This window comes from Balaenoptera musculus, chromosome 4 (assembly GCF_009873245.2).
Source record: "Balaenoptera musculus isolate JJ_BM4_2016_0621 chromosome 4, mBalMus1.pri.v3, whole genome shotgun sequence".
Lineage (NCBI taxonomy): Eukaryota > Metazoa > Chordata > Mammalia > Artiodactyla > Balaenopteridae > Balaenoptera > Balaenoptera musculus.
This window is the reverse complement of record NC_045788.1, coordinates 137,223,993-137,368,171: the sequence shown is the minus strand read 5'-3', so window position 1 is coordinate 137,368,171 and position 144,179 is coordinate 137,223,993. Positions and strand designations below refer to the sequence as shown.

Sequence of the window (144,179 nt, the reverse complement as noted above, 5' to 3'; positions counted from 1 at the left end):
CAGAGCCCCCAAATCTCAGCCAGCTGCTGCCACACACAGAGGACTCCCCCTGTTGCCTTTGTCAGTCTTGCAGTTCTGGCAGGCGGTGGTGGTTGTCCTGGGGGAAGACCAACTGCCCCACCCAGAAGAAGATGGCTTCTGAGAAAGAGTGCCATGGGGTGAGCCCCCAGCCGAACTCTGATCTAAAATGAAGAGGGTGGCTCTTCCACACGACAGAGGGCACACAGAAGGTGTGGGCAGCAGGTGGCAGGTGCTGTGCCCAGGAGTCACTCCAAGGCCCTGTTCTCCAGCAGAGGGGCCCGGGGGGCCTGGGTCAGGGGCTCAGGCAGCCGCACTGCACTAGTGCTTAGCCCATGGCTGCCCAACACCGCAGGCTCCGCTATCCCCCAGTTGGGACTGGGTGTGATGAAGGGAGGGAAGGGCGGGCCCTCTTAGTCTCGCCTCTGCCAGTAGGTGGAGAAGGTCAGAAGCGGGCCTGGCCAGGACCTTGTGACACATGGAGCCACCTGCCCTGCTGGCATGCCTGAGCCTCACAGAGCAGCCAGGGGGGCTGGCATGGGCTCTGGGGCCCCTCTGGGATCAGGAGTGGGAAGCAGAACAGGAGGATGGAAGAGAGGCAGAGATGATGTTTTCCCTGCTATTCGCCCCCTGAAGCTTCATCCTTGCTTTCAAGTCCTGGGGGGCATGAGAAGGGGTCTGCAAGCAGCAGTGCCAGGCAGGGTGGGGCGGCAGGCTCTGACCTTCGGGAGTGGCGAACAGCCAGGGGTGGGTGAGGGCTGGCCTTGTGTTCTCCCGGGAACTTTGGAAAATTCCGCTCTCATGATTCCCATCCACCAGTGGATCCCGCCCATCAGTGGTTTTCAATGACTCGGGGCTTCTCAGAAGCTGGGGAACCACGGGGAAGGCACAGCAGTCAGAGCAGCCTGTCCTCAACTGCCCATGTTTATCCCTCGGTGCAGATTGTGGCGGAGGGAAGAGTTCCCTGCTGAAATGAGATGGGAACATCATTCTTCTCGGCTGCTGCTTCTCACCCATAGCCGCCTGTTAGAAACAGCTGCCCGTCAGAAACAGCTGCCCAGGCCCCACCCCAGAGGCTGGGGTTTAAATTGCCTTGCGGTGGAGCTCAGATGCTGGAATTTCTTAGGATCTTCCCCAGGACCCTAATGTGCAAGCAGGGCCAGGGACCACAGCTGAGCAGCTCTAATCATAAAGTGCAGCTAGCTGGGTCCCCAAGGACCCAAGGGAGCATGGCTCTTTCTGCCCAAGGCTGTGGCGGAGACCACCTGCATCTTGGTGACCAGTCCTCTCAGCTCTGGTCAGCGGGTGCACTTGGCTGCGGGTGTGGTTGGCAAGTGTGGATCTCGCTGGCGACCTTGTGGCCTCCTATTCGGGGCCCCCATGAGAGTGGCTGGCTTGGTGTCCAGCCAAGGGGCAGGCAGTCCTGCGTGGCCAACGCCTGGAGGAGGGACCTCTTTCCTCCCCCCAAAGGCTCAGGCCCAGCCTCTCCATCAACCCAGAACTGGAGGCCCTGTGGCCAGCTTGGCCCTTAAATGTTTTAATTTCTAGTAACTTGGGCAGGAAACCTCACAACCTTTCATGAGTTGCCTTCCACAGACCAGGTGTCTACCTCCACCCAGGAAGCCACTGGAAGCATGGCGTCGGTGGGCAAGGCAGGGATGCCAAGTGCAGCGACACAGGGCCACCAAGCTGAGCAGGGCCCCCGGAAAGCAGGGAAGCCATGTGGATGGGCTTTTCCCTCTCGCTTCAGCTCCCATTGGATACTTAGCTCTTTCCGTGAGGCCTCTGGGCGAGGGGCTGGGACGCGGAGGAGAGGAGAGCTGCAGGGCTTCTTGCTGTGGACAGTGGCATCCGGTAGGTAGAGCTGGGTGCCCACTCTGTCCCAGCTGTGGGCAGATCCTTTCTAGAGAAAAGGGGAGTTTCCTTGAAAGAGTTCAACCTATGAGAGTGTTCTGGGCGCTCCTGGCTCGGAGTGACCGCCAACCTGTGTTTTATGGCCGCTGTGGGCGTCATTATACCCTCAGGGCCACTGTCCTGATAGTGGGGTCGGGGAGAGAGTTCAGATGGACCTGAGAGAGTTCAGATGAATCTGAGTCCATCAGATTCTCCTGATGAAAAAGGAAGAGGGTATGTGATGTCCTTACCCGGTGAAGACTTCCACATTCGGCATCTCAGACTTCAGGTCAAATCTTGCCCACACATTTGAGAAAAACTAGCCAACCACAGATAAACGTCCCTGCCCTCAGGGAGCTACAAGGTTCCAGGCCAGCCCCAAACCATCTTAACTACTTGTCTGCTATTTCTACATAACCCATGACAGGTGGACCTCACTCCCCTCCTCCCTAGACTTTATCGGACTCTGTGGTCAAAGGAGTAAAAAGTTTAGCAGTGAGCATGTGTGCATGTGTAAATGTGCATGCAAGCACACACGCGCCAATGCACACAAACACACCAAACACACACACACCACACACACGCACACACATATCCCAAACCTGCTCATACTCCAAGGGGTATGCCATGGCAACCCTCCTAGCCCAGGTGCGTGAGCCTGGAACCAGATCCCCAGGACCCCAGGCTGTGTCTTTCTTCTGGCTCCTTCCTCACCTCCTTGGCTTTGTCTGAACCAGCTGTGTCCCTTTGAGCCCAGGAACTCAGCCCGAGGCCCTCTGGCCATCCCCTAATCAACCCTGGGCTAACACAGTGCCCCCCAACTCCAGAAATGTGTGTTGAAGGGGTGGGAAGGTCCATTCCCAGCACAGACGAGGAAAGTAAAAGAAGGGTGAGCCCTCTTCATCCTGGGCCTCCTGTTCCAGACGACAATAGGGCTAGGCAGGCTCTGATGAAAGGTGGGGAGGAGTGTTCTTGGACCCCAACATGTTGCAGATAAGGGTGAAAGGACAAGACAAGTCCTTGAGCAGGAAGAGCTCTCCTGAAATTCAAAGTAGACACAGAAGTAGGGGCACCAGCACGTGACAGCTGGATGGCGGGTGGTCCTGAGGCAGGATTCCCAGTCCCTGGGGTGTGGGACACCAAACTGAGTCAGAGGCCTCTCTCCTGTTTGCAGGGTCTGAATTTGCATCTGACTGCAGAGGGGAAGGCCCAGTGCCTCCCCACACCCAATCTGTCCCTCATTTGGGATACATTGTCCACAAGTAAAAAGGGTTTGAGAACATTTTGGGGGGAGATAGTAGAGTGTACTGGTTAGGAGCACGGGCTGTGGAATCCGACCACCACTGTCCAAATTCTGACCCTGTGTGGCCTTAGTTGAGTCATTTAACCTCTCTGCGCCTCAGCTTCCTTACTCATAAAATGAGGATAATGATAGCACTTTAATGTTCATATTAATTTGCCATTGCTGCTTTACAAACACCCCAAAACCTAGTGGCTTAAAATAGCGGGAAACACTATCTCTGGCATTTTCTGTGGGCCAGGAATTTTGGGGCTGGCTTGGCTGGGCATGTTAGTCTCAGGATTATTTGGGGTTCTATCTGATATTGGCTGGGCTGTCATGTCAAGGCTCAACTGGCTGGAGGGTCAGCTTCCAAGGGGGCTCATGCACACACCTGGCAAGTTGGTGCTGGCTGTTGGTGGGAGGCATCAGTTCCTCCTGACGTGGGCTTCCCTGCAGGGCTGCTTGGGCATCCTCGCAACATGGCGTCTGGTCCCCCCAGAGAGAGCAATCTGGGACAGAGAGAGTCAGGTAGCTGCTGTCCTTTTATGACCCAGCCTGAGAAATTCTAACACCATCACTCCTATTCTATTCATTCTATTCATCAGAAGAGAGTACTAAGTCCAGCCCACATTCAAAAGGAGGGAAATCAGGGTCTACCTTTCTAAGGGAGGACTGTCAAAGAATTAAGAATGATAGGAATGCCAGGAGGGAAAGAAATAGGGTGCTATACAGAGAAGGCCAGAAAAGCTACTTAGATGGGATGATCTGGAGACACTTTCTAAAGGACAAGAAGCAACCAATACAGGCAAACCTCAGAGATATTATGGGTTTGTTTCCAGACCACTGCAATAAAGCAAACACTGCAATAATGTGAGTCACACACATTTTTTAGTTTCCCAGTACACATAAAAGTTATGTTTACACTAGACTGTAGTCTATTAAGTGTGCAATAACATTGTCTTTAAAGAAAACAATGTACATACTTTAATTTAAAAAACACTTTATTGCTAAAAAATGCTAACCATCATCTGATCCTTCAGTGCTTTGTGATCTTTTTGCAATAGTGACTTCAGAGATCACTGGTCACAGATCATTATAACAAATATAATAATAACGAAAAGGTTTGAAATATTGCAAGAATTACCAAATTGGACACAGAGGCCTGAAGTGAGCAAATGTTGTTGAAAAAATGGTGCCTATAGAATTGTTCAATGGAGGGTTGCCACAAACTTTCAACCTGTAAAAACACAATACCTGTGAAGTGCAATAAAATGAGGTGTGTCCATAATGGGAATAGCCAAGGGATGGGCATTCCGGGGAGATAGAACCATAAGCTCAAGGGCCCAATGGAGAGAAGGATCTTGGGGGGTTCCAGAACATCGGCGAGGCCAGGATGCCTGGAGCCCGTGAGTGAGGGTGAGCGCTGCTGGAACAGGGGTGGAAAGGCAGCATTTCACCTGTCTTTCCAGGTTCTCAAAGGCTCTGCCACTTAGTGCAATCTCACTGCTTGCTACAGAGTGGCTCATTCAGGAGTGTTGAAAGGAGGGAGAGGGCACCAGGAGAGGTCAAGGGCATCAAGGATGAGACAGAGGCACCAGCAGCAAGACAGTTTAGAGTGCACTGGCAGAGAGGAGGAAGGGAGAGCAAGCCACAGGCCGTGGGATGTGGCTGGACAAAGGCAGCTCTCCAAGGCCACTGGCGTCGCCTGACCTGGGGGGGCAGGAAGCTGAATTGAGAGACAGCCTCTTCCCCAGCCTTGAACGTGGACAGTTCACCACTGGGCTGAGGGTCAGATGGAGACCAAGAGGCAGTGAAGAAAAAGGCTCGGACAGTTCTTGCCAGCCCACAGTTAGAGGGCAGGTGACCTCCAAGCCTCCATTTCCCTACCTATAAAATCTCTAATCCTTACCTCCTACATCTGTAAGATCCCTGATCACCTCAAATGTGCTGGAGCTGCTCCTCTGGCTCAAGAGATCTGCCTGGTAAATATTCAGGGATTTTGTGAACTGGTTGTAAAACTGCTGACAAGCCTGAAATTAGCAGTGGTGGGAACGTTTACACCACAGAAATTGGCAAACACTGCAAATCAGGACTTTTCTCCACTCCCTTTTCTGGGGTGTTGGTTTATCCGCCTGCCACTTGCACGTGCTCTTGTTTTCAGAACTGAAAAAGGAGAAAATATGTACAGCACCCGGCACACGGTAACTTCTCCCCAGACAGTTGCTACTCGTCCACACATACTCTCATCAATGCGACCATAATGACCGCAAACACCTTGTGAGTCTAAAGACAGAAGAGTTACAGGACCTCCGGGAAGTCACACTGCATCCACCTTGCAGACCTCTGCGACCAGCCACCTCCATGATGCCCCGCTGCTCTGGACACTCACATTCTTACTCTGTCAAGGAAGTTACGTCACGGGGGCTTTAAGAGGAAAGACAGCTGAAGCAGCCTCCACAAAACCCCCTTTGCTGCGGCCACGTGACACATGGCCCCAAACCAAGGGGGGTCTCCTCCTTGCCACCCTCCCAGTCTCCCCCACCCGCCCAGGCAGGACCCAGGACCTGCAACTTCCCCAGACAATGCCAGGCAGTCATTCACAGCCAGCGAGCAAATGCAGGGGTAGGGGGTCAAAGCCTGATCTCATCCCAAGAGCTGAGATTCTCATGCCTTCTTGCAGCTGTTGTTTTAATCAGGAGTCGTTTTCTAGGAGACACATTTTGCGATAGAATCGGATGTCAGATCAGACGACCTGGCCTCAAGCCAGCCAGTTGCCAGATGTGTGACTTCATCCAAGTCAAGGTCATCTGTCGCTTTACTATAACATGGAATGATTGTTTTGACAATAAAGGAAATTATCGTGCTGTAATTGAGCACTCATAATGGGCCAGACACTCCCCTGGGTGCTTTACACTGGTGATGGCCACAAAGCAGGGTGGAAGTGGCAGGTGCCGGCAGGCTGCCTGCCCTCCCGAGCAGAGGATGGAGAAGGATGTCAGTGCAGCTCTGAAGGCTGGAGCCCCAGCCCCAGACTGAGCCTCTATCCCCTTGCACGTCAGCTGTCTTCTCCCAGGGCCCCCAGCCAGCCCTATTCCTGGGACGTATTCCCTGAGCGTGGGGCTCGTGGCCCCCATGTCCCTTCACGTGGTGGTCTCATGTTCCCTGTGTTTATTACAAAACAAGGTCCAGCCTTTCATTTCTAACACGGAATGAACGATTATCTGTCGTAGTGTTTGTTTCCTTTGAGTCAGTTTTTCTATTTTTGCTCTTTTTTTTTTTTGGCCACACCACACGGCATGTGGGATCTTAGTTCCCCGACCAGGGATGGAACCCGCGCCCCCTGCAGTGGCAGCACAGAGCCTTAACCACTGGACAGCCAGGGAAGTCCCTGCTTTTGCTCTTTTTTTTTTTTTTTAACTTTTTTTTTTTAATTTATTTATTTTTATTTATTTATGGCTGTGTTGGGTCTTCGTTTCTGTGTGAGGGCTTTCTCTAGTTGCGGCGAGCGGGGACCACTCTTCATCGCGGTGCGCGGGCCTCTCACTGTCGCGGCCTCTCTTGTTGCGGAGCACAGGCTCCAGACGCGCAGGCTCAGTAGTTGTGGCTCACGGGCCCAGTTGCTCAGCGGCATGTGGGATCTTCCTAGACCAGGGCTCGAACCCATGTTCCCTGCATTGGCAGGCAGATTCTCAACCACTGCACCACCAGGGAAGCCCTGCTCATTTTTTATGATGGTTCTGCCAAAGTCATAAAGGAGGCCAGCAGGCACTGAGTCCAGAACTAGGAACTTGACAAACCTATGTCACTAAATCCAGAACTGTGCCACCAGCTCCATTTCCAAATGAGGGAACTGGGCGCCACCCATCCCTCCAGAAAACCTAAAAGAGCTTTAATCCAAAAGCATCTCAATGAAACCAACCCCACTGGCTATTTATTTTCCTTCTCAATCTCTACCAAGTGACCATTTAGAGCCACTGAATAAAGAATTCAGGCAGTCCATGCATCCTGCAGGATGCATTCACCCAACACGGAAGTTTCCAGAAGTTGATGGCTTCACCAAGGGCCAACAGGTGCCGTGTGAGAAGGGCTGGAGGGAACCAGCGGCCTCCACGCCGCTCCCAGGCTCACACCACTTCCTCATCTCCGTCCCTCTGCCTGCGCTGTCAGCCCCACGGCAGCACCCACCTCACTCCATCACAGCTGCTCACGCTACGACCAGGAACTCAAGGTGGCTGGGCCACCTTTCGGGTCCAAGGCAGGTAGAGGAGGCCCCTTAGCTTTCACAGTTATGAACATCTAAACCTTCTAAACTAAGGGCAGCTCAGGCCCTTCTTTCATTTAATTGCCACTGGTGATCAGTGCACACAGATTTGCATCTGTAAAGCCAGTGTGTGTGTTTTCAAGAAAACCTAGCCTCTCCCTGCTTTCTCTTTTGGTTTGATTTTTTTAAAAAAGACATTCAACTACAGATGAAAAGCTCTCAGGTAGCATTTGAAGATTTGCAGGACTTTTAGATAACCAAGAAAAAAGTCGCAGAAAAGAGCCTTCTATTCCCGGGGCACTGCTTTTTCTTGCCTTCTTTGAGGGCCTTTGCGTGTGTGTTTGTCTATTTTTTTATTTTCAGGATACCACTGAACATGGCTATCTCAGAAATAAGGAACCAGGGACTATAAAAGTCAGCCAAGTTCCTTTTGATATTATTCCTTCTTTATTGTAATCTCTGTTCCTTCCATGACATTAGATAATTCTATTTATCTTGACTTTCAACCAACTACGCCAGTGACTGACTTTTTAGATTTCCATGTGGATCTTTGAGGAATTAAGACTTGTTTCTCAGGGAGACCGGCAGTCTATATGTCTTAGTGTTGAACACATCTCAGATTGGCTAGTTTGTCACTTTGCTACCTGTTGCAAAGCCTCAGTCCTTCAGGAACCTTCGAAGCCCTAAGACACTTCAGCTGCTCCCATCCCAACGGCACGTTGCCCAGCATGTGCTCACACATGCCAGCCTATGGCTGACAACCATATAACCCTCAGCACTGAGAATGTGACTAAAGGCCCAGGGACAGGCCCAGAAGGGAAATCTACCACTGCCAATCCCGAAGGAAGAAATCCATGTCTCTCCTTCACCATGGCAAACACCTAAGCTGGAAATGTACCGCAATTAGGGGTGAGGCAAAGCCCGCCTGGATACTTCACCCCACAGCAACCCTCTCCCTCCTGCAACTCCTGGTGGGCACGGCTCTCCCACATGCACCATCAATGGAACCTCACACACCCATTGTAGGGGTGAGTAAACTGAGGCAATTGATGGCATTAAGTCCCGGTCCCATCTGCTACGGCACAGTTTAAAACAGATAAGCCAGAACCACGGGAGATAAAGACATAGTGTGTCTCTTCTTTCATTTATTTATTCAACAAAATGACATTTATCGGGTGCTTATGAACTGCCGGGCACTGGAAAGACACATCCGTCCAAACCACGGGCTTCAAGCCATCGTGACCAGTTCTGTGTTCTGCTCACAAACTATGGCGTTAGAAGATGCCTGATAAAAGGCCTCCTATGTCTCACGGACTCATGGTCTATTAAAAAGCCAGTTTCATTTTGCTCAAGCAAGCAGCAGCGGAGAATTAGAATGCTTTGTCTTGGGATCCCAGAAGGCCTCCTTTCAGGGAAGCCTCACTACCCTAAAAAAAAAAAACACAAAAAAACACCAGGAACACATCCGCATCCCCAGTAGCTGCCTGGCGTGGGCCTTCCTTCCCCTGGCAATTCTCTTCCTCTAGTAACATCTATTTCATATGCAAAACGTAGAGAATGACATATGACATCCATGTTTAATTCTCCATTGATTGCAGTATCTTAGGTATTATCCGGGCTCCAAGACATTTTCACACATTCATGACAACTACCTACAGGCATGCCGCCTCTGATCTCAGACCCCACGAGGGAGCAGCCCTATGCGCCAAAGTCAATTAGTACGTGCTCCAGGGTCCAGCCCGTTCCCAATGGAATGAAACCAGCCAAGGAAGTCCAGCGCATCCCACAGGAGCGAAGGCAGCGGCGTCAGATGCCTCAGAGGCCAAGGAGAGGGAGGACTCAGGCCAGCCCCCTGCATGACCATCCAAGAGTGCTAAGGATTCTCCCAAGGCTCACCTATAAAACATCACAGGGAGTGTTCCTTTGTTCTACCGGTAACAGGTATTTCAGATGATGAAAAGAAGTAGGAGAAAGCAGAACAGAGGGCCCTCTGAAATGCATTCTTCCTTAACACTGTCTCAATAGGCTTTCCCAGCTTCCTCTCCAGAGTCCCCTTTCAGCCTCAGGAGCAGAGCCTGGCGGAGAACTCCGAGAACTCCACGAGTTCATCTCTGCAGACACAGCCCTCTGTTTCTATTTTGTTTATGAAACTGGGACATAGCCTCACTGTGTGAACAGAACACTGTGGCCCTTTGCAGTTGACACCTGGCTGAAGCTTCTCCCGTCGTGGTCTCTCTCCTATCAGTAACCTGTGGTTCCCAGGAAGAAACAGACGTGCCCTCAGTGTTCTGATTACAGGGCACTAGGGAACATCCAAGATCACAGCTGTCACCCGAGCCAGGAAATGCCATCTGGGGCCCCAACTGTTCACTCTGGTCGTCTGAGAAGTTCAGAGAGTCATGCTTCCATGTTTAGGCATCAGGAGGCCCCCCGGGCTCGCAGAGGTTCAGGTGGCCTCCCTCACCCACCCTGGCTGTACACAGTGCGTGCATTTGCCATGCACACGTGTGCCTTTGCACGTAGGCGTCTATGCAGGCATCACCCAGCTCAGGGGTTGCCTTCTCAGAGGCCTTCCCCCTGCTCCCTGCCGGGCCCATGCTGCCCTCACCCACTTCTCACTCCTGGAAACCTTCATTTTCCCTTTCACTTGAGAAATTTAATGTACACCGCCTTGGGTTTTTCTTGCATTCTCAACTCAAGTATTAAATTCCCTCCCAGGCAGAAGCAAAGCCTTACAGTTTCCTAGGGTCCCCTCAGTTCCCCACAGCACACAGAACCCTAAAATCACAGGTTTAGTGCTGCATCTCCTAGACTAGCTGGCCTGTTGAAATGAATGAGGCTTCTTGAGGCAGCCTATTGGGCTGCCTGGGGTCAGGGATTTTGTTTAAGTAATGCCTGTGGCCACCTAGCCAGGTTTCCTGGGAACGGAAGCCTCATTGGTTTCCAGGCTTTATCAGCGCCGTTGGGTTCTGGTGGCTCTGGTGACCCAATAGCAGCATGTCTGCCGTGTCGGGACCCAGCTTCTCCACTTCCGCTCCTCTGCCTGCTCCGGGCTTTGCGCTCCTCTCCTTCCTGCTCCCTCAGAGCTTCTTCTCATTGCCTTCTCTCTGCATCCCTCTTGGCTTTCGCTGCTGCCTGTGACTTCTCCGTCTGGCTCACATTCCAGGGAGAGAAGAGACTGGGTGACCGGCCACTGGCCACTAGAGTCATCTCCTATTGGGCGGAGCTCCATGTCAGGTCATCCATTGGCTGGTGGTCAGCTGCCTTTTTGGTCAGGTGTCCCTCTCTGGTCCAATCAGCTGTGAGCAGAGTAGCAGGGCCTCCTGGCATGAATCAGGGCAGCTTATCCAGGAAAATCCCTCTAAAGGGAGGTACAGCTGTGGTAGACTCTGGTGTCCAAGGTCTCATGAGGACACAGAGCAGTGCGCCTTGCGGTACAGTGCTTTTTCACTTTCCACTTGATGAACGACAGATCCTTGAGACTCCTGGAGGGCTTTTCTTTTAACGACATGGTTTTCAGTAGCCACTGAAGACTAAATTGAATTTGCAAAGGAACGGGATTACTGTATATTGTGGATAGCTTTCCACTGCTACCCATTCTTTAACTGTGCTAATACACTCTTTTGAACTTGATGCATTCTGTTCACACAATGGAAATGTCTTCTTTCCCTCTCTCCTTCCTTCCTTCCTTCATTTACCAAGAATGCACTGAGGAATGACCATATATCAAGTCTTGTGCTAGGGCCTGAGGGTACAGAAATCAAAAAAAAAAAAAAGTTGTTCCTGTCTTCAAAGACCTCATAACAGTAAAAGAGCTTACAGTAGTACATGGGTTTGTGAAATGTTCATCATTTTTCCACAACATTCTTCCTTCTGGGAGGAAGTGTTTTAAAAGGTGCCACAATCACACTTTTAAACTCAGTACACAGAACCCAAATTGCTTAGAGTCAGGCCCCAATATTTACCCTGGCACCGTAAATATTGCATTTAAAGGGGAGTCCATCCTTGGAGTTGAAATGTCTCTGGACAGCTGGGTTCCTTCCCTACAACCTTCCAGACCGCTGGATCTGCTAAGCAAAGAAGCTCCTCACACTTCCCACTACACTCGGCAAGTGCAAATTCACTCCAAACACAGGAGTGTCCAACCTTGCACTTGACTCCCAGAGGGCCCCAATGTGTAAGTGTGAAAAGAGGCACATCATCATCATAACAATACGGTCCCACTTCCCTCCCGCTCTCCCTGGGCCCAGCATCACCCAGGGAGATGGGGGCAAGGCCGAGCTCCTTAGCAGTTCAGCAGGTAGCGCTGTGCACATTTTCCTAATAAAATGCCCAGCAGCCCAGGACTCACACTCCAGCCACATCATGAATTACTTTAGGCATGAAGAATTCCAGTGCGAGGTTGGACATTTAGCGAATGTTCATGAGATTGAAGGCAAATGGTATTGCATCCTCTCTGTGTGTCCGGCTCTCTCCACTGTTTCTTGGACTTGCTTAAGCAGTTCCCTCCAAAAAGACTATTCCTTCAGAGCTCTCAAAGATGTTCTCTCCTCGATTGTTTAGTGACTTCTTCAAAAGGACATCACGGAACACAAATACAAGCAGTGTTCTCTTATTTCCGGGGCTTTATTGTTAGTTTCATTAATTTTATTAACCCTAAACCCATAACAAGAGCTTTTGGGAGTGTGTAGGAGATCGCAGCTTCAGGCAAGCTCCCAGTTCTTACCAGTTGTAGTTTCTAATAAAACTACTGCATAAATGTAGACTTCTGTGCTCTGCTACCAATAAAACAGTAAGCTTTTTAAAAACATATCAACCCAAATGTTTTATCCCACAGATAAAGGTTCAGATCTGTGACTATGTAGCCCAGGCCCTTCCTCTCCTAAGATAATGTCCTACTGATCATCGGTTCACACTGGCTTGGAGCTCCCTTGGCAACAAGTGTGTTGGATTATTGCTCCTTGACATCGTCATGCATTCTCCAGCACTTTGGCTCCAAAGGCAGTGGTTTGCCCTGCCCCCCATGCTGCCTCAATAGATTATGTCCTTACAACAAGCAAGAGGACTTGCTTAAGACCACTTTTCAATGTCGAGCATCTTTTAGATTCCATCCTTAAGCTAACAGAAGTTTCTTAGAATCGTGACCCACAAACATAACTTCCCTCATTTCTTGCAATACGATGAGTTTAAACACAAAGCCTCCCTTTAAGCTGGAGTCTAAGTCCTCTTGGAAGTTGGCCAGGACATCCCTGACATCTCTACTTTGTCTCCACAGCACAGAGAGTTACAGCTGGGTTCCAGGCATGGGTGCTATAAAAATTCCATCTCACACAGCCTAGTGATAAATCAAATCCAAGTTTATTTATGAAGCGGCTCCTGCAGGGTCCCCGGCATGGTGCAGTGTTCTGTCTACCGGCAGAGGATGTTTCTTCAGGTTGTGTTGGTGTTTGCCCAGTCTCACCCACACATACTCATTCTCTGCTCAACTGTTTCCCAAGCAAAGTTGCTCCTGGCACAAACCCAGTTTCCTTGAAGGGATGCCAATGCCTGCTCCCACCCTCCTTTCCCTCTGACCAGCTAGTTGATGTCTACATACCTGCTGTTGTGGTACCCAACCCACCTCCTTCCTATCACCTAGACTACCCATGCTGCAACTCGAAAACTAGAAATTATAGAAATAAATCTATACATTTCTAAAAGTAGTGCCCTCCATCAAAAAGTGTAACTGTAGGTGTGTAGGGTTGAGAGATACATATAATCTGAGGGTTAAATATCCATTGTCTACTCAGGGTTGATTACTCTTTACCTAGTAAAACAGCACAAGGCAAAGATCACCTTGGAATCCTTAATGTTCAGGTTTTTCCACAGTTTTGTCCCTGGACATTTTTCCTGTCATTGCAGCTTCATGGGGCTCCCAAGTTTCAGGTCAGTGAAACCCCAGTGGGGATACTCAGACCCACAGGTTTGTCCTTTGTAGTACAAAGCCGAGTATGAATTTGAGTAAAGCAAACAAAAAAATAACCTGCAAGATCCTGGAGCAGCTGTCAAACCTCAACTTAGCGTGTTGGAACTTAACAGACAGGCAGTGGGAGAAGCAAAAAACCAGTCTAAGAAGAAAGAAACTGGATCTTTGACATTTTTTGCTGAGACCTGACCCTTCTGATTATGAATTCTTCCACTTTCTATCACCAGTGCACTCATTTTGTCATATTTTCCCCAAGACAAAACCAAACTCTGAGAAAGCCTGAAACCCTGTGGAGATTTCTAGAGATGGACTCCTGCCACCCATCTCTGAAAGTCTTCTCTCCTCCCATCCTCGACGCCGTAGAGCCCGGTTCCCACCTCCCCACCTGCCCCTCCCATCCTGGCCAAAACACAGCCAAAAACCCATCTCTTTTGTGAGCTTGCTCTGACAAGTACAATTCTGCAACAATTACCATATTCTTCTAGAAAAATCTCGATTAGCAGAGCAGCTGTGAATCCACTCACAACCCTTGGGGGCAAGGTCCATTACAACCGCAGATTTTCCGAGTTCTGAGCACCTGCCGCCCTCCAGGGTGGAGGAGCCGTCCTGTGGCTGTCGTTCTTGAGGGACACCAGCTCTCCCCGGGGTTGAATAAGTAGCTCAAGTGGTTTACACAGTCCACAAACCCTGCGGAAAGATTTCTGGTCCTGGTCTGTGCTGTCGTCTGACCTCTGCACCATCTATTCAAGGGAACAAGACCTTGTGAGCATGGAGTTCATGCCTCTACATCCAGTGAAGCCTTCTCTGCCTGCTAACAGGCTCAGCAGAGTGGCTTAGCCTCCAGGCATCCCCACGTCACCGTGTGTTAGCTTCCGAATGCTGCTGTAAGTAGCTACCTCAAACCTGGTGGCTTAAGCAACACAAATGCATTATCTGACAATTCTGTTAGAAGTCTGGACCGTTGGGCCCGTCCACCTGAATTCCTGTCTCTCTGCTGGAGACATCCCGGCCCTCGTTTTTTTTGTTTTTGTTTTTGTTTTTGTTTTTAAAGAGTTGCATTCTTTTTTTTTTTTTTAATTTATTTGTTTATTTTCTGGCTACATTGGGTCTTTGTTGCTGCACGAGGGCCTTCTCTAGTTGTAGCGAGCGGGGGCCACTCTTCGTTGTGGTGCACCGGCTTCTCATTGCGGTGGCTTCTCTTGTTGCGGAGCACGGGTCCTAGGCGCACGGGCTTCAGTAGTTGTGGCACGTGGGCTCAGTCATTGTGGCTCACAGGCTCCAGAGCGCAGGCTCAGCAGTTGTGGCCCACGGGCTCAGTTGCTCCACGGCATGTGGGATCTTCCCAGATCAGGGCTTGAACCCATGTCCCCTGCACTGGCAGGCGGATTCCCAACCACTGCGCCACCAGGGAAGCCCCCCGGCCCTGGTTTTTGGCCTCCTCTTTCCTGTTACCAGCATCGCCTTCCTTGTGCAAATGAGAAGGCAGAAAAGACACACAAGTGGGACGAAAGGGAGTGTCAGCTACCACCCAGCAGAGGTCACGGAGACTGTTGCCAAGAGGCCTGCAACTTGGAGAATGTGCAGAGAAGCTGGCCAGAGGAATCTGAGGGGGAGCTGGAGACTTTGTCCTGCCCATTACACTACTTCCTTTTAAACCTCCAAAGATATTTTTTTTAATAAATATTTCTATTAAAATCTGTGGAAGGCATATCCTTGTTCCCCGCCCCCCCCCAAAAAAATACTGGGCTCAAATCAAGTTTTGTGCAGGACTGTGTCACTTCTGTAGGTTCTAGGGGAAAATCCATTTCCTTGACTTTTCCATTGTCTAGAAGCCACCCATGTGACTCTTCCTCCAAGTGCAAAACCAGCAACATGGGGTCGAGTCCGTCTTGTGCTGCCATCTCTCTGGTTCTCCCTCTTCTACCTCCCTCCACCACTTACAAGGACCCTTGTAATTACAGTGGGCCACCTGGATAATCCAGGACAACCTCTCTACTTGAAGGTCATCCGATTAGCAACCGTAATGCCACCTGCAAGCTTAATTCCCCTTTGCCATGTAACATAACATATTCACAGGCTCCAAAGATTGACATGGGCATCTTTGGGAGGACGTTATCCTGCCTACCACACACTCCATCAGACATCCTGCCACTTCCCCGCATAATGTGCTCAGGTGTCCCCTCCCACTTGCAAAACCAACCCCCTTCTCCAGATCTTGGGGATTCCTCCCTGTCCCTAGCAAGGCCTCTACCAGCTTTTCCTGATTAAACCTCAAAGCTTCACCCCTTGAGAACAACCCAGCTCTTTGTCTCCTGAAGCCAAATCTTTGGAAAACAAAAGAACTCTGAAGAACTCCTCAAAGGCAAGACACCAATCCCTCTGGCCTTCTCCAGGTGGGGAAAATACCTGCCCCTTTCAGGGAGGGAGAAAAGACAGCTGGTTTCTCAGCTGTCTTTCTGATAATTGCCTTCTTGTGTCTGTTCGACGCCTGCAGTGTGCCTCTTCCTATCATTATGCTTGTTTGGGTTTGGGAACACATCTTATACTCTGGAACCTTCCATCAGAGCTCACACAGTGCTCTGCACACATGTTCAAGCATTCACTGATTTCACACCAACACATGCAACGGGAGAGATTTTAGCTTTGTCTCGGCAGGGCTTCAAAAATCGTCAAAAATATAGAAGAATGTAGGGCTTTGCCACCAATCTCAATAGCCAACAAAATCCTACAATTGGAAAGCTTAAAACTTTTGCTTGGGATCTATTTGGATATTGTGCTAGAACATTTTAAAAAACACAAGCCATAGAGCAATCAAAGAGAATGAAGTACCATTTGGAGAGCATGAAAAAGTTGCAGACTACCATTCCAAATGTTTAGCCTTAAGGAAAGGAAATGACTCATTCATCTATTCAAGAAACATTTACTGAGTTCCTATTATATGCAAGGCCTTGTTTGAAGTACCAAGTTTGTGGTCACAGGAAACCTTGTGTTCTCTCTTGTTTCTCCACTGTTTAATCAGAGGGGAATTACTCAGAGTCGAGTAAGTATCGTGGAGGATGTAGGCTTTGACATGAAACCAGAGGTCAGATGTCCTGGGTAAGCTACAAAACTTTCCAGAAATTTCTCCCCCCTATATCTTAACAATGGTAATACAAATGACATCTGCTCACAGCATTTGGGAGAAGACAGAATTGCACACATAGAGTGAACTCAATAAATATCCCTCTTCACGCCTCTCGTCTCACAGAACACACTCAAAACAATCCCAGATCACTAGACTTCCAAGCAGAAAGAAGGAAGTGGCTTTCTTGTAATCCCAGGCTTTGTTTAAACTGTTCCCTGTGTCTGGGATGTTCCTAAGCCTCCGCTTTTCCACTTAAGAACTCCCTGCTTTCCTCAGCCTCTCCCTTCACACCTCATCCCAGACAATTAGTCCACCGTCTCTGCATTCCCACATGCTACGGACTGAATTGTGTCTCCCCAAAATTCGTACGTTGAAGCCCTAACCCTCAGTGTGATGGTATTTGGAGGTGGCATCTTTAGGAGGTAACTAGATTGTGAGGGTGAAGCCCATTAATAGAATTAGTGCCTTCTAAGAAGAAACCACAGAGAGCATTCTCCCTCTCTCTCTCTCTCTCCATCATGTGAGGACATCTGCAAACCACAAAGAGAGTCCTCACCAGGAACTGAATCAACCAGAGCCTTGACCTAGGACTCAGCCTCCAGGACTGAAAGAAATAAGTGACCGTTGTTGAAGCCCCCCAGTCTGATATTCTGGTGTAGCAGCCTGAGCTGACTAAGACACCAGAGTCCTGGGATCACCACTGCTGCCCTAGTGGCCGTGTGCACCTATCTTTTCTTCAAGGCTGCAAACCCACAAGGGCAGGGCTGTGTCCTTATTCCCCATCTTACCCCAAGCATTTAGCACAGGATCTACTGCCCTGAATTGTTTCCTGTCGCTGCCATAACAAATCATCGCCAATTTGTTGCACTAATAACACAGAGGTATTATCTTACAGCTTTACTCAAAAGGCTGACATGAGTCTCACTGGGCTAAAGTCAAGGTGTCATTAGGGCTGTGCTCCTTTCTGGAGGCTCTAGATGAAGATCTGTTCGCTTGACTCCTCCAGCTTCTGAAGGCCACCTGCATTCCTGGACTTGTGGCTTCATTTTACCATCTTTGAAATTATGCTGCCATCTCTCTGGTCTTCCGTCTTCCGCTTTTGAGGACCCAGGATAATCTCCCAACGGACTAACAACCTCACTTTCATCTTCAACCTCAATTTCCTTTTGCCGTGTAACATACATATTCACAGGTTCAGGGAGTGGGATGTGAATATCATGGGGGCATTATCTTGCCCACTACAAGCCATAGAAGGAGAAATTGAATAAACCTGGATCTGAATTTATGATGCCTGCAACTCAGCAAAATCCTAACACCCTCTTCCTGCTGCCATCCTTTACAACCCATACCCCCGATAAGCCTGGTTTCTAGTCTTGAATATCTCAGGAACTTATTCTGAAAAACATTGCGTAAGAGATACATCACCAGTCCTATGATGCTTGAGTTTTTTCTTGCTGGCCTTTAGTCCAGCAACCACTTAATCTTCAGTTGTCTCAATTGAATTACTACTGTAAGTGCAGGATAGCCTTCTGGGAAAGGTTCTGGAATGGGGATTCTGCCACTCTTCTTGCCCCTTCCACCTTCCCAAGAGGACACTGCTTCGTGAGTGGGAAACCCTAGATAAAGCCCACACCTGATCTGTGCTTCTGGCGGGTTGGACCTCTAATTCTTTCTGTTTCTGAAAATCATAAATCATCTGCATTGCTTCCCAGTCATCTCTCCTGAAAGTCTCTCATCTGGGAAAATACGGATGTGTGCTATCTACTATTTATAAGGGAGTGTGGCTCCCTTGTTGATTTGGGGAAAAGTGGATTTTCCTGCAAAAAGCTCAAAGCGTTTTTATGAATATAACATTTCACTTCCCACAAGATCTTTATAGAGTTATAGACAGAAGAAATAAAAATGGCGGCAACTTATAGAAGTAGTACTGAACATATTTAAAGGCAATAACTGAGATTTTTAAGTGGTTTAAGTGGCCACCCCATAGAAGGTAGGTGTTGGCATTTTCTATTTGATACCCCAAATCAACCTGACATGCGACCAGTTCATCTACAGATAGATATGTGTGTGGAAACACACACACACACACACACACACACACACATTCATATAATTTCATCCATCCACCAACTTACTCATTCAGGCAGTGTCTACTGAGCCTCCACTGTGTTCCCCACATCATCACAGGCACGGGGATGTGGAGAAAGTGGGTGAGACGTAGCCACTTACCCTTGAGAGTTCAGGGTCTGCCAGGGCAGAGTGGCATGGAAGCCAGCCATAGTCATACGATGTGCTGAGTGCTGTCTTTGCAGGCACTGGGTGGGGAGGAAGGGAACCAACAGTCTTGGGAGCTCCCCGGGGAGAAGAAGTTTGAGCTGAGTCCTGAGGACTCAGGTAAGTTGTAGGGGGTAAGAAAGAGCATGGAAGACAGTGGAAGTGAAAAGACATTGTCATGTGAAAGGACACATGTGTGAAAGAGCATCGTGCCTCAGAGCACCCTGGGAACTCTAGGTTCAGGCAGAGGGAAAACCCAGGTCACATCATCAGCGGCGTGGGCAGCCACTGCCAAGGAGCTTGGACTTTACCAGTGGGGCCCCTGCACGACGTAAAGCAGAACAGGAACACAGTGGGATCTGAACTGGAAAGAGCCCATGAGGAAGCTCTTTGAAAAAGAAAGGGGAGTCTATTTCTGTTTTACACCTGAAACTAACACAACATTGTAAATCAACTATACCTCAATTTTTTTTAAAAAAAAAAAAAAGGGAAGTGGAGGTAGGAAAGACTGGAGCTATGATCTAGACTTGGAGACACTTGCAACGATCCAGATGAAAACTGATAAGAGGGCTGCAGAATAGCACTTATGGGCTGATCACTTGTGTTTGAATGTGTGTTGATGCACAAAGGTACCTGGAAAGATGTTCATTAAAATGTTACCAATAGTTACCTCTGGTGGCAGGACACAGGGTGAATTGTTTGCTTGCTTCTTTATACTTTCCTTGGTTGCTTGAAATTTTCTACGTGAGGATATGTTATCTCTATAAGCAAGAACAAACAAAAAAAAGTTTTATTTTTGTTGCTTATTAAAAACTGACACTGACCCTGAGAGACTGAATATACAAATAGGCAATGGCCAGACCATGTATAAAAATAGAACGTTGACCCATATCCTGCAGCAATCTGCCCAGGAAACCAACCCCTTATGTGCAATAAACAACCCAGGAAGCTAGCCTGCTTCCTGGGTCAGACTGTAGTCGGAGGTGTAGAAACCCAGACTGTCATCTAGTAAAACCCAGGAAGCTAAATATTGACTTCCATAACAACTGGCTCAAAATGACCAGGACTTGATTAATAACTGACAGCTTTCCTAGTTTTTGTCTCTGCTTCCAACTTAGTACCAACTAAAGAAAGCTAACTATGCACCCCTAAGCAATCACATAGGTTACCTCCCTACTCATTGGCCACCCATAGCTTCTCCAGACCTATAGCCTCCAATCAGGGCACACCCGAAGCCTTCCCTTTTCTCCGCTATGAGACTTTCCCACTCCTCTGCCTGCCTTTGAGTCTTTGCCAAAATGCAAGTCACATGGCTGACTCTCTTGCTATAGCAGACTCTAATAGTCTTTGCTTTTCTCATGTGGTTGGTCTTCATTTATTCCACAACACAATCAGTTCTGCTACAGGGGGATAGTAAAGTGGGGACAAGAGGAAAAGCTTTTAGGAAGAAGCCACGGGATTTGGTGTCTACTGTCAGTGGGGTGAAGGAGAGAGAAGCAAGGATGCCTCTGGCTTCTGGCTTGGGGTTCTGAGCAGATGCTGGTGCCATCCGTGGAGTCATGTAAAGGGAAGGAACACATGGGAGAGGTATGTGACAGGGTCAACAGGACACAGGAGGCACACATGGTGGAGGGGGTGTGGAGGTTAGGAGAGAGACTCTACGGAGGTGTGGGGAAATCTAGGGGAAACCAGCCAGGGATGGGGAGGCATCAGGGCTGGGAACAGCTGGAGCCATCACCACCCGGAGTCCACAGGTGCCAAAGAAGGAAACCAGACAGAACTGTGGGAGAGAGGGCCACCGAATGGGACTGTGGTGGTAGGAAGAGGAGCTCAATCCATTTCAATTCAACCTGGAGCCCACAGGAAGGCTCCACTGTCCACCTGCCCTTCCATCTCCTGTCAGTGCTTCCCATGAGCTAAACCCACCAGGAAACCAGAGGACATGAGAGACCCAGTTCATCCATAATAGCCATTCTCCTGTGATGTGGAGAATCTAGAAGGGTTCAGGGAAGCTCTGCAGGGGCACTTAGAGAATACTTAGCCCAGACAGCCTGGGGATAATGAGCTCCATCTTGAAAATATTCATCTTGAGGTTCCCATGGGAAATGCAGGTGGAGCTGTCTAGCAAGCAAGTCAATATGGCAGCGTAGAAATTGAAAGATCTCAGTTGGAGAGGTGGGTGTGGAAGTCATCTAAATATCAGGAGAGTTTCAGCACAAGTGACCTCTCCCAGAGAAAGAGTGAGGGATGAAAAGAGAAGTAGGCTGAGGACAAACCCTGGGCGACCCCAACATTGAGGTGGGAAAACAGGAGAAGGGGTCAGGGAAGGTCACTGGGAAGGAGAATGGATCAGAGACCTAGAGACAAGAATCAGGATGTTCATCTGATTTTCAGTCATACTTTTCAGCAGTCAGGTCTACCGATAAACTAGGGAAAGATCTAAGCAAAGGTACAAGGTCAAACCAAACAGAAATAACTTTTGAAGTTCATGGTCTTTGGGGGCTCTAGGGGGAAGGGCAATAAGGGAAGAGTTACTGGGAGTCACAGCATTTGCACTGCCTTGAACACATTTTCTAAAGTAGTCCCAGCAAGGGACTTCCCTGGTGGCACAGTGGTTAAGACTCCGCCTGCCAATGCAGGGGACACGGGTTCGAGCCCTGGTCCAGGAAGATCCCACATGCCGTGGAGCAACTAAGCCCGTGCGCCACAACTACTGAAGCCCGCATGCCTAGAGCCCGTGCTCTGCAACAAGGGAAGCCACTACAATGAGAAGCCCGCGCACCACAACGAAGAGTAGCCCCCGCTCTCCGCAACTAGAGAAAGCCCATGTGCAGCAACAAAGACCCAACACAGCCAAAAATAAAAATAAATTAATTAAATAAATTAATTAAAAATAATTTTTAAAAATTTTTAAATAAAGTAGTCCCAGCAAGCCTGCTTGACAAGCTGCCCTGGAGGAACTGATTTGGCGGGAAAGATTAGGGTGACAAACTACATGATTGTCAATACAGGCGATGTCACCAGTGCTTCGAATATGAGACTCATACCTTCAGCGCTGGGTGCCAATCAGTGCTTGGTGATTATTGTTATTTTTCTTTCAAAGTCCCCGAGGAAGTTTTAACGAACACAAAATTACGAATAAATTCATAAAACATCCGGTCGCCTAAACCAAAAGACACACTACCTGCTCCCCGCATCTCACTTTTTCCACTTGCAAGGGTCCGTTTTTCCAAGAGCTCTTCCTCTCTGCCAAGCCCCCTTGTTGTGCAGAGCACAAAAGTAAGATGCTCTCGATGTCTATCTTCTCCAGCCAGGCACAAATTAGGTTATTGCTGATGTGCAGAAAGCCAGCCCATGCTTGAACAAATGGGCTAAATGGCCACCGTTTCCAAAGATGGAAAACGGTTCACACTATCAGCAATCTCTTAACCCTTTTTCGACTCGTTGTGTTTAATTCCAAACCGTTATTCATTTTTTTTCCCAAATCCTGGGCCCTCACGTTTGCTCCTTCCATAGGCAGCCCTATCTTTCTCACTTAGGCCAGGGAGTTGGCTGCTCCTGGGAATCAATTCCAGTCCCAACACACTAGGAATAGGCGTTGCTGAGGAGTGGGTGTTCCACAACAGCCCCGTCCAGCAGAAACATAATGCCAGCCACTCTGTCATATTACAGCTTCTAGGAGGCACACTTACCTGGAAAATTAAATAGGTGAAATTAACATAGCGATATATTTCACTTAACCCAATGTAACAATACAGAGTATTATCATTCTAATGCAATCAATAGGGAAACTATTGATGAGATATTTTACATTATTGCATTATTACTTTTCTCATTATGTCTTCAAGATCCCCTGTTTCGATTGCACCTACAGCACATCTCAATTTGGGTCAGGCTCATTTCAAATGCCCAGTAGTGACAACGTGGCAGGCGGCTGTCATATTAGTGCAGATCCTGGCCCCTCCTCTGGTGACCACCCCAGGGTTCTCTCCAGCAAAAGTTACTCATTCTTCCCAGAAAAAATGAGCCCATCAGCCCATCCAAGGAGGAACTTGTGGGCTGAAAAGGCTCTCTTTGTTTTGCACGTATCAGGAAGTTATTAGAAATTATCATACTAAGTGAAGTAAGTCAGACAGAGAAAGACAAATGCCATTTGATATCACTTATATGTGGAATCTAAAAAAAAAATGATACAAATGAACTTATTTATAAAACAGACACAGACTCATGGACGTAGAAAACAAACTTAAGGTTACCAAAGGGAAAAGGTGAAGAAGGGATAAACCAGGAGTTCGAGATTAAAATATACGCACTACTATATATGGAGTAGATAACCAACAAGGACCTACTGTATAGCACAGGGAACCATATTCAATAGCTTGTAATAATATATATATATATGTATAACTGAATCACTTTGCTGTATATCTGAAACTAATGCAACAGTGTAAATCATCTGTATTTCAATAAAATTTTTTTGAAAAGAAAAAACCTAAAAAAAGGAAGTTATTAGAGATGGCTGGTGCAGGAAGGAGAGAGAGCTGACACATAACCCATTATGCCTTATTGTGTGATGAACAGCGTTACCCAAACCAACGCAGGGTCCATTAAAGCAAACACACAAACGAAATCTCTCCTGGTCCACCTGAGCATTTATTTGAAAAATATTTCTTGGGACTCGGGGAAAAGGAAATAAATAGGAACATTAGATTTCTGGCAAGGAGCGCCAGCATCTCTGAATTTATGATATAAGGCAAAAGTTTGCAAAGCTAGATAAAACATGACTTTTCGAGGACATATCATTTGCAACTGTTGACTTCCACAGGCAAGGCAAATTCGAGAGAAGAACACCAATTTCTATTTTTCCTTTTAGAAAGAGCAGATGTAATTACTTCAGTGTATGGACGTGTGTTGAGAATTCAATCAAGTGACTTTAGAGAAATCAAATACACCTTTGCTGGAGAACCGAAGGGAAAGAGTGATTCAGTGGGAGGCTGAGCAAAACACACAGCACCGCCAATGGGCCCCAGGGGAGGAGCACAGAAGCAGGAGAAAATGCAATTTTAAAAGGACTGTATCCCAAGAGCATGAAACCCAAACAGCGTTGCAGCAGACAGACCCCAGGCGCGGGAAGCACGAGGCCATTTGCAACCTATGGGTTGTTAATAAGTCAGTCTCGGGAGATACGGAACACCAAATGGGCGTCATAGCTACCCCCAAGGGCTGCCTGTTACCATGGCCTACGCCAGTTGTCAGTGGGAGCAGAGAATCAAAAAGAGTTCCCTGTTTAAAAAGAGTATGATGTGAACATTGAACACATGCAGCAACAGAAAACCCCAGAAGCCACTGTGCCAAACCCATCCCTCCACCCGGCTTCTCCGAGAGCTGACCAGGTGCACAGCCCAAGAAGTTCCTCTCGCTGAAGGTGGGAGTTTTCTCCCTTTCTACCAAAGGCATCTTCTGTGAGAAGCACATCTCAGCCACAGAGCCTTCCAAGCTCATTCAAACGTAGACTTGAAAACCTAGGACCAGAATGGCCTTAAGTCCCCAGACAGAGCCATGTAGGGCTAAACAGCTTTATTGTGCAGTAATTTTCCACTTTCTATACAGAAACAGTCCAGAGCTGTGGCTTAGTGGACCGAGAGCCTTTGCTGGTGTTCCGACCCCATCCCCAGAGCTCACTCAGATCCCACCCTCACTAGCTGTGAATAGACAGGAAGGAATCAACAGTCCCCTTTCCAGATCTCTTTCCCTCCCAGGATGGAAGACTCAATTTGAGTCCTACTGTGGTCAGAGCTGCCCAAAAGTGTTCCACAATGCAAGGTTGTTGCTTGGGGAAACTGTTTCTTCCTTTTAGCAAGATGAGACCAGAAAAGAAACAAACAAAACTGGCAAAGAATCGCAGAGAAGTTGCCCTCTTGACTTTCCTTCGGCTTCACTTTACAAAGGCGCTTAATTTCACAAGAGAAACACGCAGCCTGAGTTGGGAGAAGGGAAAGACAAATATTTCCAATGCCTGATGAATATTCACAAAGTATTGCAGGTTCAAGTGGGAAATCGTCCGCAAGGAGCGAATGAATGATAGGTACAAATCCAGCCGACTTCTGGCCACTCTAACCCCAGATGAGACTTCCATCTCCAGCAAACACACCCAAAGTGAGGCAAGATGAAACAGGTCTTCCCTTGGCATCAAGCCCGGACGGAGCGGGTCGGGGGGGGGGGTGCCTCAAGGAAAGAACAAGCCGTGCTTTCTGAGAACACTGCCGTGCACCCCGTGACATCAGTGCCAAGCCAGGAATGCCAGCACCACAAAAGGAAAAGATGATGCACCCAAAGTGATTTGTTGGGAAATTGATCTCAGGAGAAAAGCTCACTGTCACCCAGTCAACCGCAATGGCCCGTGGTGGCAACTTGTGTCTAATTTGCATAAGAACATGATTAAGGATGGCACCTCCCATCCAGTGAAATGCTAACTTCGGTTGAAGCTCACAGGCGTTCATCACAGTCACTGGTTATGAATGACTTGCCAGATGTTCTAGGCTGGCTTTGGCACGGTGGTCTGCACTGGAGCCTGTAGGGGTGAATGGTACATGAACAAGGAGCTGAGGGGACAGTCCTCACCCTCTGTCCATCTCCCTGCAAGGCCAGCGGCCCCGGGCAGGCATCCCAACAAGCTCCATCTCCCAGCTGCCCGTATGCTTCTCAGGCTTCGGCAGATGGGGAGGCATGACCTTCTGGATTTTCGCCATCCGATGCAACTTTTCTTTTTAGGTGAAATCCACATAACATGAAACTAATCTTTTTTTTTTTTTTTTTTTTTGGCCACATCCTGTGGCATGCAGCATCTTAGTTCCCCGACCAAGGACTGAACCCGTGCCCCCCTGCAGTGAGAGTGCTGAGTCCTAACCCCTGGACCTTCCAGGGAATTCCGAAAACTAATCTTTTTCAAGTACATTTCAGTAGCATTTAGTACACTGATAAAGTTGTGCAGCCAGCCTCTCTATCAAGTTCCTAAACAGTCTCGTCACCCCAAAAGGAAACCCCATGCCCGTTAAGTTGACATCCCCTATTCCAGCACAACCTTTAAAGGAACATCTTCTCTAATTACAAAAAAATAGCTCCCCACACTCCTGCCCTGACCTCAGACCAGTTTCTAGCCACAAGAAAACGTGGCGTCCTCTGGCAGGGATTTAGGTTTTATTCATCTTTGTGTCCCAGGGCCGAGCACAGTGAGCGGCATGTGGTTCCCAGTTGAAGTTATGGGATCAAAATGGCAGACACAGGGCGCTGAGCCTGCACTTAAGGCGTCAGGGATGCACATTTCAGCTCATCTGTTTTGAGGTGAGCCCTGAAGCTGCACTTCACCCCAGACTCCATGTGAAGTTCACCCAAGGCCTAAGCTGGCTGGGAGACCAGTGAGAGCCAGGAGGAGAGAACCCTCCTTCCTTTATGGAGTCCAGACCCCAAGGGCATCCCAAATGGCATGTCCACAGGTGAGCTCCATGACACCGTTCCCTCTCCCCTTGGAAACCCAGCCATGGGTGGTCCACGGATGCTGTGATGTGATAATATCACATCAGGAAACAGCAAGCATTTTTCAGGGATGGGCATTTGATTGTGGCATATTTTCCCCTAAGAATTCCGTCCGTCTCCAATAACAGCAGCAGCTGCTGCTCTAGGAATGGGGGCTTTGCCCTCATTCCCCACCAGCGAGGCTGCTTTGGCTCTTTCAGAGCAGATGTCCTTTTTTCTGTTGCCTCCAGCTGTGGGTTTCCACCAAATGAGTCACTTCAAGGACTTTAAGTCACTTGAGGATTTAAGCACCCCTTCTGCCCGGCCGCCCCACACTATGCCTCTGAGGAGGGTCCGGGACTTGCACTGACCCTTTGGGGTGGGGTCTGGCCTGGATACTGCACTGGCCCTGGCACCAGCCTCCGCCAGAGGCGAGAGCTTTGGGGAGAAGGGCTGGAGGGGATAAATACACAAAAATGCCCAAAGCCTGGGTTCTGAGGTCTGGGGTCTCCCTGGCGCCATGAGGGGCAGCACCACGCTTGAACATAGAAAGATTGCATTTTCAAGCCCATAGGAAAAAACGCACTGGGTGAAAGCAGAAAAAGCAGCACAAAGAGTCTGTAGGTGATTCCCAGCCCCGGGCTGTACCCATTTCTGGTTAAGTGATTCTATTTTAGAAGCTCGACTTCCATCTACCCTCTGAGTCTAGCAACAGAGTCTAAGGTAACCTCCCATGTGTGTCAGCGAGTCTTCCTCTATTTGGATAATATGTCACTCTCGTCTTTGCTGTCACCGGGTGACTGAGTCTCTTTCCCAAGTCGAGGGGAGGGAGGAGGATTGTGGGTGGATGGGCCCCGAGAACAACGGGTACCCTGAGAGTCAGAGCAGCCTGCGGCGCCAACCGTGTCAGCCAGACGGAGAGCGAGGTGGGCCAGCCCCGAGCAAATAGCAAAGAAGGCCAAGTGTGGACCCGACAGTCTCCAATTCCCACTGCACCCCAGGAACCAGCAAATCTGTATTTCAGACACATGTTCTGTGGAACCTAGATGTGGAATTCTGGGAGAAACACATTTAAGCAATTACAAATAATTGTAATATTATATATCTATAAAACAGGATGATTCGGAACAAGCCTAGCTTGTTCTAGAACACTCCAAGAGCGAGACAGAGTCGGCAGCATTTCCTAAACCTGCTATCCCTTCACTTTCCTTCCCCTTCAAAACAGGATCCCTTCACCCTCACGCTGGGATATAGAACTTGTTCCAGCCGGGTGAAGAAGTAGGTTCATACCAGCTCATGAGAGCCAACTGTTACATATTCAGGAATTTTGAGAGCTGGTCAACAGTTGATAGGTTGGAATCAGCCGTGGTGGGAGCTTTTACAGCACAGGAATAGGCAAACTCTCTGATCAAGGCTTTACTTCCCCCCTCCCAGCCACCCCCCGGGGAGCTGCTTTAGCAGCAAAACAGTGGTCTTAGCCCAATTTACGGAGTCTCCTGGACTTGGAGGGGGCGTCAGGGCGTCTGAGGATTCCCCATGTCTTGCTCTCTCCTCCGTGGAATCCTTGCACTGGCTCCCCTTTGTGGGGCCTTCTGAGGCCTCAGCAGTTTCCCTTCTGCACAGACTGGAAGGGAGGGGGTACGTTCCACTCCACTCCTCCCAGTGGGAACACCTTGAACCAGCCCCCCAGTCTCAGCTCTAATGGGAGGAAACCCACCCCACGCTATTTATGACATGTCCCCAGACAGTGACTTAATTATGAAAAGAAAAATGGTATTCCTGGAGCCTGGCCAAAGGGAGAACCAGAAACCGGCATCCAGCCTAGAGATTCAGGTTCTACTTGCCAGCCCCTGAGAGCCTTGGGGGCAACACACGGTGACTCAAACAAATGAAAACACAAGAGACTGAGGAAGGTGAAGGCAGTGAGATTTGATGCCTACTCAGTCACCTGGTGGGCTGCGTCAGTCAAGTGCCATTTGAAGAGAACCCAGAGTGCTGGTACAGGTTCACAGAAAACTGGGCTGCCCAGGAAGTTGGGGCAGAGGTGAGGGAATGGCCACACCTACCTGTCTGATGCAGGTGGAGGAGAGCCGTTCTCTTCTTTGAAACCTGGGGGAATACAAGCCTCATGGAATGTAATCATATGTGTGAAAAATGGTGAGATGGGATTCTCACATCTACTGAAACCTCACGGAAGTCTTTTGAGAACTTATGGCTAAGATTGTATTTTATTTGCTTCCCAGGGAAAATAAGATGCGGTGTACTTCATTGGATACAGACCATTCAAAAATACATCAAGCTTCCTTTTTTTTTTTTTTTTTAAAGTATAGTTGATTTACAATGTTGTGTTAGTTTTTGGTATACAGCAAAGTGATTCGGTTATCCATATATATATATATATATTCTTTTTCATATTCTTTTCCATTACGGTTTATTACAGGATATTGAATATAGTGCCCTGTGCCATACAGTTGATCCTTGTTGATTATCTATTTTAAATACAGTGGTGTGTATCTGTTAATCCCAAACTCCTAATTTATCCATCCCCTTCCCCTTTGGCAACCATAGTTTTCCATGTCTGGGAGTCTGTTTCTGTTTTGTAAATAAGTTCATTTGTGTCATATTTTAGATTCCACATATAAGTGATGTCATATGATATTTGTCTTTCTCTGTCTGGCTCACTTAGTATGATAATCTCTAGGTCCATCTATGTTGCTGCAAATGGCATTATTTCATTCTTTTCAAGTTTCCTTTTAAAAGGAATTTCTTGTTTCATCCTAAAAAAAACAATTGTAGATGGGAAATATTTTTCAGGATGAAAGCTAATGGGGTAAGTTGTCTACCAGCAGTCCTCGGAAAAAAAGGCACCGAGAGGTGGGGAAGTTAAGGTCAGTGGCCCAAGATAAGGGACCAAGTGGTCGTCTGGGGACTTGAGTCTCCAGACCCCAAATCCAGTGCATTTGCCCTCCGCAAAGCCCTGGCTGAGGACATGCCCATTCCTGAGTGCTAAGGCAATGATTGCATGGAACAAGCTTCTCTTCAAAAGACTGTCAAATGCCAACAGCAGATTTTGCCAGAACAACACAGACTTAATGAAGTGCAAAATGTAGGCCTTTTGCATTCCAACCGGAATTTCACCAGGAATTTAAACCACATCTCCAGTAAAAGCAATGCAGTTTCATTGATGCAGGAATTAGTGTAATCACTGAAATACATTCAGAGGATACAAGCTTTCATAGGAAAAGAGGCCGTCGGCTTTAATCTGCTCGAAATGCTATCGCTTAAATTTTAAGTGCAAAGTTAAACGACAGAATGCCTATAGATCGTGCAGTAAAGGTGAAGTTGAGGGGGGAAATGATGCAGGGAAATAACCGTTTTCTTGTAAAATTAAACATATCTTGTTAGAGCAGAGAAAATACCCTGAATCCTGCTCTCCATCCCCCCCCAATTTTTTTGCTGGTAGCAGGTGGAGTCTCCCAACAGGTGTTTCATGGCGGGGACCAGTTATCCTGAACCCTCAATTACCTGCTCACTGCTCAGAGTGAACTGCCAGGACCCTTCTCCTGAAACCCAATTATTGTCGCTCCTAGGAAAGGGGCAGCAGAGGAAACAAAATGCAGTTTTCCACTTGCTAGAATTCTTAACAGCAAGGGGTCTGTGGGAAGCAGTGAGCTGAAACAATTGTCCAAAATTGGAACTCTGGCTAACGTGAGGGCTGAACTCCTTTCTCCACTGTGAAAACCCGTGATGTGGTGTGGCCTTACTAGGCTCTGCCAGTCTCGCCCCAGAAAATGGGCAGAAACGTCATGCCCATCAGTCAGGGAGGGACTGGGTGTTCTGAAACAGCTTCCCCTGTCCTCACCCTAGAGCTTACCAAACGCTTCATAGAAAATTTGGCACCTCACAGCTCTAGAATCTTCGGGAGCTCGTCTTGGGGCTCAGCTCTGCTGCAGAGCTAAGAAACTACTTTCTCACCTCTCCCGGCCCCTCCTCGTCCCTCCTCAAGACTGGAAAGTCAGATCTATTCTCCTGGCTCTCCAGGATGGAGGACCGCAGGCCAGGGGCAGGAAGAAGAAAGGACTGGAACGGCTGTCCCCGTTCTGAGCTGGACACAGCTTGCCATCCTTCCTGTGCCAGGCACGGTGCCTTCAGCAGACAGGAAGGGGTGGTCCTCTCTCTGCGGGCGATGCTTGAATTCCATCCCTTCCCAACCCCGGGATATCCTATTCGCTCCCATGCCAGTGCTTCCCTCCAGAATTCCCCAGCGCTCCGTTTCCACCAGCTCTTCCCCTCCCTCGTTTGAAACTCCAGGTCTCATTCTTATTATTCCCAGCCACCTGCCACCTCCCTCCACCTACAGACAAAACGTCCCCTGCATCTTCAGTCCATCGTCACCCTCTTCCCCTGCAGCCTGACCTGCATTCTGACCACTCTATTCAGAGTTGCCAGTGGTCTCCTGGCTGCCAAACCCAATGACCTCTCCTCTGCTGAATATGGGGCCTTGGCGTCCCTGACCTGGACCCTCCCCTCAGCAGGGCCCTCTCCCCTCTGCTAACTCCTCCCTCTCACTCCCTGCCCCCTCTGCTCCTCAGACCACTCTCTGTCGATACCCCCTGGGTATCTGTGGTCTCGATTCTTTGGTGGTCCCTCTATGTTCTCACGTTCTGGGACAGCTCACCCATCCCACTCAACACCACTGCGCTGGGGCGTTGCGCATCTCTGTGCTGTTTGATTAATGGAAAGAGTCCTAGACATGCGGCCAGCACCCTGGACAGTTCTAGCCGTGTTACCTCGGGCAAAGACTTCAGCCTTTCTTGAATCAGTGATTCAAGTCTGCCACACCGATTCCTGAAAGATGAGAATGAGCTGAAACAGCAGGTGAAGCCACAGAGCTCGACACTGACCCATAGGAGGGATTCGATAAATATTCACCCCGCCTTCCAACGGCCTGTCCCCCTTCCCAATTTAAAATTTTATAAAAGACACCAGAACGTTCCTACTTACCACACTGTTATTGGACACACAAAGTCCTAGAAGGTCTTTTTTTTTGCATCCCTTTCCCTTCTCCTCCACCTTCCCCACTCTAGAGTGGACCCTTACCCCAGACACAACCTCACAAATCCATCACTCCTTTATTTCCATCTCTTCCACTCTACGGGGTAATTCACTCCAAGGGCACCCAAGTGAGGCAAGATCCTTCTCATTGCCGCACTTTTCCTTGCGTTGCTCACACACACATGCACATACGCACACACATTCTCACATCTCTCCACAGTAGCCGAAGGGAAAGAATATGAGCTTCAGAATCAGGCCAACCTGATGGAGAGTCCTATTCTGGCCCCATTTTAGATGCATAAGCTTCAGCAGGTCACTCAACCCGACAGATCTTCATTGCCTCCCCTGCAAGGTGGGTCAACACTTCCTGGTGGCTATGGTGCCCCACCCAGTACTTGGCACGTAGTACATGCTCATTAAAGGTTGGCTTTCATTTCCCACCTCCTTCAAGATGCCTTTGCTAATTAGCCCAGCCACTGCCTACCCCTGTCTCTGACATGCTGGCAAAATCTTAGTCTCTCATCCACCGTGTAGAGTGCAACTCACATAGATATGGGACAGTGTGCGCATCTCGCATCACCAAGCAGGTTCTTCGCTTCCAGATGGGTCTACCCATCTGTGTCTTGGATTGCATCTGAATTTCTCACAGTTTCCAGGACAGTGTTGAGCTTATAAAAATTGTGATTATTATAGCTACAAATTGGGTACCTTCTTCAACCCAGACACTATCATAATTTGTAACCATTCGTTCAATGTCTGCTACGGACCAGGTGATTTATTTCTTTTTCACAGTAAACCAGCAAAGTAGGTCTTATATTCTCATTTTATAACTGAGGAAACGGACACTCAGAGACTGAAGTGCCCTGAGCAAATGCACACAGATTGGAGGTCGGAAAGCAGCGTCCCAGACAGGCCTGCCTGCTGCCAAAGCCCAGTGCCTTGTCTCAGGCCACACTGCCCAACGCAATTACATCATTTCATTCTCCCATCAACCCAGCAAGGCAGCATTTCACCCGTTTTACAAATAAAGAACCTGTAGCTCGAAGTCCCCCAGCTGGTGAGCCGCCCAACAGGGGTGCCGCAGGTCTGGCTGAGGCTAAGCCACGTACGGGACTAATCAGGCGAGAATCAGCAGAGGGATTCTCACTCCAGAAGGAAACCTCCAAGTCCAAGGTCTCTGAAGAAGGGAAGAACCTGAGGCAGCCCCCTCTTCAGAGAGCAGGGAAGGTGGGAAAACTTAGACTGGAATCCAAGGACTCAGAGCTCACTCTGGCTCTGCCTCCTGGCAAGTCAGTTGGCTTCCTGGGGCCTCACTGTCTTCCTGTGTAATAAAAAAAGAATGAAATTTTGCCATTTGCAGCAACATGGATGGACTTGGGGGGCATTATACTAAATGAAATAAGTCAGACAGAGAAAGACAAATGCTGTATGGTATCACTTATATGTGGAGTCTAAAAAATACAACAAACTAGTGAATATAACAGAAAAGAAGCAGACTCACAGACATAGAGAACAAACTAGTGGTTACCAGTGGGGAGAGGAAAGGCGGGGGTAGAGCATTAACAGGTACAAACTATTAGGTATAAGTTACAAGGATATATTGTACAACACAAGGAATAGAGCCAATATTTTATAATAACTGGAGTATAACCTTTAAAAAATGTGAATCACTATATTGCACATCTGTAACTTATAGAATATTATACATCAACTATACTTCAATTAAAAAAATTTAAATTTAAATTTAAAAAGGAGGAGGACAAAATAAATGATGCCCACAGTTCCAGGACTGCTAGCTAGGCATGCAAAGCACTGACTGGATCTCAGTCATCTTGCTCCCCTCCTCTGGGCACCCTTGTGCAGTGCACAACCTACACAACTGTATGCAGTGGTCCTGAGAGGTTCTTACTGGTTCTCACTATCCAAGGTTCAGATTCTTGAAATCCAATGAGAAGAGAAATCACGGTATTGAACGTTGGTCTCCTTTGACCTGTCCAAAGTGACCTGTCATTTCCCTCCTTTGAGCACTGAACTTGCACACTGTACAAAGTCATATCCAGGTGCAGAGCAGCCAGGGTTAGTCCTCTGACCTGGCAGTGGGTACTAGACATTCTAAATTTAGGTTCATGTTGTGGAGCCCCCAAGCTAAGATTTTTAATAGGAGCATTTGCCCTTTAGTTTCTGTCACATAGTCCCAGTGGAACGTAGTAGCCGTTCTGCCACACACACACCTGTGACTTTAAACTTTCCAGTTGTCAGAATTTCTGATTATTATAATGGTCTCCCATAGTTACAACAGCTCAAGGTACAGGACAAATAAAAACGACTTCACCTCCCTACGACACAACAGACGTCAGTGACAGGCATCAACACCAGCCCCCAAGGAAGGAGACTCTTCAGATAAGGACTTATGCAAAACGACAAGCATCAGGGCGAGGGGCCAAAGGCACACTATTGACTTTGAGCTTTAAGCACCACTTGTAACTACAGCTCTGAATTTTCTCTCAAATGTGTTCCAGTTGTCAATGGGAGCATCAGTGGAAAAATGCAGGAATTAATATAACAGGAAAACCCCACCCTGTCCTCTGTCTGGAGGACCATGACCTGCAATTCATTATTGCTGTTTGTAAACCTTTTCCTGAAGTAAGACAAGAAAGCATTTCAGAAGCTAATCTTCCCCTCTCGTTTAGAAAATAGATACGCTTTTCTTTTTGTTAACACAATTTACTTTTTTATTATGGTAAAATGCATATAACATAGAATTTACCATTCCAAACATTCTATAGAATCTACAGTTCTGTGGCATTAAGTACATTCATATTGTTGTGCGACCAACACCATCATCCATCTACAGAGCTCATGATCTTCCCAAACTGAAACTCCATATCTATTAAACCCTAACTCCCCGTTCCCTCCTCCCCTAGCCCCTGGTAACCACCATTCTAATTTCTGTCTCTAAGGATCTGACTACTCAAGGGACCTCATATAAGTGAAATCATACAATATTTGTCCTTTTGTGACTTTATTTCACTTAGCATAACGTCCTCAAGGTTCATCCATGTTGTAGCCTTTTTACGGCTGAATAATGTTCCATTGTATGTATAGAACACATTTTGCTTATCTATTCATCTGCTGATGGACAGTTAGATGTCTTCCACCTTTTGGCTATCGTGACTAATGCTGCTGTGAACAGGAGTGTACAAGTATCTGTTTACATGTGCTTTTCTTGACCAGTAAGGATGGGGAAAGCTTTGGCTGATCTGTCATTAGGCAGAGTTCAGTTATTTGCATTGTGAGATGCAGATTCAATTCAATGAGTCTGCTGAAGTACAGATTTCTTGCAATTCACACTGGAAAATGAGCCCATCTGAAGCTCCTCCATGACACAGAGCCTGAGACAGATGTCGCCAAGTATTCCCTTCCCATCTTTCTCCTTTCCTCCTCATACCACACTTACCTCTCGGGAGGAAGCTTCATCCCTTTTTCTGTACGCGCCCATCCCCCCACGCTTGCTCTTGACAGCACTATGTGTTGACTTCCATTCCACCAGACCCCTCACTCCCACACTCCCCCCTTCCTTGTTGGGTCAGCCTCTCTCCTTTCAGCTTCTTCTCTTTAGCATGCAAATGTGCTAAAAACTCCCCGGGTTCAAAGCCACCAACTGTATTAGTTTCCTTGGCTGTCACAACAAGTTGCCACAAAGTGGGGGGCTTAAAACAATAGAAGTGTGTCCTCTCAGAGTTCTGGAGGTCGGAGTCTGAAATTAAGGCATCAGCAGGACCATTCTCCCTCCAAAAGCTCTAGGGAAGAATCCTGCCTTGCCTCTCAGCTTCCAGGGGTCCCAGGTGTTCATTGGCTTTTGACCACATCACTCCACTCCCTGCCTTTGCCATCACATGGCCTTCTCTGTGTCTCTGTCTGTCCTTTTCTGTGTCATATGAGGATGTTTGAACTGGATTTGGGGCACACCCTACTCCAGTATGATCTCATCTTGATCCTTATCTTAATTACATCTGCAAAGACTCTACTGCCAAATAAGGTCACATTCTGAGGTTCTGGTGGACATGAATTTGGGGGGTGGGACAAGGTTCAACCCACTACACTAGTAAATCCCAATTGCCAAGCCCAACGGACATGGCTCAGTAGCTGTATGCAGCATTTGTTTTGGTTACCTAGAACAGAAATAGCTTTATATTTCCTACTGATTTTTTAGATGATAGAACTATTAACGAACGGAAAGTTTAAACATAGAAAAATTGAAAGAAAGCAAAACCACCCACAAACTTACAACTCAGAGATTGATCTCAATTAACATTTTGGAGGACATTCTTCTACACACACACACTAATGCAAAAAGGCAATATATGCAAAGTAAACTACAAATTTTATTCTGTTTTTTCACTTAACTATGGCATGGACAACCTGCCAGGTTGATAAACGCATACTCATTCATTCAAAAAATAGGTGCTGGGGCTTGCTATGTGTCAGGCGCTTTTTCCAGAGCCTGAGATCCATCAGTAGATAAAACACACACAGATCTCTGCCCAGGAACTTCCTTTCTGACAGTGGCAACAGACAATAAGAAATTAACACAATAAATAAACTCTTTCATGCTGGAAGGTGAAAAGTGCTACAGAAAAAGTAAACAGTAGCATAAGGTAGAGAGATGTGAGGACCCGGAGGAAGTGATTGAGATTTTTAAGAGGAGGTAAATTTCCTCATTAAGAAGGTGATTTTTTACACAGAGTTGAAGACCCCAAAACATTGGGAAATCATATTTAGTAACTGCACAGTATTCCATTGATTATAGCTGCAACAATATGTTTAACTAGTGCTCTATAGATAGACATTTGTTTCTAATTTTTAACTATTATAAATGAGGCTGCAATAACCCCTGCCTACAATAGATAAATGTTTGTAAAATTATTTTCTTAGGATAAATGTCTAGATCCAGAATTGCTAATACAAGGCATCTAATCATTTCTAAATTGTGAGACCTACTGTCACTCTCTCCTCCAGGAAGACTTTGCCAGTTTACACATCTGATAATACATGCAAGTTCACAATTCCACTGCCCCCCCAACACATACACTCCACATACTCTATTTATGGTTTATTTTTAATGTTACTAACTTTAGAGTAAAAAAATGTTATTATATTTGCACTGCTTTTACTTTGCCATGGTTGAACATATGCTTTTCAGCTCCGAGTATTTCTTCTCTTATAAACTCCTTATTCATTTCCTTTGATCATTTTTTTCTACGGGGGTATTCATTGCTTTTGTAAATCAGAAATATATATGTGATGTGTGAAAATATTTTTGGTGGTTTGTCTTCTTGCTTTTTTTTTTTTTACAAACATTTATAATTTTTATATTGACAAAAATACCAGCATTCCAAGATAGTTTCTGGATTCCTCTCATGGTTAGAAAGGCTTTCTCAACTCGGAGAACTATAAAAACACTCAAATCTTCTACTCCTTCTGTAGTTTTTATTTTTTTGCACTTAGATCTTTGATCCACTTGGAATTTGTTCTGATATAAGGAAGAGGGAAGGGATGCATCATTTTTCTTCCAGTTGTCCCCACAGCGTGTGCCAAATGCCCCCTTTGCCCCCCTAAGACTCCAGTTCCGCCTGCCACCTGGCTACCTGACTGCCCTCCCTGTGCTCTTCACATCTCTCATTCCTTCCTCAGCACCCGCTCTGGGTTCTCTACTTCTGGCTTCATATTGTAATTGTTTTCCAGAATCCTGTCTTCTATATCCTCTACTCACTCCACAGCCTCCAGAAGAACTTTCACCCATGCCCATAGTTACACTTCCACGCATATGTGCTAACAACCTCCAAATCTAGAGCTCGGTCCAGGTCACTGATAAGCGTCAGCCCATAGGAGAGAGTAGACACTTGAAACTAAACCCGCCCAAACCACATCATCCTCTGCCTTCTGGTCTCAGCCATCCTGCCATCCCCCATTCTCCTGCCCACTCCCCTCCGCAGTCTCTAATCTCCAAATTATTTTAGTTTTGCTTCTTATTCAGCCCCCAATCCTTTGCCCCCTCTTCACCCTCATGGCTGCTCCCTTAATCCAGCAGCTAGCCATTTCTTCTTACCAGCATGACTCTAACCCAGAGGTCAGCAAATGACGGCCCAGGGAGTCAGATCCAGCCTGCAGCCTCCTTCTGTGCTGCCCATGAGCTAAGAATAATTTTACATTTTTAAAGCATTGTAAAAAGTCTTTCAAAGAAAAAAAACAGAGTATGCAACAGAGACATGTGTTGCTTGCAAAGTCTAAACTGTTTACTATCGGCCCTTTGCAGAAAAAGTTTGCAGAACTTTGCCTCTAATCTACACTCCACTGGGGGCCTCCAGTGGGCTCAGACCTGCAGGCATTCTGTATACGCCCACCACTCCTCTGCCCACAAGCACCCCTTGGGGGTTACTTATGATTTTCTTAGAGTCATGTGAAACAAATGTCTCAGTTTCTAAGTTACCAGATATATGGGATGGAACACCTTCAGATCAAGTACTTGATAATTATTTAGCTTCTATGTGCTAAATTCCATCGATCACATGCCAGGAGAGTCTCAAGGTTTTGTTTGAAAATACCTTTTTTTCTTTATGATGGTAAAAAGAATATAAAGTCATTCTGGAAAATTTGGAAAAATCAGAATGTTTAAAAGGAAAATTAAAAGCACCCATAGCCCCCCTCTCAGAAGTTCTCTATTAACATCTGTGTGCATTTCCTTCCAATCTTTGATTTTTCCTGTGCGTTTGAGATCCATCCCGTTTTTCCGTCGGGTTTTTCCCCCACGATACTAAAAATTCTTAAAGTGCTCTTCAGACATTTTCTTAGACACTGTAAGTTTCCCCCACAGAATTCGTATATAATTTGCAATGTAGAATTTCCCATCAGGAGAACATCTATTCTGGCCTGGGCCACCACGGCAGCCTTCTCTCCACAAGCGGTGCCCCCAAAATTCGAGGTGCTTCCGGTGATTCTGGGATCAGGTCCTTTCCAGTTTGTAACTCAGTCACGTTATTTCTTTGAGGTTAAAGTTCAACACCAGGCTATTTTGCACCTTACCTAGTTTTATGTAAATTGGTCATCTTTCTAATAGAAAGAAAAAGAACATGGGGGTGGAGGGCGGCGGGAGAGTGGCTTTTTCACACAGAGTCACAATTACTCTAAACCAAAATAACTCAGGTTAAGTAAATCATCAAGATCCTTGGCACCGCTCCTCCCGTGCTTTTGCACGCTGTACAGCACTTCACAGTTAGCAGAGAGTTCCTCTACATTATCTCTGGTCAAGCCACGTGCACGATGCTGAAGGACCAGGGTGGCGGGTCTCACCTAGACTCTGATGCGCATGCGCATGGCAAGTTCCGGAGAGGCGGTGGGGGTCGAGGGGGGAGGTGGGGGGGGGAAGTCGTTTGTGTCCCGGGCTGTGCAGGAACGCAGGGAGGTTTGTCTGCATTCCCAACCGCAGCTGCAGCTCTGCAGCTCCCCACGCTGAGCAGCTCAAATGCTCTTGCAAATGCAATTCACATCACCCCGTCGAATTCACACCTGGGATTCCAAGAAAGAAAGAAACGTTAAGAGCTAGAGAATCCACATTCCCTTCTGTATTTCCCCTGCGTGCATTTGCATTCCTGCCCCCGTGCTGAAGCACGCTCACAGCTCAGACCTGGAATGGCCCTCTCCCCAGTCCAGGGCTCCCTGAGACTGCTCTGGGCAAGGCCTGGAGGCTGTGCTGCCTTCTTCTAACCCCTCCACACCCCACCTCTTCTCCCCGCTGGCCTCGCCTCTTCTGCCCCTTGAGACTCCTACTTCAGTCTCCTCTACTCTCCAGGTACTCTCACAGTTCATTGGCCTTTTTAGTTTCTCAACTCTGCCTGTTCCCCACCAGCCACTGTAAAGTGGGAGTCCCAGCTTACCTCCCCATCTTCCCTTGGATGCATCTCACGTGCACCCACTGCCACACCTGCACTGGTGCCTCTGAGGCTGTTTCCAAGTCCAAGCTCGTACTGCTTGCCGCACGACAGGCCGATAAATCAAGAGATAAGCTGTTGGGGCAAGGAATAACGACTTTATTCAGAAAGCCAGCAGACCGAGAAGATGGCGGACTAGTGTCCCAAAGAACCATCCTACCCAAGTTAGAATTCAGGCTTCTTTTGTACTAAAAAGGGAGGGAGTGTAGTTGGTTGTTGCAGACTTCTTGGTGCCCGAATCCTTTGTTATTGCAGCTATTCAGGTAGGTCCAGTCATGATGTTCCTATAAACCTCCAACAAGACAGACTGTTATCCTCTGTTCTGCAACTTTTTATCTCCTGAATGGAAAAGTGTTAACACCTTTAAAGGTCAGAGCCTTGAGAATGGGCTATCCTGTATATTTCAGGCTATAGGCAACATTCTTAACTTGTAGCAAAAGCAACAGGATACAAAGGTTAAAGTAAAAGAAACAGATCCCATAGGGATTCAGATTTGTTCTCCCCTACTCCAAGGCCACCTTTCCACCATACTCCCTGGAATGTTCAGCTTTCTTTGTTTGCTTCCATTTTTGTTTGTTTTTAAAAGGCACTTAAGTAGCGTATGCATTGACATTTTTTCCCTGACACAAAACACAAACATTCAATTAACCACATGCTAGTTCATTAGTGTTGACTAAAAAAAAAGTATATGCGCACCTAAGAGTTGAGAGTTATGTTTTATTCAGCAGATACATTGAGGACTTCAAACCTGGGAGGCAGCATTCAAGTAACCCTCAGAGAACTGCTCCGAGGAGGTGAGGGGGGAGCTAGGATATACAGGAGTTTTACAGCAAAGTGCGGATAGCAGGAGCAAAAGATTACTGTTAATAAAAGAAAACTAGGTATCTCAAATTAAGGAATTTAGTGCTTTTCTATGCATGGGAAAATGCAAGAGTCTAGGCTCACTGAAACCATTCTTTTGATATGCACCTCAGCTATCGAGGCCAATATCCCGTGTTTTCACATCCAGAGTTTCCTCAAGGCTCACCATGGCGAGTGGCCGCAGTCTGACGGCTGCTAGATAGCAGATATTCTTTGTTTCCTTCCTGAGTTCCCTCAGGGCTCACCAGCTCACCACTGGAGGGCTGCAATTGCTGATGACTCTGACATCCTTTGTTTACTGATATGGCTGGCAATGTTTTATTTCTCAAAAGACAATGTTAGAAAACAAAATTCAACTGAGTACATTTGAAGATCAAGTTGACTTTATTCAACAATTCATGAATCAGGCAGCGGCCTGTCTAGCAAACAGGCAGGAGGGGCCGTGTACAAAATGGATGGTTTTTAAAGGCCTAAAGGGGATGGGACAGGAAGTCATAAACAATTGAGGATAATTTCAAGCAAGGTCACCTGCCTTGGAGGAAGGCAGGGGTCTGTGTGGTAGGCTACCCCATCTGTGGCCAGGAAATTCCAGACTGACTGGTAAGAGGTCACATTCCTGGGAGGGACTGAACCTGGATAGGTGTTCAGTCCCCATTGACTGATGTAGAGCTTAGCACAAGTGACTCCATTTTTGGATCCCTGTTTCTTTTTAACAACACCACACGCAAACACCCCATCTTCACTCTCTTCCTCTCTCCCTGCTCTTTCCCACACCAGCCCCCTGAGAACTCTTCTGTCTGCTTATCCATGTCAATACTGCTGCCCATAAAATTAGACAGGAGGCTCAATTTGATAACAGACACAAAATACATAGCTGCTCAAACACAATTTTTTTTTCTTGTTTCTAGTTGGATGGCAGCTCTCTGCCACCAGCTGGGGACCCAGGCCCCTCCACCTCATGACTCCATCATCCCTCATAGAAGGGGCAAGGGCATAGGAGGGGACACACCCACTATTTAAGGCCTTGGCCCAGAAGGGCACACCCACTCCTGATGGGCCAGGACTCGGCACGTGGCCACCCCTCAATGCAAAGGAGGCTGGGAAATGTGGTCCAGTCCTGAGCTAGGAAAAGGTAAAAAAATTGATTTGGAGAATCAACTGGCAGGCTCCCGGGACTGTCCAGAGCACTTATCTCTACTCCCCCATTGACCCTTCAGACAGGAAGGTTACAGCTGAGCCAGAACGTGGAGAAAACAGCTTCACACTGGGGACTGGAGTATGTGTAGGTTGCCTCCATGAAATGTGAAAGCATGGAAGATGGCAGAAAATTGTTAGGAGTCAACTATTCAGACAAAGCCCCCTCTTCCACTTCCCGACCCGGGGAAACAAGAACCCAGGGTGACTCTGCACAGGCAGCGAGCTCCTCACCTGGGCCAGCCCCAGACCTCACTCCAGCTCTGCAGACAAGGCCGCTCCACGCTGGCCGATCCTGAGCCGAATTCAGCCCACGTGAAGTCACACTTGGAGATTTCCTCTCAGGGCGAACTTAGCAGCGAGAGCTCAGACATGAGGCCCCCTGGGCCACAAACATCCCACCTTGCCGGGCGTGCCTGCAGTGAGCAGGGACGTTGCCCATGACCTCCATCCAGGTCCCCCAACCCCCTCCATCCTGTCCCAATCTCAGCTGCTTCCTTCGACTCCTGTCCTGGTATCTGCTTTGAAATAAAAGCAAGGTCTTATTTACAAACGAAGAGTTACTGAGGGTAGCGATCTAAAGTCAAAGCTATCAGACCAAACATCAGGCTTGCAGACCAAATGCTGCCTCTTCCTTGTGCTGAAATCTAAAACCGGATCTATGGGATTGATAATTAAGGAAACTATCCAACCATGAGCAAGGTTAATCCATAAGTGAAGTTGGTACCACTCAAGTCCCATCCCCAGCTGTTTTCTTATTCAGGTAAATGTTTTTTCTCAACAGACTGTGTTTCTCCCTTAACCAAAGGGAGAAAATGCACGGCAAAGTCAAATGACACAGAATAAAAGCCTGAGGGAAGAAACTGCTTATAAAACTTTCAGAAAGCTTTGAAATTATTGGCTGAACAAGTAATTTCCTACGGTGGTTTATATTATTTCACAGCGACATCAGTTCCAAATGTCCCTTTGCACTCGGATTCCGGGAGAGTTTTCCTAATGCTTCGTCATCAAATGATTGTACCGATGCATTAATCATGAAGGCCATGAGAAAGAGAATAACCACAAGCCAAAACTGCAGATGTTAAATGTTGAGGCAGAAACCAAATGAAGTGTGTAAACACATAGAAAGAGAAAGAACATTTCCCCCACACTTTTTTTCACCTTGGCATTGCATCAACCATTAGGGTAAAATGCATGCATACTTACCAATAAAAACCAGAATTTTTTTAAAACTGAAATTTGACTGACACCTTAAAGAGTTCACTCAAAATTCTTGCCCCTAAATATAAGGAGAGTGGCAAAGGAACAATTTATTACAAAAGAATATTTATTACATGTCTGTTCCATGCAGGCACATATCATGCATGTGGTTTTGTTTAACTTTATAACAACCCCATGAATTGGCTATCATGATTACCATTTTGTAAATGTGAAAACTGAGGATCAGTCAATGAATTTTAATAGTCTATTGGTCTACTCAGGCTGCCATAACAGAATACTACAGACTGGGGGGCTTAAACAACAGCAATTTATTTTCTCACAGTTCTGGGGACTGGAAGCTTATGATCAAGGTGGCAGCAAGGTTGGTTTCCGGTGACCTCGGTTGGTTTGGAAGACATTTCTTCCTGGCTTACAGACAGCTGTATTCTCACTGTGTCCTCACGTGGCCTTTCCTCTGTGTGCACACCCCTGGTGTCTCATCCTCTTGGATTAGGGCTCCACCCTTATGATCTCATTTAACCTTAATTATGTCCTCAAAGCCCCATCTCCAAATACAGTCACACTGGGGGTTAGGGCTTCAACATATTTGGGGGTGGAGTGGAGGTACAATTTGGTCCATAACTGATAGCATGACCAGGAGCCCACAGTTGCTGAGTGGTAGAACCAGTACTGTCTGAATCTAAACATTTCTTTATCCAGGGTGCACTGCCTCTCACATACCACAGCATCTCAGAGAGAATGGGGACACATCCCACTGTAAAAGCTGACTCTTAGAACTTGCTGGCAGGGAGACAATTTCACAGCAGTTAAGCTCTGTCCCCATGAGAAGGGTGGTGAAGTCCTTACACAAGCTAGATCACAGAGCCCAGGAGTCCAAGGCAACCCGTCCAGATGACATCCCCCAAAAAAGGCTTCATCTACACTGTTAATAGCTACACAAATGGTCAAATGATGGTTTCCTACCATATTCCATCCACAGTGGGATTTCCATGACCTCCAAAGAACCAGCTTTTCATTCAGTTTTTCTTTTCTTTTTTTTCCAAACCACCAGCTAACGTCCTGGAGGGTGAGTCCATGGACCAGGATGTTGAGAGCCCTGTGGCCATTCACCAGCCAAAGTTGCCTAAGCAGGCCAGGGACGACCTGCCAAGACACATCAGCCGAGACCGGACCAAAAGGAAAATCCAGAGGTACGTGCGGAAAGATGGAAAGTGCAACGTCCACCATGGCAACGTGAGGGAGACCTATCGCTACCTGACCGATATCTTCACCACCTTAGTAGACCTCAAGTGGAGATTCAACCTGTTGATTTTTGTCATGGTTTACACAGTGACGTGGCTCTTTTTTGGGATGATCTGGTGGCTAATTGCATACATCCGAGGAGACATGGACCACATAGAGGACCCTTCATGGACTCCTTGCGTCACCAACCTCAACGGGTTCGTCTCTGCTTTTTTATTCTCCATAGAGACAGAAACCACCATTGGTTATGGCTACCGGGTCATCACGGACAAGTGCCCAGAGGGAATTATTCTCCTCTTAATCCAATCTGTTTTGGGGTCCATTGTCAATGCATTCATGGTGGGATGCATGTTTGTAAAAATATCGCAACCCAAGAAGAGGGCAGAGACCCTGGTTTTTTCCACCCATGCGGTGATCTCCATGAGGGATGGGAAACTGTGCCTGATGTTCCGCGTAGGGGATCTGAGGAATTCTCACATCGTGGAGGCTTCCATCAGAGCTAAGTTGATCAAATCCAAACAGACCTCAGAGGGGGAGTTCATCCCCTTGAACCAGACGGATATCAACGTAGGGTATTACACCGGCGATGACCGTCTCTTTCTGGTATCACCACTCATCATTAGCCACGAAATTAACCAACAGAGTCCTTTCTGGGAGATCTCCAAAGCCCAGCTGCCCAAAGAGGAACTGGAAATTGTGGTCATCCTAGAAGGCATGGTGGAAGCTACAGGTAAGGTGTGCTCCATCCAGGGGTTATCTGTGGGATCGATGCTCATTTTAAACTGAATCTCACATTCTTATTTTTGACAAAATATGGAAAACGGAACCTCACTCACCATTGACGCCACCTCTTTATTCATGAAGTAGTATGTGACCTATAACCTTATGTATGTCCACCACAAAGTCTAACAATTTAGCTTTTTTAAAGCCCTTGGGAAAATAAATTAATAAACAATTTTTTAAAAACACCTCTTAATATATTTTAAATTTTCAAATATTTACTTAAATTAAAATTTGATCTCTCTTTAAAGCAATTTTTAGATGGTTTTAAAACACGGTTTAAATTAAATACTTGAGGTTATTTATTGCCAAGCCAGGAGGAAGAAGTTAAGCCTTTCAAAGGAAGCCTGACAAATTGCTTTAATAAAAATACAATTTTGCCCCTTCTTTGGGAGCCATTTGCAAGACCCACAGCCTTGGTTTTTCCTTTATATCAAGTGAGCACTTGGTATCTTTTCTCTATACTCTATCTGCCAAATCCCCTGTAGATATAATAATGCAGACCCAGTAAACAACTCTAACAGGAAAGAAAAAAAAATTGAGATCCACTCATCATAATCCTATTGACCCATCTTCTTTGAACAGCTAACTACTGGTGTATTTTAACAAGATGATCTGTTCTAAAAATAGAGAAATGGTCTGTTTTTATTGAAGTCTTCACTCATATCTTTCCATACGTGTTACACATCCCAGGAGCAAAGGAGGTTCTGCCTGTATTTATCTGTAACTTTCTATGAAATAGAGCCATAAACTCTGCCTTAAGCTAACAATAATGCCCCATAGGAAAAGTATAAACTAGAACACTAATTCAGCTTTGCTTTACTATTCTTCTGAGTCATTAGTCTTGGGTTCCTCTTTAGTTATACAGTCTGCCCTTCCGTGCTTTGAGGTCTTCAACTTGAGGCTCAAGGTAGGTTCACACAATCTGAAAACGCACGGCCACCAGCCAGAACCCAGACTCTTCATCCACCCATAACCTGACCTCAGTCATCCGTCAAATGAAAGTCATTGCTCCCGTGTCTCAGCCTCCCTGGACCCAACAGGCAAAGCCATTACCTCTAACAAATTTCTCTTATAGTGGTAAAAACTTTTGCAATAGTTTATTAAAATGCAGCAAATAATGAAAATGTGAGTAAAAGGCTTTGCATGAAGTGTGATCCTTTGCATAAGGCAAAAGGAACGTCTAAAACAAAAATAATCATTGTGAAATTATAAATAAGTGCTGCACATGTGCACTGGGCTATCTGTACCCTGAGCCTGACTTTGGGGTGCCCTCGTGAGCCAATAGTTGTGTGGGGGGAGGGAGGAGGAAGGAGGGGGGAGGAGGGGGAAGGAGTGGGGAAGAGGGCGGGGAGAAACCAACTCAATAAGGGAGCTCCATCATTTTCCCACAGACCAGAAACTACTCCCACCTCGGCCAAGCACCTGGACTCTGGGTCCCCCTAGTGGTAGCCACTGAGATACAGTCTCTGGCAGCATAAACTGACCACTTATGATGCGCTTTTAATATGAGATTTCTCGCTATAAACTCTCCAGATAGGACAGAAGGGAGGGCAGTGGACAAGCCTTGTTCTCCTTCCATCTCAGAGCTCATGAAGCAAAAGCCAGTGGAGACATACCCTCTGGTTACTGGTGTTAATCCGAGCTTCAAATTGCAGGAGCTGTGTTCCCTCAAATCAAAACCCAAGCTCTAAAAATAAGTCAGTCCGGAATAAGCAAATTACCTTTGTGTGTCTCTGAGTCGGAATTCTCCCTGGGGCAGACCCTGTCTTTCTGAAGATAGCTTGTAATGACTGAGCCTTTCCAAATAGGGGAACATCCTTTTGTTGGTAGTTAATAGTGATACTTACCTCTGAGCATTCGGTGGCCTTTCTACTGCTTTCGTAGAGAAAACTGGGTATTTGCCAGCAAAAAAAGAATCAAAGGCGACCACTATTAACTTTCTAAAAGTAATAATAATAATTTTCTAATTTCTGGAAAGTGGAGGAAGGAGTGTTCTAGAAAGTTCTGGGTTTGTCTGGCAGCTGAACACGTCTTGATCCTTTCCTGATAGGATTCGTACAATTCAGTCTTTCCAGCACATCTCATCTCTTAATCTTATGAGGCACACTTTTTTCTTTGTGAATGAAAAGCACAATTGGGATTTATGGGTATTAAGTAGGCCCTTAGGGTGGGGGGAATGCTTCAATGAATCAAAGCCACAGGAAAAAAATAGATGTGGACCAAATGCACCCTGAGGAAAACAGATGCACAAGGATCTAATTATTCATTTGAAGGCTAGATGGGAAATCAGGAGCCATGAAAACAGCAAGCTGACACAAAGCGGCCTCTGCTTGACTCATGCTTTCTTTCAAATATGTCTTAGTTGACCTGAAACTACTCTCAGTGACCTCAGTTAGGATGCCTCTTTCAAGGACGAGCTTCACCATCGCCACCACTGCAACCTCGATGTGATGCCCTCCCTCTTTCTGTCTCGCATGCTGTGGGCACACAGCAACCCCGACGTGGTATTTTCTGGGGATCCGAGCTACCACGCAGTAGGCTGACCCGGCAGGTCCTTTAGTCCGCTGGGTGCTCAGGCCCAGCACAGGCCAGCTGGCTGACACATAATATGCCCGCCCCAGCTGTGCTGCCCCAAGCCTGCTTTGTCACATCACTCAGGGTCAGGCTCGTCTTTAGAAAATGGGAGTAAGCTCCTTGAAGGCGGGAGGTGAGTCTTGCCCACCTTTGATGTTCTGCAGATCCTGGCCCCAGTCCTTCATTCAGTGAGCTCTCTGGCCTCATAAAAGACAGACTCACACCCACAAAAGACAGACCCACGTTCTTGGTGGATGGTTTTGGTCTGGTCCTGCCCCCAAGTCAGGGGGATGTGTCACCTCTCAAGAACCTTCCAGTCATGTGGTTCTATTTTTGAAAATGAATCAAACCCTGGAAAATTCTGACACCAGCCACCCAGACATCTGGGAACTGGCTGTGTCTCATCCCACAAATATATTTTTAAAGGGGGCCCTTTATGTTCCTGACACAGGGGCAATTTGGAGATAGTGATGTTTACAGAAGGGTTCATAGCTACGTAAACAAACATGCCGAGCAGCTGTGGCAAGTGTGCCTTAAATAGTAAAGCATTCATATAGACTGATATTTATAGAGGGCAAACTGGCATAGAGGCTGGATGACAGCCTCACAGAGCTGGGCCCGGTGCCAGCCAGCTCCTCACTATAGGCTTTCTGATTGATGAACTTCCATATTTACCCCCAACGATTATGCAGCTATGACAGGCAGCCCTTTCCAACACCTCAGCAAATATGTCTCCTTAGAATGAATCCCATTCAGCATTTTTTTTTAATTTTTATTTTATATCAGAGTATAGTCAATTCACAGTGTTGTGATCATTTCAGGTGTATGGCAAAGTGATTCAGTTATACATATACATATACCTCTTCTTTTTCAGATTCTTTTTCCATATAGTTTATTATAGAATGTTGAGTAGAGTTTCCTGTGCTCTACAGTAGGTCCTTGCTGATTATCTGTTTTAAGCTTTTTTTTTTTGCATTTTTTTATTACAGAAACTATAAAACTTATACAAAAGTAGACCAAATCATATAATCAACTCCCATGTACCCATCATTCAATTTCTATAATTGTCAATTCATGGCCAAACTTGTTTCATCTGTGTCACCCACTCACTAACTGCCCCTCCAGCATCATATTTTATCTGCAAATATATCAATATGTCTCTGAAAGATAAGGACTCTTTTAAAAACATAACTGTAGGGCTTCCCTGGTGGCGCAGTGGTTAAGAATCCGCCTGCCAACACAGGGGACACGGGTTCGAGCCCTGGTCCCGGAAGATCCCACATGCTGCAGAGCAACTAAGCCCGTGCGCCACAACCACTGAGCCTGTGCTCTAGCCCGTGAGCCACAACTACTGAGCCCATGTGCCACAATTGCTGAAGCCCATGCGCCTAGAGCCCGTGCTCCACAACAAGAGAAGCCACCACAATGAGAAGGCTGCACAACGCAGCAAAGAGTAGCCCCACCTCCTGCAACTGGAGAAAGCCCGTGTGCAGCAACGAAGACCCAATGCTGCCAAAAATAAATAAAATTAAATTAATTAATCAAAAAAAATAACACTGTTATGACACCTAAAACAATTTCTTAAGATCCAATATCTACTAAATGCTCCAACTTCCATTTGTCTCATAAATGTCTTTTTAATTTTTGTTAAATCTGCTGTTTGAATCCAAATCAGGTTAACACACTGTTATTGGCTGAGATCTCTTCCAAGCCTTAGTCTATGAGCTCCCCTTCCATCTCTGTGGGGATTTTTTCTTTCAAGTTTTTCTCAAAGAAGAGAATTTCTGAAATATTTATATACTACATAGAAAGCTGGGGAAAGTGGAGGGTGGGAAGAAGCCAACTTAGTGAAGATATACTAGATAACATTTTGTAGATGAGGAAGCAGGACTGCCTGTCCAAAAGTCAGTATCTGTGGGTTACCAAGGAGGAGGGGGAGTGTATATCAGAAGTAGGCAAGCAAACCAGAAGTAGGTGAGGGAAAACCGGAAGTAGGTGAGGGAAAACCATCCTTCCCCCCAGGAAAGCTCAGTTCTTTATTCACATGAGGAGAGCTTAGTCACATAAATCACATCACAGATCACAGCAGTTTTGAGTTGCAAGAGTCTTCGCCCTACTCTTAATTACTTTACAGGTGAGGAAATGGAGGCCAAGCTAAGACTAGTGAGCTGCCTAAGGTGCGATAGTTACGGGCAGAGCAAGAACTTGAAACCCTAAACCACTGATGATGTCCAACCTCCAAGTTCAGTGCTCTTTGCATCATGAATGCTGTTGGTTCGTGAAGATTCTGTAGAGCATGCACCCAAAAAGACGACTGGTACTTAATGTGCAGACAGGCTCTCTTTTCTCCCATCATTAGCTCTTTTTCTTTAAGGCTTCTCTTTCGGTCTCCAATGTTATCAGTTCATTTTAAAATTCTTTATTACATTTACATGAATTTTTAACAAGCATATATTAAAATGAGATATGCCACAAAACTGTTCTGAAATCAAAATTAAATAAGCACCCTGTACAAAAATACTCCTGGAAGAATATAATGTTCTGTCAAATCTGATTTCCAAGGACAACTTTTCTTTGCCATAGTCAAAATGCCACTTCACTGTAACAGAGGAGAATACGAGATCACAGAGTTTGAAAAGGTGGCATTTCTCAGCTAAGATGGTTGAGGGTTAGCATTACAGTACTTTTAAGCTGTTTCTACTAATGATATTCCATAGCCATTGTATTTTTCAAATCTTATTTTCTCCTTTAGATAAGTTGCTGCTAATCCCTCCACTGGCAAGTCATTATCTCCAGATTTACCATTTTTCTTTTAAGAGTTGTAACCCCAACTACCTAGCCTAGGAAAAGAGTTAATTGATAAGATCTGGAATGCTAAGATCTTGGGTGAAAATCTCGTGGTAAATCTCTATAAGGCGCAATTAAAAAATTCAAAGACATGTGAATTTATTTTTCCTGGATGGAAATCCACCACTCATCAACATCAAGAAATCCAACCATCCTTTCTTCTTCGAGCATTAGGTTCAGGTGATTTATTCAGGGCTTCCTCCCAAATGCCTACCTCAGTATAATATACCTAGGTATTGTCGGCGACTGGATAAAAACTGATAATACCTGCTCCCTAAATACGGTAAACTTTTTGTGATCCTAAGCAGTTGGGGGACATGTTCTGGTCCTAACAATCTGAGGTTGGATGCAGTAGAGCACACGTAGAATTTTAAACTTTTCCACCACCCCTCTAGAAGAAAGATACTGTAACTCTGTTAAACGTTATACCTCTGTTAAACATTATACCTCTGTTAAACATTTCTCATAATTTAGAAGGCACTTAGGATCTCATAACTTAGATAGCAGTGTATCGAGGTCACCATATACTATTGTGGTTGAAAAGACAAAAATACTGGATAATTATAAAACTTTTCATTATTAAAACATCAATAGCAGAAAATCCATTGTTCCTTCTCCAAATGGGCCGTGAGGAACTCATAAAGTAGATGTTCAGTAGAAGTCAGGAATGGTCGCACAATATATGCAATTTAAAGTTCAAACCCAAGGGAAAAAATAGACTAGCATCTAAAAGTTAGCTCTGACTCAAACTCTGAAGTCAGTACTCATGTTGGGAAGAAACTGCACCATTCAAATTAAGAGATGAGTATCAAAGAGTGGGAAGCCTCTAATTAGTGCACCCTTAAATAAATCGAGCTTTATTATTTCCTAGGGCATTCAGTAATATGAGTGCTGACAGCATGATGCCAGTGAAGCAGTTCTACCTGACAATTTCTAATGACCGGAAGAGGATCATTGGGGAAAACCACATAACTTATTCACACGTGCAAACACACACACACATACACACACACACGCACACACACGCACACGCACACACCTCTGCTAAATAGCTAAACAGCCAGAAGCCAGAGGGGCTTCTTCCCCAGTTAAGCATGCCCTCGCTCCTGTGTTTTACACCAACTCACTTTGTAAGTGAGTTTGTTTGTTCTATTAATTATCTAGTACTCCTCTTTTTTAAAAGTAATCTCTCTTGGCCATAGCTCAGCTTATCTGTACTTCTTTGTGTCCTTTATACGGTCAGGCAATCCTGGGTTCAAACCACAGTTGCTGCATTCACTGTCTTGCTTAACTTCTCTAAGGCCTCAGTTTTGCCTCTCTAAAATGGGAACAACAATGGTACCTACATCGCTGGTGACCTTTCAGCTTCACGGGTTCTGTTAGATCAGATCATTCCTTCCCCCATAGACTGCACAGGAGAAAGACAGCAGAGAGGAGGGAAGCCAGGCATTTGGGAGGGTCAGTCCCAGGGACTGGCTCCACTGTTTCCAGGGACTGTGCAGCTGGCGTCTCCACACGATGACAACTGACTCTCCTCAGAAAGCACTCTGAATAGTCAGAATGGCAAATGTCAACCCTGTGATAGCCAGTGCAAGAAATGCACACTCACAACGTGAGAGTAAACGCCAGCCTGGCCTCTGTCCCGGTTACCTACCACGAATGATGAGCTCTGAATTAATGAGGATCACTGCACTCAGAATAGACTCTGCATTCCTATAGATAGTAACATTTCATCATTATAATTTCTGCCCAAAGGGGACATGAATATAGATTATTCTCAAGTCTTCTAAGGCAGCTGCTCAGGGAGGACAGGACCAAGAGTCTGCATTTGAAAACAAGATTTCTATGTCCCCAATCCTCCTCCTAGGTTTTTATAAGAATGCTATGGCGTCAGTTGATGCCCCAATTTGGAGAATGTATTTTTGTGCTGTTAATTCAACTGAATAATATTTATTTACATAATAAGTCCTTAGAGATACTTCTGCTTTAAAGTATAGATATACTTCAACAAAGTGGACAGTAAATGTGAATTTCTATATGGCCAATTCCATTGTTCTCTATTTACTGAGAATGATAAAAGATACGGTACAGTCTGGTTTGGCTCAGTCATGTTGCAGTAACAAATACCTCCAAGGGCTTAAAGCACAAAGGTTTATTTCTCATTCCTATTATATGTCAGTTGCAACTCTGTTCACATCCTGTTGACTCCAAGATACAGACGAAAGGAGCAGCCCTACTTAGGAACATGCCATTCTCATGGCAGGGAGAAAAAATAAATGACAAAACACCCCGCTTCTGCTTGCCATTTATTAGTCATAGCAAGTCATATGGCAGTGCCTGATGTCCATGGAATGGGGAAATGTAATTCTCTCACAGGAACTTGGAATAAATAATTCAGAACAAAATAATACAATCTACCACAGGTACCCAAGTGGTTTTGAAAACCCCTAGACTGAGTTAAAAACTTTTTGCAAGTTAGGGTTTAAAATGTGCGGTAGTCATTAATGTTGTTTGTGAAATATGTCCAGCTTTCGTCCTTCTAAACACATGTCAGGATCACATTTCCCTGTTTCTGTTGGACAAGGCCATGTGACTTACATTTGTCCCAACAGTATATGCATATGTCATGTGTATCACGCTGCTGGAAACCTTACAAGCTAAATATGATAATTCCCTTCCTACTTCTATAGTTCTCATGGAAGCACATGTCACAGTGAAGTTTCTGTCATTCTGGACCCTTGACTGGCTTTGAAGAGAAGACCCTTGCCAGCTCACTTGGGACTTGTAGCATGACTGAGAAATAACCTTAGGTTGGGTTAAGCCACTGAAATTTGGGTTGTTTGTTACCACAATATTAACTAACCTCTTTGGCCTGATACAAAATCTCATGCAAACATTTTGACAGGTTGGCTGTTGTATACTGCTCACAGCCCCAGACTTGCCATGAAATGAAGTTTTGGCTAGCTACTTTGCAAAACTTCTCCTCCCTCCTTTAAACTCTCTCTTCACTGCTTAAGACTCTGAGGTCAGACAGGCTGAATTCAAATTCTGCCTCCACTCCCAGCTGTCCATGGTTGGGCACGATTGTCCATGATTGGACTGGGTACATCACTTTCCTTAACTTCACCAAACCTTTTTCCATTCTGAAAAATGGGAATGATATCTATAAGGAGATTCCGTGAGATAATACAGGCAAGTCATTCATCATGGGACCACAGTATGTGCTCAATAAATTTAGAGAGTGAATCTATGATTCTGTAAATCATACTATTCTCATCCATCATTCATTAGGTGCCTATTGAATGCCAATTACTTTATTAGATGCTTTCCATACATTATTTTCAATCCTCAAAGCAATTCTGAAAGGTTAGGTACCATCCCCATTTAACAAATGAGGAGGTTGATTCTGGAGTAGGGAGTTGGGGAGAGTAACTTGCCCGAGGTCACCCAACTGGTGAAGTAGTAAGACAGGATTCCATCTCAGGGCTGCCCACCTTCCCAGTCTGTCTCCCTTGTGCCTCTCCAGGGAAGGCATAGTACACAGCAGCACACTGAAAGCAGTGGTTATTGATTAAAGGTCACCAGTGTGAGGACGATTATCGCTCAGTGATATATTCTCTTTTGATTACTGGCCTTGGCTTCCCCATCAGGCTCACCTCACCAGACCGCAGGAGGCAGGTACGGGCAATCTGCTCTTTCATAACAGTTGGCACTGAGTCTCTTGAAAGGGCACCTACTTGTTCGTACTCTCAGATTCTGCCCAATTCAACGTTATCAGGCAACCATGCCACTTGACACTGGGCCAACCCCATCTAAAACAGCCTGGTGCCATGCCAAGTATAACCCAAAGAGCAACCAAGCAGCCAGCGCAAAAACCCTTAGGGGAGAAAAAAAGAAAGTTTAACATTGAAAGGGAAGAATCAATTTTGACGCTGAGCTTCCTGCTAGAAAGCACAATAAGAAAATGATTTAGGCTTTGACCAGCCTAAGTAAACCCTGTTGGGGTTTCCATTTCACTGCAAAACATCCAATAAGACCCTTTTGGGGGTTTGAGGAGGAAGATGATAATTTTTCTCTTGTCACTGAGGCCATCCTTAGAAGATTTTAATTAAACATTTGCGAAGTAAATACATTTTCTTTTACATTTTCTCAAGCATAGTTTCTATAGAGTGAATATTAATAGAAATCTGTGAAAGCTGATGGATAAAGGAGAGGCTGGTGGGTAATGATATTAGAGAAGAACACACAGCAGGGAGCTCCAAGGAGACAAGACTGAATGTTGAGCCTGAAAGGAACTAAGGCTACATTCACATTGGCTCTAAATGAAGTATCTTTAATACAACTCAGAGAACTAAAGTAGTAACAAAGTATTAGTAATAAAGTATTTGCTTTAGATACTTGGTTATATATATTGTCTCTCTCCCCAAAGTTGGAAAAGGTATAAAACCTGAGAACAAAAATGATGCTGCAAAACAAAAATGTCTACAATTCTTACAGAAACGCTTAAGAATCCACAAGGTCCAACATGGGGCAAGAAAGATTTCCAGACACCTCCCTGGGTCTTTACAGCATGAGCCCTTTACGTTCACCCAGAGGGACCTCAGCATGTCCAGCCTGGCCTGCAGACCCTGTGTCAGCCCCCAAGGCTGGGGGAAGAAAGAAGCCACATTCATTAAGCTAAAAATGGATGGGCCATGGCAACCTGGAAGGAGGCTGGCAGCTTGACTGGCCATCAGCAAACCAGGCCAAGAGCAAGGAAGGGCAGGGATGTTTCCAGTACCACCTCACAGCCTCTGCTGCTGTGGGGACCTGGCACAGAGTCACACCCTGTGTTTGGTGGATGACTTAGCAGAAGCCTCACCTGTGACCAGAAATGCTCACTCCTGACATCGAAGAGACTAGCTGGGTGCACTTGGAGCTCCCGTGTCCGCAAAGCAAAGTGTCCTCTATTGCCGCGTTGAAGGGTGAAATGACACAGTGGCACTTCTTTCCTTGAGTTCACTCCAATACATGTTCACCCAGGTGGAAGGGGGCATCTCGTGAATGAGGAGCATCTGTAACCTGGGCAGGAGATGGCCTAGTAGACAGGAGACGGAGAAGACATTAGGCAAAAATGTGCCATGGCCTTCAGTGTTTCTCACAGGTCCCGCCCTGGGGTGTCTTCTTTCTTTTTTTTTTTTTTTTTTTTATTAAATTTATTTATTTATTTATTTCTGGCTGCGTTGGGTCTTCGTTGCTGTGCGCGGGCTTTCTCTAGTTGTGGCGAGCGGGGGCTACTCTTCATTGCGGTGTGTGGACTTCTCATTATGGTGGCTTCTCTTGTTGTAGAGCATGGGCTCTAGGCGCGTGGGCTTCAGTAGTTGTGGCACGTGGACTCAGTAGTTATGGCATGTGGGCTCAGTAGTTATGGCTCACGGGTTTAGCTGCTCCGTGGCGTGTGGGATCTTCCCAGACCAGGGCTCGAACCCGTGTCCCCCGCATTGGCAGGCGGATTCTTAACCACTGCGCCACCAGGGAAGTCCGGGGTGTCTTCTTATGATGAAGCAAAATCCACAGATGGACCCGAGGCACATGCATTTACGTTTAAATGTTTAGTCTCTTTATTTTCCCATCCACCAAAATCATGAGCTCCACATCCTCCTCTCTCTTCAATCCTGCAACATCACTCCCTCTTAGATAACAACCTGGCTTCACACTTCATTGAGAAAATAGAAGCAATCAGACTGGGACACTGGCCTTTCCACCGGGCCCTATCTCACCACCACACCCTCGCCTCCGCCACCTGGGCCTCTCACCACTCTCTGGAGCCCTGTCCAACCCGGGGCCAAACCTGGACCGCATCCCTGCAGCCCTCTCAAAGACTTTTAGACTACACCATCTTCTTTCCCCCATCATCAATTTTTTTCTTAATAGTTTATTTCCGACAACATAAAAATATTTCCTAATATCTATCACTTTTGAGAACAAACAAAAACAAAACTAGACTTCTCCTGGTACCATGTCCCTTTCCAGTACTGTCCCATTTCTCAACGCTCTTTCCCACATTGCTTCTAGGAAGAATTGTCTGCATCTCCATCACCACTTTTTTACTTCCCTTTCCAAATGAGCTACCATTCCTAGCACACCACTGACACACACCAACAACATCCATCCTGCTAGCTCCAGAGGCCACCCCTCTATTCATGCCTTACTTGGCCTCTTCGCATCAACACGCTGACCACTTCCTCCTTCTCCAGCCTTTCTTCCCCGGCGTTCACCACTACTTCTGCTTTCCCTCCTTCTTCAGTGAAAGCCCCTTTCCATCCTCATCTTCAAGCTATTTCTCCTTTTCCCCAAAATCTCAGGGCCCATTCCATCCAGAGTCCTAGCCTCCATTAATTATCCTCTTCTGTTATTTCAGCCAGGACCTCGGCTTTAATTACCATCTTTTTTGCATGTGACATCAAATTTCTATCTCTGGTCCTAACCTCTCCCCTGAGCTCTGAATTCAAAGATCCAGCTGCTTACTTGGCATCCCTATTTAGATGCTTGTACAACTAATGTGACCAAAGCAGAAACTAGATATCCTAGCATCCCCTAGAATCTGCTTCCCTCTCCATCTTCCCCATGTTCATAAATATCATCATCAACCATGTGATGACTTACATCAGAAACTTCAGGAGCATCCTTGATTCATCTCTTGCCCTTACCATCCAGAAGTCCTATAGGTGTGACTTCCAAAATATGTCTATCTCTATGGCTACTGCCACAGATTGTCATAATGTGGAGCCCATGGCATTCAATTGGGTCTCCCTGTTTAACTTTGACCACCTTACACAAATCTATTTTGCACACAGCAGCCAGAGGGATGTTAATAAAAATGTAAACCAGAGCAAGTCATTCCCATGCTTAAAACCCTCCCATGGATTCTGGCTGCATTTGGAAAATCCAGATTCCCTGCCGTGGCCTACAAGGCCCTTCTGGCCTGGCTCCAGCATGCTTGTCTGCTTTCACCTCCAACCACTTTCCCACCCAACTCACCACGCTGCAGCCACGTGGGCTCTCCGTTCTGAGCACAGAGCTCTTGTACAGGGAGGTCTTCTCTGCCCGCCAGATAGAAACTGGCTCCCATCGCTGTGCATCTGTCACTCTGTGCAGAACTTGTCACCAGCTGACAGTATCCTGTGGACTTGTGTGTTAATTAGAATGCAAGCTCCTTGAGAACAGTGCCTTGTCCCACTCTTTGCTATAGCATACTGGGAGTTATCCCAGTACCAGGAACAGTTCCTGGACCATAGTAGGGCACTGGATAAATATGTAGGTGCAAAATAAATGAGTGGAGGGATGAATGCATGAAACATCCTATAGGGTCACAAACCAGATTGGTCCCTTAAGCACCAGAGAAAGTCTAGAGTCATTTTAAATTCCCCCCTCCCCCCAAATCAACCTGGCCTTGATCAACCTGAAGCATCTCCCTCCTGACATTAAGAAACACTCTGGAAACTAGTTCCAAGCACCCCTTCTTCAAGGCTACCCACCATTGAAAATCTCAGTGGCTTCCCAAGGTACTATCCTGGGCCCTGATCACTTCCTTCTGCACATCCTTCCAAAGCAACCCATCCCTGCCTCTTGGCGTCAACTCCCATAGGTGTGCAGGTTGTTCCCACAGGTACAGCCCCACCCCTGCCTCCTGAGCTACAGACCCAGACAGCTAACTGGTCCTGGACGTCTCCATCTAAGTGGCTCTCGGGTCCCTTAAATACAACTTGTCCTAAACTCAGACCTGCTCCCTCTTCTGTATTCCACCCCTTGATGAATGGAACCTCTAGTCTTTGGTTGTCCAGGTCAGAAATGTGGTTGTCATTTATGCTCTCCTCTCCCTTGGGCACTGCAGCCTTCTCACTCCCAACCATTTCTCCAATCCCACAGGGCTCCTTTGTGCAAATGAGGAAAAGCCATCCCTCCTCAACTCTACTGCCATCTGCTGGGAAATTCATGTCATAAATATATCTGTACCGCTTAGATTTAGTGAGTTGTGCAGTGTACAACCTGCACAACCGTATGTGGTGGCCCTAGCTAAACTTATCCATTCTATCTCGTACCTGTCTCTAGTATCCAAACGTCCTCTCCTCTCCAGCATCTTGGCCACTGCACTGATTCACAACACCACTCCCTCCCTCTGGGCTATTACACTGCTTCCATACTGACTTCCCTAATTATAGACTCTCATTTCTACAATTACCCTCCTTGCAATTAGTAGAGTAAACTTTGTAACTTACAGATCCCATCTCCTCACTCCCCAGCTCAAACATTCTCAGTAGTTTCTGGGTAACTAAAGAATCAAGTCCAATCTCGTTTGCATGTCACAGTCTTGCCACCCGTCCAGGAGCCCTGTCACCTTCCCCACTACCTGCTTGTGCTACTGAAATTCCTGAATGCACCATGGGTTATTTTGCCTCTGGCCTGCACATGTGCTGACATTACCTCTGCCTAGAATATCCTCCTCCATTTATCTTCCCAATAACCCTTACTCACCCACCGAATCTCCCTTCAAATGCTGCATCCTGTGAAACCTTTCTGACTGCTTGGCAAACTCTGGCGTCCTTCCTCTCTGCTTCCCCTGCGTTTCTACAAATCTCCATGGTGTCTGACTGCATTGTGGATGACTGATCACATGGCTGGGTGTCCCCAACAGACTCTACATTTTGAGGATAAAGATTATGCCCTTTTTTTCTATCCCCAACAACTAGCGTAATTTGCCACATGGTAGGTGCTCAATAAAAAGAATGAATACATTGATGGTTTTGTAAAAAGCAAGGTCTGGCCTTTCTAAATGTGTCTTAGACTCCCTGAAGCATTTCCTTTTCACCTGGCACCACCTTATCTCAACTCTACTGAGAGCCAAGGACTACATCTGCCTTCCCAATGAGGCTGTTATATCATTTAATTTAAAAATTAAAGATTTTTTAATTAAAGAGCCTGTTTATTTTACAAGATCCTTTCCCCATTCAATATTCACCAGGCATCTTATAAAGTCCATCCAATGTAAATACAGATAGTTTAAAGCAGAGATCCAAAAGGCAAACTTGCCCCAGAATTTGGTCTTAAATTACACAAGGGGCTCTTCCAAGTAGACATATCTCTGGGCCCCTTTCTAAAGCAGGTCTAGTCCACTGGAGGCTCAGTGGGGACAGGAGATGGGGCTCCCATAACAAGAGTCCCTCATGACTTTCATTCCCCCTCATCCCACGCATGGATATTTCCCTCTGATGCTGTCTGGCTCTGCTCACAAATCTCCTCCCCTCTGCCAAAGGACCAAGCAAATAGCTCAGAACAGCAAATCATGGGAAAGGGAGATTCCTTTACCCAAGTTTCTAATCCATTAATAAATAAAGGGTCTCTCACTATATAACCCTCACCTTCTGCAGTGATGAAGGATGAGGGTAGGTGCTAGATCAGGACACACCAGCCCACCTCTGAAGCATCCTAAGCGGGCTTTCTGAAGGTAAAAACTCTACAGGCAAAGTGTCTGAGGCTAAGGAGTACTCAATCTGCAGGCAAGGATTTTCCAGAACCTCCCATGTGCCTGGCATTGGGCAAAGTTAGACAAACACAGTCCTGCCCTGAGGGAACTCATATTTTAGAGCAGGAGGTTGGCAAAATGTTTTCTGTAAAGGGCCAGATAGTAAATACTTCAGACTTTGTGATGTCTCTATTACAACTACTCAACTCTGCTGCCTTGGAGTACAAGAAGCCACAGGCAATATGTTTCCAAAGGACCGTGGCTGTGATCTAATAAAATTTTATTTATGGACACATAATTTTCACGTGTCATAAAATATTATTCTCCTTTGGGGTATTTTCCAACCATTTAAAAATGTCAAAACTGCTTTTAGCTCTCTCCTGTTCTAGGCGATAGGACTGGACATAAAAACAAATTACTATACAAAATGGAATAATGTATATACAGAGAACATTTTTAATGGGGAGGTGCGCCAGCGGGTACAGGAGCTCTGCTCTTGTACTCCCAGCCAGAATCCCACTTCAGATGTGTGCCACATAATAAGTACCAGTGACAGCAGCAAGCATGGCACCTCCAGGGAGGAGGGGGAGCCACAATCCAGGAGAGAGGAAATCACTTACATTTGCTCTTTGCATTTGCATTCCCCCAGAATGAGAAGATAATGGGGAGCAGAGGGTCCCTGACCTTTGAGAGAGAGCTAAAATTGAACTTCTGTTCAAAAGCAGAGATTCATCAGCAAACAGTACTATTATTAACATCATGGTTTAAAGGGGAAAAAATTATTAAAGAATGTGAGTGTCTTTGTTTCGGGAGGGTTCGCACTGACACTTCCTTTTGTGCTTGCTCTGTTTTTCTTTGGCTGCAAATTACTCCCCCTACTTAATGTTATACAACTCTCTCCCAGCAACATTTATTCTTTTGTTAAGTTAAAACATTTATTTATTAATTTATTTTTTATTGACGTATGGTTAATATACAATGTTTCTGGTGTACAGCAAAGTGATTCAGTTATACAGATTCTTTTCTATTACACGTTATTACAAGATATCGAATATAGTTCCCTGTGCTTTATAGTAGGTCTTTGCTGTTTATCTATTTCATATATAGGAGTGTGTATCTGTTAATCCCAAATTCCTAATTTATCCCTCCCCCCCCCCACCCTTTCCCCTTTGGTAACTAGAAGTTTGTTTTCTACTTCAACATTTATTCTTAACATCAATTCATTTGGAGGTTGAAGGTCCTAAACTCCATTCCACCCCGAAAGAGCCTTTCTTGGTCCAGACTCCCCTCTGCCCCCTCCCACTCTCACCCCCATTTTCTTAGGAGGCTGAAGAGAATGTATAGCGATTAGCCATCAGTGAAGACACTCAACCTTTGCTATGAATTACACATCCACACAACCCTGCCCTCTATCAGGCGATTATGGGACTCAGTCCACACAGAAAGGTGTCCTTAACAACTTCATTGGAAATGCCTCCAATCAAACAACTTGCTGTCAACACAACTGTCATTGACCCAACCAAATATGGTAGGGGGAAGACCTCACCAAGACCCACAACCTGCTTTGGCTGTATTGCTACCTAATCGCAGGAGCTTGGTTCAGAATAATCATAACAAACTCTTGAAAAACAGTTGCACATTGGAACTTGCCTTGACAAAAATCGTTTTCCCTAGAATGGATTTTCACTGGAAAACACACATGGGAAATCCTCAGCTTCTCTCCTGGTTCGCTTTCCCCCGTCTTTCCCACACTGCTTTTTGTGGCTTCTTTTCCTCCCATTCTGAATTCTCCACACCCTGTAAAGTCCAACAAGCGCCCCTTCCTCCGCAAGGCCTTCACATGATGCAGCCGGCCCCTTGTTCTCACCTCTAATCAGGTCCTGTAATGTCCCCTCCTTTTCCAAGTGTCATTGTCATCTCCCGAGTGGACCCTAAGCTTCTTGTCTTCTCTCTCTCCGGTCCCCGTGGCACCACGCTGAGCACAAGAGACCACAGTGCACATTGGTGATAGCTCGGGGACCTGTCAAGGTACCTCCTGAGCTGCCCCTATGGATCCCAAACATGCCAGGAGTTCTTTGTTAACAATTTGACAAGTGTCGGGGCCAGAATCTGTTATGAGGTCAGTTATAGACACTCAGCATCACCCACCCATTTCGGATCCTCATGTTGATCCTGTTAGCCGTGCTGTATCACGAGTCAGGAACGGCAGGAACCATCTTCCACATTTTACCACATTTGCTCAATCTACATACGGGTATCAACAGAGCTACATGTGCTTACGGATGTATATGAATTTGAGATTTTTTTAAATCATTTGGAAGTAAACTGTAGACAAGCTGCCACTTTAACCCTAAATTCTTCAGTGTATATTTTGTAAATGCAAAGACAGTCTTACAAAACCACAGTCTAATCATCAAAATCAGAAAATTGATATTGATACAAGGCTATTATCTAATCTAAAGACGATTCAGATTTTGCCAATTTTCCAAATAATTTCTCTTATTGTCAAAGAAAGTCACAGGGCGTACTTTGTTGTCATGTCTCAATCTCATGTGACCTAGTGGAGCTCTTCTGTGTGTCTTTAACTTTCCAAACACTGACTTTTTTTGAAGAGTAGAGGCCACTTACTTTGTAAAACGTCCCTTAATATGGATTTTTCTCATGTTGCCTTGTGGTCAGATTCAGGTTTTGCATTTTTGACAAGAATACAGTAGAAGTGAAGCCGGGCCCTTCTCTGTACATCAGATCAGGAGGCACGTGATGCCGGTTTTTCCCAACTTGGGTAGGGGTGCCTACCAGCTTTCTTCACTCTAAAGTTATTGCTTTTCACTTTGTAAAAAGCATCTTGCGGATAGACACTTCGAGACCATGTAAATATCCTGTTCCTCTGCAAACTTTCATTATAGCATCCATTGATGACTCTTACCCAAATCAACTGTTACTAGAATGGTTATCAAATGGCAATTTTCTAACTCCATGATTCTTTCTATATTTAGGTGTTGGCTTTCAACACTAAGGAAGAGCTTTTCTCCCTTCATTACTTATCTATCTATCTATCTACCTACCTACCTATATCAGTACGGACTCATTGAGTCTTATTTTATCCCATGGATTACAATCTGCTTCTACCATTAATTATTTGTGACGCTCCAAGTGTTTGAGATTTGGCCAATGGGACCCCCTACTGGCAGGCTTCTTATCCTTTGAACATTTCCCCATAATTTTTTTGTGCTTTCTTCCTTTATGGCACAAAAAGATGTTCCAGGCTCACATTTTAATTTTTCCAGTCCCTGCTATGGAATCAGACATTTCTCCAGAGATTTTTTTCCTTTTAGTAGAGTATGGTCTTTAGCACCAAGACTTGGGCATTAGGTGTGCAGAACAGATATTCATATTAGGCTCCTCCAATTACAAAGGAAAAGGTCAGTTCTACCCCAGCTCCGCTGGCTGCTAAATGTATGTTTCTGAACTAAACCAGGAGTTCAGAATCTCTGCACTCGAGAAACTTGTCAGGGAGAAATCTCAAGCTCACTTCCTCCAATATTTATCAGAAAGTTGTTCTGGAAGTGAAGCATATGGGGAGGCCTGTCTGAAGTTACACAGACCCCACATTCTTCCAGAAGGTCTATAACCCAGCTTTTGCACCTACCAGAGAAGCAGAGAATAACCCTGGACTTAGAAGCCCGCTGCAGAAGGGTTTTACTGAGCTGCGTGAAGTATAACCAGCCCCGTGAAACGGACCTTGTGTCTCCTAGAAGGCGATGTTGACTAGAGTTCACAGTCCCACCAGTTTGTTGCAAACTCTCAGGAGACATTTCTTCATGTCACAGCACTAAGAATAGCTGGACTTTTGCTTAGGAATTGATTTCCTTTTATGTGATAGGTGCTGTAAGTTCGGTATCTAGCCAGGTCTTCCTTGTGGTTGCCATAATGCCTAGAACCAAATTCGGGGTGCATGTAGCAAGGCTGCATGTGGTTGTGGTGTGCGTTTTCATGATGCCTCATTCCTGGTGCTTTTTATGACCCCATCTTAGGTGGCTTTCTCTCCGTGGCCTCACCCCCGTCATGACGGTGCTATGTGTATATAGGCTACGCGTATTAGTGGTGTAGAGCTGCCATTAAAAATACCACAGGCTGGGCAGCTTCAACAACAGACATTTATTTTCTCACAGTTCTGGAGGCTGGAAATCCCAGATGGGGCTGGTGGTGGCAGATTCGGTTTCTGGTGAGAGCGCTCTTCCTGATTTGCAGATGGCCACCTTCTCCTTGTGTCCTCAAAGGGCCTTTCTTCTTTGTGCTGGGAGCGAGAACTCCCTCCCTCTTCTTAAAAAGACACCAATCCTGTGGGATTAAGGCCTCATCCTTATGACCACATTGAACCTTTGTTTCCTCCGAATAGGACCCACCTCCAAGTACAGGCACGTTGGGGTTTGGGGCTTCAACATGAGTTTGGAGGGAGGGGACACAGCTGAGGCCATAACGCCATGTAAACTGCTTCTATCCTTGCGGACCACGTCAGAGTGATAATAAAGGGACACAGTGTTTGCATCCTCAGTAACAGTCTGCAGCCTTTATTGCACTGAAACCTAGAACACAGACCCTGACACGCCTGCCACTTGATCAGTTGTGCTTTATTTAAAATTATATACAGCAAAATCCACTAAAACTTGGCTCATTATTCTATAATCAGACAGTATGGAAAAGTCCTTAAAGTGCCCCATCATCCCTTGCCCAGAACAACCCACAACGCTTCTCTCTTTGGTGGAACGTGAGCTCACAGTTGCTGAAAGAGCCATCGGGGTGGGAAGGCGAGAACCACCAGGGTAAACACACAGCAGGGCAGCCGTGGGTCCAGTCGGCCTCGTCTCAGAAAGGGAAAGCCTGAGGGCACACGGCTACCTGAGGCTGGAGTCCCGGGCGTGCCACATCTGCCGCCCAGCTTGGAGCTTTCTCCCTCCGGAACCTTCTCTACACTTCCCTTCCAAGTCCCTCTGGCAGGAAGGGTGCTGCTGGCCCAGCGGCTGGCCCAACAGGGTTCATCTGTGGCTCTGGGAGCTCTGTTTCAGCGCACGTGATAGGGTTTCTGCTTTTCTTCCCAAATCGCCTATCGATTCATTTTGAATTATCAGCTGTGCTGTGTCATCCATCCTCCCCTGATCCCCCCTGCTTACAATTGCCTGAGGGGCTCAGGTTCTCAGGGAAGCAGGCCTGCCCAGAAGAGAGGCCCAAGGCTCTGTGCACAGCTCCTGCCCCCTGCGTATGGCTGCCCCGGCCTCCCCTGTCCTGCCCAAGAGCCACGCAGCACGGTTCGCCTCACACCTGCTTCTTGCCCACGGGATTTGGCCGTTTGGACCGCGGCTGTCAGGTCCAAGCCGTCACCCAGGATTCTGTCTTGAGGACTCATCCATCACAGTCCAGACCTACATGCTCCTTCACCTCCAGCTCAGGTACCGACCCGGGGCCCCCTCCTTGTGAAAGAGGCATTTGAGACACCACCCCCCAGTCGGCGACATTCATCAAGAGACCACGGTATTTACACCCCTGCTTAGATGTCATTGAACAAGTCATTACTTGAGTGCTGCCTGAAACATCGATTCTATCCTCAAGAAGCAAGAAAATACCTATGACATAGCACTTGGCACCGTCAATTTCAGAAGGAAAGATTATCATATTTAAATAGTTGATCTGATAGAGTTCCAAATTGGATTAATGTTATTAATTTCCTGCTGTCACAACAGAGAGTATCACAGGAATGTTTCTCCCTACCCATTAACCCTTTTCTTTAATTGATTTACAATGTTGGGCTAATTTCTGCTGTACAGCAAAGTGATTCAGTTATACATACCTACGTACATATATATATGTATTCTTTTTTTATATTCTTTTCCAATATGGTTTATCACAGGATACTGAATATAGTCCCCTGTGCTATACAGTAGGACATTGTTGTTTATCCATCCTCTATATAATAGCTTCCATCTGCTAACCCCAACCTCCCACTCCACACCCCTCCCCCTTGGCAACCACAAGTCTGTTCTCTGTGTCCGTGAGTCTGTTTCTGTTTCCTAGATAGGTTCATTTGTGTCATATTTTAGATTCCACATATAAGTGATATCATAGGGTATTTGTCTTTCTCTTTCTGACTTACTTCACTTAAGATGATAATCTCTAGTTGCATCCATGTTGCTGCAAATGGCATCATTTCATTCTTTTTAACGGCTGAGTAGTATTCCATTGTATATATGTACCACATCTTCTTTATCCATTCATCTGTCGATAATTAACACTTTTTAATAGAAGCCAGAAAACAAAATGGAACATAAACAGAGTATAGCTAGTCATTAATGAGACTGTTCTTACAAGGTTGCTCACAGAATCCGTTTCGTTGTCGTTATTTACAATACAAATAAAGATACGTATGAAAAGCTACCCCTTCTATATTAAAAGTAAAACAACATATCTAATCCATCCCTTTTATTCTAACTTTAACTAAATAACCATTTAGTTGCGGGAAGTGACTTTAGAAATTTGGGCTAAATAGATATTTCCTTGGCATATTGCCAGGCAATTGTGGATCTCAATGGGAGATCTGTTTCTTGGAGAATGTCAAACTGTCAATACTCTGACTCTCTGAAAGTGAATTATAAGTACTCTCCTGTCTTCCTGATTCACTCCGAAGCCAGGGTCTAAACTCTATTTCAGGGAGAGAGAAGGGCTCAAGCCCTGGGCCCCGAAGTCCTCTCTGAACCAGGAGGACATAGTACGTCCAACCAAGACATGGCTTATATTGGCCCCCACATTCCTATCATTTTCCTGATCTTTTTACCAAAATGGAAAACAAGGATGGGGTATTATTCTTAATGTAAGTGCAGGAACTGGGGTTGGTACAGCTGAAGAGGTTATACTTGATCTTGTCTACTTTAAACCCATGAGCTTTAAACACAGTTTGAACCCCTTATGCAGCTCCTTGGAAATTATTCTGAAAGGGAAAAAAAATAAATTGCATTTATTTCTCAAAGGGAGAGGGAGAGGAAGTTGAAACACAAAAGTTAAATGGGAATGTGGGTGCCTCTTAATGCTCTTTAACCTCTGGAAGTGGACACATATATCAAATTCCATTGCCACCAACCCCAAGTGACTATCAAAGTGTGTTAGAATTCAACTATGTCAGGGATTGCTTGTAATAAGTGGGCAATCAGCTGAGGGTAGAGAAATCTTTTAATTACATAGCAAAACATCTCAGAAGACATATTTGATCCACGCTGGTGGATCATAGCAAAAGCATGTTGAATGAATGAATACATTCATATCTGTGCCCCTGTTTTAACTTAACGGGTCCTGCAGGGTCAATGGAGTTCTAATGGCTGTGCTTTCCAGGTAAGCACAGGTGTGCTAGTAACTCTACCGATTCCACCCCTGCCAGGTGGCTCCAGCCATGTCTCACTACACCCCACTATTATTACTGATTTCAACTCAGGCCAAAAACCGAGAAAAGCACAGTGGCCTGAAGCTGTATCTGGAGACCATTCCAGCCAGGGGCAAAATTGTGAATCAGGCGCAGGACAGGACATCCAAGAGGAGTTCTTCAGAAGTCAGACTCAGCTGGTGCTTTCACCCAATGGGTGTCAAGTCCTTCCAGCTTCCAACAAGATCTGCTGAGCTCCTTGAAAGCCAGCGAAGCAAGGGGTCAGAACCTAGCTTGGTGGCCCAACTCTTCACCCATATTGAAGGTAAATTGAAATTGAAAAGTCACCTGAAGCTTCACCATGAATATGTTACTCTGATCTATGCCTGCTTCTGATTCATCTTCTGTTTGGAAAAGGAAGGACTCTATGGATTTTTTTTTAAGTCATGTTTTTGCCCTGACTGTGGCCATAGGCTATTATCTGGGCCAGGTGCCATCCTTGGTAACCAGGTCCCCAGAATTGAGCAAAATATTCACAGGGCATTGGCAAATTTAAAAATCTTGAGGTTTCCTAAGGTTCCCACAACCAAGACCTCGTATCCCACCAATGCCTTTTACAGCTGTAAAGGTGTGTAGCTGCCCAGCAGACAGTGGCTGAAGTCGAAAATTTACACCCACATTTTATTAAAAGTCTTGTAGTCAACAGTCCTTGAATTTTATAAATTTAAACAAGATTCAAGGGGAAATGGTTACTGTCAGGTGTATGCTATAGAGTGGAAGCACCTAAATGTAAAAAAAAAAAAATTAAATGAAAAATGGTAAACCTCTGGACATAGCATAGTTCATAATGATGACCACAATGAAAGTAATAGTAATTTTTAAGTAATTATATCATGTGTTGATTATTTGTCAATTTTAATTACATAATGCTATACTGAGAAGGCAAGGGTTTTTATAAGGACAGTCTCTAGTTGATTGCAGTGGATGTCTTTCATCTTTCTAAATCCTCAACCCAAAATTAAGTTCACTAAGGGTACAGCAGCTTGGGCCATTGATGATGAATAAGCTGGTGCCTTGGCCATCTGAGATCCAACCTTTGATTCTTAGCCTGGGACCCAAACCAGCCTGGATGATGGGGAGGAGCCACTGCTTCCCTGATGTGAACTAAATGGTGTGAGGAAAGGATTTGCAGGTCACCCAAGCTTCCCACCCACTCCTGATGCCTGACAGGAGATAAGAGACTAAGCCTTGTCTTTCACAATCAACGTGAGATTCAACATACAAATAGCCCAGCATGACATGTCATGTGTTCTGACACTCCGTGGCAGCTGTTTTCTCCTATTATCAATAGATTGTTAATTCCTGAGAGGGAAGAAAGGAGGAAGGGAGGGAAGATGGGGATTTATTGAATGCTTACTAAGTATTAAGAACTAGGGACTGTGGTTGGATAGATGATGGATAAGTAACACTCTGAAAAACTCAACACCCCCTTCTTGGGAGGCTTTGATAACAAAGAAACAGAATGTGAACACCGAGCCCCTTAAAAGGAGAGAGAAAAACAAGGTGGAACCCCTTTGAAGGGGGAGTGAGAAGAAAAGGAATATACACTTTGCCTACCAATTTTTCTTGTCACCCTTCTCCTTTTATAACCCAGCAGACCTTCTAAAATTCATGATTTTGAAGTGATTCCAGGGTAGGAAATTCATCAAGATTTCACCTCATGAAGGACAGTGGAGGGTAGGAGAGATCATTTTCTTCCTTACTTGGGCTCAGTCAACCAGAAAAGGATCACTTTTTAAAAGCTGTAGACCCTGAAATCTCTTTCCTAAATGGTACTTCTTACTCTCTCCTGCACTTTAACTGTACTTTCAAGAATACATGTATATTATAATATATAATATATATTATAATGCAACATATAATATTATTATATATTGTACATATGCATACATATATGTACATAAATATACATATATACACATTATGTATATCTATATGCATATATTTAATGATATCTTCACTACAATTGAATTATTGCATTGGCCAAAAAGTTCATAACATCTTAGGGAAAAACCCAAACGAACTTTTTGGCCAACCCAATACATTAGTTCAGTATATATTCAAAGAATTCTCCATTTGACCTCCAGCATGCTCTCTTTGGATCTGATATTTTAGCCAACACTTCCACCCATAATGTCACTGTGTCTAGTAAATACCTTTTCTAAAACTGTAGGACTAAGAGATAATATTTACTAAGCAACCAAGTCTGGTTTCCAGCCAAGTATCAGTACAGACAGGTCTCATTAATGAATAATCTCAGGTATCTTATCTGACACCTGCATCCCTCTTCCCCACCTGTTTGGCCACTGGGATTCAATATCCCAGAACAAGCCTTGCCAGCGTTCAAGAAAAACCAGAGTCTGAGAGTAGTTAAAGCAGTAAAAGGAGATTTTAATCAGGCACTATTACAATAGGGGAAACAAAATCTCAGTATAGAACTGGGCTCAATTCCAAATACAGTGTGGACAAGCCCGGACTTTTAGCCAAGGTGGTGGAGGGGGAAGACGTCGGTGGATGGAAAAATACTAAGAGGAAACAATTGGGGTAAAGGAACATTCTGACTAAACCAACCTAATAGGACCCTTACTGAAGGCAGGCCAGGGTGATCAGACATCATCTAGGGAGTGGTGAGGACCAAGAACCAGATCAGATACTGAGGGTGATCAGATATCAAGGAAGGGGGAATGGGGGTTCTGCCTAAACCGACTTAGCAGGACTTTTGCTAAAATTGGGCGATGCAAAGACAGACACATAAGTCCCGAAGTCAAGGCCTCCTTGAAGAGAGGGTTCAGAGGAGCCTCCCTAAAGTCAGGTCAGGGAGAGTCTTTGTCACCAGCAGTGGGTTGTGTTACACACTACACTAGGCTGACCAAGATGGTGCAATTCACCAGGGAGAGCAGTGACCTCTTGTGACCAGAAGATGCATTCACGTCTTGACCCTACCCTGTCCTTGACCCAGATACCTGGTTTACCCATACCCCCAGTTCCTTTATCTGATGAGAGGGGATAATAACCTGCCTGGCTTAAATGAGATTACATAAAAGAGCTTAGCATAGAATCTGAAATGTTGCAGACAATCGAGAAAAAAATAAGTCTTGCTTTTTAAATACTGGTATATCTCTAGTGCTCTGAGGCTCTACTCACCTGTAAAATGACAGATGGTTCAAACTCCTAAAAATGTCAGGTTAGAAAAAGCACTCATCCTCCTTATTAGCTGGCAATTCTTTCTTAGGTTGAATCTCAGCAGGATGAGCTGGGAATTCCATCACATATAATTCAGGTAACTTTAGAACACGTTAGCTCTAAAATTATCTTTATAGGGAAAAAAAACCTGTCTGCCAAGCCCTTACCAAAAATATCAGCTAAACTAAGAACTGGAGAGCTGCCTGCTTCTCATCAGGTGTTCTATACCTGAACCAGGTCAGACGAGAGGGATGCCTTCCATCTTGGATGCTAGGACTCAGTGAACAAGAACAAGAAAATTTAAATCATTCAGAATCATTGAATATGGTCTAAAGAGCACTAAAAAAATTTCAATCATCTGACACTTGTTTATTCGGCAATTTGATCCATCTAGATTCCAGAATCCAACCAAGAACCCAAAAGTGAGGGGAGAAATGCAACCACAAAAGACATCAGAGTGTCCACTGATTAAACCTCATGCATTTTAGCACAGTATCTAAGGCTGACGTGAAGATAAGCAGAGCCTATTTCTTTCTTTTTTCTAATAAGAAATCCTAAGGTCAGTTGACTGGATTCCCAGACCAGAGCAGACCGGAAGCAGTAAATAAAGGGAGGAGATGGGTTTGCAAACAGCTGGCATGTGGAAAGCAGTGAGAGTTGGGTCTGGCAGCAAGTGAGGAAAGCCCAGAGCCCTACACCAAAGAAAAAGAGCCCAAACATGCAGCCGTTGGAACTATTTAGGAGAGAAGCCCACGTTCCAACATCTTCCAATCTCCTGAGATCAGGTCTGCACTGAAGGGCAGCACAGTATTTAAGGTTTCAGCAACATGGCACGGGGACATGAGAACATGCTTAGATGACACTCGGCATCGTCCGCTTGCAAAGAAAGGGGAGCGTTTGCCACACTGCTGAAAGAATTCTGGCTTCAACCGAGAAGCGTTTGTTTATTTATATTGCCATTTAAGGGGAAAACCTCTGTCGTCTGGAATATCCATCCTGCGGCGTGCAATCCCACATGGCTGAGCCAGTGGCTGGGGCCCAGCCGGGTATGAGCCGTCCAGGCTCCCAGCAGCCCAGGTCTCCAGCCCAGCGTGTCCCAAGTGAGGACGCCCCCGTCACACTGTTCTAACCCAAGCCAGCACCTAAAGCACTTCTAAGGGCCCTGGCGGTCTGTGTGGATGACGCCCTCCGCCCTAAGGGGCTTCCCTGTGTCCTAGAAGGTACCCTGCCCTCTGGGGGCCTTACATGCTCCGTGTGAGAGGACGGCGTGGACTAGGGGACCAGCCCACCGCGGCAGCCACGTGAGCCACTCTGGGCCTCACTTTCCTCATTTATTTGGCCAAGTATTCTTGGAGCTTGAATTTGCCTGCCTTCAGGGAGGGTGCGTGCTCCGGGTTTTGCTGCAGGCCCCCTCTCTCCTCCTGCCCCCAGCTCTCATTTTCACCTTCATCCCCTCCCTCCTCATCATGTCTGTGTCCTGGCACCTAGGTGCCCAGGAGTCTGAGGCCTGTGACCAAATACCTAGACCCCCGTCTACCCTTGTATCTTGGGAGCATCTAACGCAAGGAAGGGGGCATGTGGAGGTCAGAACACCAGATTCAATGCCTGGTTTTTGTTTTGTTTTTTTCACCGCACCGTGCGGCATGTGGGATCTTAGTTCCCCGACCAGGGATGGAACCTGCGCCCCCGGCAGTGGAAGTACGGAGTCTTAACCACTGGACCGCCAGGGAAGTCCAATGCCTGTTTTTTAAATCCTAGGAGTTCTTTTCCTCCCACGCAACAGACACCCTGATCCACCACCTACATAGCCAGTTGGATTTGGGTAATGAATCTCTCTTTATTTGCTTCAGTCTAAAGCAGTTAAATTTTAACTGTCACTGTCCTCAGCTGTACACATAAGAGTCGCCCAGAGCAAAACCATTTGATTGCCAAAGAAGGATCAATGTCTGTTTCCTCATTTTTTTAGTCATTTTGATTTCGATGTTTTTACATGACAAATAATAGTGGTACATGGTAAGAAATTCCAATAGCATAAAAGAATGTGTAATGAAAAATACATCCCCCGCCCACCCTCTCTTTTCTGGTGCCTCTACCAGGAGAGAAGGGTTCACAGCCACTTGTATGCCTTCCAGAAATGTTCCATACTTATTCAAGCATACGTCCACATGCATTAATACATATTTATATTTTGTTACACAAGTGGAAGCATACGTTTTTTGCTCCTGGTTAATTGCTTTTTCACAATGTAATCTATGTACGGATTCAAGTATTCTTTTTTGTTTGTTTTATTGTTTTGTTTTATTTATTTATTTATTTATTTATTTTAATAGATTTTTTTTAACATCTTTATTGGAGTATAATTGCTTTACAATGGTGTGTTAGTTGCTGCTTTATAACAAAGTGAATCAGCTATACATATACATATATCCCCATATCTCTTCCCTCTTGCGTCTCCCTCCCACCCTCCCTATCCCACCCCTCTAGGCGGTCACAAAGCACAGAACTGATCTCCCTGTGCTATGTGGTTGCTTCCCACTAGCTATCTATTTTACGTTTGGTACTGTATATATGTCCATGCCACTCTCTCACTTTGTCACAGCTTACCCTTCCCCCTCCCCATATCCTCAAGTCCATTCTCTAGTAGGTCTGTGTCTTTACTCCCATCTTGCCACTAGGTTCTTCATGACCTTTTTTTTTTTCCCTTAGATTCCATATATATGTGTTAGCATACTGTATTTGTTTTTCTCTTTCTGACTTACTTCACTCTGTGTGATAGACTCTAACTCCATCCACCTGACTACGAATAACTCCATTTCATCTCTTTTTATGGCTGAGTAATATTCCATTGTATATATGTGCCACATCTTCTTTATCCATTCGTCCGATGATGGACATTTAGGTTGATTCCATGTCCTGGCTATTGTAAATAGAGCTGCAATGAACATTTTGGTACATGTCTCTTTTTGAATTATGGTTTTCTCAGGGTATATGCCCAGTAGAGGGATTGCTGGGTCGTATGGTAGTTCTATTTTTAGTTTTTTAAGGAACCTCCATACTGTTCTCTATAGTGGCTGTATCAATTTACATTCCCACCAACAGTGCAAGAGGGTTCCCTTTTCTCCACACCCTCTCCAGCATTTATTGTTTCTAGATTTTTTGATGATGGCCATTCTGACCGGTGTGAGATGATATCTCATTGTAGTTTTGATTTGCATTTCTCTAATGATTAATGATGTTGAGTATTCTTTCATGTGTCTGTTGGCAATCTGTATATCTTCTTTGGAGAAATGTCTATTTAGGTCTTCTGCCCATTTTTGGATTGGATTGTTTGTTTTTTTGTTATTGAGCTGCATGAGCTGCTTGTAAATCTTGGAGATTAATCCTTTGTCAGTTGCTTCATTTGCAAATATTTTCTCCCATTCTGAGGGTTGTCTTTTGGTCTTGTTTATGGTTTCCTTGGCTGTGCAAAAGCTTTTAAGTTTCATTAGGTCCCATTTGTTTATTTGTGTTTTTATTTCCATTTCTCTAGGAGCTGGGTCAAAAAGGATCTTGCTGTGATTTATGTCATACAGTGTTCTGCCTATGTTTTCCTCTAAGAGTTTGATAATGTCTGGACTTACATTTAGATCTTTAATCTATTTTGAGTTTATTTTTGTGTATGGTGTCAGGGAGTGTTCTAATTTCATACTTTTACACGTACTTGTCCAGTTTTCCCAGCACCACTTATTGAAGAGGCTGTCTTTTCTCCACTGTATATGCTTACCTCCTTTATCAAAGATAAGGTGACCATATGTGCGTGGGTTTATCTCTGGGCTTTCTATCCTGTTCCATTGATCTATATTTCTGTTTTTGTGCCAGTACCATACTGTCTTGATTACTGTAGCTTTGTAGTATAGTCTGAAGTCAGGGAGCCTGATTCCTCCAGCTCCATTTTTCGTTCTCAAGATTGCTTTGGCTATTCGGAGTCTTTTGTGTTTCCATACAAATTGTGAAATTTTTTGTTCTAGTTCTGTGAAAAATGCCAGTGGTAGTTTGATAGGGATTGCATTGAATCTGTAGATTGCTTTGGGTAGCAGAGTCATTTTCACAATGTTGATTCTTCCAATCCAAGAACATGGTATATCTCTCCAGCTATTTGTATCATCTTTAATTTCTTTCATCAGTGTCCTATAATTTTCTACATACAGGTCTTTTGTCTCCTTAGGTAGGTTTATTCCTAGATATTTTATTCTTTTGGTTGCAGTGGTAAATGGGAGTGTTTTCTTAATTTCACTTTCAGATTTTTCATCATTCGTGTATAGGAATGCAAGAGATTTCTGTGCATTAATTTTGTATCCTGCTACTTTACCAAATTCATTGATTAGCTCTAGTAGTTTTCTGATAGCATCTTTAGGATTCTCTATGTATAGTATCATGTCATCTGCAAACAGTGACAGCTTTACCTCTTCTTTTCCAATTTGGATTCCTTTTATTTCTTTTTCTTCTCTGATTGCTGTGGCTAAAACTTCCAAAACTATGTTGAATAATAGTGGTGAGAGTGGGCAACCTTGTCTTGTTCCTGATCTTAGTGGAAATGGTTTCAGTTTTTCACCACTGAGGACGATGTTGGCTGTGGGTTTGTCATATATGGCCTTTTTTATGTTGAGGAAAGTTCCCTCTATGCCTACTTTCTGCAGGGCTTTTTTCATAAATGGGTGTTGAATTTTGTCAAAAGCTTTCTCTGCATCTATTGAGATGATCATATGGTTTTTCTCCTTCAATTTGTTAATATGGTGTATCACATTGATTGATTTGCATATATTGAAGAATCCTTGCATTCCTGGAATAAACCCCACTTGATCATGGTGTATGATCCTTTTAATGTGCTGTTGGATTCTGTTTGCTAGTATTTTGTACGTATTCTTTTAAACTGCAAAATAATAGTCTATTTTATGGATGTGTGATCATTTATAGAGCTAGTCCTCTACTGATGAATATTTAGATAGCTTCCTACATTTTTTCTATTACAAACAACACTACAAGAAAACTCTTTGATTTCCATAAAATAGATTCTTAGAAGTGAGATTGATGGGAGAAAAGAGGATATGCATATTTTGCTTTTAAGGATACTGCCAAATTGCCCTCAAGAGGTTGTGTTGATTTAAAAGCCTGCCTCCAGAGGGGCTCGTGCCTGAGTAAACAGATTTTCACCCACGCTGGATATAAGCAGCTCATTGATCTTTGCCAGCAGGATAAGTGAAAACTAGGTGTCATTTACATTTCTTTGAGTGGAGTTGAGCATCTTTTTATATATTTCCTGGTGCTGCTTTTTCTGCCCTTTGCCCATTTTTTCCAATGGATTTTTAGCTTTTTCTTATTGATTTGGAAAGCCTTGTTTTAGATAAAGAAAATTAGCCCTTTGCCGGTTACATGTTTTACACATACGTGTTTTTCACAATCTATCCTTTGTCTCATGGCTTTCTTTGTTAATGGTATTTTTATTTTTTTATCTTTAGCCTGGATATTTTTATAATATTTTTATTTTATGTAGTGAAACATCACTTTATTATGAGATCTCAGTTTTATGTCATAGGCATGCTTATATTTTAGGAACATAGGAATAGGCCTTCCCTATTCCTATATTATTAGCATAAAATAACTCTGCTTTTTTCCCATAGTCCTTTGAGCAGTTTCACTTTCAGACTGAGATCTTTGGTCCAGCTGACTCAGCTAGGGAGCCAGCTTGCATTTTGCTCTGAGTGACCAGCTGATTGTCCCAACACTATCCATTGAATAATCCATTTTTCTCTCAGCTGATTTGAGTGCTTATCAGCTTTGCACTTTATGATTTTTCCTGACCCTCTTCAGCAAAAGAAAACACAAGTCAATAGTAAATATTCCTGATCTTTGGGTGACTGTTTCAAGTATCAATCTAAGCTCCGCTAAGTTGCTTATGCCAACACGACTTTTTACAATTGTTATTATTGAACTGTATCCCCCAAAATCCGTATGGTAATGTCTTAACCCTCAGGACCTAAGAATGTGTGCTTATTTGGAAATAGGGTCATCGTGGATGGAATTAGTTAAGATGAGGTCATACTACAGTAGGCTGGACCCTAATGCAAAATGACTGCTGTCCTTATAAAAAGGGGAAATTTGGACACAGACACATGCTCAGGGAGAATGTCACATAAAGATGAGGTCAGAGATAGGGGTGGTGCAACTTCAAGCCAAGGTTCGCCAATGATTGCCAGCAAAGCCCCAGAAGCCAGGAGGGAGGCCTGGAACAGACCTTCCATCACCACCCTCAGAAGAAACCAAACTGCGCACACCTTGCTCGCAGACTCCGGCCTCCGGACTTGTGAGACAGCAGCTTTCCGTTGTTGAAGCCCCTAGTCTATGGCACTTCCTTATGGCAGCCCTAGCAAACTAATACAACAATTAGAGGGAAAGTTTTGACTTCTTATTCATGGCTGGAGACCAGTTCGTTTGCTGTTGGAGAAGGTTCCATGGGGAACATCTCCCCTCTGTGCAGGTCAGCCTCACACAGATGTGGTCACCGTCCATCTCAGGCCATCAGTGAGATGCACTCTGGGCCTCACTCCCACCCACCCCGCACAGTTTGATGCTGCAGGCAGCCAGCTCACCAGACTGCAAAAGCCGTGCCCTCTGCCTCCGCCTACCCAAGTAAGGGTTCCTCCTCTGCGGTACATCAGGAAAGCGCTGGGCCCGGGGTCCAGACCAGCATTCTGCTATGGTGAAGCAGCACCCTCCCCATCCCTGGCCGCTCTCAGCTCCCAGCAGAACTCTGCCCACTCCTGCCCTGGCCTCGGCTTCCTTCCCGTCATCTCCCCTCCTACCACCTGCCAGGCTCTGAGCTTTCCTTCCCTCTTCCTGGAAACAAACAAACATGCTGAGCTGGGCAAACAGACCATTCCGACCATTGACGAGACAGTGCATCTGAGTTTCCTCAGCTGAGAAATATTATCTACAATGTGCTCCTAAAACTGTAGAAAAGCCAGTGGACTAAGCGAAGGAAGGGGGATGGGAGGAAAAGGATGATCCTTGCAGGGAACCCTGAGGAAGGATTTATTCGAAGCTGCTCTCGTTAAATGCTGTTTTTTAAAAAAGCAAGAACCGTGAAAATCCTTCCAGAAATGGGGGTTTCTCAACAGCTACATCACACTGAAGTCCACAGCCACGTCTGTCACCGGGGAATCCACCTTTGCGACACCGGCCCCATCTTTTTCTGCAAACACGACTTTTCTTTCGGCATTGCTTCGTGCTTGTATGTGAATTTTGGGTGATGGCTTGTAGCTGATTTCCTCCCTCTGGGAACACACAGCTGAAGAAATCATAATGTAAATCAGGATGGTAATATGATTCAGAGGACACGCTTTTCCAGGAATGCTTCCCTCAGAGATGAGAGGCAGCGTGGGTGGAAGCAAGCTGGATCTACTCGGAAAGGCAAGCCTGGATGTTGGGGCTCTGGTTTGGCTTGAGCACTGTTCCCAAGGGTCGGCTGCTCCCTGAAGCATCCCTGCCTTTGCTCCCTGTGGCTCCAGAGCTCTTGAAAGCTGCTGGCTTTGCAGCACCTTCCCAGCAGGCTGCGGGGTCAGATGGAGCCCCCTTCAGTAGTTCTTGGGCCAACAGAGGACCACTCTGTCACTGCTCGGGCACCAACCGATCTGTAGGGGGTTGAAGGGTGACCCGCCCCGCAAAAGATGTTTATACCCTAAGCTCCAGTATCTCTGAATGTGACTTTATTGGAAAAAGGGTCTTCGAAGATGTAATTAAGCTAAGAATCTCAAGATGAGATCATCCTAAATCCTGTGACAAGTGTCCTTATAAGAGATAGAAGAGACAAAGACACAGACACAGAGGAAAAGGCCATGTGAAGACAGAGGCAGAGATTGGAGCGATGCGGCCACAAGCCAAGGGACATCTGGAGCCACCAGAGGCTGGAAGAAGCAGGAAGGATCCTCCCCCAGAGCCTCCAGAGGGAGCACAGTCCTGCTGACGCCTTGATTTCAGACTTCTCTGGCCTCCAGATCTACAAGAGAATACATTTCTGCTGTTTCAAAGCCAGCCGGTTTGTGGTGATTTGTCATGGCAGCCATGGGAAACGAACGCTCCATCCCTCCAAGTAATCGCTCACCTTCTGCTATCTCCTCACAGACCATCTAAATAAATAATATTTGTGGAATAAAGAAACGGACAAGACAGAAAAGTGTCAGGTCCAGGCCAGCCCCCCAACATGTGGGCACGCCAGACCTCTTTCATCCTGATAAAGAAAGAGAGAAGCAGGTACCCAATACCTTCTATCAGCCAGCCAAGGCCGGCATCCCAATCACACACCCTGACCTCAGATTACACGGGAGCTCCAGGGACGGTGGTCTCAGTTGGCCAAGGTGGCTGCCCAGAGCCCTGACCTTCCAGAAAACGCCCTCTTTACCTTCTCTTCTTTTTCTTATTTTTTTGTGGCCAGCTGACTTCACTAGCATAATTCACACCAGCCACAATATACATTCACAGAGAGAAAGTTTAATGAACAGCAAGATGAGAAAACATTACACATGTTTTTCCTTTTTCAAAAAAGGTTATGAAGAATCTGAGTGCAGACATCCTAAGGAAGCAAGCCCTTGGGGGATGGACCAGAGTGAAACCAGCAGGCTTGTGCACACACTTTTCAGAAGCTCCTAACCAAATTACAGGTTTCTATCCTGCTCAGGACAGCGCAGGATCCTGTGCCAAATTCATCGATAAGCACCTGTCACTCTCCTCTCCGACTGAAACCAACACAGGAACAATCCACAGAAGATGAAGAGACAGGCCCAATCAGAGAAGCTTGGCGAGTTATCAAATTACCATCTGGCTATTTCTAGATCATCCTTCACTTGGATCATATTATCCCTGCTGACACTTTGGGAATTTCCTGCCCTCATCTGAGAGTTTCACATTATTGCATCAAATGAAAAATGCCAGGAAAAGTCAAGCATTGAAAACTCTCAACCCCTGGAAAGTTAGAAAGACAAGAGGAAATCTCAACCTTGGCATTGTTATTTCTGACCGGGGCCATGGGACTAAGCTTTTTACTCCTTGATACCTAACGGACAGATTTCTTGGGGTTACTTAGAAATCTTGCAGTCAGCTCTAGGGTCATAGCTCCCTCCACAACTGGCATAATCCTCATCCCAGAGCCCTTGATGGGAACCTTTGCAGAAATACAAGATCTGCCGCAAACAGTGAATGCTGCCTGCTCTGGAGAAGAAGGGATTCTTCAGTGAGCCCTGAGGTCCCAGAGGTGCGGGTTAAAAAAGCTCCATGAAGGGTCATGGAGATTCTGGCTGCAGTGTTCTGTTCAGTATGTGTATTAATATGAACTCTCCAGAGAAACAGAACCAATGGGGTAAAGATCAATAGATGATAGATAGAGAGATAATAGCTAACAGGTAGATATAGATAGACAGATGACAGATAAAGAGACTTATTATAAGGAATTGACTCACATAGCTATGGAGGCTGAAAAGTCCCCAGATCTGCAGTTGGCAAGCTGGATACCCAGGAGAGCCAATGGTGTAGTTCCAGCCCAAGTCCAAATCCAAAGACAGGAGAAGACCAATGTCCCAGCTCAAAGACAATCAAGCAGAGGAAACAAACCCTCTCTTCCTCCACCTTTTTGTTCTATTCAGGACTTTAATGGATTGGATGACCTCCCCACGTGGCGGAGGGCACTCTGTTCTGCTTAGTCCAACAATTCAAAGATGAACCCTATCCAGAAACACCCTCACAGACACACCCAGAATAATGTTCGACCTGGGCAGCTGGCGGCCCCATCAAGTTGACACATACAATGAGCCGTCACAGTGTGGATACGCCAGGTTTCAGTGGCAGCCACATGAGGCCCGGAGCTGGCTGGTCGCCGCTCTGTGGCTCAGTGAGCATCCTTGGAGACTGGTGCAGTCTCAGAACTGTTGGTTTTGTGCGGGGAGGGGAGGAGGGGTGAAACATGCTAGGTGGTCACGGGAAGCACACTCTGAGAAACAGTCCCGTCACAGGGCTGAAACGGGCATGTCCTTGACAGCAGCCGAATATTCTGGAAGCCAGCAGAGACAGTGTCGCCATGCATGCTGGTTTGACCTTCCTGCAAGAGCCCTTAGAAATTCACCGTCAGTTGCTCACTGAGGCCCTGGCTGATTGGACCAGGGTCACAGTCTGTGATGAGCAGAGTTTCGTTACCTTCACTCACATCATTCTTGGGCGCATCTTTCACTCTGATCTGTCCCCAGAGGGCTTGCTTCCTCAGGAATTTCTGCACCCAGTTGGAATCTTCATATGCTCTTTTCACTCCAAAAGGGGGAAAAAATGAGTAAAGAACAAGTAAGAAACGTAAAGCAATGACACTCCAATAAAGATGTTAAAAAAAAGTCAAAAAAAAAAAAAAAAAAAACAAGAATGGGCCGTTATTTATATATACTCCTGGCCAGTTGGGGAAACCAGTTGAGAGGGAGTGAATGGGATCTACACATCTAGCTTTCGTATCAGAGGAAAAAAAAAAAAAACATGATTCGCTGTAGACCATTTGTTTATACACAAATATCTAGCTAGAGTCAATAAGAATTTAATAAAAGTTGTCACAACAGTAACTGGCCCTTCTGCTGACTCAGGGCTTCCCTGGGAACTGACGCTCACAGATACACAGTTGCTTCAAAAATATGAGTAATCAGGATGTTTTGATAAAGATTTTTTCAGGTCAGTAGATAGGGTTCTTTCAACCAAGTCTAGAAGGGGAGACAGTATGATATGCTGAATCACTGCAAAAGGCAGCAGGAGAATTTCCTGAGACAAACAGGGCGCAGGGCTCAGCACCACCCCCAGAGCACAGAGGGTCCTCCCACGGTGACGGTCACTCCCCTTCATTCACTCCCTCACTGGCCTGCGGACATCCTCACCCTTGTGATGCGTTTGGGTTGGCAGAGCTCACCGACTAGTTAGGATGAGTGTCAATTCCCACCTTCCATTCATCCAGCAAGAACTCTCTTTCTTCCCCACTCTTCCACCTTTTTTTTTTAAGTTGTTTTTTTTTAATGTCTTTATTGGAGTATAGTTGCTTTACAATGGTGTGTTAATTTCTGCTGTATAACAAAATGAATCAGCTATACATATACATGCATTCCCGTATCTCCTCCCTCTTGCACACTCCTCCACTTTTGCCCAAAATTCATGCAATGACTACCAGTAATAGTTAAAACTAACCACCACTGATTGAGCAATTACTGCATGCCGGGCACTGTGCTAAGTACTTTATACGGACTAACTCACAGAATTGTTATTGACCCTCTATGATGGAAACACCGTTATTATCACCCTAATTCTGTGGGTGAGGAAGCAGAGATTTAATTCACTTGTCCAAGGGTACAGGGCTTCTGTACTGGTCCTCAGTTGCTGCACAATGTACCCCAAAATTTAGTGGCTGAAACAACAAGTAGGTGTTGTCTCACAGTTTCTATAGGTCGAGAATCAAGAACTGCTTAGCTGAATGGTTCTGGCTCAGGGTTTTTCATGGGATTGCAGATGAGCCAGGACTGTAGTCTCCCAGGGGCTTGATGGGGCCGGAGGATCCGCTTCCATGTGGCTGTTGGCTGGAGGCTTCAGTTCCTTGCCTTGTGGGTCTCTCTACAGGCTGCTTGAGTGTCCTCACAACATCACAGATAGTTTTCCCCAAAGCTGGTGGTCCAAAAAAGACAGAGAGAAACCTCAGTGCCTTGAATGACCTCATCTCTGAAGTCACACATCATCACTTCTGCTTTTACTTCTTCACTAGAAATGAGTTACTAAGTCCAGCCCACACTTATGGGGAGGGAAATTAGGCTCCAACTCTTGAAGGGGGAATAGCAAAGCAGGTAAATGGTGGAGCTATGATTTGGATCACTCAGCCTGGCTCCAAAGGCCATGTACTTCACCGATAAGGTCATGATCCCTAAGTTTACTGGATAACATGGGTCTCTCAACCACACATGCAAAACTCTGTAGCTGGTCCAGTTATACCACCTTCCCGGTCCAGGCACCACCACCTATCAGAGTGGCTTTCTAGGTGTTGCTGGAAATTGTGCAACAAGCAAGCCTAGGACCCTAGAACAGAGGTTTCTAAACCTCCCAGAGAATCTTAAGTCACTAAGGAGAGCATTCCCCACCTCTCTCTGACTTTGCTGTGGAGAAGCCATCATTCCCCACTACTATTCCCTGCACCCAGAGGTATCTATCTAAAGCACAGTGCTGACCACATCACTCACTTCCTCAGATCTTCAGTAGCTCTGCATTGTCTATAGGATTCAGTGCAAGTTCCCTGGTATGTCACTGAAGGCCCTTTGCAATGTAGACCTAACTTACCTGTCCAGTATCATCTCTGCCCCCACCTTCACTTCAGCAACCCATGCCTCAGCCCCAGTGAACCACTCACTAAACGCTGTTCCCTCCAGATAAATGCTGGTCCCACTGCTCTCCACTTATCCTCCAAGGCTTTCCTGATAAATCTCTCTTCTCTGAGGTCTTTCTGACTACTCACCAAGTTAGCCAGCAACTTCTCTCTGGCCCCATAGGACTTTGTACATACCACTCAAGTTGCATTTAACACATTGTATTGTGAATTTGTACCCTCCACTAGAAGGACATTTCTGTGAGAATAAGATCTGTGGGCCGGGCAGAGAGCAAGCACTCCAAATGTTTGCTGATGAGTAGATGGATGGACAGACGAATGGTTGGACAGTTGGCTGCCTGGATGAATGAGTTGATGGTTGGGTGAGCAAATGAATGGGTTGATAAATAGATGGGTGAGTGGGTGGGGAGATAGATGAGTGGATGGATGGATGGATGGATGGATGGATGGTTAGTTGGCTGGCTGGATGAATGAGCTGATGGATGAGTGAGTGTATGAATGGGTTGATAAATAGACGGGTGGGTGGTTGGGGAGATAAATGAGTGGATGGATGGATGGATGGATGGATGAATGAATGGATGGATGATGGTTGGATAAATGATTGGATGTATGAATGGTTAGGTTGGTAGGTATATGGATAGATGGATGGGTGAATGGCTGGATGGAGAGACACAGCTTCTGATCTCATGGAGCTTACAACAGTCATATAAAAATAAGATTAACTATTAATATATATTGTGGAGAAATTTACTAAAGAAAAATGTTATGGAAAATAGCCTAATCAGGATAAAACCATATGAAAAACAAAATGTAAAATTTTAATACAAACAACAACAAAAGGGGAGGAAAGGACAGGAGAAGAAATGAAAGGGCAAATAAAAGCACCAGTATTTCACAAATCCAAGGATTTGATTCTCTTGAGCAACATTATAGTTTTTCCCCCAAAGGATTGAAAATAAACTCTCTTGGCCAACTTGCTGTCTGGGTAGGACACAGGCTGCATATGCCCCATGTGCCCGCGAGCAGACCCAGCGCAGAGCTGTTGCCATGGAAAAGCCATTGTCCCTGGGCTGTGTTTACAGAAGTCCTCTTCCTCCCCCGCCCCCAGGCTGTCACAGAGCAGCAGGTTGGAGCTTGCCTTAAGCCACAGGAGGGACGGGTCCTGCAGTCAGAGGCAATTGTCCAAGGCCAGCAGGGTGGTGGGCACTGCCGGCATGCTGGCATCTGGGGAAAGCGGCTAGAACCAATGACGGATTTCAGCCACTGAACAGATAGAGCTCCCGGGTGCAGCCTCAGCCTAACCAAGAGCCCTATCCTTACAGTCAACTGGGACCAGAACTGCAGTCACTCCTCTTAAGGTCTCAGGCCACAGCACTGGGGAAAGTGGAGTTCGTGAAGGAGATGCAGAGCCACTGTGAGACGGGAAATCTCCAGCAATGTGGACAGAGGCCTTCTGCTTTCTTGCGCGGTTCCTCCACCTTGGCGCTGCTCACATTTGGGGCTTTGGGTTGTGGAGCCATCCTGTGTGTTGTAGGGTGTTTTGCAGCAGCGTCCCTGGCCTCTACCTTCTAGATGCCTGTAGCACCCCTCCCCCAGTTGTAACCATCAAAAGTGTCTCCAGACGTGGCCAGTGTCACTGGGGGTGGGCAAAGCTACCCACTGAGAATGACTGATCTGGCAGGAAGGTCGACCCCTCTGCTTTCCTGTGGTTTTGTTCATTCACTGGTCACCTCCCTACAGGCCCACCATGGGCACAGCCCCTCACTAACATGCCAGTGTCCTCCAGACACCCGGGACCCTGTGCACATGCCCACAGCCCTCGGGGGCCCTTCCACTGGGCCCTGGGATTGTTCATCCGTGTTCATGCTTCGTTCCACAGTGATTTATCAGGTGCCCAGTGTCGGCTGGTAGCAGGATACAATGGTGGCCAGAGGACAAGCCCTGCCCTGGGGAGCTTAGAGCCCACCTGCCACCTGACTATGAGCTCCTTGGGGTCACAGGACACACGGCTGACCCATGGCAGGACCACCTCCTGGAAGAAGGGCCCACAGCCCTCTCTCAGCCTCTGACCCGGCAGTCAGTTCTCCAGGCCGCAGGCATCTCCAACCTTGCATACCGCCCTCAGACCACGGGCCCTCCGTCCGGCCTCTCCCAGCACAGGTCAAGCTTTCAGACGCCCACGAGTCTCCTGGGGATGGTGTTCACAGGCAGATTCCGACTCAGTAGGTCTGGGTTGTGCCTTCCAAGCAGCTCCCAGGGGATGCTGCCACGGCTACTCCTGGGGACCACACGTGAGGGCTGGTGGTCCAAGCCACAGTTAGGAAATCTGACAGATGCCTCGGGCAGGGTTAGGGCACCGCCTCCCATGGACATGGGGACTGCAGGGGCGTCCGCCCTACAGATGACTCTAGCAACAGGAATTTGGGGATGGGGGTAACACTGACAGACTTTTCAGGGGCAGACCTCCAAATTCTTCTTCTCCAGTACACGGAAATAGTGTAAGAGTCAGCTTGCTGGTTTGCTATTGCTTCTAGAAGCGAAGGCCTCTAGTGACAGCCTCCAGGGTCTGAATCTAGAGGTCAAGGCCTCCTCTCTTATCACACACCCTCTCCTTGGGGCTGGAAACTTCTGCTCAGGTTGGGGCAGAGAGGAGGCGGCCTAGGACTGAGGCACCCGGGGCTAAATTCATTACTGCAACCGTCCCCTCCCACATCCCAGGACCAAGGAGAGATCAAGGAACACTTCCTCCCAGAGATGGTGGGGTCCCCAGGACCTGAGTTGCAGCCCGAGGTTCCCCTGCGACAGCACCTTTCCTACATGGCGTTCGCGGTGACAGCCGGTGCTCTTTCCCCAGCGCTGTCAGCAGCGACCGAAAGCAACCTGAGCCGTCTGACCATCCCTGAAAGACACGCGAGTGTGAGCGCCACCTGGTGGTGCAGAGGCCACACAGCGGGCCTGAGAGGGCCGCGCAGCCGAGGTGTCCATGGGGCTGGTGGACAGTTTCTAAAACCAGCGCAGTCAGTCGCTGGAAAACATCGCTGAGGTTTATTCTGTGCGCATTCATATGTCTGAGGTATAGCCATCACCTCTGAAACTCCAGATAATGAAAGGAAAGGGCTGTGGGGTTTGCACTGACCCTAGACCAGACACAGTAATAGGACAGTAAATAAAACACGGTTGAGGCCTCCTGGGCTCAGTCCAAGCGAGACACTTAGAGCATGATGTGAAGGACGTCCGCTGAGTTAAGCCCAGGGCACCTGGAAGCTCTAAGCAGGGCAACCTGAGCCCACTGGGGAGGCTGGGGGTTGGGGGGCTGTCTGGGGAGAGCCGCCCTTGCCCCTCCTTAGCCACCCTAATGGGGCAAGTTGTCTGGATTTTACGCATTCATTCATTCATTCGTCATTAATTGAGCGCATACTATGCAGTGTTCTAGGCAGTGTGGACACAGCAGTGAGTGAAGCAGGCCCCGGCTCTCGTGTGTTTACATGCAAGGGAGCGGGAGAGAGAGGCTAAGTGAGAAAGTACATGGGTCGGGGTGGGAGGTGCACAGAGGAAAAGGAAGTGGGAAACGGGGCTCTGGAGCAGGGGACAGGGGAGTCAGGGAAGGTGTCTCTGAGAAGGTAATGTCAGAACTTGCCTTGACAGGGAAGGTGTGAGCCATGAAGATCTAAGGGGGAGAGTATTCCAAGCAGAGAGGACAGGAGCGCAAAGGCCTTGCGGTGAAAGGCAGCTTAGAGAAGCGAGGGGGGTGGAGCGGAGGCGCGAGACCCCTGGCTCCAGACCCGGCAGCCCTCCCGGGCCACTGTGAGCACTGAGGCCTTTGCTCGGAGAGGGGAGCGCGGATGGAGCTGAGCTGGGCGTGGCGAGACATTCCGTGCATTTTCAAAGGATCATCGGCTGGTGTGTGAGCTGGGGTGACCCATGTCCAGGTTTGCCTGGGATTCAGAGGTTGCCCAGGATGTGGTAGGACATTCAGTGCGAAATCTGGGAGTGTCACAGGCAAGCCTGCATCAGCTGGTTACCCTGTGTGTGGCCAGCAGCCAGGAGAGGGGGAGAAGTCTGCTGCGGGAACGCAGGTGAGAGGCAGTGCTGGGGCAGGTGGGGCTGGAGGTGGGAAAGCCACCCATGAGCTCCACATCTACACCTGGGCATACACAGGGACTAATGGGCTCTTCCCTGCCCCATACTCCAGAGTAGCCTGTTTTTCACTGCTTCCAGGGACCTCAGATAGAGGCCAAGTTCATGTGGGTGCATGTGCTGGAATCACTAAAAGGGAAACCCCAGAGCTGAGAGTCACACCATGAAAGCGGGCAGGTAAACCCTGCTCTTCAGCCGTCTTCTCTTCCAAGTCTCCTCCAGGCGTCTCCAATGCACAGACAGGACAAGTACCAGCGAGAGGCTCTTCCCCTTCTTGCCGCCACTGATCCACCTGGTAAACTCCTATTCATCCTTCAATGCCCAGTCCATCTTTTTTGAAGACTTCTTTGCAACACTTTCACCCAGGCACCCCTTCCCTTCTCTCTGCCCCCTCTAGCCTTGAACACACCTCTAAAATTAAATGCCTCCATCTATCTGATTACTACGTACATCAGAGTCTGCACCCTCAGGTCTGACCCCTCCCTACATCCTGGTGCCCAGCCCCGCCTCTGGTCCATAACAGAGGTATGATGAGTGAGTTGGATCCAACCACAGAAACAAGTGGGCTTGGCCATTGGACTAGGAGAAGCCCTGTTCTGAGACACACCCTCATCTCCGAGGCTTGGAGAGGAATCCTGTGCCTGAGGAAATGAAGGCCCCAGGAGGGAGGATGGATGAGCTGGAAGAGCTGCTCCCTGGGGAGAAGCAGGGTCAGACAAGGAAGACGAAGCAGCCACCTCAACACCCCCTCCTGACCTCAGGAGCATCTTCCAATAGTAGGTGCTCATCATGCTTCCAGCATGCACAGAACTGCCAGCACTCCTGCAGCCGAGGTCAGGCCACCAGGAGCGAGGGTTCCGGTCCACAGGGAGCCTGTCACCGGTGGTCCTCAGCTATGGCTGCGTCAGAACCATCTGGTGAGCTTTGAGCAAATACTGCCCACAGGCAATGACACCGGAATCGCAGGGTGGAGCCCTGGCACCAGTTCTTTTGAGAAGCTCCCAGGATCTCTGATGTGCACCCAGGGGCAAGAACCACTTCCCTAGCAGGAGTGCTTCTTGCCCTGTGCCCAAGCCCCATTTGGATCTGGCGCCACTGCACGAGATGGACCTGGAACAGTGGTTCTCAGTCAGCGGCAAGTTTGTCCCCAAGAGACACTTGGCAATGTTTGGAGACATCTTGGTTGTCACAACGGGGGATGAGAGATGCTGGAGAAAAGTGGGGATGCTGCTTGACAACCAACCATGCTGATCCAAGAACCCCGACTGCCTCTTCCTGTTGAGCTCTGCCAGTGCTCTGCTGTCCTCGCACTGGGGCTCTGTGGGCTGACCCTAGGCTGGGCTGGACCTCCTGGTCCAGACGGGATGCGCATAGCTTGGGGCTCTATGTGCTGAGAGGAAAGAGCTGTCAAGCACGCCCACAAAAAAGAATTATCCAGCTCAAAATACCCATGGTGTGCTGTTGAGAAACCCTGACCTAGATATACAAGTGGTGAGCCAGAAGGAACTAACACTCATTGGCACTTATTGTTACACACCCAGCTCTGGTCTGGGTGCTTTGCCTCTGTCGTCTCATTTGATTCCTAAGGGGAAAACAATGAAAGAGGTACTAGCATTGGATTCCCATTTTACAGATAAGGAAAGTACGTCTCGGAAAGGTAGGGGGACCTGCCTGAAATGACACAGCAGTGCTGATAGAGGTGGATGTCCCAGTGTTACCAAGTCCAAGCTCATACTGCTTGCTGCACAACAGGCCAGTAAATCTAGAAAAGAGTTTTTGGGGCAAGGAATAGCGACTTTATTCAGAAAGCCAGCTGACCGAGAAGATGATGGACTCGTGTCCCAAAGAACCATCTTGCCTGAAGTAGAATTCAAGCTTCTTTTTTTTACTAAAAGGGGAGGGAGTAAAGTCAAACATTTCCTGGTCCAGGTCAGCCTCCAGAGGGGATGTGTTCATTTCTTCCTTCCTGTGGCCATTCACAGGTAGACCTGGTCAGGGTGTTTCCTGTGAGCTAAACAAAGGTATTTTAACGTAATGCTCAATATGTATCATTTAAGTTTATAGGCAACATCCCTTTGTGATTAACTTGTAATAGAATACAGAGGTTCTTCCCTGTGATGCCAGCAGCCCTCTTAGCAGCCCATTCCCCTCATCATATAGCAGCACCCGAGTCATGCCATCCTGCCCAGACCATGAGGGTCCAATTCAGCCGAGGGTCGGCCCAAAGGATCCAGGATGGGGACTTGGCAATACCCAACAGGAAGCCAGGACTAGGGTACAGTTGGGTCGACAGAAGCTGACCTTGCCCATTCCCCAGTCTCTCTGTCATACTCCGTCTTCTCCCCTCTCCTCTGATCTCCCACCCTGGTTAGAATCCCCCCACTCCTGGTTGTTTGGTTTACGGAAAATCATTTCACCAGTGCAGGGCACAGCCTTCTCACCTACAAAATGCGGAGTAACAGTATCTTGCTCTTGGGTTCTCAGGGTGGCTGTGCGGTATAAAATGAGATCACACGTCAAAAACAACCAGCAAAGTCCCTGGGCGTCATAGCACGTGTGCTCGTTTCCTCCTTCTACCCACATCTCATCCGTTCTCTGGCTTCCATCATGTGTCTTCCAGGAAGCCTTCCCTAACCACGTCTGACACTTCCTTCTCCAAATAACTAAACCACCAAACCTCTAGCACGCATTCACACAACACCCCTTACTGCTGTTCAACTCTCCGTCAGGGTATTTTGTTTCTCAGATACACTTTAAATTACTAAAAGGGAGTAAACTTTCAAGTACACAATTTTCTGTGATACTTGTTGGAGGGATGAACGATTTCACCCAACACACCCTTGGATCCACCTAAAACCCTATTTTAGTCTTACTCGTCTGCCTTGAACCACTGAAAGAGGCAGAAGGGGCTATGCTCCTAGACGGAGCTGTGTGAATCCCAGCTCTAACTCTTACTGGCACCAAGGTGGCAATCTCCCCCCTTGAAGTCAGGTGGAATAATTAAAAATTACCTCCCCACCTGATCTTGCTGTGTTTCCTTTTACGATTCAGAACTACTTCCAATTGCCATGAATCTGCATCCTGCCAATTGCTAAATGTTTACTGTAAAACCAGAGTGAGTAATGATTACCCCTTCCCTGGAGAAATGACTCTTGCAAAGATTACCACATCCCCTACCATGGATGGCCTTGTCAGCTAGGCTCTCTCAGGGACAACCTCCCCATGTTAACGCTCTGTTTTACTGTTGTGTGATCCATAATAATAATAGATAATGTTTATTTAATGACTATTCCCCCAAGTGACTTCCATTCATTATCTCCTCTACTCCTCACAAGGATCCCAAAAGGTTTGTACTGTTGCTATCTCATTCAACAGACGACTAAACCAAGCCTTAAAAGGAAGGCAAATACCATATGATATCACTTATATGTGGAATCTAAAAAAAAAGGATACAAGTGAACTTATTTACAAAACAGAAATAGACTCACAGACATAGAAAACTAACTTATGGTTACCAAAGGGGATAGAGGGGGGTTGGGGGGGGAGATAAGTTGGGAATTTGGGATTAACATGTGCACACTGCTATATATAAAATAAGTAAACAACAAGGACCTACTGTATAGCACAGGGAACTGTACTCAATGTCTTGTAATAACCTATAATGGAAAAGAATCTGAAAGAGAATATATATATTATATATACCTATATGCATATATGTATATACATGTATATAACTGAATCATTTTGCTATATACTTGAAACTAACACAACATTGTAAATTAACTATACTTCAATTAAAAATTCATTCATTCATTCATTAAAATTTTTAAATTTATAAAAGGAATATTTCCTTTTTCCAATCTCTTTACAATCAGTTATCTATCCTTTAAATGTTTAAAAGAGCCCACAGTAAAACCACTTCATTTTTTGCAACTAGTATTTCTTTTTTATGAAGTCTTTTAACTACCAATTTAGGTTCTTTAATAGTTATAGGACTATTCAGGTTTTTCTATTTCTAGTTGAGTCAGTTTTTGGAAGTTACATATGTTTTAGAAATTTGTCTATTTCTTCTCAATTTTCAAATTTACTGGTATAAATTCATATTTCTTGTTACATTTTTACATCTCAAGGCATCTTTAGTATGTACATTCATTAATTCCTAATACTGTTTATTCAAATTATCTTTTTTTCCCACTGTGTTCATCTCATTAGGGGCTGGTCAATTTCATTAGCCTCCAAAGAATCGACTTAATCCTTTCCATTACATTATTGTTTTCTCTTTCATTATTTTCTGCTTTTATCTTTATTGTCTCTTTACCTCCTTTTCTTTGGATTATTTCTGTTACTTTTTTCTCTTAAAGTGGGTGTTTCACTCATTCATTTTCTGTCCTCTTTTTCTTTTCTAATATAATTTAGAGTTAATTTTCTAAGAGTCCCTTTAGTTCCATCCCACAAGTTTTAATATGTAGTTTTAAAATTATGGTTCAATTCCAAGAGTTATCCAATTTCTATGATCTTGGATCATTAACAGATAAATTATTTAGACATGACTTTGTTTCCAAAAGCATGGCATCTTATTAATCTTCCTTGTTATTGACTTCTAATTTAACTTCATTATGACTGGAGAATGTGAACTGAATGATAGTTCTTTGGAGTTTATCAAGTCTTGGTTGCTGATTTTGTACATAGTCAATTTAATAAATACTCTGTATGTCCTTAAAAAGAATATGATTCCAGCCCTTGGATGCAGTGTCTGACACGTGTTCACGATGTTAATTAAGCTTGTTAATTGTGTTCTTTGTATAGATATGTGTGTTCTTACTGATTTCTTGTCTGTTTAATCTGTTACTGATAGAGCCTTCATTACACTGGTGAATGTGTCCATTTCTTCTTGTTCTATTTTGAGACATGTTATTAGATGTACATAAATTTAGCATGTTTATATCTTCTGATGAGTAGAAACTTCTATCATTATGAAGTGATCCTTTCATCTCTTGCAATAATTTTAGCCCTAGTCCATTTTGTCACATATTAATATAGCTTCACAAGTGTTCTTCTGGTTACTATTTGCCTAATATACCTCTTATTATTATTTTTCTTCAAACTTTCTGTACTCCTCTGTTCTATGAATGCCTCTTTTTCTTTTTCTTTTTATTGGGGTATAATTGATTTACAATGTTGTGTTAGTTTCAGGTGTACAGCAAAGTGAATCTATTATAGAAATACATATATCCACTCTTTTTTTAGATTATTTTCCCGTATAGGCCATTACAGAGTACTGAGTAGAGTTCTCTGTGCTATACAGTAGGTACTTATTAGTTATCTATTTTTTATATAGTAGTGTGTATGTGTTAATCCCAATCTTCCAATTTATCCCTCTGCCCCTTAACCCCTGGTAACCATAAGTTTATTTTCTACATCTGTAACTCTACTTTGGTTTTGTAGACAAATTCATTTGTAGCCTTTTTTTTAGATTCCACATATAAGCAATATCATATGATATTTATCTTTCTCTGTCTGACTTACTTCACTCAATATGAGAATCTCTAGGTCCATTCATGTTGCTGCAAATGGCATTATTTTGTTCTTTTTATGGCTGAGTAATATTCCATTGTATATATGTACCACATCTTCTTTATCCATTCCTCTGTTGATGGACATTTAGGTTGCTTCCATGTCCTGGCTATGGTGAATAATGCAATGAACATTGGGGTGCATGTATCTTTTCGAATTATGGTTTTCTCCAGGTGTATGCCCAGGAGTAGCATATATTTCTGGATCATACAGTAGCTCTATTTTCAGTTTTTTAAGGAACCTCCATACTGTTCTCCATAGTGACTGTACCAGTTTGCATTCCCACCAACAGTGTAGGAGGGTTCCCTTCTCTCCACACCCTCTCCAGCATTTATTGTTTGTAGATTTTTTGATGATGGCCATTCTGACCAGTGTGAAGTGATACTTCACTGTAGTTTTGATTTGCATTTCTCTAATAATTAGTGATGTTGAGCATCTTTTCAGGTGCTTTTTAACCATCTGTATGTCTTCTTTGGAGAAATGTCTATTTAGATCTTCTGCCCATTTTTTGATTGGGTTTTGTTATTTTGATATTGAGCTGCATGAGTTGTTTGTATATTTTGGAGATTAATCCCTTGTCAGTTGCTTTATTTGCAAATATTTTCTCCAATTCTGAGGGTTTTCTTTTCGTTTTGTTTATGGTTTCTTTTGCTATGCAAAAGCTTTGAAGTTTAATTAGGTCCCATTTGTTTATTTTTGTTTTTATTTTCATTACTCTAGGAGGCGGATCGAAAAAGATCTTGCTGCAATTTATATCAGAGAGTGTTCTCCCTATGTTTTCCTCTAAAAGGTTTATAGTATCCGGCCTTACATTTAGGTCTTTAATCCATTTTGGGTTCATTTTTGTATATGGTATTAGGGTGTGTTCTAATTTCATTCTGTTACATGTAGCTGTCCAGTTTTCCCAGCACCACTTACTGAAGAGACTGTCTTTTATCCATTGTATATTCTTGCCTCATTTGCATAGATTAGGTGACCATAAGTGCGTGGGTTTATCTCTGGACTTTCTACCCTGTTCCATTGATCTATATTTCTATTTTTGTGCCAGTACCATACTGTTTTGATGGAATGCCTCTTATAAATAGGATGCTGTTGGATTCTTTAAAAATTCAGTAGAACCATCTTTGTCTTTTTACTAGGAAATTAGTTGAGTGCTCTAGGTCAGAGGTCTAAGGGGGGTTTATACAACTTTTCTGTTCACATACTCCTTAAAAATTTGGGCAAACAGGCCTCTCACAGAGCTTTAATTTGACATCTAACATGTTTATCATAAGTTTAAGTAATTGCAAAAGATTTTTTGGCATACTGTAAATACTGACATTAACTATAAAATGATTACATAATTCATTTAAATATATTTTATGAAATATAAATATATAGCAATTTAATAGTTATCACCTATTTTAAAAACACAAGACAAGCTTTTCTCTAAACATCTGACATTTTACAGTGTCCTTTTTTCCCTTGAACTTGTATTTTCATTTCACCTCCCCCAGAGAATTCTATCATAGTGTGTTACATTTTTTGTGCTTCCAGATCTTTTGATTACAATGTCAGACGTCTTTGCAACAAGAATATATATACAAATTTAAATTTGAAAAAAAATTCTTGTAATCATAAAACTTCAAGGATTAAACTGTTTTCTTCTACATAGATATCATTACAACATAAGTAGGACACAAATGATCAAAATATAAATATATTAAAAAAAAAAAAAACATTAAAGGGAGTTCCCTGGTGGCCTAGTTGTTAGGATTCCAGGATTTCACTGCTATGGTCTGGGTTCAATCCCTGGTCAGGGAACTGAGATCCCACAAGCCACGTGGCACAGTCATAAATAAATAAATAATATATTAATTTTGGGTAAATAATTATTAAGTACAAACAGAAAACTTTTATTAGATATACATCACTTAAGGACTTGGGTGGAGTTTTTATTTTTCACATGTAGCTGTAGATACTATTACTTATTGGTAGTCTGAGACAGGGATGAGCATTATTTTCATTCTGATTTATTATTTGGTTAGCTACAAGTACTGATAAGTATTATTCCTATAAATACATAAATAGGGGTAGAATGCATATCACTATAGCTTGTCACTCAGTTCTTTGAACTTCTTTGGAATCATTTGTTTTAAAAATTACATATTGATTAATCATCAAAAAATATGTTAAATGATCCACACACTGAGACATGAGTTAGGTCCTGTTTTAGTTTTTGGGGGTTTTTTTTAGTTTTTTTCAATGCAGACCATTTTTAAAGTCTTTACTGAATTAGTTACAATATTCCTTCTGTTTTATCTTTTGGTTTTTTGGCCATGAGGCATGAGGGATCTTAGCTCCCCGACCAGGGCTCGAACATGCACCCGTGCATTGGAAAGTGAAGTCTTAACCACTGGACAGCCAGGGAAGTCCCCTGTTTTACTTTTGTTAAAAGCAAATATTTAGGGGCTTCCCTGGTGGCGCAGTGGTTGGGAGTCCGCCTGCCAATGCAGGGGACATGGGTTCCAGCCCTGGTCCGGGAGGATCCCACATGCCGCAGAGCAACTGGGCCTGTGCACCACAGCTACTGAGCCTGCGCTCTAGAGCCCGCGAGCCACAACTACTGAGCCCGCATGCTACAAACTACTGAAGCCCACGTGCCTAGAGCCTGTGCTCTGCAACAAGAGAAGCCACTGCAATGAGAAGCCCGCGCACAGCAATGAAGAGTAGCCCCCGCTCACTGCAACTAGAGAAGGCCTGCACACAGCAACGAAGACCCAATGCAGCCAAAAATAAATAAATAAAATAAATAAATTTTTTTTAAAAATTGAGTTCTTTAAAAAGAAAAAAAAAAAAAGCAAATACTTAGAACCAGCTACTTACAAAAGGATTTGTTACTCTACCGGTCCAGGCTCATTACTGCTCACTGCTCGACAGGCCAATAAATCAGAGATGAGTGTTGGGGCAATAAATAGCGACTTTATTCGGAAAGCCAGTGGACCGAGAGATGGTGGACTCGCGTCCCAAAGAAACTACCTTACCGGAGTTAGAATTCAGGCTTCTTTTTATTACGAAAAAGGGAGGGGGCGTGGTTGGTTGTTGGCAGACTTCCTGGTGTCAGAGATCCTTTGTTCTATACATCTGTCCATGTAGGTTCAGGTCATGATGTTCCTGTAAACCTCCAACAAGACAAATGTTATTATTCTCTGTTCTGCAACTTTTTATCTCTGTATCAATGGGAAAATGGTTTTATACCTTTAAAGGTCAGAGCCTTGAGGAATGGGCTATCCTGTATATTCAGGCTATAGGCAACATTGTAACTTGTAGCAAAAGCAATAGGAATACAAAGGTTAAAGTAAAAGAACATATCCACATGGCGACCCGATTTGTTCTTCCCTCTTACATACTAGTCAATCACATTCTAGTCATGACAGTCAATCACATTCTCAGTTTCAGAGAGTATGCAAGAGTGTGGGTGTGGAGGGGTTATCAAGACTATTACCAAGAGTATCTAATACTATTAACCAGTATCCAATTAATTATATAATAATCAAATAATCAAGTTAATTATGCTGGTGACTCTTGTAGTTAGAGGCATATCTTTTAGCTTATTCTCCAAAAATTTTAGAAACTAGAAATATTCATTTCAATAGACCTTTTCAAAGGTAAAGTTGAATAAGGTATTCAGTAATTAAAGTTGTGGCAAAATTTAATGCAAATCTTTGCCCTGTTAAGTCTGAATAATGTTGAAGAAACTCTAAAACACTATCTTACCACTGATACATGCTGCCTTCTCTCAAAGACGTCATAATGACCTGCTAGAAGTGGGCATTCTCACTTTCTCGTCCTTAAAATCTTGCAGATGGTCCACGGAGTGGGACACCAGCATAAGACAGGGCTCCCCAAGATCAATGGGGTTAATAAAGCAAAGTGTGCAATTCCTGGGGCCAGGCCTGCATGCAGTAAGCTCTTTCTGTCTCGAGGTGGAGAGCAGGCAGAGAGGGTGTTCGGAGGCCGATGGGCCCTGGCAGCATGCCTTCTCCCAAGCCCAGATATTTCTAACACGGGGAAGCAGACCAGGCGTGGAGTCCTGTGTGTGTGTGTGCATGTGTGCGTGTGTGTGTGTGTTTGCTGCTTGGGTGACAGGAGACATCACCGTCCAAGGGTCTTTGTTTTGTCCTCGTGGGAACAATACATGCTGTGGCCATAGTAGGAGACGAAAGGGTCGAGGTGGCTAAGGGGAGACCGGTGCCCCGTGTGCTAGCCCGCTCTGCAACTCATCCGGATTCAGAGCATCGCACCTGGGCCAGAACACCTGTGGCCAGTGCTCCCCGCCCAGGGCAGGGCGTGCAAGACCCAGAGTGGTGCCCAATTAAAAGCGTGTCCACCGGCTCTGATATTTCTTATCGCCCCTTTGAGGCCTCGGGAGGTCCTTGCACTCTGGGGCACTGATGCTGGTGAAATGTGGCCATTCTCGGTCAAGTGCAAGGGGACCAATCACAAAAAAAAAAAAAAAACGGGGAAAAGAGACTGCAGGTGTGTGCCAGGTGGACGCGTTCGGGAAGGGGTCCCCAGATGGTGAGGTTCTGCAGGTGGTGCTGTGCCGAGCCTTCCAGGCAGAGACGCCCACCCAGGTGGACCCAGAGCAGCCTCACCGCAGTGTCCCCTAGCCACCTCCACTTCCCCTCCCGTCCCCTCTTCCTGCCTCTCGGGACTTGCCTTTCCTCCCAGCTTTGTCTTGTACCGACACCTACGTTTTTTATCATGTGTCGGCATTGTAAGTATTTCTGAAGGGGACAGTTTTCCGGTTGCCTACACAGCTAGACGCAGAAGTGCTTGGGTAGTTTTACAAAAGGTTTTGAATCTCTACCCGGTAAGGAAGGCCAGAGGAAGCCAGGAGGTTAGCAGACTAATCCTGAAGTCGCAAACTTGACCAAGCATCACCCTGTCCCTGACAGCCCGACCTGTGGACTGTGGTCCTTCCACTGGGTTGGGCTGGAGACCACTGGCTCATGTGAGTACCCTCCAGAGTGAGGAAGCTGAGGATCCCAGGGAGGTCCCGGGCCGTGGTGAGCATAAGCTCCCCTGCCCCCACGGATGCGTCTCCCATCCTTCCCGTGCTCTTCCCCTCTTTTATTCCTGCCTCTTTCTCTTCTCAAGCTTCCCTTTTTTCCATTCTCATCTTCTCGGCTACATCTCAGACCTACCTGGATGCTTATAGCATCTCTAGCGGTTGGGGTCACAAGAGATCTGCCCCAGGCGTGAGGGGGTAGCCACTGTCCCCCACCCCAACTTAGAACAAGGGCTTTGCTGCCAGCGAGGTGGTTGGCAGCTGAAAGCCGGGGCTCGGTCTTCAAGGGTCATCTACCCACCCTTGGTCACACTTTTTGGTTTCACTTCTACAACTCATTTGGTGCCAAGTTCACGGTCAGGAATGCGACCTCACAGCACATTTCTCATGTGGAACAGTGTTATCTGACTGTGCTGCAGGTTCCAGCCGTGCCTGGAAGAAAACAAAACCCAGGGACAACCTGGAACTCTTCCTCCGAGCTCCACCCGCCGCTCTGAGAACCTCCATGAACCAAGTTCTAACCAACAAGCCCTGACAAAGCAGAGAAGCATTTGAGGCCAGGAAACTTGATCAAAATACATCTCATTTGAAAACAGAATGAGGAGTAGTCCCAGCTCTGTTTCCAGCTAATGTAAACACTGAAAACAAATTACTCACTTGGGGAGTGAGAACAAGGAGTTTTCTGTTTTGAAGTGTGGGAGCCGACATTTCTAGACAGATAATGTTTGCGGGGAGGCAGAATGGAAAGAGGATTGGCCTGGGGATTGGAGGGTCTAGGTGAGCCCCAGGCTCTGCCACTAGCCGGCTGGACAGCCCGGAGCAAGCAGTCACTGCCTCTGTCTCCCCACCTGCCACAGGAGCGGGGGCGGGGATGGCCTCTGGTATCATTTCCAGCCCTGAGGAGGCAGGATCTGTGCCACAGAGAGTTCTTTTGGCCTCAACATCCCTTTCCCTCCCATCAGTCCTGCCTGTGGTGTTTGCATTGCCTGGTGTGCCCTTGGGAATGAGCACAGTATTTAGGTATACTTTCTCTTTCCACTCATTCTGTAGACAAGCCAAAAAAAAAAAAGAAAAACTGTCACCACCCCCCATTTCTGCAAGGCGTTTTAAACCATCAGAAAGTTGCACACAAGCCTCACTCCTGCCTGCTCGCTGCAACATTTTAGCAAATGAAAAGCTCATTTCAAATGTTCTGCACTGCAGATATTTTAGGACCAATGTTAATGGCTGCACAGCAGCAGAAACTTGATAGAGACACTCGCACACGTGCAGAGGCATTTCCAAGAGATCTCAGTTTTCTCATCCAAACTAAATTGCAATGTCATGCTTGTCTTCAGGGTCCAAATGCTTCCGTCTCTCCCTTGAATTCACTGTGCGTTCCTGCCTCATGCTTGCGATGCTCTGATCTCGCTTTTATTTTCAACTTAATCTCTAAAATGAATGTCTCCGTCAGGCTGTGGCTGGTATGAAATCAGTTAATTGGGCCCTTTCTGCAGATGGCCATGTCGCCTGCCCCCACCTCATTCAAAGCAATTCCGTTCCATGTGTAACAAAGTGATCGATAAATATTTACAGAAACAGGAGCCTTGTTTTAGGAGAAAACATCCTAGTTAGAAAAATGAGTCCCAGAGCCTGAGTCCAGTCAGGCATGGTGTGATGAACTTGAATAGCCAACGGACCTGAGTTCAAATACCGCACTCAGCACTTCACCAGCCTGCAAGACAACCACGGGAAAGACACTGCCGGAGAACGCAGTGTGCCATTTCCCCTGAAAAGGCGCTTCACGTTGCAGGGACTTATCCAAACCAGGTGGTGGCCCAGATGGGTCAGTTTTGAGAAATCACCACTTTATTTACTTGTCTTTCTATGAGGAATGATATGGCAAAACTGGAGGAGTGTGATTTCCACCAAGTCCAGAACATCAGGGGAGCCCCTCTGGTTCACTGTGGTCATCCCGATGGACCCTCTCCCAGTGGAGAGTCCCTTTGCTTTATTTTTTATAGCTAATATTTTATAATTCCTTTAAATGGAGTATAATCCATAAAAATTTTGAGTCACTGTGTTATACCACCTGAGCTAATATAATATTGTAAATCAACTATACGTCAGTAAAAAATTAGGTTCCTAAAAATTATAAAGGCTCGGGGTCAGCGTTATGAGCCAGCAACCTGTACACAGGGCCCTGACTTAGTTTAATGCTCCACTGTCACAGTCTTGATATTCTTGTGACAGTGTCCCTTTAAAGGAAGGAGAAGAGAAGAAGGCGGGGAAGAGGGCCCAATGTTCCCCGCGGAGCTTGGGCAGGCGCTCCAGCTGCTGACGGAGAAGTGGGGCTCTTCCTGGGAATGCTGGGGCAGATCCCCGCCCATCTCAGGACCAGCTCCTCCCGAGGCAGAAATGCCTCCCTGGGTTCCCACTGGCTGTGCTTCATGGGGCCAGAGCAGGAGCAGAGGTGGCCCCCCCAGGACACACACATCTTCTCTCCAGTCCCCGTCTCCCAACTGGTCCAGCGGGGGTCCTTGGGACCTATGTGGGTTCACCCTAGCAGGGATGTCCAAGGTCTCCTGCAGCCCCTCAGGCCCAGGGATGCCCACACAGCCAACTCTGCGACTCTGGCCAACACGGGCCTTGGAATAAGATCAGAGCCACTTGGGGGAGGGCATTCCCAGGTCCCAGACACCTGGGGGCTGGTGGGAGTGGAGGAGGGGACTCCTCGTCCCCGGGAGCAAGGCCGGTGCAGGCCCCAGGGCAGGGGCACCCTGAACTCCTCCTCCACCCGGGGGGCAGCCTCTCCCCCTCCCCAGGACCTTCCAGTGGAGCAGTACAGGGTTGTACCTGGAACCTCTCTCCAGGCCAGAAGGAAGCACAAGTGCCACGACAGCCCCCAGGGACGAAGGAGGAGCAAACATCCCCCATTCTTTCCAGTGGTTTCCAGCACCTTCCAGAGAAGAGAGGCCCAGGGGCCAAGTCGTGCACGACCACCACCTCTGTCCTCAGCCCACACCCAAGCAGCACAGCAGCCCGGCCAGAAGCCAGACCAAGGGTCTGCTCTCCAGGGCACCATCCAAGCGGGCAGGCCGGGTGAGGACGGAAATGAAAACGGGCCTTGGATTGGATGCCAGCTCCCGGCTCCAGGAGCTCCTCCCGGCTCACTCCCTGCAGCTCTGCGCAGCCCCGGGGGGTGAGAGGCACTGGCCGCCCACCTCGAGGTGGGGGCACCGGGGGCCAGAAGTCAGCCCAGGACAAGGGCCACCAAGCCATCGTCTACACCACAAACCAAGCCGAGTCTGCAGCTGCGCCTTCGGAGGGACCAGCAGAGAGAGGTGAGCTGCCGGGGATGTTGAGGCAGGCCCCTTAGCGGTCATGAGGGCTCTGAAGCCGACGGGCTCAAACCCAGCAGGCATCGTCCAGGGAAGAGTTATCCAGCCTGGACCCTGGACACACCACGGAAGGAGCCCCAAGCACTGTGATGAAGGTGCCGGTCTCCAGGAGCAAACACAGTGCCCGTAACGCCGGGCAAGGAGGCGGTGGTGATGGGCAGCAGACGCCAGTCTGGGCAGCAGGGGTGCGTCACTCTGGGGGGGCACAGCACATCACGTTGCACCCAGGCAACGTGGCCTCGCAAGCCCAGTCCCCTTGGGTGCTCTGCTCCATTCAAACCCATTGCAAACGTACTTACCCTGAGCCATAAATGACCCATGGATCCAGGAGCTACGTCTTTCAGGCCATGTGCATGTAAAAGCCTGGAGCCTAGCTGAAATCTTGAGAGTGAATTGGTAAGAGAAGGTCTGAGAGGTGAGGCGAGTCTGTTATTCCATCTGCAGAGAAGGCTGGATCCCAAGGGAGAGTATAAGGGGAGAGGGTGCTGAATACTTCACTCATCTCAAGGGTATTTGCCTCTCCCTATGTCCCCTGCTTTTGAATTTTACCAGCTGGGAAAAGGCTGGACCTAGGGTAAGCACTAACAATATTTCAAATGAAAAATAAAATAGAATGTATAGTGGCAACAACAAAAACAGCATTGCTGCTGTGAATGCAATAGGCAAGCACACTGTGCCTGCCCGGTCCCCGTCGGCTGTGCCAGGATGATCAGTGACCATCATCAGCGCGAGCCCTAAGCCCACGGGGGTCCCATGTGCTATGGGAACGTGGAGAGAAGCCACGGGACAAAGGTGGTGGTGTGACACTGTGCCCATGCAATGCCCCCAGGGCTGGGCTGCATGCGTCCCAGTAGTGGCATCAGCCAACTCCAGACACAGGAGAGGAGAAGGTGGTGACAGCACCAGAAGCCGGGCCAGGGGAGGATGTGCCTCTAGAACCCGGCCCCGGCACAGCACCTGCTGGCCTGGCCTCCTTTCTGCCTCCGCTCCCTTCTCTTCCGTCTCGAGGCTGGGCTCCAGGTCGTGGTCTCTGAGGAAGAAATGCTACCCCACCAGTGTGAGTCATCACCTCCGGGAACTCCCGGGTCATCCAGAAGAATCAAGGGAAGGCCCTGCACTAATCATGGAGCTTTCAGAGGCCAAGAATCAACTGAACAATCATGGAAGGTCACATCATATTCAAACAAGACCTTTAACTTTGCAAAGAATTTTCCCATCATTGTTCTCGTCCGTCCTCCCCCACCTATGTCCCACCTTCCCCCTCATACACTTTCACACGCTCACTCACACACACAGTCACAGCCTGCACAGAGATCCACAGAAAATCTAGAATCACTTCTTCCTTGGAATGAAGAGTCTGTTGAAATTCTTGTAAAGAACAGCCAGTGAGTTCGTTCAGCTTCTTTACAAAAATTGCAGCTTTGATTTTCATGTCACGTTCAGAGATGTCATCTTTGAACGTGTAATTATTTCAGAAAGCAATGTGGCTACCACTGGGGGTGGGGGGTTGGTCTGGGGGCTCAGGGTTTCACATTGTAGCACTGGGTATCAGTTACCCTCTTCAGTGCCAGTAACACACATGCGTGCATACACACACACACACACACACACACACACACACACACACACAAGCTGGAGCACAAAGACCAGTGTCACAAGCCCAGGCAGGACTAACTAAGATACAGTTTGACCCAAGAGTTCAAACAATGTCATGGGACGTTCCCTTCCTCCTTCTCTCAGCTGTACTTCCTCTGTGCTGCCTCTGTCTCAGCCAGCCTCTCTCACACCTCTCAGTTTCAAGTTCAAAGGGGAAGGGCCAAGGTCCTTTCCTGTAGCTCCCATAAGTTCTGAGAATCACTGTGATTGACTTGGGTCCCACGTGGCCTCGGGAAGGTCCACACATGTTGGCACTGACCTGGACACGGGGTCCTCACCGGAGCCCAGGAAAAGAGCTGTGTCCCCAAACACAGCCAGGCGCTGTGCAGAGAGGATGAGGAAGCAGGTGTTGGCGAGGCAAACCCCCAATGCCCACCACATCCAGGCTCTTCCAGGAATTCGCCTCTGCTTCCAGCAAGTCGCTTAATCACAAATTTGCTCATCGGTCAAACGGGAATGGCAGCAGCTACTCCCCCGGCCGCTTCACAGAGCAATTGAGAAGATCAAAGGAGGCCAATGGGAGCGGGAGGGAGGTGGGGACAGGCCCTGCCCGAGGACACAGTCAGGGCTCTGACCCCCGGCTGGCCGGTGCCCTTTCTCCTGCACTTGCTGCCTTCAGGGACTGTGGGAAGGGGATCTGGGATTGTCACTGAACGAAAGCGAGCTGGGAGGAGTTATCAGGAGACGCGGAAACTTTATTTCCCACTGGTCAATTCAGGGGACTGTTACATCAGGAAGACAGGAGACCAGCCAGAGAGCTGACAGCGGCTTCTGTCTGCCCAGCGCTGAGGGCAGTGCTGCATGCTCCGCGATCCCAGTGCCTCGGACACAGCAGCCCTGAGGGATGTCGGCTCGCTGGCCCCGGGAATGAACGAATGAATAAACTGAGGAGATGGACGGCAAGCTGACGAACGGTGCAGGTTGCTTTTACATCCATGATCCCCAGTGCTCATAAAGCTCCCACGAGACAGAATATCAGCTTCTAAGAGATGGTGAAAGTTGCCCAGAGACAACCAGCTTCCTACATGGGCATCTCTTGCACGTGGCTCCAGACCCTTTTGGGGTCTCCATGCCTGACCCTCCTTGTCGTCATGGGGTCTGTGCTGGAGCGGGGTGACTTCACACTTTGAGGACTGTCCTTTAGAGTATGGAGTCGTCTTACCTAATTTTTCTGGAAGTTGTTATAACTAAGACTGTGTCTTCAACTTTCTGTGGAAAGCATTTCAAGCCCCTAAAACAGGTCATATATTCTTACCTAGGGTAGCCTGTTAAAGATTAAAAATATTACATAGGAGAGTAAGAAAGGCAAGATAATTAGAGGAATACGTTTGCTCAGAATACCAAATTAGAATTACACCAGAACTAGAGACAGGATAGGGAAAAACTATGAAAGAGGAGAGTATATGAAATACTGACTGAAGTCCCATAATCCCAAATGTATTAGTTTCCTGCCATAACAGAGTACCGCAGACTGAGAGGCTTAATCAACAGAAATCTAGTCTCACAGTCTGGAGCCAAAAGTCCAAGATCAAGGTGTCAAAAGAGTTGGTTCCTTCTGGGGGCTGAGGGAAGGATCTGTTCCAGGTCTCTCTCCTAATTTCTGGTGGTTTGCTGGCAATCTTTGGTATCCTTGGCTTATACATGTATCACCATGATCTCTGCCTTCATTTTCACATGGTGTTCTGTGTGTGTGTGTGTGTGTGTGTGTATGTGTGTCCAGATTTCCCCTTTTTATAAGGACACCAGTCCTATTGGATTAGGGCTACCCCAATGACCACATTTTAACTTGACTAATTATATCTACAATGACCCTATTTCCAAATAAGGTCACATTTGAAGACACGGGGGATAGGACCTCAGCATATGAATTTTACGGGGACACAATTCAACCCATAACACCATTCATCCTAGAATCAAAGACCAGTTGATAATGGTAGTTTCCCTAAAGCATTTAAATGCATTTGCTTTATTTTTTTCAACACATTTAGAAGTTTGCCTCTACCATCAATCACTCACCCTACTTCCCCCTAGAGTATTTTTGTCCCTCCCTTCCTTTGTTATAACATCCCATGAAGAGAATGTACATTCACATGTCCCAGCCAGCACCCTCCGAGCCTCATGCCCTGTGCCCTCTGGCATGCTTGGTGACAACTTCACACCTCCAGCTCAACCACAGCCTCCACCCTGGGCTCACAGCCTTACCGCCAACCTTACCAATCCATTGATTTTACTCCAAATCCATCATCACTTCTTCCTTTCTCCAGCCTAAGTTCTTCACTTTTTCTTTATGCAGCCTAAGTTCCGTCTTCCACCACTTTAATAAAATTCTTGGCAGTACATTAAATTTTTCCTTTCACCCTTTTGTTCTGTTGCTAGAATTGTTGCACCGGCTGGAAAAATGTCAGCCCTGCGGGAAGCCAACCATCCACCATCTCTAAGCTGCCCTTGAGCAGCTGATCTCTGCTGGATAATCCCATACACATGACGGGCAAATGAGCATTGTTATAAATTCATGGCACCCAACCTCACATGGCCCTTCACCACCACCTAGTAATACCACTATATTTCTCTTGTCAACTTGCTCTCCCAGGTTCCATGAGAAGCATTTGAAACTTTCTCCAGTCATCCCCCCTCAGCAAATAATCATACCCCTTACTTCCTAAAGGAAATTGAAAACATCAGATGAGCACCCTTCGATTCCCCGGCAAAACAAGCCTATGAACCACCCTCCACCTCAGTTCATCCTTTCCTTCCCTCCATTGCAAGAGAGAAGGTGGCCCTCCTCCTGCAGAAGTAGGTTCCTACTCCTATACTTTGGATCTCATCCCCTCTCACCTTCTCTAAAAACTCAGGTGACCAACCATCCCAGTTAACCTAAGACTGTTCTGGTTTGCACTTAAAGTCCTGGGTCCCAGGACACCCCTCTGTCCTGGGCAAACAAGGACAGCCATTCACCCTAAAACACTATAGATAAGATCCTCTTTCTCCTGAATATTCAGCCTCTCCCTTGCCAGTGAATCCTTTGCATTGGTCTGTAATTGTACTCAAGTCTCTCTTATTAAAAACCTAACAAAGATAAAGAAACGCTCCCCTGTTTCCACAGTTCCCCATTGCTCTCTTTCTCTCTCCCCACACAAGCAAATTAAGAATTGTCTATACTTCCCTCCTCCCTCTTCTCTTTGCCCATCCACACCTCCCACTGGGGTCTGACCCTACTGGTCCAGCAACACATCTCTCACTCAGCTCCTCAATGACTTCTAGTCTCCAGATCCAATGAGCCAGTTCCAATCTTCATTTTATTTGTCCTTCCAGCCATTTTTGATGTTGACCACACTTTCCCTCTGGCTCTACTCTCTTCCCTGGGCTCCTATGACATCTAACCTTCGTGGTTTTTCTTCCCCTCTGTCCATCCCTCAGGCTCTTGTTCAAGCTCATACTCCTGTAACCAGCCATGAATGTCAGAGTTTCTCAAGGTTCAATCTAAGCCCTCTTCTCCCTCATTCTATCCTGTCTCCAATTCTCATTCCCACCCACAACTTCAGTTACCCCACACCAGTGACTCTTAAGCTTACCCCTAACCCAGACCTGTTCTCAGAGTTCCCAAATGCTTCATCCAACGGCCCACATGAAACTTCCTCTTGGAGCTTGGGTTTCAAAGGCACCATAACGCAACACAACCAAACTAAATTCACAAGTACCCCCTAAGCCCGGTCCTCTCCCAGGAGCCCACATGTCGGTGTACAGCACCTCCATCCATCCAGATGCTCAATCCAGAAGCCCAGGAGACATCAGGCCCCTGCATCTTCCCCACGCCCCTCTCCAATCCAGCTTCAAGCTCAGCCCATTTCAACTCCTACCTCTTGAATCCATCCACTCTCTCCCTCTCTGCGGCTGCTCCACTCACCCAGACCATCAGAAAGGCCTCTAGCTGCCCTCCTGTGACCACGTGCACCATCCTCCAGCCCACTGTCCACACTGCAGCCCTTTTCGATGAAAATGCAGATCAGGTCCTTTCTGGCTCCTCCTCAAAACGCCCCCAATGACCTCTTATTGCTTTCAGAGGAAAGGCTGAGTTACTGACATGACCACAAGCCTGTGCGTGGGCCCCTGCCCACCACTCTAGCCCCGTTTCCCATTATGGCCAGCCCACACTCTCCCACCACAGGGTGCTGGCTCACCCGGTCCAATAACTTCCTTTTCTCCACATTCCCCTTCACCTGGGTAATGTTAATTCTAACACCAAGACAGCCTTCTCTACTCACCAGTTTATACCATGTCCCCACACTTATCTACACCCATAGCCTTCTATACCATTTTCTTACATAAAACTCATCACAGTTTTTATACACTGATCAATGTTCATCACCCCCCCTAAAGCACAAGTTTCAAGAGGACAGGATTTGTGTCTGGTGTTATTCATTAGTGTGTCCCATAACCAACACGGTGCCTGACTGGTATAATAGGCGCCCACACTTGCTGAATTACTGAATGATTTTTGTTTATGTACATGACACCTGATCCAGGCTGGCTGCGGGAGTGAGCGCCCACTTCAAAATAACAAAAGATTTGTGTAGTGCCAGTAGAATCAATCAAGTAACCCACTCTGGGGATATTATTTAGATATTATCTTCAAGTATTTAGTGAGCATATGCAAAAGATGCAAAATTCTCTTCAGGTTATCTGATTAAGGGATGAGGGTGGAGGTGCAGAAATACATTCACTAAACTCCATGGACTGGGCTTCCCTGGTGGCGCAGTGGTTAAGAATCCACTTGCCAACGCAGGGGACACGGGTTCGAGCCCTGGTCCGGGAAGATCCCACATGCCACGGAGCAACTAAGCCCATGCGCCTCAACTACTGAGCCTGTGAGCCACAACTACTGAGCCTGTGTGCCGCAACTACTGATGCCCGTGCATCTAGAGCCCATGCTCTGCAACAAAAGAAGCCACCGTAATGAGAAGCCCGTGCACCACAGCGAAGAGTAGCCCCCACTCGCCGGAACTACAGAAAAGCCCACGCACAGCAGCGAAGACCCAACGCAGCCAAAAATAAATAAATAAATAAAAATAAAAAGTAAACTCCATGGACTTACTGCCTAGTTGAGGAACTAAGACTCACACTTAACTTTTTTATAATAGTGATAAATAAAACCTTAAAAAACGGTCAAGGGAAAAACAATAGACAGAATATGAAAAGACCCTAGTGAGTGGTACAGACAATAAATGAATCAGAATTCCTGAGAATAAAGCTGGCTGGGATGCTCAGAGAGGCCTCCTCATGGCATTAGATGGGACTTTGACAGGCAGAGGAGGACAAAGAATATTCCAGAAGGGAGGAATGGCACAAAAGTGTGGAGACTGCTGCCCTCCAGCTGCTCTCTTTATGGAGAGCTTACAATGGATCAGGTAAAATTCCCTGCATGCCTTGTATAGTACACCTCACAGCAACCTGGAAGGTATTATTATTCTTCTTTTACAGATGAGGAAACTGAGGCTCAGAAAGACGAAGCAACTTGCCCCAAGTCACACAGTGAGTGACAGGCAGACAAGGGTAGCCTACTCCCAACAACGACTGTGGGCTGCCTCCTTCCTGCCCAGACCCACCTTGTCAGGGCTGATTGCTCACAGGGAACAAGAGGGAACTGGCCCCAGACATTCTGAATCAGCCTCAAGTGAGCCAGGCAGGATCAAAGCCACATCTTAGTGCACTACTTTTCTAGAATGCAGACACTCCAGACAGATTGTTTTAAGAGCTGGAATGAGAGTTCCTTGTTATTTCCACAAATGAGGACATCCTTTTGTTTATCACGTCCAAAAAGAGATAAATAGACATTTGTCTCTCTCATACTCTGCCATGAATCTTTGTGCTTTACGTAGAGGTTTGAGGATATTCAATCCTTATAAGAGTCCAGGGCTGAACTAGTCTCCAGGGACCTAGAAAGAGAGACAGACAGACAGACAGAGAGCGAGAGAGAGGAAACCAAGCAAGCTACTGGGTGTTCTCCCTGACCTAGGGAGGGTCTTTCTTCCATTTCTTCTATTAGAGTAACACTGTCACTTTTGTGAAATACAAACTTCTTATCAGATCAGTGAATCAGTGAGGTACAGGGAGCTCCCAAGTCAGATTGTTAATAAAAATCTTAAAATTATATTTGAAGGACTGCCAGCTAAAAGGCAGATTCCAACTCATAATGGAGGAATGCATGTATAGTGCAGAGTCAATTAAACATTTAACTTAAAAATGAAGACTTTGCCCCAAACGTGTCGCCAAGGAAAAACCCTATAAAATGGTCAGGTGAAAAGTAATGCAACCACAAGTCTACTCCACCTCTTCATTTAAAAGCAGAGCTGGAAATGTACAGGGGAGGGCAGAAAGGGAGCCCTGTGTCCAGTGTAAACTTGCCAAAGCACGCAGAATCTCCACAGACTAAAACCATCCCGCAAAGAGTTGAGAAAGCCTTTGCAAAAGCGAATGCACCTAATGAGATGGTGCTGGATGATTTGGCTCCCCCTGCAGGCAGGCAGGCTCCCTGGAGCCTGGAGAGGATGGAGCCCATCTGTGCACCGCTGCTGGGACCCAGGCTGAGGAGGAGTACCTGTAGAAGGACCCCCAGTTTCATCTCCTATTGACCCCTCTCCCACACTCTCTGCCTGAATCCCTTGGGCCCACATGCAGACCAGCGCAAACTCACCTCCACTCCAGACCTCAGTGACCCATTTCTTGATTATCTGTCTCATTTTGTTCTTTCATTATTCCATCCATCCATTGATTTATTGAGCACCTGCTATTTGCAAGGCACTGGGTAAATACTGCGTTAGGTAGAAAGCTTACTCTTGAATAGGGAAAGGGAAAGTGAGACAGATATGCAAATAGCTATGGTTCAAACAGGAAATGAGCTGGGATGCGGGGGGGCCCCAGCTCAGTCTTCTGTGCTCTGGGCCTTTGCCTTGGCTGGTACTAATCACTAGGGATGCTCTCCAACTTGGCATTGTCTCTGTACCCCTTCTCAGTCTTAATAATTGCACCTGACACCCTTTTATGCAAACATTTTAGCGTTCTTTAAAGTTGGTCTTCCACTATACATTTTCTGATTAATGCAGATCAAGTCATAAGTTATTACTTTCCCACGCATTGGTGTACACTCATGATCAGTATTTTCACAGTAAAGGAGTCCTTATGAAGTGCTGTGAGTTGTAAAGTGAAATACAGGGCCTCCAATGAACTGAGAAATATTCCCCAAACCCTTCTCCACCAAAAAGGCCACCAAGGGGATGTAAAACAAAGCCACCAAGGCCATCCAAGGGAAGCAGGACTGCATCGCCCATGAAGGTCTTGGCAGGGGCATGTCCCTGGCGCATATAAGAGATGCTCACTGAATCAAGTTTATGCCATGTGGTCACCTTCTATTCAGTGACGTGGAATAAACATACGGGATACAAATGTGGCTAAATCAGAACCCAGGCTACTTCATTTGGAAGCAGCACCTTTTGAAACCTCAGCAATGGACACCCCACCAAAGGCAATCTGCGGTTCATGGCTGCATCTTTGTGGATGGTGCAGACAGCCCCTGGCAAAGGACTACTGTCATCCCCACAGCTTCCCACCACGGAAACCCTAGCTTCCAATTGATTTCATCATGAGACTGTCATGGAGGTCTTTTGCAACCTACAAAAATATTCCTCTCTATAGGTATCCTTCAATTTCTCATTCTATATTCCTTAATAACTTGTATTGAGAAGTTATATAGTTGTAATGAATTCTGAGTCTGTGGAACAATACCGAACAATTAGAGGAAATTGAAGGAGTGGCCAGAGGAGGAAAGGCATCCCATCCTCCTTCTAGGAATATAAGTGCTAGGATTCCTCAGGTTGAAACTTCTCAGGTTTCTTCCACCATAGCTCATGGACATTTTAATTGCAAAAATTAAATAGAGGGGCTTCCCTGGTGGTGCAGTGGTTAAGAATCTGCCTGCCAATGCAGGGGACACGGGTTCAAGCCCTGGTCCGGGAAGAACCCACATGCCGCGGAGCAGCTAGGCCCGGGCACCACAACTACTGAGCCCGCATGCCACAACTACTGAAGCCCATGCGCCTAGAGCACATGTTCTGCAACAAGAGGAGCCACCGCAATGAGAAGCCCACACACTGCAACGAAGAATAGCCTCCTCTCGCCGCAACTAGAGAAAGCCCGCACAGCTACAAAGACCCAATGCAGCCAAAAATAAATAAATAAAAGAAATAAATTTATTAAAAAAAATTTTTTTTTAATTGGCAAGGGTTTGAAAAAAAAATTAAATAGACGTCAAAGGGAGAGAAAAGAGAAACACAGTGATTTTAACATTACCAGTTCTTTTTAAAAAAAAACAAACTGGGCTTCCCTGGTGGTGCAGTGGTTGAGAATCTGCCTGCCAATGCAGGGGACACGGGTTCGAGCCCTGGTCTGGGAAGATCCCACATGCCGCGGAGCAACTAGGCCCGTGAGCCACAACTACTGAGCCTGCGCGTCTGGAGCCTGTGCTCCACAACAAGAGAGGCCGCGATAGTGAGAGGCCCGTGCACCACGATGAAGAGTGGCCCCCGCTTGCCGTAACTGGAGAAAGCCCTCGCACAGAAACGAAGACCCAACACAGCCAAAAATAAATAAATTAATTAATTAATTAAAAAAAAAAAAAAGGAAATGTTTAAAAAAAAAAGAGAGAGAAAAAAAAAAAAAAACAAACTTTAAAACCCCAGTGTAATAAATCCAGTAGAATGTGGCTCTAGAAATGATGGACCCCGGGAAATAACAGAAAACAGGGGAGGAGGCTAGTTTTCATCATCTCGTCAGTCTGGGAAAGGTCCTGTGACATCTACGGTCCGGGAAGCAGCACAGTGAAATCAAGACCCTCTCTTCCAGGAGCAGAAAACGTGCACCTACTGACAGTTTGGTTAGGAGAAAATGCTAAAGGAGTGAAGTTAGATTATCCAGAAAGGAAAATAAACAATTCTGGTTGTCATCCCCCAATCTGAATATTAACCGGATGACATCCATCCCCCTGAGGCCATGGACCAGTTCTCCAGGTTGGTGCCCGCCACGTGTGCACGAGCGCTTCCCAGAGGAGAGGCCAGGCGGCTTTCCCCATGGCTCCCCCGAGGAACATTCTAAGAGCTCGGCAAGCAGGTGGCAGTAAGGAACCCACTACTTGCAAGACTATGGCCCCAAACTCTGCACACAGAGCAGCCGGCCTCAACGATGCCAGCCTCCACCCTCTCAGGCAGAGCCTCTTCCCCTGGGGGCCCCTTCCAGGCCTTGATCCCCAAGTCCTAGCTCTTTTGGGGAGCATTTTAATTCTTGAAAGAGAAAGGCAGAGGTCATGCTCAAAGCGGCCCCTTCCGTGAGCTCCTGACATGCCCCCGGGACTGTCTGAAGAGCGTCTGTGGCAGCAGCCACCCTGTCCCGGCTACTCCAGACCAGAACAGTTAATGCCCGTCACACCTGAGGCGTGGTGCTGGCTCAGATCACGGGTCCCGATCTGAGGTTCAGGAAGCACAATCACTGTTAGCAGTGCTGTTACTTCCTCACCAGCTACACTGTGGTCAACCAAACCACAGACACCGCCCTCCGTTTCCTCCAGGGGTTAACTGTTTTAAAATAGAGAAACAACTTTTCTATGTATCAGTAGAAAAGTTGAGGTTCAGTAAGGCCAACAGATCAGGACATGATTGCCATTGCAAAGACGACTTGTTACAGATCCCATGGCACGCCACGCCGTGGAGGGGGTGTGTGGTGGGAAGAAGCACTAAGATTGGCCAGGAGGCAGAGGGGGAGGGGAAACTATGGGAAAAGCTTTTATTGTGGTTTCTGTGGGGAGTGTTGACCTAAAAAAAAAAAAAAAAAAAAAAAACCCACGTATTTTACCAGCAAAATGAGTTTATTCAGGAATAGCAAAAAATTGCAGTTCGGGACAAACAAACTATGGTGAACCATAGGCAAGTCCAGAGAACAGAGGAGGCAGCTTGAAAGCAGGGAATCGGGGTGGGCCGTGGGGTTTGCCATTAGTTGCAGACGGTGGGCAGCTTGCGTTGTAGGGTCAGAGGAAACCTTTCTTCCTGCCGGGTCTGTATGTTTCAGGGCTTCCTGACTCCATTGTAAATGAGGTTTCCTTTAGCCATTTTCGCAGGTGGGAGGTGCAAGAGTGAATGGGCTGGTTTGGATGATTTTAGCGGACCCCGAGCTAGGAGCTGTCCCTGGTTGTCTGACACCTGGCCCTGGGGTGATTGGGGCAGGTGAACAGTGGCCCAGGAGTGTGAAAACCTCATACAGGAGATGGTTGGGGGTGCGGACTCTGGATCGGTCAGTTTGTACTTAAAAATTTCTCTCACAGGCAAGCTGTTTACTATCAGTCAATATGTGCAGGGATTGGCTAACCCTGGGAGGGACAGTCCCTCCAGGGTCAGCAAGGCCCCAGGTGTCAAAGCATCAGAACACAGAAAATAAAAGACATGGTTAGTACATTAACTCAGAACCAAGCCATGAAACAGCCACAAAATACTGCTCCCCCAGCCCACCCTGACCCCAAAAACATACACGTCCCTAGGCCAGGTCCTTACACTTAATAAAACACTCTTAGAAAGACCCCAAAAATCATGGGGTGCAAGGAAACGAGCTAAAAAGAATCACCAGTACATTGAGGATACAATAAGCATAACATAACAGCCTAGGCTTAATAGATGGTGCCATTGACTAGGAACACGTTAAGGGCTCGGCACCGTGCTAGATACTCGTGTATTATTCCATCTGACATATGATTTGTCTTCCTCCCACTGGGACAGAGGAGGGGATCCCCCCTCCCTTCAATCTGACCCGCGCACACAATCTACGCCACGCTGCGCAAGTGCCACTGTCACAAAGAGTCTGAGCTGATTGCAGATACACCATGACCTAGAATCCAGGCACCTGCTGTTCCTGTCTCTGGGGAACTCTGCTCAGCATCTCCGGCACACCGGCTGGAACATCGCAGCATCCCTCCCAGAGGAACAGTGAGATGAGATGGCAGAGATTAGCCCGAGGAGGAACACAGTGTTGTTATACGGACCCTTCTTGCCTTAAAAGGCAGAGCCAAGTAAATGCTGAGGCTCCCAGAACATGGTATCATGCCAGGATAATAACAAGCAAGAAGTGAGAATAGAAACCAAAGGGATGGTCCTGTCACTGCCCGGAGCTCAGGCGAGCCAGAACCCAGACACCTGGCAGCGATTCAGAGCCAAAGGATGAAGCGTGGTGAGGGTTTATCTCGCCACACCAAGTTTCCATTCGTTCCTTAGAAATGTTTGATTCTCATTTAACATCAAAACCCTGTATTTGAAACATCATACCCTCCTGGGTTACATTTTTCACCATAAATGGTTTGGAATGAGGAATGTGGAGATTAGTTGATATATGTACTTGAAATCAAGGCTTCAACACAGAATTTAGCTTAAGCAGGCTAACGGGATGATGTATCCTTTCAAACAGTATGACGCATGTTTACGAGGATGTGCTCATTCAAAAGGCTTGTCTCACACGCTACAAGCCAAACCCAATTTTCCGCATGTCAGGAAAGAATCCAAATTTGAAGAAAGGGAGCAGAATAGAATCGTAAGTAGGAGTGACCACAAGTTCGCTAACTGTTCACCATTAGTTGAAGAACAAGGAAATTCCAACAGATCACAAGAATGTCACTAGATTTGTAAGTCAGTCTGTAAAGGTCTTTGTTTCTAAAAATCTGTTGCTTGTGGTTAAAAAATCCTTTAGGGTCTGGTTTTTTTGTTTGTTTTTTATTTGTTTGTTCATTTTTTCAAAAGAAAAACACTGGCTTTCTTGCAGTCAGTGTTTCCCACACTTGCTGCTTCTTCCCTTGCCCATCACTTTCCCTCCCCCTAGGGGAAGGGCACCTTTGAATCTTCCAGAAAATGATTTTGAGGAAAGGAGGGAGGGCAGGAAGTTTGGCTATGGTTTTGCAGGTATGCCCTTAACTTTAAGAAGAATTTAAAAGATGCTCAAAGCATTTCCTTTTTTTTCTTCAATTTTATTGAGATACAATTGACACACAGCACTGTGTAAGTTTAAGGTGTACAGCCTAATGATTTGACTTACATGTACTGTGAAATGACTATCACAATACACTATGACTAGCACTAATATCACTATTAGTTAGTATCCATCATCTCATACAGATACCAAAAAAAAGAAATGAAAATGTTTTTTCTTTGTGATGAGCTCTCAGGATCTATTCGCTTAACAAGTTTGAAATATACCATACGGTGGTATTAACTATGGTCATCATGTTGTACATTACATCCCTAGGACTTATTTCTCTTATAACTGGAAGTTTGTACCTTTAGACCACTTTCCTCCAATTCCCCTTCCCCACCCCCCCCCCACCTCTGGTAACCACAAATCTGATCTCTTTTTCTCTGAGTTTGATGGCTTTTTTTTTTTTTTTCCAAATATAAGTGAGATCATACAGTATTTGTCTTTCTCAAGCCATTTCCTTCTGACAGGCTATTAACAAGGCAGAGTACAAATGGGTCCTCTGAGACACAGAAACTGTATCTCTGCAAATTGATCAAATGTGGCTCCCAAGGTGTAAAATTTATGAAAAGGCAATAAAAGTGAACTACGTCTAGGCCAGGCTTAAGCTATACTTAATTTTCAGTGAAGGGTCTCCAGTTTTTGTACACTTCCGAGAGATAGGACAGATTCATAGACCTAAAGGAAAATCAGGAGGAGGGGTCCCCCCATTCTGTTCCCTTCCCACACGTAAATCATCCCTAAAAAAATTCGAGGGCTGTACACATGCCTCTTACAGGCAGAGACAAACCCTAGGTTGGAGAACGAAAAGTTGTTTTGATAGGTGTTACTGGCTTCGTATTCTTGGCCAAATCAAATGCAAATCAGTTGATGTTCTTTTTCTCTAGTAACTGTGTCACCTTTGCCGAGACCCTTCTCTTCACTTTCAGCTTTCTACACAACTGCCCAGGTGCAAATTTGTGGCAAGGGGTGGTCTAGAGAGCTAGGTCACCCACTGGGATGCCAACGGTATCCACAAGATGCCAAATTGAGCCTTTGTTGAAGTGTCTAGTTCTCAATGGTAGCACCTTAGCCCAGAGCTTGTTTGCAAGTGACAGGTGGAAATTTCAAGGCACATGGGTTTTGCTAACCTGAAGCCCCATCCTGCTCTGTCTTCAGGGCCCAGCTAAAGGCATCCTGGTCCAGAGCCTTCCCAGCCGGCCCCAACCCAGAGAGAATCCCTCAGCCTTTAAACTTGGAAACACTCCCTGGGCTGCTCATTTAGGTTTGATCACATACGGCCTCTAACTACCCATTATCTTTTTCCCAGGTGAAGGCTTTCCCTCTCCAACTGGATTTGTGCCATTGTAAGGGTTATCAGTGAAAGAAATGCTGCTTATGCTTTGTCATTTCCTCTCATTTCTTTAGTTCCCCAGGTCTTTCTTGGGCACTTACCGTGTCCCACTCTGGGCACGGTTCCAGAAACATAAAGCAGGAACAGTCCCTGCTGTCACAGCATTTATGTTCTATCAGGGAATACAGGCATTTTATCAAGAATTGCAGTGACAGTCTCAAAGGGAACAGGCGGGTGTGATGGGTGAGAGTGACAGTGAGGCCTAACTCAGTGCAGGGGTCAGGAAAGACCCCCTGGAGAAGGCAATATGGCCCCCGAGGAAGGTCTCAACCCAGCCAGGTGAGAGGAGGATGGACTTCAGGTAGTGAGAGCAGAGACCCAGAGAGAAAGCTGTAAGGATTTGGGGTTTTATTCGAGGAGCAATAGGGAGTCACTGAAAGGCTCTAAGCCAGAAACAGATAGAATCAGATCTGCTTTGTTCTAAGGTCACTCTGGTGGCAGGAGGAGGAAAGAGAGGAGAGCAGAAAGGCTGAAGGCAGGAGTTGCTGCTGGAGATGATACGGGTCATGGTGGTGGCCATGAGGGGAGGGAGAAGCAGAGATCCCAGCAATATTTCAGAGGCAGAATCAACCAGATGTGTTCAGGGAGTGGATGCTGGGGGGAGGAGACAATTCTCTCCGGCTGGTGGTAATGGTACCCGGAATCAGAAACCTGGGGTGAGGAGCAGGCTTGGAGGGAAAGTGGCTGCACGTGTTCCATCAGGAGCATTTAATGAGACACTGGAGGGGAGATGCCCAGTGGGCAGGTGAATGTCCGGGTCTGGAGATCAGGCATGAGGGTCAGGCTGGAGGTTTGAAAGCCAGCAGCACATGAAATCACATGAGTGAATGAGATCATCCAGGGAGAGAGTGTAGACAGAGGACCCCGAAGCCCCAGAAGAGGGTCCTGATGGCCAAGAGGACTGGCCTGGTCAGCTGCAGAGCCAATCCAATGAGCCTGCACATAGTAGGAGCTCCACAGTCATGTAACTGATTTTTGCAGGACATGATCACCCATCTGTTGCCTGCCCGCAGTTTCACCTGAGTTTGGGATTTTATAAAAAGCTAGATAGGTGGGATGAGGTCATCATCTAGAGTTTCCCCCAACATTTTTAACTCTCAGTTGCCACAAAAACAATGTAGGCAGTAGTTCATGTAAGTTTTAGTCTTCTCAAAACCACAGTACATGCTTTTAACACGGATGAATCAACGTACTGGACAGGAGCCCACAGGTCCATAGAAATGGTCCATCTGTACATCTTTACCCACCAAAAAGATCCTAAGTCTTTGGAAAAAACTGAGCCCCACGCCCAAATGTCTATATTGTTCTAATTATCAAACTCAAAACTGGTTTTACTAGAATCTTAAAGCCAGTTGAAGTAGGATGTTTGTGTTGAACTCTACAAAGAGTAATAGGATCACATAAGTTTTCCCAAGTTTTGTAAACTCATCAGAGGGTATCCTCAGGCTCGCAGACTCTGCTTTTTCCCTCCAAGACAAAGGCATTTTAGTTATAAATGTCATTTTATGTCTTATTTGAGAAAGACTTCTAAAAATTTTAAGCCAACTTTTAGAAACATGTTCAAGGGGAGTTTATAATTTTATAGACAGCACTCAGATAAGTAAAGATAGAACTGACTTTCTCTGCGACTGAAATTAACTCTTCTCTTAAGCTCCCTTTTTGTTTCCTCCTAGAAAAAAAGAAACCTTAAATTTGGCAATTAAAAGGTAACAATCACTTCCAACTTTTTTTTTTTTTGCAAATTCTTTTTTTTTTTGGCCACACCTTGTGGCTTGTGGGATCTTAGTTCCCCGACCAGGGATCGAACCTGAGCCCTCGGCAGTGAAAGCACAGTGTCCTAACCACTGGACCACCAAGGAATTCCCTCACTTCCAACTTTAAATGGGGTTAACTCAGATCTAAACTGTCGTTCGAGATGTCCCCCTCCGCCACCCTAGGAGAGCCCTGAATTGGGGAGGGTTATACATCATTTTGGCACGAGGGATGGAGGGGTGTGGCTTAAGTGCATCCTGTCTCCTTGCTGCTCCCCCCAAGGTCTTTGAGGGTATCCCCTAGTGTCCCTGTGTCAGATCCAGGTGCCGAGGCTCCTGGGGAGAAGTTGCTGGGCGCCTCTCCCCACTGGGCCTGCCAGTGGCTCCACCCTGTCGGTGGAGCAATGTGGGAACACACACACACACACACACACACACACACACACGCACTCCCGCGTACACGCTCTGGAACACATGCACTTGCACGCACACGAGGGGAGCTTGCACAAGGGCAAAACACACCCACATACACACAAACATGCACAGTGCACTCACATGCACACACACACACACACCCACTCACTCTGGGCCCCTCCCGCCACGCCACTACCAGACACTCCCCTGTCAGTGCTGGCAGCCAGCCTCTCAGAAGCTGGGCCGACCCTAGGCTGCTCCATGAGGTCTGAAATCTTCCAGGGCCACGGAGAAGGCACTGAGTCCTGACGATCTCCGATTCCACTTCAAACTCTTTAGGGCCTTTTGTCTTGGCCTCTTCCCACGCCTAAGTCAGGCCCAAGGCAGGGGGTCCTGAGCCATTTCCTGGACACCCGGGCAGTGTGCAAGCCCTAGTCACATCCCCAACACCTCCACCCGGTCCCCCCTCTCCCCAGCTGGTCTCACTTTCCTGAATGGCACAGGAAGACTTCAATTCTCATAGCTGTGGCTTCAAGTCCTTTTTATTTTCTCTCCACAAAGTTTTGCTCTTCTCAATGAAAGCCCTGCTGTCCAGGCCACTGGTGCAACTTTGGACTCAAAGTGTAATTTAGAGTGTGTCAAAGCTGAGAGCTGGCCCCTCTCCACCCACCCCATGAAGCCGTGAAAAGCATTCACGCCATGAGTGGGAAGACACAGGGCAGCCAGGAATAACCTGGGATCATCAGGAACAAAACTGCATTCATGAACGTTCCAAAAGATTTTCCCTCTGCATGTTCATGGGTCCCTCCAGCAAAATCCCCACTGCAGGAATCGGCTCTAAAGTGATGTTTCCTCGACCAACAGAGAGCACAGTGAAAACTGAAAGGCTAGTGGCCAGCTGGACAAGCACTGACAGGGTAGAGTCTGGCAGCGGCGTGGGGCGGGCCCCAGCGTGAGTGGGTGTGTGTAAGTGTGTGTCCTTTGGATGTCAGCATCAGGACCAGTTTATTACTTAGCACATTTGATAGCATCTCTATGTAGGTCTAGACCCAGAGAAAATTCTCACCATCTCCTTGGCCACCCCCTTAAAATTAGTATTTTTTGATGAGAAAAAGTAGATTGAAATGAACATCAAGAAGAGCTTTGAAGGGGAATTGAAGTTTGGGGGAACTTTTAAGGCAATATGCCATTCAGGAGAATACGGCCAATCACCCTGAACTGTCGTAGTGATAATGAGAAACTCATTCACTCATTCATTCATTTACTGAAATTTGATGAGAATTGGGTCATTGGCCCTATTGCAGCCCTCCACTGGATGGTCAGCTCTCTGAGGTCAAGGTCATCACTGAATCCCCATCACCAAGCACAGAATATATACGGCACTTTGAAGGTATTCAATAAATTCTTATTGAACAAATGAATACATTAGTCTTCATTTGGTTTTGGTCTAGTTGGCAGATCAATGGACCCACGTGTTAACCCCAGCAGTCTGGCTAGAGTAGGTAACACACATCAGGGCAAACTGGTGCCAGGGTCAGACAGATTGTTTTAGGATGCTGTTGACAGCCAGTCTAGAACACTTAGGGGGTTTGTTGCCTCTCACAAGTGCAAAGTCCATGGACAGATAAGGTGTCTGCTCCCAGTCATCTTTTCCTATCTCTCTGCTTTCACAGCCCCAATATGGCCACCAGCAGCCAGCAGGGCTGTATGTGCCCTGGTTCACAATCATGAGGAGAGCTCACTTCTGCCCATCACTTTATGCAATGGTTTGAAATCCATCCTGAACAAACCACTGAAGGAACATCATATGCCTTCTGGAACCAATGACCGTGGCCAAGAAAATGAGATGTATCAACAAGCTTAAGCCAAGTGGGACCCCAAAGTTCATGGGCTATAGTGGAGGGGGTGCACCTAATAAAACTCTGAGTACCTTTAGGAAGAAGGAATATAAGCAATAAGTATTCATTGCAAGTTCATAATTATCCTCCTGTCTTAATCCTTCTTTGTTTCTCTGATCAATCCGCTCTCCCACTCTCCACACAAAATTTCAAGTCTTCCCCCACCCACCTCCTACTTCAATAAGAAAATAGGCACTTTCAGACAGAAATTCGCTCAACTCTGCCACATATCACAAATCTACCTGGACCAACACCCATGGTCTGTAAGGACAGAGCCTCCTTCTGCCACCTTGATTTCCTAGCTTTACCCGTCTCTCCAGAACCATAAGCTACTGATTACATCTTCTCTTACATTAGATGGAGCCCTGCCCACTCAACCAGAGCCTTTCCCATCTGTATTTGAACGTGGGCAGTTGTCCCACATCTTTAAAAACTCACTCAACCCCATGTCCCTTGCTAACTATTGCCTTCTCTCCTCATCTTCATAGTCAGGTTCTTGAAAAACTTTCCTAAATTCACTCACCCCATTTCCTCACCCCAAGCCCACTTCTCAAACCACTTCACTGACTCCTTTACCCATCAGCTCTCACTAAGTTGGTAGTGACCACCATGTCTGAAATCCAATGTATAATTTTCAGTCTGAGGCAATTTTCTCTCATCGGTTCTTGGCACTGTTAACCACCTGCCTTTCTTGAACACCCCTCTCCTGTGGCTTGTGCCACCCTCCACTCTTCTGCCTTTCTTCCTATCTCTCTAGCCACCCTCTCTCTCTCAACATGCTGGGCAAGCTAATCCTTTTCCACCTTCAAATGTTAAATTTTCACAATAGTCTCATCCTCAGTTTTTCTCATCACATACCCTTCCCTTGGCAATTTCATCTGCCCCCAGGCTTCAATTCCATTCACATGCCACTGACATCCCAAGTATATACCTAATCCAGACCTCTTCTGTGGATTTGAGACTTGGTTATCCCAAGGACCTATTCAATATTCTTGCATATCTCAAAGTCACAATAAAATTAACATTCCCAAAACCAGACATGTAATTTTCCTGCACTCAAGATTCCCAGTGGCACCACCATCCATCCCATTGCCTGAGCCAGAAATCTGGGCATCATTCTTGGCTCTTCCTTCTAACTCACCCCCATGAATAATTCATTACAGAGGTCTATCCATTTGGCCTCCTAAATACGTCTTCAGTCCGTTTCAGTCTCCCCATCTCCACTGGTTCTCTTCTGCTTCTGATAACCATAATTTCTTCTTTGTACTATTGATGTAGCTTCCTCACTCTTCTCCCCACACACATTTTGCCCTCCTCCAAGTCATTTTTCCCTCTGTAGCCAGAGCAATATTTTATTTAGTTCCCCTCACCCATACCCCAAACACACTAGTCTTTCAGTTTCTTGGACACCTCAGGGACCCTCCTCCAACAGAGCCTCCTTCTGCCAGAAACGCTCCCTTGATATAGTCCACTTATCCCTACCTCACTCATTCCGTTGCTCCTCCTTAAAGTCTTAACCCAAATGCCACATCCTCAGGGACACTTTCACTAATTCCCACACCAACCCAAGTGTGATTTCCTTGTTATGTTTTATAGAAGAATCTACCTTTTCTTCATTGCATTTATTACAGTTATAATTTTACTTTCATTTAGATATTTATTCCATTCTTAGAAGACTATAAATCCGATGAACCCAGGGACCATGTCATCTTTTGATGCCCAGAATTCGTCAAAATGCCAGACACATAGTAGGTCCTCAATAAATATTATATGATGAATGAATAAATGAATTATTATCACCTGGGCCCTTTTATTCATTTAGCCATTAACAAATACTTACTGGGCATATTATCAAACACTGTTGCCAAACACTATAGCAGGGGACAGAGATAAAGTCGTGGCCAAGACAGAGCTCCTGCCCACAGGAACCCCCATCCCCAGACTTGAAAATGTAGGAACAAATATTGACAATTGCAATTTGGTGAGGAAGATTCTAGTAGGGTGAGCACTGGCCACTGAGAAAGCACATGACCTGCCTATAACCCAGTTGCAGTTTAACTAAACCCTCTCTTCTCTATTTTCCCTTAAACCTCTTCGTCCTCACATGCACGCACACACCTTCTCCTAAAGCAGAATTGTTTTGTTCTTTTGTTTTTGCTTCTCTTTGTTTTGTTTGAACCTAGGATCCCACAAATTTTAGCAAGTTCCTGAGCCCTTGAGCCTTTACAAACTGTTGTATGTTTGCATATTTTAAGAAGAGAGGATCCATGAATTTCATAAGATTCCCAAAAGGGTCCTTGACCAAAAAAAGTTAGGAACCACTGCCTGGAAAATGCAGAATAATGGGGGACAATGAAGAGACGGGTGACTCTTCAAATATCAGGTATCAAAGGGTATTTTGAAATGTCCAAAGAATAGTAAGGCATAAAGTAAACCCTGACATCAACAGGAAGATGAAACATGATGTCTCCAGATCTTTCTCTGAATGGTTTCTATTCCTTTTGAAAAAAATCAACAAGCAACCAAACACTTGATGTAAGGGAAAAAATGCTATTGATCAATGCTGCTAATTCTACAAGAAAGGTCAGCTTTTATGCTTGACCAAGGGAAGGAATGGCACTAAGAGAATTGCCAGTGATGTCCTCAAGCAGAGCCCTACGTCAAGGCTTTCACATGTGAAATTTCTTGTAGATGCCGTCATCGTTTCTCTACTCTGGTCATTATTTTCCCAGCTATGACAGATGAGGAATAAGAGAAGCTAAGTAGCCTATCCAGGCCACACTGCAGCTCTGGGCAGCCCAGATTCAAACCTGGGCCTGTCTGCTTCCAGCTCCCACTGTTCTGCTCCACTGTATCATTGAGAAGCCTATGGATTCTATGATAAAAGGAAATGAGCACGTCCAGAGATTTCAAATTGCTTTAGCAGAAGGAAATCTTCATACAACTTCCTGTTCTGAAATATATTCCCTCTGTAGGGTCAAAATGAGAAACAAGAATGTGTGTGCATCTAAGTTTGCTTATTTTACAAAAGGAAACATAGGGTAAAGCAGAAACAAATGAAAATGGCTGCATATAGGAGGTGGGCAGAAATGGGGTAGAGGAAGAGGTGGGAATGAGACTTTTCTGAATATATCTTTTTATGCTGACTTAATTTTTGAACTATTTAAGTGGTTTAAAATTTCTTTAAAAAAAAAAAAAAAAGGACGACAAAAGCAAATCCTAAAAGGAAATACAATTAGAAACAAATGAACCTAACTAGATATAAAACAGATAACAAGCCACATAGGAAAAAGGATGAATCCAATAACTTTGGAACTCAGTACTTGGATTGTACTACCTCAGTGGGAATAGTCTAAGATTAAAAAGAATTTCAATTTTTAATTTTACCTCATAGGTTTGTGGATGATGGTTTCAAAAGTACACAGATCACCTGTACTATTAACAAAAGGTTGTTTATTCAGATCATACGAGATAGTTTGCTACCATCTCTTTCCTTCAGTAGAAACTCACAGGACTTACAGAGTAAAAGGAGGAAGTGTTAAGATAGCCTTTGATTGGTAGTGTTCTATTATAGAATTTTTTGGAAGCAGGGAAGCGTTCTAATTGGCTTTCAAGTGCATTTGGCAGTCATTGGTTCACTATTTACTGGTACATACTGGGGCTTTCTTGTAAAGTCACAGGGGCTTTCCTGTTTCAACTGGAAGCATATCTGGTCCTCTGCTGTGAGGTCTGAGTCTTGTACAAACAATTCTTCAGTAGACTTATAGGTGTGATCATTCCAAAGCTGCTTTGTGTGTTCGTAGGATAGAGCCAATGATAAATGTATAGATTTTTGGGAACCCGGAACTGTTGGAGAAGAGAGAAACAAATATAGAATGGGAGAGGTTGAAGAAGAATCCTGCAGTTTACGATTTGATTTGAGGCTATCTCGTGATTTCTTTCAAAAAGAATCAAGGTTGTTTAGTGTCTCCAAGCAACATTCTGAAGCTGGTAGCCACTGCTCCAGATTGAGTAGAGAATAAGTACATTTGTATGGAAGACAAGGTAAGAATTGACAGGCTTAGGAGAGCTGGTGGGGAAAAAATGGTAGATATGATGGGAAAGACAAATGGTGAGCAGGTATTATTTGGCAGTCAAGTTACAACACCCAGTGGCAACATCCCTTGGGCCATGATGATTCATCTACTCTCCATTTTATTTTGTAAATATAAGTATAAGGCACTTATAGGAGTTATAAAGGTCGCAATGAACACATGACCCCTGTTTTCAAAAACAGATATAATAGTGTGGCAGTTGAGGACATAGGCTCTAGAGACAGGCTCCCTAAATTAGAACCCTAGTTCCACTCTGACGGGTATTAGTCTGCTAGGGCTGTCATAGCAAAATACCGCAGACTGGGTGGCTTAACCAACAGAAATTATTTTCTCACCATTCTGGAGGCTAGAAGTCCAAAAGCAAGGCACCATCAGCGCTGGTTTCCGGTAGGGCCTCTCTTCTTGGCTTGTAGACGGCCACCTTCTGGCTGTGTCCTCACGTGGCACGTGGAAAGAGAGAAAGCTCTCTGGTACCTCTTCCTCTACAAGGACAATGGTCCTACTGGATTAGGTGACTTTTGTTTAACCTTAATTCCCTCCCTAAAGTTCCTATTTCCAAATACAGTCACATGAGGGGGTTAGGGTTCAATATAGGAATTTTGGAGGCACACAATTCAGTCCATAAAGCTGTGTGACCCAGAAAATTTACTTAACCTCTCTTGGTCTTAGTTTGCTTATGTGTAAAATAGATATTGTAGCATCATCTACCTATGAATGCTGTTGTAAGATGTTAGTTGGTTGATGCACATAAAGTATTTGGTGCCAGGCATACAATAAACACTTAATAAATAATGTTTATTACTTAATTCAATACTTGATTTATGAATTTATCAGTTACTTTGGTGAGAGGACAATTAGGAATACACATGTAGAATGCCTTTTTTTAAACATTTAAAAAAATACACTTTTCAATATTTTTTTGTGTAGCTAGAGGTGAACCTCACTGGCCATCCAAAATTTCAGTGACAGAAGAAGTACAACTGTTTATTGAAGGTATTCTTAACCTGAGCATAAGACAGGGCTTGTTGTTTAAATGATCAGCAGTTGGCTGAGCCTAATGAATTAAAATCACTATTACATCATGGCAGAGATTACTCTATACTGCTTCTTTTTGACACTGGGCTTGGTAAATCACCAAGATCGTTCTCCCTAACAAAGACTTATAAACATTAGTGCAGAACACTTTATTACTGCACTAATTCAGTGCAGTTTTTATTGAGAATGAGAACAAAGAGTAAAGGAAAACATTACATCATGTAGCCTGGTATTTGAAATAAAAAGACAAAACGCCTGCAGTCAATTCTTTGTTTCTGACTATTGGCAATATAGATTAATTTTACAGAATTCCAAAGTGGTGAGGGTGGTTTATTCCATCTTATTTTATTGGAATCACATTCTCCAGGCAATTTTGATGCATTTTCTATCTACTGAGTGCATACCTCCAGCTTTATCCAGAGGGCTTTCTCTTGAGGATGGCTTTCATCATATTGGTATTCTTTTTTTTTTTTTTTTTTTTTATTAATTAATTTATTTATGGCGGTGTTGGGTCTTCGTTTCTGTGCGAGGGCTTTCTCTAGTTGTGGCAAGCGGGGGCCACTCTTCATCACGGTGCGTGGGCCTCTCACTATCGCGGCCTCTCTTGTTGCGGAGCACAGGCTCCAGACGCGCAGGCTCAGTAGTTGTGGCTCACGGGCTTAGTTGCTCCGCGGCATGTGGGATCTTCCCAGACCAGGGCTCGAACCCGTGTCCCCTGCATTGGCAGGCAGATTCTCAACCACTGCGCCACCAGGGAAGCCCTCATATTGGTATTCTGCACAAGACTTCTCCAGTCATCATTTGTCACCGTGAATCTAAAAATAAGGCTTTGCCTGTTAAATCTCCATCTTGCAGGGTCTGACCTGTGTTTGCTCAGTGCCTGTTAGATCCCTCAACTGGGCCTCAGTCTGGTTTCCCGGCTTCCTGGGCTTTTTGTTCACCACCAATGACAAGCAGTCCCTCCTTCACCACTCCTTATTCTAACGTAGTCTTACTCAAGGAATGAAACACCACCAAAAAAGATGGGCTGTTTCTATTGACTTCCAAGTGAGTTAAATTCTTGGAAGATTAACCAGAGAAGCTCTCAGTGGAGAAATTATGAAGTGCAATAATTTTTCTTAAGACACACACACACGCGCGCGTGTGCCTCTGGGCTTTGTGGAAATAACTTAGACCAGACAACACTGCTATGGAAATCAAGCAGGCTCCTCAAGCACAAAGTCAAAGACATGCCTGACCCACGAACACACCAACAGGCCATTCCTCCTCTAACCCCAATGGCCTCAATGCTGTCTTGCAATGTCAGTGTCCACCTGTTTCTTTTGAGATTGTGAGGCCAGATTCCCCAGGGATGTGACATGAGTGGTCTCCACACCTCAGTTTCCTCATCTGTAGAACAGGGATGGAATAATAGCACCAGCTCATAGGGTTGTTATAAGGATTAAACGAAATAGACAAGGTAAAGGGCTTAGGGAAGCCCCAGTTCACAGTAACTACTTGGGAATATTCCATGAAGATGACAATGACATGATAATGAAGAATGAAACGAAATGGGGACCATCATTCATAGCACAGGTCTTACATGCCACGTCCTCCTCCCCGATTTCGTCTTGCCCACCTCTAAGCTGACTCTCAGTTGTGGAATTTCCTGTGGTTATTTGCACAGAAAGCAGTCAAGGAGGATAAGTAGACAACATCTTACTCTACAGAGACCCAATTTCTGACTCACTGTCAAGGAAATAAAAATGCACGAAAAACTAGTTGAAGGGTGAGAAACACAATCATGTATTTCTGTTTAACCCCACTAGCTGGATAACGGAGCCAAGGAGACCATGGATGGAGTTTATGCCCCAGATGCACTGAGCCTCCCTCCTTCCCCTGCCCCCACCATACATTCCGAAGACCCCAGGCACCCAGTTGGATGTCAGTTATCACGAACCCTTGGTCATTAGGGGACGCAGGCAAGGGTCCTCATTTCTGGAAGTCCCAGTCAGAATTCCTGATTCTGAGCTTCTACAGGAATGAAAAGACGGACAGTAAGTTCCCTGAGGCTGGGAACTCAGTACCTAGCACATGGATTCCATTTAATAAATATGACCCAAATAAATGAGTGGTTAACCGTTCTGATCACAGGGTAACTTTAAGAAAAGACATTATAGCTATTTTGAGCCAACAGATGTTTGGAAACATTTAAATAATAGTACAAAGCAGAATTATATAGATTAGATTATGTCACAATTCTTTTTTATTGTTTCCAATTCTTTACATAAAAAGAATAAGTTTGTATAAACAACAAGGACCTACTGCATAGCACAGGGAACTATGTTTAATATCTTATAATAAACCATAATGGAAAAGAATCTGAAAAAGAATATATATATATATGTATAACTGAATCACTTTGCTATACACCTGAAACATTGTAAATAACTATACTTCAATTAAAAAAAGAAAACAGAAGAAAAAAACAGTTCTGAAAACACAGAACAAGAGGAGCCTTTGCACAAAAGATAAGCAGGCTAATACTGCAACAACAAATAGAATTAGCAATCTTTTAAAATATAGCACTTACTAAGTACAAAATAATGCATGTCACGTATTATGTTACAAGGTATAAGAAAACACTTCCAATCTGACTGTTTGATTTAAGAGCTAGAACGTTACTGCTATATCTACTTCTGTATTCCTTCTCCACCTTAACATAACTATTTATTTTTATCATTCCCTTAATTTTAAAAAAAAATAATTTTGTATGTGCCTCTAAATGATATATTACTTATGCTTACTTTTAGCTTTATAAAAATGGTATATTTTATATATTCTATACAACTTGCTTTTTCACTCAATATCATGTTTTCTAATTTATTCATTTATACACTGATGTTTATTGCCTATTTTCCATGGATTCATCCTGTTGTTCTTTTACTAATTTCTTAATTTGGATATTCTGCACAGACTTTCTTCTTTTCTAATATAAGCAGTTAGGTCTATACATGTTTCTTACTTTCCATGTATCCCACAATCCTGACATTTTACATTTCAGTATCATTCAGTTCTAAGTATTATTGAACTCCCATTAGAGTTTCTTCGTTGAAGTTGTTTCAAAGTATGATTATATGTGTTATGAAACACATAGTAGTTTCTTTTCATTCATCGTTTCTTTTTATTCATGATTTGCATCTATTCATACACAGAATTAGGGGATACTCTTCTTCAGTTTTGTCCTCTGTGAGATTCCCCACCCTTTTCAGCTCCCAGACCCCCTCTTCTCTGTCTATAAAGACAGGATTTCTCTCTACGTGTTGGCCACCCATACTGCTGCCCGGTTTCACAGGCTCAGAGTTCATTCTCAGAGTAAGGCAGTGAGAAGAGAGGAAAACGCAGCCACAAACTCTTTGGTCCACAGAGACCTCTTTTCCCAGTCTTCTGGCCAGAAACATTTTCTCCCAGCTCCGGACTACGCAGCACTGAGGGCTGGGTGCAGAGAGACAAAAATTAATGAGGGCTCCCCACCCCCATTCTCCAGCCCAGAAGGGCAACTTGTCCTGGTCCTTTGGCCAGAAAGACAGGGTTTCTCTCTGAGATTTTGTTGCAGCACCACAGCCCATATCTGCATAGGGACCACTCTCAGGTTAAAGCCAGATGATAAAAGAGAGAAAAAAACAAACCAAGAAATTTACCCCCAAACAAGTCATTCTTCAACTTTTGGTACCCCTCCCTAATCTTCCCACTAGTGGTAACTTTTCAGAGTCTGCAGGTTGTTGCATTTTGTGTTTTGTCTAGAAGTCTTCACTGTAAGCAACGGAAGACAAAGGCTGCACTAACTCCATCTTCACCAAGCCCAGAAGTCCCATCCCTTACTTGTTATTGAACTTATTTTTGATTAAAATTTGGGAGTTTGTAACTTTCCAGTATCTAGTTTGTATCTTAGCTGAGGATCCTTCCTAAGTAAGCTGACATAACATGGAAACAGAAATCTCCCACTTTCTTTTCTAAGGACCACAAGCCATCTTTTAATTTAATAATACAGGTCAGACATTTCCAGTCAACATTTCCCTAGAGTTCCTTAGGTCCATTCCCTTCACTTAACAACAGGTATTTGGGGGGAACCTCCAATGTTGACGCACTATGCTAAATGCTAGGAATATGGAAATAAAGAAGATAAACGAACTTTGAGGCATCCACAGTCCAACCAGGAAACCAGACACTTAGCATGAGCTGCAAAGGCTGTGAGAAGGCTGTGATGGGGTGTCACTGACACGTCCTGATAGCCGTGGGCTCCTAGTTCCAACTCAAGTGGGGTCGGTCCCAGAGGGCTTTAGAAAGGAGATAATAAATCAGCTCTTGAAAGATGAGCAGGAGTCCACCGGGGGAAGGGCATTCAAGATAAAGCAAATAGCACAAATACAGGCATAAAAATATAAATGCAAATGGCAAGACAGCCAGCATGCTCAGAGTAAAGTCTGTGATCTGAACTTGGAGATGAGATTTTTCAGGTTTTTTTCATCTCTACAAAAGGAGCTTCTCTTTTTCCAGAGATTACTTCACTCACTTCAAAAACCTACCTCAGTGGCTTCCTTGGTGATACAGTGGTTAAGAATCCACCTGCCAGTGCAGGGGACACGGGTTCGAGACCTGGTCTGGGAAAATCCCACATACCGTGGAGCAGCTAAGCCCCTGCACCACGACTACTGAGCCTACGCTCTAGAGCCCGCGAGCCACAGCTACTAAGCCCGCATGCCACAGCTTCTGAAGCCCACGTGCCTAGAGCCCGTGCTCCACAGTAAGAGAAGCCACTGCAATGAGAAGCACACACACCACAACAAAGAGTAACCCCCGCTCGCCGCAACTAGAGAAAACCTGCGCACAGCAACAAAGACCCAATGCAGCCAAAAATTAATTAATTAATTAATTAATTAATTTTTTAAAAAACCTACCTCAGGACACCGTAATGATCTTTCTGATATGAAAAACAAACACAACTTGCATACACACTGATTGAATCTTTTTTTTTTCTGACGATCAGGCGGTCTCCTTTTACTTTATATTTCTGTACATCCATAGATAGGTAGTATCTAAACTTTTATGTGCATGGTAAATATACATGTACCATTCCTATCTTCCATTATTAGTGTTGTGGATTTTTTCATGTTTTTCATTTTTAATCTTTTTTATTAAGCAAAGAAAATTCTGCATCCTCGGCCCACACTCATTTCAAAGCCTGAAACACAATCTGTGAAAAATTGGTCTCAGAGTCACGGTCACACTTCAGTGAGTTAAGTGACATCGAAAATCACAAGGGCTCCGCTGTCACACGCTGATGTAATTTTGGCGGCTGTACCTTAGTTGGTTTTATTTTGTTACTTTTTCAACATCAGTAAAAATCACATTTTTTCTAAGAATGGACTGGGACCAATGTCAATACGTAAGACACGAATCTTTCTGAAGAACATGAAAATTATCAGCTTACACTAGAAATACTTTTCGATATTGTTAGACAAATAATATTATTTTCATCTCTTTTCAAATGAATTAGGACACCAAAAGGTGAATAAAAATTGGGAAAGCATCCACAAGCATTTGTTTAAATCTCTCTTATTCATTTTTGATTACATAAATTAATCCTATTAAAGTGGTACTATGAAAAGGGATTTTACTATCCCTGTGGAATTCAATAAGCACATTCATTTGCTAGGGCTGCCATAACAAAGTACCACAGACTTGGGCGGCTTAAACAGGAATTTATTGTCTCGTAATTCTGGAGGCTGGAAGTTCAAGATCAAGGTTTTGGCAGGGTTGGTTGCTCTCTCCTCGGCTTGTAGGTGGAGATGACCATCTTCTCCCTATGTCCTCACATGGTATTTCCTCTACACGTGTCTGTGTAACTTATCTCCTCTTCTTATAATGACACCAGTCATATTGGATTAGGACCCCCTTCCAATGACCTCATTTTAACTTAATTACCTCTTTAAAGACCCTCTCTCAAACAAGTCACAATCTGAGGTACTGGGGGTTAGAACGACATAGGAATTTGGGCTGTGGAGAGAGTACAAAGTTTAACCACTGGTTGTTTTTGACAAACAGCCCAAGGGAACAAGTTATTTGCATTGGGCAAACTCTGTCCCAAGTCAAAAAGAGACAAGCCTTGTAAATGGGATTTTCTAGGGAACTGCTAGAAACTTCAAATGATGACAATTCTAAGCATGAGGTTTGAAAGAGCTCCAATCCTGTTCTGACCCCTCCAGTAGTTGCTAGAATGCTCTTTTGCACCATGATTGCAGGCTGTTGATTTTTAAGGCTAACATGAAGCTGAGCAGGGGGAAAGTTAAAATTTCCCAAAGCTCAGGGTTCTTACTGCGATTCAGCCATTCTTCTTGAGCAAACACTCCTGGAGTTCATTTACAGAGTTCTAAAAGAGTTTGCTTTGTCAGTTTCTGCCAGCGTTCTCATTGCTTTCATGGAGGAGAGGGTTTTCAGAGGTCCTTTCTCCATCAGTCCCAATGACATCCTCTTGGCTGCATCCTGTGTCGTTTCTTCATACCTGTATCCCAAGTTTCTAATTCTCTCTTCAGTCAATTCCAATTGGATGTTAAACCTCCATATAGATTTTAATTTTAATAATTGTATTTTTAATTTCTAGTTCCATTGGGCCATTTCCATAACCAGAAATCAAAATCTAGGTGGGTTTTATTTTATTTGCCTGTCTCTGTTTTCCAGTCATGTCACAATAAACATATGCTTCCTTGGTGGGAAGAAAAGTTTGAAAGGTATTTTATCACCTTTTCCTTTTGACTTCCTGTTTGTGCCTCACTCTGGGCCCACAGAATCCTGTCATCACCTGCCTTCCCCCATCACTCCCAAACACAGATAAAGAGCTGGTAACTCAGAAGAGAAACGTTGAGAAATAAAAGCAAGATGCTGTTGTTCTTTGCTTTACAATGCCCAGTAGCCCTGCAGTACTTGTTTCAGAGGCATGGGGGTGGGCGGGCCACATAGTTGGGTCAGTCAGGGAAACACTGAAGAAGGGTAGCATTCAGTTTTGAGGGTCAGAGGAAGAGCAGAATGTGGATGAGGGCTGTATGGGCTCAGACTCTGCCAGCTGCAGTGGGTCAGTCACTTCAGTCCCTGGTCCCCAACTTTCTTCTTCTAGCCACGAGGAACAGGTGCACTGCTGTGGGAATATTTCGTAGATCTGAACCCTTCTGTGTAAAACCTACATGTGTCCTGTTCTCCTTACCACACCTGCATTCAGCATAAAGCAATTGCCTAATATATCTTATAGGCTGTCCTAAGGAATAATATACTGACTGACTGGCTGGCTGCTTCCCTGGATGAATGAACACAGGGCTGCAGTAGGACTATGGTGAGTCCTACGTGGTTTTACCTTTGTGGGCCCTTTATTCCATTTAAAATTTTTCTAATTATTTTTTTATATAATTATATAATATAATATAAAGTCTATAATCTACCTTATATAATATGCAATATACTTTATATAAAGATGAATATTTTCATGGGCCCCTAAAAGCACTGTGGGCCCTTGGTACTGGGCCTACTGAGCTAATGGAAAGTCAGCTCTGAAGGAATGGCTGAATGAACGCTTCTGTTTCCTGAGAAGTTACATAAGAGAATTCTTCGACCTCAGAAAAAAAAATGCACCAATGGCATTCCCCATATTTTACACCAAGCCTGTTGCCTAGTTTCCTTTTCTAAGGAGGTAGGTGGGATTTCCCTTGTTCTGCCTTTTCACATTTACAAGGAAGCTATCCCCGACTCCTGGGCTGCCAGTAGCTCCTATGGCATTTTTGTGCAAATTAGAAAAAGTCTTCTTGTCTATAAGCAGGAAGGGCGGGTGAGATGGGGGGCGACTTTAAAGTATTATATTATCACACGATCTGAACAGCCATCTCCACGGGTCCTGGGGAAAGTACAAACTCAGATCAGCATCCCTTCCAACCTCATTTGGGGGACCACAGTAGCTGCCTCTGTGTCACGGTAATGGGAGGGTAACATAAATCCGTGACCTCCAGCTGAAAGGCAGCATAAGTTTAGTTTAAAATGTCAAATTTCATTCTAAGTCTGTGGCCAAAGCCAAGACTCAAATCCCAGCAGGACTCAGGCAAAACCTCTAAAAGCGGTGTGAGACCAGAGTCATGACCTCAGATGATCCTGGAGTTAAAAAGTGGACAAGGTACAACCACATGAGTGTGTACCTGCGTGCATGTGCACACATGCTTTCCTGTGTGTGTGCCTGACCTTGCAGGCAAGTGCCTGCAAGCGCCTGGTGTGAGCCAGCACTTTCACGTTGCTACCTGGGATTCCATGGGGAAGCCTGGGATCTCCACCACATGCCCTCCTGCATGGTAGCACATGTCTACAACAAGAAAGACACCTCCTTGTAGTTGTGGCACTGTTACCAAGTCCAAACTCGTACTGCTCGCCACACGACAGGCCAATAAATCAAGAGAAGAGTGGTTGAGGCAAGAGATAGCAACTTTATTCAGAAAGCCAGCAGACCAAGAAGATGGCGGACTAGTGTGCCAAAGAACCATCTTACCTGAGTTAGAATTCAGGCTTCTTTTATACTAAAAAGGGAGGGGGCGTGGTTGGTTGTTGCAGACTTCCTGGTGTCAGAATCCTTTGTTCTTACATCTGTACATGTAGGTCAGGTCATGATGCCCCTGTAAACCTCCAACAAGACAAATGTTATCCTCTGTTCTGCAACTTTTTATCTCTATATGAATGGGCAAGTGTTATACCTTTAAAGGTCAGAGCCTTGAGAATGGGCTATCCTGTATATTTCAGGCTATAGGCAACATTCTTAACTTGTAGCAAAAACAACTGAATACAAGGTTAAAGTAAAAGAAGCAGATTTAATATGGAGTCAGATCTGTTCTTCCCTATTATAGCAGCCTATGCAGGTCACAGTCTCAACACCACATGCAGCAGTCCTGCCTGTCTCCCTGAGTCCCCTGGGCGATGCAAAGCCCACAGACACACACACTAAAGCCTCCATTCTCCTCTCTGCAGGGATGACGTGCCAAGCTCGAAGCTCCTACATCACTAGTGAGATCCTCTGGGGGTACCGGTTCACCCCTGTCCTGACGCTGGAGGACGGGTTCTACGAAGTCGACTACAACAGCTTCCACGAGACCTACGAGACCAGCACCCCATCTCTCAGTGCCAAAGAGCTGGCCGAGTTAGCCAGCAGGGCTGAGCTGCCCCTGAGCTGGTCCGTCTCCAGCAAACTCAACCAACACGCAGAACTGGAGACTGAGGAGGAAGGAAAGAACCCTGAGGAGCAGACGGAGAGGAATGGTGATGTGACGAATCTAGAGAACGAATCCAAAGTTTAGTCCCCTGGCTGGGCCACCCCTTCTCCTCTTTGCCCACAACCTTCCCTTGTCTCTCATTCTCTTTCTTTTCTGTCTCTCTTACTTTGTTCTTTCCTTATATTGAAGTTTGGCATTACCAGAAAACAAATCTTCAAGGTGTAAAATATCTACCTGCCCTCTCAGTTATTCAGATTGACAAGGCAGATTCAGATTGGGTTAAGGTGTCATGTGCCCTCATTTGTGACCCAAGCCTGGTCTCCTCCTTGAATACGACACATCCGAGTCCTGGAGATTTCTGCTACTTACCTGCATGTGTTGTACAATACCAGATCACTCAAAAGAGTGCATCCAAGAGTTTACCTGGGATATGATGAGGAAGGTCTCTGGTGCCTATTCATTCATGCAGTGAGACATAGAGTCGAGCCCTCAGTTTTATACATGTCAATAAATTTCATCTACAGGGCGAGGTGCTTGCCCCCTGCGGGCATTGCAGTTATAGGACCCAGGTGAGGTAATGACAAAACATTGTACATATATATGCCTTATGTAATTATTTTCTTTTGCAGTTAGTAATAAAACCCAGCATGTACAAAAGTACTGTAGAACAAAACTTCTAAATAATGTACATAGATGTAAAATTAATGTAGGTTTAGATATATAACTTTAGAAATAAGATTAAAAAAAAAAAAGATTCCAAAGTACAGTAGGCATTTCTGTTCTGATGTCCTGTTTTCTGGATTTCTTTGGTCCCATTGACCGCTGGCCCTTTAGTGCATGGCCTTTGCTCCGTGTCCCAGACTGGCAGCCATTTGGGTACCTCACTGTTCCCTTTAATTGAATCTAATAAGCCATAGGTCTGGGAGAAGTTTGGAGGTTCAGTAGACGGCAAAAGACACCACCAGGATGCTGATATACTGTGAAATGTTTACAAAACTGAGGTCTCTTTTTTAAGTAACAAGACCTCACTGACTAGCCTGGGGCAGAATTTCAGGAGGAGGACATGCTCTGGCATGTCACCAATGATGTGTGTTTTTTTGTTTTGTTTTGTTTTTGTTTTCTGCCACACCTCGTGGCTTATAGGATCTTAGTTCGCTGACCAGGGATCAAACCTAGGGCCCCAGCAGTGAGAGTGCCAGGTCCTAACCACTGGACCACCAGGGAATTCCCACGAATGATGGGAATTATGTGTTTATGCTTTTCAAGTTAGCTCTCACCCTTTGTAGTACCACAGTTTGAGAAACTTTTCTTTTACAAAATCATTGACTCTCCAACAATTTTCACTCTATAATCACAGTTAAAATATGAGACATGTTAAGTTTGTAAAAGATGGTTTGGGTCTAAAGTCATGAAATTCATAATGGCATGTAATGGGCGAAGTATATTGTAATCACTGATCTCACATACCTTGACTCCATCTGGCACTCTTCCTATACCTGGGGGGCTTATCCATCAGCATTCCTTGCATTGGTATTTATCATTATTATTATTATTATTTTATTATTATGAAATTTCCAGAGTTCAGTATTTAAAGATTAGATCAACAATCTTGGTGACTGTCTAAGAAATCTTTCTAGAGTATGCCACAGGTTAGAAATCAAATCCAAAGTGTCTCCCAATCAAAGAAAACAAAAAACTACAGCCTTAATTCATTTTAATCTGCAAAGATAAAAAGAAAGAAAGAAAGGAAGGAAGGAAGGAGAGGAGAGGAGGAGGGAAGGAAGGAATAGTATTTTGTACTGAAAATCTAATTTTCAAAATGAAAAAATTTTCAAATGAAAAAATAAGAAAAGGAAGAGAATCTTAGACAAAACCTCAAGGGCAGGTGGAGATTTTGCACTGAAACAGATCTTTCACATTAAGTTGGCATTTATAAACTGTTTGTTCCCTAACATAATCATCCATCATAAATATTCATTTGACTGGATCCAAGTTCATTTTCAACTTCTACAGCTGTGCTCAGTTTGAGGCTTTGCACCATGGAGGTCAAAGAACTCAAACTAGCTGTCCCTCCCTGCTGCCCTTGCCTTCCCTGACCAGATAGCACAGGCCTTCACACTGTAGTTTGGGGACCTTGTCTACTAAAAAGCATGGCCCAGAGATAAGGAAAGTAACTCCTCAATTTGACATGGGGGGTGGGTCTCTCTTCTCCCACTTCTGACACCTTGTATCAAGACAACTGCTTCTTGGCACTGACCGTATGGAAAACAAAACTGTTGGCCATAATTCTTTCCTTTTGCCAACATTTCATTTTTCGCATTGAATGTTTGTTGAATCATTTATTCATTCCACACACTCCAAAGAGGAGGTTGTAGTTGAGGAGGAGGAGGGAGCCCCATACACTTCTTGCCAGGCTGTGGGGAGGTACTGTGGCCTTACCTCAGTGTAGCCTTAGGAAGGGCCCTCTTGCCTTGGGGGCGCTATCCCTGCAGCATCACCAGAGTTGCAGGGCGAGGCATGGTAGCACAAAGCAAGATCAGCTGGGGCTGCAAAAAGTCTGCTAATTTAGCTCCTAAAGACTCAATGGGCCTTTTAAAATCCATTACTAAGGCTTAAAGGACAACACACACCCTGTTGTCTGGTTGGAAGAGCAGTTGGGAGCCCTTGAGCACAACTGAATGAAGAGCCTTGACAACCCTTTGGTCAGGCACACACGTCAGTTCTGTATCTGTGACAGGGCACCCAGGTGTGAGGTCTTTCCCTACTTCTCACTGTCTTTGGTGTCAATGTGGTTGGAGATGGAACATGAACCAAATCTCATTTTTGTAATGTGAGCCTCTGAATCTTTAAATGAGGATGCTCCAGAAGAACCTTTTATTAGAATGTCCTTATCAAACATGTCTATTTTTCTACAATTATTGATAACACAGTTTAACAGTGTATTTTGTGTCAACTGTTAAAATTTGGAACTGAAAAAAGCTCATTAAGACTGAATTTTCTAAGTAGCAAGTATTGAATGGTGTCTTTCATTAACAGTTCAGCAAAGATGACCCTACAATTTCTACCCATTCTCTTCCACCATATCCAGGCTCCGATCACGCAGTCACTTTGTTAGCAAATCCAGAGCTATGGAAATAAATAAGCCTATTTTAATGTACCAATACTCATAATGAATGAGGATCACGCTCAACTTGATATTTTGGTCTGTTTGATGGTGTATTTGAGTCCCTTTCCCATAAAAGCATGGCAGTATCCATTAGCCAGATAAGAACTTTGGGCTAAAGGGTTACAGTTTTCCACAGTTGACTCCAGTTTGGAGGAAAGGGCAGACTCAGCTGGGAGCATGACCTCCCCAAGGGCTGACAAGACCCTCAGATCCTCATTTCCACCCACCCCAATATGCTTTCCAACTGGAAGAGCACCTATTTATTTATGCCAGCTTTATGTAACTGATAAAATTGTTTATGTCTTTGGATGTCCCATGGGCAAACTATACTCTTTTGGATTAACACCTTTGCAATCACTGTAATGTCAGGTCATTACTTTTCCATCCCTTCGAAACATGGCCTTTTAGCCTGGTTGGTCCAATACATAGACACTCTATGTCCAGGAGAAGGAAACCTCTCTTTCCCCACTCCCTTCCTCCATCTGTCCCTCTCTTTTGCTCTTTTCCTAGTTCTCCAGTTCCAGTTCCATTGATTTAGTTCAATATCTTATGTTCCCTAACAGAAATCCAGCTACTGTTTCTAAAAAGGTCAATCTATTTCTTAAGCACAATTTTCTCTTGCTGGTTTAACCAAACTAGGGCTCTGAAATGTCTGTTTTTCATTATACTCTAATTTAAAAATTATTTATGACTTCATTTAAAAGCCTAAGTTTTAAAGTCTCCAAGCAACATTCTTATGTTTTCCCTTGCTACATTTTCTTACATTTCAGGTTTCTTACTTTCTCCCCTTTGCTTTTTTATTTAGATTGAAGCCAGTATCTTTGGGATGTTCAGAAACTGTTTATAAATATGGGAGCTGGTGGACAGAGAAAGAGACTGTAAAAATTCCATTAGAAAACTATGTTAACTCAGCAAAAGAATGTGAAATCATTTGCTTAGCTAAGTGATACAAGATTTTTTTTAAATATATATATATATATATATTCACAGTCATTTCCAAAACAGCTTGCCAAGAGTCTGACTAGTTTACAGTCTTTCTTTCCTTGACTTGGGTGATACTCTATATGATTCAGAAGAGTCATAAGGGTAGTTGACGATTAAATGTCCTACAGAGATGGTAAACATTATCTTCTATGGTTTCATTTCTGTGGATGGCTATAAAGTCAAAAAACATAGGCAACATATACATAATAGATGATTCATTGATATTGCATTACAATATAATCAACTAATAATATCTTGTTTCTAGACTCTATGGCCACCCTGCATTTAAGAAAATGTTATCCTTTAATTTAAAATTGAGTAAAGCATACCACTTCCTAATATTTCTGCCCTTAACATCTTGGAGAGCTTTTGATGTAGAATGTCATCTAGCAGTCAAAGCTCTGTCAGGCTACTATTTGATTTTGACAAAGCACAGTATGTACAATAATAACCAAACAATATTACATCCTACATTGTGTGGTGTTTTGGAGCATTCAGAGTACTTGCACAAGTTTTCTCATTTAATTCTAATCCACCATCAGAGCTTGAGTATTATAATTTACGTTTTATAGACGGAAAACTAGGGTTTGGGCAAACTGAGTAACTTCCCCAAGGCTACAAGGCCAGTCAATCACAGATCCTGGTCTCAAATCCAGGTGCTGAGGCTAAAATCATGGGCTCTTTTTACCACAAAAAGGGTCAGCAAACCAAATCTGCTCACAGAATCTGGCCCACTGCCTGTTTTTGCACCACTTGCAAGCTAAGACTGATTTTACATTTTTAAATGGCTGGGAAAAAGAAAAACAAAAAAGAAACAAGAGAAGGATATTTGGTGACATGCAAAAATTATATCAAATTCAAATTTCTGTGTTCATAAATAAAGTTTTATTGGAACACAGGCACACCCATTGGTTTATGTGTTTCTATGACTGCTTTCACAATACACAGCAGAGTTGAGTAATTAAAATAGAGGTCACATAGCCGGAAGACTAGAGTATTTACTCTCTGACCCTTTACAGGAAAAGTTTGCCAACCCCAGTACTGTGCTATTAAATACTATTAATACCATTAAGTACTATTACATATTGTACTGTACTATTAAAACATTCCTGGGCAAATTAGAATGATGACATTCTTTTCCAGTATAACTTTATTTTCCAGTATTGTGCTTAGGTTTGTTCAAGGAAAAATAACTCATTTTTTTGTAAGAGAGACAACTGCTTCACAGGACTTTGAGTTGGGTCTCAAAGAAAAGCTCCTTTCTTTTCATAACCATTCCCCCAAGAGTGGTAAATAGAGTAAACAGTCAGGCAAGAGCCAGTGGCCAGCTCAGAAAGTGATGTGGTACAACTACACATTGATGAATAATTTTAAAAAATGGGAATTCCAGGGACTGAGCTATTGCTTCGCTGACATGCATAGGTATTTAAATATGTAGACAGCTGGGGCCTGGGTCTCTGCTGAGTGGGATGAACTGGACTTGCAGTAGTTGTCACACATCCAAACAAATTCCCCTCCCCTACATGCCTTCCCTCTAATTCTTTCCTGGAATAGAACTAACTAGACTGCTGAGCTGTCTCTCCATCTTCCCTTGCTAGTTTCCTCTAGCCCACAATTGATCAGCGTGATAAGAAGAACCTTAAACCACCACTCCTGTTTAGTTGTACTAGTTCTGGCTCCCTCTAGGTACTCAGCTAAAAGTTTAACATGCAAATAAAAACTAAATGCTTCCCTTAGAAAACAAACAGGTTCTGTGAAAAGAGCTCAGGAAGAAACAGAGGCATAGTAAAGGGTTATTGCATTGTTTGCTGCTTTCTGAGTCTGAAGCACAAGATAAAAATTGGTAACTACAGAAATATTGGATCAAAGAAATTCAGACAATGGAGTTTTGAGATAAATCAATACTAAATGACATTCTTTAGTATCACTAAGCTGAACTCACTTGTATTCTAAGGAAGCATTTCCAAAGCCAGACATAGGTCAACCAAGTTACGTTTTTTATCTCTTTAGTTCTATTGAAAAATATATCAAGTTCTCTTATGAGTGCTTTCCTGGAAGTTAGGTGGAAAAGAAAAAAATTTGTAATAAATCATTGTGATGTTGTATTGCTGACAGATAAATGATGGAAATTGAGATGAATTTGGTCCTGTGTCTGAAACTAAGTAGTTGATGGTATCTGCAATCATGCAAAAAGTTTGCGATCTTGCAACTGCATGGAACAGCATAATAACTAAGTGGGAGGGGAAAAAATCTCAAAGTTCAACACCATAAAACTTGAATAAATGTTAAAAGGAGTCAAACTGTTACTTGGCCTCATTACCTTGGTGAAAGAAAGCTTCATGCATCCACCTAATTCAAATAGGAGAGTCGTAGGGAAAAGAGGACAAACTACTTTAGCACTCACAAGAATAGTTAATTGAAGTAGTCAACATGACTAAGTGATTGAGATTTATCACCAGTGAAAATGGTATTTATAAAGTTATTTTTAGACACTAACCACCTAGACATCAATCCTAATGTGCCCTGTGGTTAGCTAGAGATTTGTGACCACATAAGCAACAGAGCTTGATTTCAGAGAACTAAATCTTCCTACTAACAAAGCGTAATTGACCATTTCAAGATTAAGGCTACATACCCGTTGTATTAACACGGATCATGAATACTGTGATATCAACCAGCCAATCTTTATAAGAATAGGAAGGGCTGTTTTTCTCAGGCAATGTAAATATCTGCTACCAACAGGCACTAGTGAAATAAACACGTAATTCATCATCATTTCTAAAATTCTAACAGAAACCACAAAATATCCATCCAATGGAGCAAAACGTCCCTGGAGTCCAGGATCGGATCTCTTTGGCTCCTAAAACCCCAGTCCAAGCTGAATGCCTTATGGAGTATGTCAATATTGGGTCTATCACCACTAAACGCAAGTAGCAGAACTGGATCAGCTGTAGCGCAGAGAGCTGGGTTGTCGACAGCTGTGCCTGATTGGAACCTCCGGGTCTTTAGCCAGGCTTCTCGGAGAAGGAGAAGGAACTCTGTTCTCAGATCCAGCCATGGCAGGTGCCGTTCTGGCATCATCTCTCAGCATGGCTGACTGCGGGGCTGGGTATGAGCCATACCCTCCCTTGTCCTTTGGCTCAGCCTTGGGTAGTCCAGAAGCCTTGTTCATACCCACCGCCTCTCTGGGGGAGCCTCTCCCTCCAGCCCTGGTTTCTGCGCATCTAGACAATGACCGCCCAGAAGTGTCTGCTGGGAAGCCTGTATCTTTTGAGCTTCTCTTGGCCAGCACACTTGACCCCACAGAGCACCCGCGTGGGTTAGGAATGATGACTCTCCCTAGAAGAACTGAAGTAAGACCTTTTGAGTCCCCTATGCACAGGGATGCCCCTCCCATAAGTAAGTCAACATCAAACAACAATAATGCTAAATGAAGTAAGTGTAAGGAAGTCCAAAAGAGTTCTCATTACCCATGGTGGTTACCTCACTGCTTTGTCTTCCTTTACATATCTTTCTTCAGCCTCTAGAAATTCTCACTTTTCAGCCGTCTCCCTAGATGGTCTGACCTTGTCTCCTCTTTTTAAGTGAGAGGTCTTGATCTGACCACACAAATCTACCCTACAACCAAACAAATGCTGCCCCAGTCCAGAAACTTTACATCCCTTCCCTTTCCTCTGGCAGAGCCACCAAATGTGGCAGCAATGTCAAGGGTTTTCTTTTTATTTGCAAGGAATGCCTCTGGATTGCAACTCTTGGAGACACAACTTGTGCTGTCCCCAGGTGCCCACCCAGCTTTCACATCACCACAGGTGGTCATCCAAGCCTTCTACCCAGCTCCTCTTTCTGAATTTCCTCCCTCAGCTAACCACTAACAGTCATCTTTCCTGGCACCTTCCTCTGAATGTTCATTCCATTCTTGAGCAGTAGCCGAGACCTATTATTGGGGCTAGTCCTATCTCTTACCACTTCATTGTCCACCACCAGTTTTAATTGAGCATATACTATGTTCATGGTCTGACCACCTGAGACCAAAACGTAGAATATTTTGCTCCTGCCGCATAAACATGAGCTATTGAGAGCCCACGAGTGATGGTTGGGCATTTTGACATCAGCCCATAACTGAATAGAACATCAGTGAAGTCTTGTGCGGAAGAGACAGCTGTACTTTTCCAGGGAAACCTTCTTGTCCTTGTGACTAGGTTAGCCAGCTTGCCAAAGATAGTCCTGAATATCTTTATTCCGCCCAATGATTCTGCATCTAAAATGAGAGCCACGCAGGGACAACAGTGAACTCTCAAGCGTGTATAGGATTCTGAAACAATGACCCAAAAATCTGCCTGTGCAAAATGGTCTTTCCTCCCCCACCATCTGCACAGACTGTGCTCTGGGGAAAAACCCAGCACCTATGTGGTGCCTGATTACCCAGGACATTTATGGCTGCTGCCATGGCAACCATAGCCTATCAGTACTGACCACTCCATGGAGTCTTTGATGAGAACTGGCAGAGGGTCCAGCGGGCTGAGGCTCCCCAGGACTGCTCCACCTGTAGATAGCCTTGGGGGAAACCAAGGACACATGGGACAGTGCCCAGGCAAATAGGTATTCATTCAGCATGCCAGGTGTGAGATATTCCTACCCCTTCCTCCTAGGATGGCATGCACTTAGGTGGCCAAACTGCTCCTTAAAAAGCTATTCTTTAAGCCATCATCCCCATACACACACTCTCACACCCAAATCACATTCGCCTTTAAAAAAAAAAAAGATTCCAAAACCAAAACTAAATTCACATCATCTGATGTAATAAATGTCCAAAGAGCTGCCATCTTATTAATCTCTGCCTAAAAGATTAAGATTGGTCCACAATAAATAGTTAGTGTTTCAATAATAAGCTCAAGTACAAACAAAGGCGATTTTTAAAATTTACTTACAAATTCTTTTCGAAGCCCTAATTTCAAATCAGAGATATTCATTTTTGCCACCAGGATGCAAAGTCCCCCCGGTACTATTTCTCCTTGAACTTGCCATTTTCCATCTGGCTTTGAAACTGAGAAAAAAACTCCTTGACATTGGCATGAAAGGTGAAGTGGAATTTAGCACTGAAGCTTTTAGAGTTCAATTCAGTCTGGCCCCATGAATCAGGCTAGAATAAACTCTGCTGACCAGGAATGTCTCAGCAGCAATCCCACTGGACACCGACCTCATGGAAACTTTGGACACGGTGGTACTCAAGATGATGGCCTGCTTTCAGAGAGAGGATCTTAACATTCAAATCTCTAAGTCATGCCCACACTGTACAAGTCAGGCCAGATCAGATCCCAGAGTTTGCATTTCACTGGGTCAGCTGGCCGTGTTCAGATGGGTGTTAGGGAATAAGTGAGAACTTTCCACAACCTGAGCAACTTGACTTCCATCTTATTTTTTAATTCTATTACAACAGGCATCAACAAGACGTGTGGGCTCTTCTCCTGTGGTTCCTCTCTATTTGTATCTTCATGTGCTTTTTTTCCTTTTCTAAAAGACTCCTCTAAACGTACACAATGCAGTGGGAGTTTCCAGTCTTTTGTAACTAACACATCAACTGACAAATGCATACACACATATATACATATACTCAAATATACATGCACTTATATACACGCACGCGCACGCGCACACACACACA

General features: G+C 45.4%; 1 protein-coding gene across 1 annotated transcript; it reads left to right on the top strand.

Annotated features, from left to right (window-relative positions):
* The first annotated feature begins 27,176 nt into the window (after window positions 1-27,176).
* On the top strand, window positions 27,177-134,559 carry KCNJ6 (potassium inwardly rectifying channel subfamily J member 6). The gene is made up of 3 exons (XM_036849728.1): window positions 27,177-27,255; window positions 43,700-44,620; window positions 134,126-134,559. The coding sequence occupies exons 1-3, from the start codon at window positions 27,177-27,179 to the stop codon at window positions 134,449-134,451; spliced, it is 1,326 nt and encodes a 441-aa protein (XP_036705623.1). The 3' UTR covers window positions 134,452-134,559.
* Window positions 134,560-144,179: the final 9,620 nt, after the last annotated feature.

Bases quoted from the DNA above. Each gene is read 5' to 3' on its own strand.
- KCNJ6 (XM_036849728.1), top strand. From the start codon at position 27,177: ATGGGCCCCGAGAACAACGGGTACCCTGAGAGTCAGAGCAGCCTGCGG. The intron at 27,256-43,699 runs GTGGGCCAGCCC...CCAAACCACCAG, and splicing joins TCAGCCAGACGGAGAGCGAG to CTAACGTCCTGGAGGGTGAG. The intron at 44,621-134,125 runs GTAAGGTGTGCT...TCCTCTCTGCAG, and splicing joins AGGCATGGTGGAAGCTACAG to GGATGACGTGCCAAGCTCGA.